We start from the raw sequence: 120113 nt of genomic DNA, 5'->3' as shown, positions 1-120113 counted from the left end.
TGCACTTTAGGTTCTGCTACAATAATCGTTCTCCATAAAATATTCTCAGATCTCTACAGCTTCCGGTTACACCGGAAACAGACTACTACTTCCTTATTTCAAATTTTTAGAAAACTATTTTTTTATGAACTTGGACAACTCAAATTCATCAATACCCAAGATTTTCAAATTAGAACCTATATTTTTATTACTTCAGTCGATTCTACGTACGAAAATAGTGGGGGTTACTTAGGCAAACCCTATACCTAAATTGAATACTTCAAGAGTTATCGAGGACGAACTTGAAATGGAGAAAAACCACAATTTTTTCAGAATTGTCCGAGATGGACAACGTCAAACATTATTTGGAACGGATTTTCACTATAAATTCAATATTTGTTTCACAAACCAAAAGGATTGAATGGAAAGAACAGTAGAAAAAAAATGGATATTATTCGAATAAATGAAATGATAGTCACATTATATTAAGAGAACATTGAGTAGTTTATGAATTATACTTTTAAATATCGACAGTTTTCGTCGTAAACGGTGATTTGATTTGATATCTACGTTTAATGACATTAGTAAAGATGGCTTTGTGAAAAATTGAAACTTCATGAAAATAATCTCATGTTGTGTTTGTTAAATAAGGAATAATAAAAATTAATGCTGTTGCTGATTTTAATTTCCCATTGTAAATAAAATTGAATGATGTCAGATGTCGATGAAATAAAGGCATTTATTCAATTTTTTTTTGTGCCTGTGAAACAACACAAGATATCGCTGACCTATCAGGACCAAAATAAGAAATATTTCTATTTTTGTTTTCGGTGAATTCTAATTTCTATATTGTTCTAACTCAAGAGGTAGAGTTTAAATAATACACATTATTGCGATAAATGCACCAATTCCCATCAAGCTTACTTGTACACGTAAGTGGATACCTAATGGAATTGATAACAAAAAAGGGACAGTATTGCAATACAATTCTGATTAAAACTAGGTATCTACCTACCTATTATTCGATTTGAGTTATATTTGTATAGCGCAAATTCAATATTGACTATTTCATTCTGTTGAGTTAATTCACTTTCCTTCCTGAAATTGCAAGAAATATTAGATAAACCAGAGCTTATCTATTATTTCTTCTGGCTTCAGGAAATAAATTATTGGGGACTTATTGTCCCTGTCAACTGGTTTAATATGAAATTTGCATACTGATTCAAGGTGCCTGTATTTTACCTCTTCTCACGTATGGAGCTGAGACACTTACATTAACAAAAAGGAACATCTGCAGAATAAAAGTGATGCAACGGAGAATGAAAAGGTCAATGCTGGGAGTGACCCTCAGAGATAGGATACCGAGTAGGATACCTAACCAAAGCATGAGGAACCGAACAGGAGTAAGAGAAGCAGTTGAGGCTATCTTACAGCTCAAGTGGAGCTGTCCTGGACTTGTGGCGAGAATGAATGATGGAAGGTGGACGAAGAGACTTGTAGGGTGGAGACCTAGACATGAGCCATATAGAAGTAGAGGACGATCTCCTAGTCGGTCGACAGACGATATAGAAAGAGTAGCTCGAAACTAGATTCAGACGGCTCAAAAGCGATAAAGATGGCTAGAGTTAAGGGAGGGCTTTCGTTCAGCAGTGCATGAGATAAGCTTTAAGATGATGATGATAAAGGTAGAGCTATACAAAGAATCAACCAATCAACCAGTCAAAAGTAGTTTATTATTGATTCAAACTCAAAACGGCATTGGCTAGAAGATGAAGTAAGCTCATTGTGCTCATCAACAGTTGAAAACATATAAATATTGAAACTCTTAGACGAAAAAAGGGTTTTTGACCATTCTTTATTATCTATATTGATACGAACTATACAGTGTTATATATTTTTGAAATCGAGAAAAATTAATCTTTCAACAATGGTACAGAAATATAATGCTCCTATTTGAAAAAACATAACTTTGGGTCATAGCTTTTTGATTAAAAACACTGTTCAAAAAACAAACACACCACTGGATTCTACGTAAAAAAGTACCTCTATAATGTTTTAATTTCAGTGCTCTATCATCAGTATTAGCGGAGATCTTCTGCCTTCGGTAAATTCGAGAGCAAAATTGATCTTTTCATACAGGTTTTGAATTCAAATTTCCAATCAAACAAACATTTAAAACTTCTCAACTCAAAAACTATCAAGCTTTGTTTTTTATTGCATTGTTATGTTTTAAGATTCAGAAACATTTATTTCTTTTTCAATTCCTGAATTCATTCCGAAATTATTCAACTGACTTCTTAAGGAATTTCTAGCGGATACATTTAGGTCTAATACCTAATGTAATATATTGAACTAAAAAATATAACGAGGTATTGTGAATTGAAATGAATAAAATTTTTAATAGTAAATATAATTTCTTCTCTTAGTCGATATAAACCATAACTAATTGGACCAATGAACTCCTAATTACAATGAAATTATAAATATCACAATACACGGAAATGATATTAGTTCCAATAGAAATTGAACGAACTCGAAGAACCATTTGTCCAATTTCAAACAATCAGCAATCGTTGATTACCAAGGTTATTAATTCATTCTTGAACTACCATTATCCTAGGACCTGCCCAATGATTATACCTTCTGTAATTCTCGATCAATTTTACGGACATAAAGTATATTATTTCAGCTAATGAAACCAAGGAGAAGCCTGTGAAAAGTCCAAGAGCCCCACCAATATTTGAAATCATGTCGGAGGTTCCATATAGTTCGTCCCTTCGGTTTGGTAGAAAATACATGTCTTTGAAAAATATTTTTATGGCCGATGCTCGATTTCTGTAAAATAAAAATTTGTCATTATTGAAGAAGATACTTTGAGATTTTCGAGAGTTTGTTCGAGGAAACCAATCGCTCTATTATTTCGTCACAATGTCAGTAATTTTCAAATTTTAAGACGGCAATGGTCATAAACGATAACATTCGACTCATTGGTGGCTCTCAAATTCTATTATGTCCGTTCTAACAGGCCAATTGAAAATTCCCCGATCTAACATAGTAAAACACATTTTTTGGCAAGATTCGATTTTATTATACAACATCTTCGAGGGCGATAGAACGATTATAGACGAAGTTTTCGATACCATTTTTGTAGTACAATTTGTCTTTCGATTCAAAATAGGACTTAGTTTCGGCGATTATTTTTTCATTGGCGCTGAATTTCTTTCCAGTGATCATTCTTTTGAGGTCTAAGAACAGGAAAAAGTCGCTGGAGGCCTGATCTGGCGAATACGGTGGATGAAGAATCAATTCGAAGCCCTATTCATGCAATTTTGACATTGTGTAAATTTATTTGTGACTAGTCGCATTGTCTTGGTGCTTCTTTTTTCTTCAAATGGGGCCCGTTTTCTGACGATTTCAATGTAATCAATGAATATTATACCTTGTGCATCCCAGAATACTGATGCCAGAACCTTGCCAGCTGACTGTTGTGTTTTTCCTCGCTATGGATTCGGTTCATCGTGTACAGTCCACTCAGCTGACTGTCAATTGGATTCCGGAGTGAAATGATGGAGCCATGTTCCATCGATTGTCACATATTGACGCAAAAATTCAGGTTTATTGCACTTTAACAGCTTCAAACACTGCTCAGAATCATTAACACGTTGTTGCTTTTGATCGATTGTGAGCTCGCGCGGCACCCATTTTGCACACATCTTTCTCATGTATAAATATTCATGAATGTACATGTTCAGATGATATCTTCACTATGTCTGCTATCTCGATCAACTTCACTTTACGGTCATTCAAAATTATTTTGTGAACTTTTTCGATTTTTTCGTTGGTGACAGCCTTTTTCGGGCGTCCACTGCGTTCTCCGTCTTTGGTGCTCATTTCACCAACTTAGCATACCAAGGTTGATTTTCCTGGTGCAAACCCCGGAAACTCTTCATCAAGCCAAGATTTTGCTTCAACTATATTTTTCTCTTCAAAAAGCAATATTTTATCAGCATACGAAATTCTTTTTTTCCATCTATTTCAAAAGTAGCCACACGCAATATCTCACAAACTAATGGTCGGACTACTGTCAAATTTTGAAACGTATCGTTTGCAGGTTGGTACTAACTAAAAATCATATGGATTAGCACCGCCCTCTGTGCATCAGACCGGGGACTATCCAATCGGCCTTATACGTCTGACCATAGTATAAGGAAAGGATAGTAAGCCAACCGCCGTTTGACGGCAAGGAAATAGTCACCAGGGGTCGCTACTGTAGTTGGATTTGGATTTGGAGAAGTAACTCGATAATAGATAGCGCTGAATCATGAGCTATAGATGGCGCAAAAATAATACAATAATTCATTCAGTGGCGTGGTTGAAAAGGGGTCGCATGACATTGCCAACAATTTTTATGTTATTATTAAGTTATCACAAATACACGCCACTGGCGTAAATGCTTATTACAGAGCAGAAAAAATATCAAAATATAGAAATCTTCTGACCACTCTATTTCAAATATTTTAGTTCTTCAAAATAACACCGATTTTTTCAGAGGGCTACACTTTACGGACCAATTTTTGACAGTAAAATTCGAGTAAAACGTTAGTACAACTAGATGGCGCTCAACATCAACAAAATCGAAAAAAGCACTACACTGGCTCACTATCCTTTCCCTATACCATAGTATAAGGAATGGATAGTAAGCCAACCGCCGTTTGACGGCAAGGAGCTGGTCACTTGGAGTCGTTACTGTAGTTGGAACCGGTGTTTTACGGGTTGCATATATCGAACACTATTGACTACCCAAAGTGGAGAAGTAACTCGATAATAGACGGCGCTGAATCATGAGCTATAGATGGCGCAGAAATAATACGATAATTCATTCAGTGGCGTGGTTGAAAAGGGGTCGCATGACATTGCCAACAATTTTTATGTTATTATTAAGTTACCACTACATTTGAATATTTATTCGAATAATTGCGATTTGCATTACGATAAAAGTTTGAATGATCACTTAACTCTCTATTCAGGAATAATTAAAACAAATTGATAGATACAATTGAATTAAAATTATTCATATAATAGTAGAAAGTGGTTTCATCCGAAGAAATATGAATAGAATTGGGATATTATCAATGAAAAAAATATAAAAATTGAATATAAGATTCAAACATATGAATTTAGCAACAAAGAGTTCTAAAAATAATAATATAAGATTCCACATTCGAAATGTAATGTCGTCTTTTAAATCGTTGGCAAAGTTTTTTCATTTGAAATCTTGCTTTTCTGTTCCCTATGCATTGTGATTTTTAGACATTTCTCTATTTCAGTGGTCAAAAATTTTTTTATTCTGAATTGAGAACCGACGAATCTTTCTATTCTTTTAAACCTGGGGTCTTGAAATGTACACACATCCTCTTCTAACTAAACTGAATCAGAAAAACAAAGTGTTTTGATCATTCATAGAATTGAGGACGAAGTGTATTCTTGGAGGATTTAATGTTCTCCAAATCCGCTCGATCATTGTTTTGGTATCTGTATACCTGTAATGAGAATGAATTTATTTATGGCATTTAGATTGTATTGCTGTGTCCCAGCGTAGGATTACTGCGTCTACATAAGGATCTATAATTGTATTTTGAACGTTGTCATGTAATGAAAATTATTTATGGATTTCCAAAATGAGGTTTTTGATTGAGAATTAGTCTCGAAAATTAGCTCCGCTTTGTATGATCGGTATTAATTTTCTCGATAATTTGGAACAATGAGCGATAATGAATGATACTGCTAGTCTACTTGGATGATTTTTTTATGCAATTTTTTTAACGAAAATTGTTTTGGGGTTTGAGGATGCATTAAATTGAATTTGTATTTTAGTATATCCTGAAACATACTAACTATATTTATCTTAAAATGATAAGGAAATGCCAGGCGGCAAATTTTCAAAGTGCCTGTTATGGTTTATTACATCTCTTGTCGTTAGACACTTCTATCTTTTGAGCGTTTTCTTGTGTACCTCCAATTTCTTTTATTACAAGGTCAAAAGGATTATTGAACGCATTACGACCCTAGGACCGGATCATAAAATACCATTTGGTACCTATTTTGCTCACTCTCAATTTAGCGGTAGTTTTTCTATAGAATTTAACATGTACTTGGGTAAATATCTTATTTTCTCCTTTCACAGTGTTTATGCTGCCATAATGACAGCCCTAAGAACTGGAGAACTAGTATCGGCAACAGCCGAAAATACTGCACGCTTTGTGGAAACCATCAACAACTTATTTGATGCTTTGAATAGCACACGGTTTCATTCAACAAAACCTTGTAATCGTGCACTTAGTGATAGAAATCCGGAAGTTATAACAGCCATTAATAATGGTTATGAATTAATTGAACACTTGTATAAAGTTGGCAAAAATAACAAATTAACGAGGCCTGATAGTTTTGATGGTTTTCTATTAACTATAAATGCCGTGAAGCAATTTGCATATGATCAAAGAAATGAGGGATTCAACTATTTATTCACGGGAAGGCTTATTCAAGATCCTCTCGAGAATCAATTTTCTGTGTATCGTCAGAGAGGGGGATATAACAGAAATCCCACAGTAAGTTCATTCAGAACAGCATTCAAAATTAGCATTGTATCAGATTTTTTAAGGCCATCTGCAAGTGACAATGCAGGTAGTAAGGCAGATGACGATGAAAATATTTTAGTGGCAGATAACAACGAACCTTTTTCCTTATTGAATCTCGATGAAAACTCGTCTTCATCAGAATCGGACGATTCGGATTCTTCAAGTAGTCCAAGTAGTACTCCTGCCACCGAATTTCGAGATGGAGTGACATTGGAAAAATGTTCTGTAGTTTATTTTGCAGGTTATTTGGTCAAAAAATGTTGGGAGCGTTTCGGGTGTGAAGATTGGAAAATCACTTTGGAGGCTCCTAAAAATCTTGAAAATGAAGATGAGCTCTTGATCTTTTTCAAAAATTACGGTTTAAATTTTGAATGTGGATTAAAAGCACCTACATCTTTGCTGGAGAAATTCACAACAATAGTTTTGGATTGTTTCAGCAAAGATATAGGGAAAAGTTGCAATGATAAAGTCATGTGTAATTTGAAAAAAAAAGTGTTAAATGCATTAAAAATTTTCTGCCCGAATGGTTCGCAACGAATATCATCTGCTCGGAACATAGAAGATATATTTTAGATTTGTTGTTAAGAACTGCAATATATAAATATTGCAAAAATATTTCCAGCCTACTTAAATCTCGGCAATCATCGAAAAATGTGAAACTGTCAATTGTTCAACATTATTGAATATACAGAAGGCCAATTTTTTATCATTCAAAATAATAATAATAATAATAATCAATTAAGTCCCATTTTTAGAAAATAGGACTTTATTGATTTAAATTCGTTACAAATGAACAGAAAAGCAAAACAACTTATAACTTAATATTGTACGAACAGAAGGAAAGTCCAAATAACCTTCAAAATATAAAGATAAAATAGAATATTTTTCTAATGTCACTTCGGTTCGAGCTATTCGATTGTGGGACTACTAAAAATAAATAAATAATTCTCTTTATTCCACAATAATTCAAATCATAATGAAATGGCCTCATCAAAATTGAGGCTTTCATTGAGTTTCAACATATCATAAACGGAATTGTTGTCATACTACCAAAATATTTTCATTAACATATGGCTGACTACCTTGCAGGTAGACTCTGTTGCGGATGTAATTTGTAACAATGCTAATTTTGAATGCTTATTGTGGGATTTCCATTCTCTGTATTGTATTGGGATTTGATTCTTGAGTCGATCTTGAATAAGCCTTTGTGTCAATGAATTTTTGAGCCCACATTTTTTATCCGTTGCAAGTTGCTACACGGTTTTTATATATAGTGACAAGGAAACCATCAAATATATGGGTCTCGGTACCTAATTTGTTATTTTTGCCAACTTCAAAGATATAATTGCCAATTAATTCATAATGATTATTGATGGTTGCAAGAGCATTCGCTCAGTATCTTCATGATTACAAGGTTTTATTGACTGAAACTGTGTGCTTTTCAAAGCATCAAATTCATTATCACCAGGGCAGCACTGAGACTCAATAACCCTCATCAATATCGTATAGTGTCTTATATCGGAAAAGCTTTATTCCCATAGAAAATTATTTTGTAAAGAATTGGTGCGGGTTGAATTCAAATAATAGAGAGTATCGAAAAAATACATCATATTGTTTCCTTCCAAGAACAAAAAAAAAATCAGAAACTTTTGATTTCTAATTCAGTAAAATTTGAGGAAATCTCTCTAAATTTTTATTGAATTAGAAATCGAAAGCTTCTGACCTGGTCGTAGCTAAATTCTTTAATGTATTTCTGACATCTAAATTCACCTTGATACTCACTTGTTACCATTTACTTGAATATTGAAGGGATTGAGGCAATAGGTCCTTTCTCAAATGCTGGATAAATAACAGATTTAGAACAAGATCTTGTAGAACTGATGTTAACCAGAGAGCTAAGAGTTTTAATTAAACAAGGATAACAACGATTCTGATTAAAAAAATCATTATCAGTTCTTTCTTCGTTAATGGTTGAGCTTGGATTTAATAAAGTAGCTTATTTACTTTATAAAAAAAAACTGCACAGCACTAAGAGTGGCTATTTGCTTAGTATGTATAGAAGAACTAAAATTCCATCTGTCTCTACCAACTCTTGAACTTTTCTTTATAAAATTTCTTTTATTTGATATTAAAACTGAATTTTCCAATTTTCAAGTTTTTTCCTTCATTTTTACCAAAAAAGATGTATTACTAGGAAACCTCTAATATTTCAAGCTCCTGAGCTATATGAAAAATCCATTGATATGTTCAATCCACAAACTATAACCCGAAAATATTCATTTCAATTTTAAATATAAGGTAAATATAAAAATAAAACATGATTTTATTTATTTTCAACATCATTGAGATATTTCATTATAATTTGGTTGTTGATGGTAAACTTTTCTTCAAATATTCATAAAAACATGGGCTGATTTTTCGGTCAGAAAATATTATTACAGTCGAATAATAAAATAAATAACTCTAAGAATCGTAAAAGGTTGGGAAAAAATGATCGAAACCAACTGTCAAATGCTAAATATAGCTTTTGAGAAATTTCATTGGAACTTACGACATTAGGAAATCAATGTTGATAGAAACTTTACCTATTCTCACTCAATCTATAATAAAACAATATCAATCGAATATTCTTCAAATATATTCAATTGCAATATCGATATCCCGGAAAATGGAGTTTATTCCATTCATCAATCCTGAAAAAACCTAGAGATATCATTTCATGACGACTGGAACTGATTAGTGATTTCATGATAACTTGTAGCATTGTACTCGTTTATCACAAATACACGCCACTGGCGTAAATTCTTATTGTAGAGCAGAAAAAATATCAAAATATAGAAATCTTCTGACCACTCTATTTCAAATGTTTAAGTTCTTCAAAATAACACCAATTCTTTCAGAGGGCTCCACTTTACGGACCAATTTTTTGACAGTAAAATTCGAGGCTTAACGTGAGTGCAACTAGATGGCGCTCAACATCAACAAAATCGAAAAAAGCACTACACTGGCTTACTATCCTTTCCTTATACTATGCCTATACTATGGTCTGACCATAATCACTGTCGAAAAGAAGGACCGAGAATCTTGAAAGTTTCACGGTAGGTTTGGATCTCGAATGTAACCGTTGAGTTAACGGTTGAAATTCGACTGGGGGTTCCGTAGATATGGCCGTTCGAGTTTTTGTTTTTCTGTTAACGTCAAATTTGGAGATTCGATCTGAATGAAAATTTGCAGTTGAATGTAGACTAATAATTTCAAGTATAATGTGAAATTTCATTTTGACCGCGCGATCAGTGCCAGAATATTCATGAAGAATATAGCAACAAATTCACCCAATACTTCAGATTCAAGGTTTTGATATGAAATAACCATTTCAAGATTTGTACGGAATTTTAAGCTGATCATATCATCTTAACTAAGTATAGAAAATTCAAGCAGAATACTAGAAGAGATGAAAGAAAATCAGTCTTTGAGACCTTCGTTCAAACTGTAACATCAGGATATGTTTTGCTGTATGGCTGTGCTAATTAAAAGGAATTGAGAATGCGTATGTAGGTATTTATCAACATCTATGAATAGAAGGAAGATAATATTTATAAACCTACTATTGATCGAAGAGATGTAGGTACCTATGTGTATAAGAACAGTTTATCGGAATTTAATTGAATATTCTTTCAGTTATTATGAAAATTTGTACAAGGTGTCCCAAATTCGATGGCAGATAGTCACTAAAAGCATCTCGAGAACAATAAGTCTCAGTGAAAAAATCTTAAAGGACCCGATATGTCTTTTCGAAATAATAAGATATTAGAAAGCAGATCATAGATATCTTGATTCGCTCTAAAGTTACAGGATATTTTTGAAAAATGATTATTTTTCATTTATATTTGGATATTTAATTAATTTTATGTCCAATGTGAAATTGTTATCGAGTCATATATAGGGTGTCCCATTCAATAAGAAATCAATTATTGGTTTGGAGATATTGAGGAGAAAAGAGACAAAATGAATTGAATCTAGAAATAAATGGAAGATATTTTTATATAAGAAGTTTCATAACAAAAATAGAGACGAAACATTTTATATCTTTGAAATGGATGATTTAATGGAAACATCGGTAGCGGGATGCTTTTCGGTAAATCTGCCGCTAAAAACTGCTTTGACAAATATAAGATGTCCTATTCAATAAACACCAACTCTTCTTTATATCTCTAAAACGATAATCAATTTTTATGATCTGTTATGAGTATTATATGAACTATTATATGAAAAAAAGAACATTTTTGGAATTTTTCGAATATCTTGCACAAAAACCGAAATATTAGAAATTGTCCTTTTTCAAAAACACTCTGTAATTCGAGAACGAATCCAGATCAATAATCTGCTTTAAGATATGTTATAATTTTTTAGAAAAAAGAGATCGGGGATTCTCGATGTTTTTTTTCTCAAGTCCTATATAGTTCTTGAGAAGGTTTCAGTGAGATTTTGATTTTACCACCTGAAAAAGATGATAATTGGATAATTTATCTTTAACATATTACTTTTTGTGTGAGGTTTCACATTGTACGGTGGTGACCATAAGGTTTGTCATGTGCCCTATCAGAACTGTTTTTCTGGAGTGCGCTGTTTACAGCACGACTTCAGAAGAGATGGTTTCAAGGATACCTCCTGACTCCTACAAGTTTTTCATCCAAAGCTTATTCTGCTTTGGATTTTGCATTGGCTTACACTAACCAGATGATCAGGACTTTCTGAATTCTTTCTTAATCTACACTATTCAGTTTTTGATATTCACATTCTAATTGGGTGCTTCTTGATGTGTCAGTGGCCTCTATAGTTACCAGTTAGGGAAGTGTAGCATGTTCTTTCTGAGATCCAGATACATTTTGAGTTCTGCAGTATCAAAATTACGGAGGCACGTTTTAGAATGATACTTTCCTGGAAGATTCAGCTAGAGTATTTCTCTTTCAGTTTCCTCCTGCTCTCGAAACTCTTTCGTATACAAACATTTTTCTGAACCATAAAAAGGTTTAGAGCTATAAAATACTCCCATTCCCGATAGTTTTCGTTTTCTTTCATTATTAAGTGACCAAGGTCCCATACTAAATAGATCTGATTACTCTCTCCTAATTATACGGCGGCAGTATGAATAGATAACATGGGAGTGCTTTAGTAGCAGCTTAATTATCATATTAGATTGCTATGTAACATTTTCTTTAAGGTTCGTTTCCTCGCATCTCTATCATATCATTGACATAGTGGAGAATTGATATTCTTCTCTTACCTAGACATTGCTTCTCTCATACCATCTACAAATACTTCATCCTCATCATTGAAAATCCATTCGCTTGTAGATACTTCTGCATTGTATGTTAAATCTGAACACAAGGGCATGCAATTACATATTGTTGTTGCATTTCCTTGGCCTTTCTTTCCTTTATTGAGTCTCTCCCTTAATATATCCGCATTGTAAGTAACTGAAAGGAATATAAATATAATGTCTGATATGGTTTAGTAGTACATTCGCTCAAAACTGAGAGATCTACCCCTATACAATAAAAATAAAGATTCGTTTCAATGAAGACACGTTTCGTTAAAGAAAGTGCTTGTGCTGAAATCAAGTAATTTTCAAGTTTGGATTATATTTCTTGAGAAAAATTGTCATACCTTCTCGAGTTAGTTGTTAATGTATTAGTATTTCAATGTAAAAATTATATACAGATATTGTTCCTATGTGAATCTTTCAATATATTTCCTTACATCAATTCAACATCAACATCCCCATGTACATGAGTAAATACTCTTATTTATATTCAATAACAATTTAATGAATTCTTTTTTCGCTCTGAACATTTAATCAACTTGTTCATTTAAGAATATATGTATCAAGGGTTGCATATCTTAGGTTGATTGATAGCACTTTATGATCTCATGGAATTGAATAATTTTTTCAAAAAGTAAAGAGGAAGTATCATAAAAAAATTATAATAATGATAAAAGCAATCATGAATCCAATAAACTCGTTTTCAATCAATTTCATAATGCACTCACCTCTTGCGTTTTCTAAACAGAAACGTTTTTCTAGATTGCAATCTTTGGTCTCAGAATCACCTGAAAACAAAATTAAAAAAGGTGACAAAGCTAACACCACAGTTTTTTATTTCAATTAATTATGATACTCAAAAGTGTATATCATATAGTTTTAATCATGCTATACCATATAGTACCTGCCATCTATATGAATATTTTATTTTGTACATATGTTCTAGCGACCCAAATGTTTGTAATTTTCAAATCACTAACGAAGGATGGTTTTGAATATTCGAAAGACTGACTACTGACTGATGAAGAACTCGAGGTCAAAATGAATCCTGTACTTCTGTCTGACACGATTGGATATACTTTTGTTCTTTCCTTTTCCCAAGAAAATTGTTTCAAAAATGGTTAACGACATTGTTTTGAGAGTATTACGTGATTTTATAATATATTGTTTTCAATTTTAACTTCACTTGGAGAACTTTATCAATTACTACTTAAAAGGCCGCAAAAACTACTGAAAGCAAATGAAGCATGTAGTAATGACATAACGATTTTGATTTTTCTTATATTCACATTACATAGTGCTCAAGAAATGATTCTTCAATTTGATTTTTTATTTTTACTACTTCAAAGTCTAAACGAACGTGTGATTGTAAAATTCAAATTATACACAATATTTCTTACGTGGCATATAAAAATCGACGCATCCACATTTACTAATGGTGTAGTTGGTCCAGCACTCAAAATTGCAGCTAGATTGAGAGTAAAATCGAAAATATTTCAGATTTCTCTCGTAGCCAAAAAAGCAGCCACGTTTTTCGGGACTATAATTTCTAATTTTGTCTGAAGTTTCTGTAACTGTGGGATTCACAGACACAGTCGTGAGACGATCAAGTCCGACCGAAAAAAAGACCTGTCCAAGTCTTGGAATTCTAGACGCTGTATGAAGAGTTACCTACAACAAGAACAATCAATAATATGTGAAATGAGGAAAAATTATAGTTAGAAGTATGATTTACTAACTCTCATTCCTTGAGTAGAAAAATCTCTACAAGCATAATCGATGTCTTCCTTATCTGTCAAGAGTACCACGACAAGAGAACTTTGAGCACCATTAAGTAGAGCTCTTCTTGGGTACATATTTTCCAAGTCAGCCGCATCAGAAAATCCAGTATCAGGATTCCAGTCTCGACGTCTGTTACTTTGTTTTTCATAATAATTCATTGTACTGGAAGAAAAAACTACTCAAAACTTGATACTTTTGGAATGTTTGATGAAACAACAGTAACCATAATGTTAACACCAAGATTTATTTTTTTCTGCATACGTAATTATTACAGTCAGAACTAATTGAAAATGATTAATTGATTTTTTCAACAAATTTGGAAAATAACTAGCCTTCTAGCTATGATGTTCTGTTCAACTGAGCTATATGTTTCTAAAATGTAGATAATAACATGACACTAAAATTTTCTAAACAACATTGAATTGGAATTTTCATACAACTCATATTCTACACGCTGAGTGAGAAATACATCAATTTCAATATTGAATCCGTTGGAAACGAAAAACAACAAAAAAACATTGAACATTATCAGAGATGAAAAATGAAAATGGTTCGAGCAGGTTTGAAATTAAACACTGATAGAAGTTCGCGAACCATTTTGTCGTCCATTGATCCCGCATTTATTCGTTTATCTTGAAAACCTGGAGTATTCTGATCAATTTCAGTCGATTTTAATGAACAATTTTTCAAATGTAATATCTTGCACCTCTTATACTTACTTCAAGTCACTGTATATATCTCTAACGTCATACATGTTGAAACTATAGCACAAACCTTGATCTGTTAGTATAGGCGTTAAAATTTCACTACAGTTTTTTTCCTGACCCATCCATACGCAATAAGAATAATCAAGATCGACGGCTTTATGCTGAAAAAAACATATGAGGCAATAACAAGATTATGAGTATGTGAAAGGGTATACTTACTGCTTGGAAAAATTCTGCATAATTGATCGATCTACTTAAATGAGGAGAAAAGTATAGATGGTTTTCTGGAAGGCATACAGCTGCCATAGCATCGAATAATATATTTCTGAAAATTTATAGATAACAACAATAAACAATATTTATGATTGTTTTATTTCATGGTTATACACTGTGTCCGTAAACTATCGAACAAATTCGTTTTTAGCTAAAGAGAACATTTTAAGAAATAATCCTGAAACACGTCGATTTTTAATTTTAATTCAATGTATTTTAAAATAATAATCTAATATACAGGGTGAATTGCTTTCGAGTATTGACATCACCGTCATTTATTTTGGAATGGAAAACCCCCATTTTGTATCAATTTTCCGATTACTCTAGCTGAGCTGATTCCAAAAACGTATCACATGTTGATTCCAATTGGTACAGGGTGGACAGAAATACAATAGTTTTGTGTGTGCTCATAAAGTAACGCGTAACATTCTTTATTCGTTGAATTAACAATATTATCAAAAATACTTATTGTCTAGCGAAAATAAACAAATAATGACATTTCACAAAAAAACTAGACGATTATGTTTTTTTTTTAACTGATAAGAAATAATTTATTTCATATGCTGTCTGCTAGACCACAAGTACCAAACATGTTTGGAAACAGCTCATTTTTATTAATCTAAAAATGTAACAAAACTACAGAGTGTTACATTCAAACCAATTGCCGCTGGACAATAAGTATTTTTGATAATATTGTTAATTTAACTAATAAAGAATGTTACGCCTTACTTTATGGGCACACACAAAACTATTGTATTTTTGTCCACCCTGTACCAATTGAAATCAACATGTGATACATTTTTGGAATCAGCTCAGCTAGAGTAATCGGAAAATTGAAACAAAATGGGGGTGTTCCATTCAAAAAAAATGACGGTGACGTCATTACATATTACATTATTATTTTAAAATACGGTTAATTAAAATCAAAAATTGATGTGTTTCAGGACTATTTCTTAAAATGGTCTGTTTAGCTAAAAATGAATTTGTTTCATACTTTACGAACACAGTGTATGCATATCAAGAATAAAAATGTATTTTATAAATTTTTCATTTAATAATTTGAAAATATATCAATTACAATCTAAACATTCAATGATGAGTAGCAATATAATTTTCATCGAATATCTTTTCAAGCTAGTAATTAAAAAAAAAATTTTTTTTTAATAAATTTTTGATAGAAATTTATAATAAATAAAAGAAAACGAAGTGATTTCCACAAAAATTTTATAAAGGTAAAGATCGTTAAATTAGCCAAAATTCTCTATTTATTCTGTTCTTTGGTTCTATCATATCATTCATTGGTGTTTTGTAGACCTAAGATTTCAAATGTCTTTAGAATTCAGTGGAGTTAAATCTGGTGAAATAGGTAGCCTTTTGATTGAGCAGGATAAAATAACAAAAGATTAAAAATGATAACAGTTCTGAAAGACTGAGTCCAAGCCAATTGTCCTCGATAATATAATGTAATCTAGCCTACCATCTGTCTTTTCCTACTGACCCCCCTCACTCTGCCATTTTTTTTACTGCAATACCGTAATTGAGAATCTATATCGAAATCCTAAAGTTGACAACATCAGTTGGATTTGTGGATGTGTGGAGGAAATATATCATTAATTCTTTGAATTCAAGGCACATATACAAGTGGACTCATTGAATACATCGACAATATAAGCAATATTCCACATATATTCCATATTATGTTAAGGCCATAGCTAGGTGGGGGAAGTCCGATGGGGTAATTTTATCATAAATACTAGTCACCGAAAATACTGTCATCTATTTCAAATTGAATGAGCAATATTTCATTTTATTGCATATTCAGAGGTATTTTTAATTCATACGTTCATTTGATGTGCATTTCCTATATTATTTTACTTATGTTCAGTATAGTAGTCGAGTTATTGCCATTTCCTGGAAAAAAAACTGATAAATATCTACAAGATACAAGAAGAATTTGTGTATTTCTCGAGAGCAATGTGGCGATGTATGAAATCAGATATGTTTTACGGGAACGGTTATTAACTCATCTACCTTATCATCTATACATATACAGTATGTATATTTTGATCCAATCAGTTTATTGTAAAAAACAGATAAGTATTTTGAAAGGTTTGTAGAATGGAATTTATTAAAAGGTGAATAAGACCTATCGAAACATTCGGAGAGTTTAAATCAGGAATTGTTTCCAAATATTTATCTTCTTCTTCTTTTGATACCATGACCGTTTAACGATCGTTGGTCATCATGTTTATAAACTCCTGAATATATCGGCAACCATACCTGTAACATATGCCTCAAAACATATTTACAAAATTCCATAATTGGAATGAAGAAGAATAATAAATATTGAAAACGAGAAGTTCATCGATTTATTTGCCTCAAAAAAATCCAAGAGACTCAATATCATTTCTTGATATGGATCATACTGACTATTTTTGATGTATATTTTTATATTTTTATGAGAACTAGTTAATAATTTTATAAAATAAAAGATCTTCCTCCTCCTCTTCTAATAATTTCTACGTCTCAGCTGACTAGTTCAATCGACGCAAATTTCCACTGGAATGATGTTGACAACCTCTATTTTCACCAACTTTTGGTTGCCAATCTAGTTGACAACTTGGTTGGCAACTAAGTTGCTCGTCTGTGGGTCGCTTTATGTCTTTATGTATATAAAACTAGTTACTTACTCGTTCATTTCGAAATTATTTCTGGCTACGAGTACATCTGTATAATTCAGGTATTTCCTCGATATCTTAGTTTCTGGACAAATAGTCACTGCTGGAAACGGAATACCATCAATAATATCTTCTCTAGTTGCCAAGGAAACTAGCACAGGTGTTGTAATCCATTTATCAGTTATTTTGTATACCATCCAGCAGGATCCAGCTATTCCAAGAATGAAGATAATAATCCACCAAAATCTAGAAAACTTTTTTTATTGAAATGAAGAACCAATGGTAGGTTGTGCAGAATATGCATACCTGCATATTCATTTTACTATCACACTCGAAAAAAATTGGACAATTTGCAAGAACATACTTCCGATTCAATGAATTCGTCTGTTAAAAAATTCATTCTAAATTTCGACCTTTTCCGAGTGAGTATGTTGTGACAATAATCAGCTAATTGATTAATTAATTAACTAGGAGCGTGACACCCCAATAATTGAAATTGATGATATTTCTGCCTGTTGGACAGATAACATAATATTACTTACATTATAGTGTTACACAATTTGAAAACGTGAAAACCTGAATACTCAGGCTAAACGAGTAGGGGAAATGAGGACAAAATGACACACTGTTTAGTTTTCCAATCATATATTTTTAGTTATTGCAATAATATTCCCATTTTGGTACTGTATACCAACTTTGGTTCATTGTTTTCCAGTATTATGAGCTGAAAATTGAATTGAACCACAAAAATAGAAGATAAGTATAAGAAGTTATTTTGACTTCTAACAAAATGCGTTTTGTCCATAAAATAGGGACAAAATGACTTACTTAGAATATTCAAATGCAAAGTTAGCTAATAAACGTTTTGTTTCTTTTCGAGACAGCAGCAAACGATGTAAGAGCCCAGTGAAAACACTGAATGCAACGTAGCCACTGTTTACCAGGTTTGGAACGAAAAAAACGTCACTGCAATCAATGCAGGAACAGTCATCGTCGTAATCATTTTTTTTAACGGTTTAGTGTCGGATTCTTCGTGGTCATCGATTTTTTTATTTTTAGTGGTCTTGTTTTCTTTAATACCGGGTTTTTTATCATTGAATAATATTTTAATGATTTCTTGTTTCTTCTTCTTGGTTGGATTGTTCGCAACAGATTTACCCTTGATTTTGTCAAAATTAGGCCTTGTCCCTGAGGAAGTGGTGAAAGAATTTCATTACAAAGATTGATCCTTAAGAAGTTCCTGGTCTATTGTAATCATCAGGAATCAAAAGGTAATTTACCTATTTTTTACAAGATACATACCATAAATTTAGCATTCTTACACGTATAGTGCATACAAACTATGTACAAAATAATATGAAAATGAGCTCACTAGTTTCACATGGAAATTAATCTATAAAATTCTATATTATCACCAAGAATACATTTTCTTCACATGTATCGGACTAAATGACATACTATGTCGTTTTGTCCATCAGGATAGTATGTCATTTTGTCCGATACACACTTTTTTTAATATTGAATCACAATTTCAAAACAAAACCAATATTCATCTTAGAACTTATACATTTTATAACGTCATAACCGTAATAACAAAAATACATTCAATATACAACGAATATTGTCATGACACTCTCCAGAAAAAATTCAGAAACCAAGTGAACAAAAAAAAAGCAACCGACCAAAACACATTTGTGGCTATTGCACCAGTGAAACAGACAGTACGATGTCAATTTCCTCGCAGGATTGTCATCATCACAAGCAAGATCTGAATCACTGTAAAACCTCGAGCTATACGGCGCCAATTTTGAAAAAAACCAAAAGTTCATTTTGTCTGTATATGTCGTTTTGTCCGCATTTCCCCTATATACAAGATAGTATCGTTTGGATTTTCAAAGGCGTCATTTTGCTATATTTTAGGACTATTGACAATTGAGACGTAAACCTTGGAGGATGGGTTAGTATGATTCATTTGCTGTCGTTTGAGCCGTATTTATCAACTTTTTACGAGATATTTGTGTTCTTGTGATTTTTGAAGATTTCTTACCTTACTTCATTCTTCGTCAATTTTTTCTACGTTGATCTTTATTTACTTAAAAAGTTTTCATTAGAATGCAGCCACCAATTTCGTTTCAGAAGATTTTTTTTATGAATAACCGTTTGAATGTTCGGTATAAAAAAAGTTAATTTGTAATCCAAAGGCATCAAGATCCCAAGTATAATAATAGACTGAATTATAAATGGCATTATGAATTTGTCGATTTAGTATTATTGGAAAAAACTTTTGAATCGTTGACAGTAATATCCTATTGCTCATAGAGTATTTTACCATTTTCCAATAAGATTATGTCTACTTTTTTTCAACATAGAAAAAATTGACGAAAAATGAAATAAGTTTAAAAGTTTTTGAAAAGCACAAGAACTCAAATGTCTCTGAAATTGTTGATTTTCGGTTATAAACAAGTATGGCTCAAACGACAACAAATGTGTAATACTAACACCTCCTCCAAGATTCACGTCGAAATTGGAAAGACCATCAACAATTCCTTATAGCTACATCTTTTAGGGCTGGTTCCTCGAATAGATCGCTCTTTTATATCGTTATGACGTCTGCAATTTTCGAATTTCTAGCCGGAAATGGTCTCCAACAATAAGGTTAGACACATATCTATGAACGATTCGTAATCACGAAAATAAATTTAAAAAAAAATAACTCTCGAAAATAAAGACTACGAAACAAAAAAATTCCTGATTAGGTTTGGATCTAGAATATTCAATATTGCTGTCGAACCGACCAGGGTTTTGTTAATATGGACATTCGAAATTTAATTCTCCTTATAATTTTATATCTACAAATACTATCGATATGGAATATTGCAGTTAGATGTTACGTAATAATTCGATGCTTCAGAATATAAAGTCGATCGAGTCACCAGAACCAGAGAAAACTCAAGAAAAATACAAGGTGTCCAAAAAGGGTATCGGGTATTTGTTTTGTCGCTGCATTTAAGAATGAGTGACGGGGGGGATTGTGAAGGGGATCGTGACGTCCGCAATTTTTTGGAGTTTCAGTGACGATGGAGCAGTACCCAGGAACGCATCGCGCCTTTTGCGTACGAGAGTATTATCGCAACGGTTATTCAAAAGTAGCTTCTCAACGTTTATATCGTAAGGAATATCGTACACGCCATGCACCAAGTGATGACTCCATTAGAAAATGGATCCGAATGTTCGAAAATATAGGTGCGACGATAAAAATTCAAGAATTTAAACGCCCTCGTTCAGTCCGCGACGAAGAAACGGTCCTTATTTCCATGAAAATCGACGAGGCCAACCACTCAATATAAATAGTGACCGTTTTTGCGATATGCTGCGGAACTTTTTGGGTCCAGAGTTACTGGAATTTCAAGGTTATAATTCAAGAACGTGGTTTCAACAAGATTGGGCTACTCGCCATACAACAAATCAAGCGATGGTAGCTGTTAAAGAATTATTCCCTAATAAGGTCATTTCGCGTAGGGGTAACATCAACTGGCCTCCCAGAAGCCCCGACCTTAGTCCACTTGACTATTTTGCATGAGAGTGCATTAAAAGTGAGGTGTATGAGAATAATCCAATGAATTATATCCAATTAAAGCAAAACTTAAGGTCAGAAATGGCAGCAATATCGAGAGCTATGTGTCAGCGTGTGATCGCCAATTTTCGTTCCCGATTAGAAGAGTGCCAGCAGCGTAACGGTCACCATTTAGATAACATAATCTTTTCCAAATAATTTTCCACTTCATGCTGTAATAATAAACAATAATTTTTTTTTTTTAATTGTAACTAGTTTTTGTTTTATCCAAGTTACAAATACCCGATACCCTTTGTGGACACCTTGTATAAGAAAATAGACAATATTTCCGTAACTTCAAACAGAGTGTATAAACATTCCACTAAGTGTCGGGCTGAACCATTAAAATGTTCACACAAAATTCAAATTTTATTCGTCAACCAGCAACCCAGTCACCTTCAAAAGTGATATATGTTCACCAACGCTTCTCTTACTTATCAATACCTTTTCTGTAAGAAGATTCGTTTTGGCCTTCGTTATATTCAAATTTCCTTCCCTGGAGCATTCTTTTGAAGTAAATAGCCAGTACCTAATCACTGGGGGCCAGATTGGGAGATTAAGTTGGATGGTCATGCAGTTGAAAGCGCTATTCGTTCTATTTTACCATGATTTTCATCGATTTCTGACAAGGAGTATCGATGATACACGAAACACGTTTTTTCTTTTTTCCGACAATAAAAAAATATAGCGTTACCCTCTAAATCTTAATCCAGATTTAACTCTATGTTTCAAAACATCAAATATATTTATAATTGAATGAAGAAAATACAAAAAGAAAAAAAGTACAATTTCAAGTATGTAATAAAATCATACGATATTAATTATCTATCTGGTTGATGTATCAGCAAAAATGCCATCAACATAACCATTGTCAAACAGAAGATTTTCACGATATTATACGTAGGAATCATAATCGAAAGTAACCCAAGGAGAATGCATGTCATCAACGGAGAGTAGCGATATACCGGTTTCACCCTTTTTAGGGATCATTAGTAACGCATAACTCAACCCAAGATGACAAATAAACGAAATAGTAGGCACCTCATTCTTTTTCTTTTTGTATTTTCTTCATTCATTACCACGTATCAGCCATTTTATTCATTTTATAATTGAATACTGTCAGTGTATGGGAGCTGAAGAAACGCCAGCAAGTCTTGTCGTTTATTTCAGTCACCCTTTAGTAATATTTTCCTCGCAACAGAATTGCTGTCTCTGTAGGGTCATTGGATTAACATGCATCTTTTGAAGCTTGGTCCTAACGAGAAAAAAGTACGCTTGGCCTGAGACTTATTTAGTGAGGTGTTATACAGGGTGTTTCATTGGTCAACGGAAAAATTAGAACAGTGAATAGAGGATAGAGTTCGTTCTAGATATACTCCATTTTTTTTTCTGGTCTGTTTACCTTGGTAACCGAGATACAAGGTGATTCTGAATTTTGCTCATTTCTTTCCGAGGTCATAACAAGTGAACAACACAGTATATTTTTTCATGTGTGGCACGCATTTTTCTTATTCAAACTTCGGCCGATGACAGATTTGGGTGGTCGTATTGTAGCAATTTCAAGTTCAAATTATGCATGTAGATATGAAATAATTATTTATAGCGTGCAAAATTTCGTGTTGATAGATTCGTAAAAATCATGAAAAAATTATAAAAAAATAGTAGGAGCGCTCATTAATTCATGCATCTATTGGCGCCATAGGAGACCTTATTTTACAGTATTTAGTATAAAACCTATGAGATATGATTCATAAATTTCGTTATTAATTTTCATTTCATAATAACACGAAAGATTATAACTCGGTTGTGTCTGTGGTTAATGAAATATTGTGTTCTTGAATTTCCTCTATATTTATCTAGAGATGAATCTTGAAATGGTTATTTACATCTAAATACAAAATTTTATCCTAATTAGATGGGCAGTTTTGAAATAACCAAAAACGTGAAAATTCGAACGTCCACAGTTACGGAACCTTTCTGGAAGAAAGAATGTACAGGGTGGGCAAATTTCTATGTTTTAGCACTACAACTTTTAAACCAGAGGAGATAGACAAAATTTGATTCACCATTCTCGGTCCCTTTTTCTGAGAAACTTACAAGGGAAGTTTTCATTTTTGGCCACCTTCTTTTGTTTTCGAGTTATAAGCGAAAATTGGAAAAATGGCGATATCGAAAATCATTTATATCTCCGCTAAAACTGATAATAGAGCTCTGAAATTAAAACATTTTACATGCACTTTTTTACGTAGAATCTAGTAGCGTGCTTGTCTTTCCAAAAGAATTTTTAATTACGAAGCTATGACCTAAAGTTATGTTTTTTCAAATAGGAACACTAGATTTCTGTGCCATTTTTTGAAAGCTTAATTTTTCCTGATTTCAAAAATAGATAACATCGTATGGTTTGTATTGGAATAAATAACAGAAAATGGTCAAAAACCTTTTTTTACCTAAGAGTCTCAATATTTCTATGGTTTCAACTGTTGATGAACACAGAAAAATTGAGTTTTCTATAACAAGAGCAGTGTCCTTCCATCAATCTGATTATTTTTATGTTTTTTACTAAATTCTACAAAATTCGAATCTAGATATATTTTACAAAAATATAAATGAACTAGGAGAAAATTTCCTAGCTTGCTTGAACACAGTTTCAAATATTCATCTATTGAATTCGATGCGAAATATCGCGGAGATGTGTCGACTTTGCATTGTGCAATTGTTGTCATTATTAGGTTAAATATTATTTCTTGTTTGTTCCCTTCGTAATGAAATTGTTGAGTTCAATCATATATGCGTTGTTTCATAAGCTATTTAGAATGGATTGGTACTTGTGCGTATTCATTCTGGAGACCTATGAAAATTATCTTCTGATCATCCATTTCATTACAACTCTTTCGTTTGAAACATTCGATCTTGTGGATCTTTTCGTTAAATTTTTAGATAAAAAATTCATAAAATATATCTAGATTCAAATTTTGTAGATTTTGGTAAAAAACATAGAAATAATCAGATTGACGGAAAGACACTGCTCTTGTTATAGAAAGCTTAATTTTTCTGTGTTCATCAACAGTTGAAACCATAGAAATATTGAGACTCTTAGGAAAAAAAAAGGATTTCGACCATTTTCTGTTATTTATTTCGATACAAATCATACGATGTTATATATTTTTGAAATCAGGAAAAATTGAGCTTTCAAAAAATGGCACAGAAATCTAGTGTTCCCATCAAAAAAAACATAACTTTGGGTCATAGCTTAAATTAAATTAATTAAAAATCTTTCTGAAAAGACCAGCACGCTACTGGATTCTATGTAAAAAAGTGCCTGTATAATGTTTCAATTTCAGAGCTCTATCATCAGTATTAGCGGAGATATAAATGTTTTACAATATCGCCATTTTTCCAATTTTCGCTTATAACTCGAAAACAAAAGAAGGTGGCCAAAAATGAAAACTACCCTTGTTAGTTCCTCAGAAAAAAAAACCGAGAATGGGGTATCAGATTTTGTCTATCTCATCTGGTTTAAAAGTTGTAGTGCTAAAACATCGAAATTTGCCCACCCTGTCCAGAATTAAATTTTCACCATGGATTATTTATCAATGATTTGAACTTTTTTGTTTAAGACTATTCAACGCTCAAGATCCAAAAAATAAAGGCATATAAATAATATGTCCATTCGGGCAAACTGAAGTGAATATTTAGAAACCCTTATCGCAACAGGAAATTTTTTCAAAGTTATTCATTTATGTGATTTTTGTTAGTTATTTTGGAAGTGAACGAGATAATCAACAAACACTTAATCTGAAAATGTATTTATAATTAAGCACATGAAACTACTTCAAAACAATATCTCGTATCCGCTCATGTCTGAAATTGTAATCTTACCTTTCAATCCAAGTACTGCTCTTTATCATATAAGATAACCCTTGTATGCTCGACGATTCACAATACTCTTGAACGTATCCCCGCAAATCATTTTCTGTTTCTTTTTCATGAGACGTTTTCATATTCACCCCTTTGTTAATAATCCGTGAATTGGTATGTTCCATTTTTATTCAGATATTATATTCATTACCTTGTGATATCATGCAAACTGACTAAAAAAAATTGATGAGGGAATATTGAGGATTTTATTTCCTGGTAGTTTTTGGATATTTTTATTCCTACAGTTATCAGAATTCAGTGGTTTTCCTTTATACCACAAAAGACGAAGTAGTAATGTCTTCTCGTTGTGGAATTACCCGATAAGGAATTTCAATATAAGTTAGGAAGCCTATGAAGCGCATACATTAGGAAGCCTATGAAGGTGTTTTTTTTTTATTTATTTATCAAGAAATAAAAGTTTAGTATCTTTCGTCAAGTAATATTTCAAATATTACATCTTGGTCTATTATTTCTTTTTTGAGCCTTCATTCCTTGAACACATCGTTCTACGTCACGATGACACTAAGTATTAGGTGGTTCTAATCTCAAAACTACCGGATGAATCGAAACGAAATACTTGCTATTATACAGGGTGACTCGAAATTGCGTATCAAGGTTACAGGAGCGCATTTTGCTTGTCAAAATGAGACTTTTTTCTTCATGAACATATGTCCAAAAAAGCTTCGTTATCGAACTACAAAGCGTTTGAGTTTCAAGATTTTTTTATTTCTTTTTCATAGCTTAAGCCGAAGAATAATTCGAAATAGTGGGTTTTAATGTTAAAACCCACTATATCCTTCTCTTCACGCATGCTCTATGACTTCAAAACATAACCCCATCATGTTATGTCATTTCCACCACACGTTGTTCTTTTCCACATAAACTTTTTCTGTTAGATTTATCATATTCGAAGTTGAAGGCCCTCATTTACTTTCACTTCATTCAGAAAATTTCAATTCAATTTCAATTTCAATTAAACACAATTTCAATCGCAGACAATAAATCTCTTTTTCCCAGAGTAGCCAATTCTAGTAACACTTACGAATGAAAGAAAGCTTTCTCTAAAAGAAGTTCGAAATATGTTCATGAAACCGAAGCCACTTTCAAGCTTCATTCGAAGGAGACTTTCTACTTAAACGGTATTTACCAAGGAAAGCCTTTTCTGATGGATTATGAAACTGACCCTTAGACCATCAAAATTCTGAGTGATTTGAGGATATCGAAAATAATATTATTTGCGCCCACCAAAATGCACAGGAAGACAGCTTAGTTATGCTGTAATTGCAGCAAGCCAACAGGGGCGGATCCAGACGATGTTTGAGAGGGGGGCCATAGAAAGTCAAAATAGCGGAAATTTTTGTTGGTACCTACTGGGTCAAGTGTTTTTTTTTATAGAAAGATGGATTTCAGTAAATCATATCAAATTCAGTTTCCAAAATTTTTGTAGGACAAAAACAAGTTAAAAAAAAATTCCACATATTTCATAAATATATGTTAATTCATTTCATAAGAAAACTCATGCGCAAGAAAGTATAAGATGTAGTAAAAAAAAAACCATTATTTTTGCATGAAGAACAAGGCTTCAATAACCGTAGTTAGAATGATCCAATTTGCGCTGTTTCGTTCGATAATTAAGTACAGTTCCAAGTTAATAGAAGTGCCAAAAAGTCTTGTTCTATTAACTGACTTTGCGCCCCTACGATTTGGCGCCCCGGCAACATGTCCGGTATGCCGCTCCTGGCGGCGGCCCTGATTGCCCTTCCAGTGGGTGGTGCATCTTTGACATCGAAATTACCGGAACGGAATCGACGAAACTAAAATTGCAAGTGATTGGCTATTACAGTATCAGGTACAAAAACACTATTTACATTTTCAGCCGCCTGGCTGGTATTTTTGTCTTTATCTAAGAAAAACTATAAAATTTAGCATATTTCCTTTTTGCTAGTGTCCATCTTTGTGGAGCACTCAAACTTAACTGAGTCAACTCATCACAAAACTGTCAGAATGTTTTTGTACTGCGAAATCTCATCTTTCTAACGCCATATAGTGAAACCCGATCGGACTTGTAGAACGCGAGATACAGAGAACTAAAGCCATCCACTGGTAAAATAATGAATTCCTTTTTACTACACCTATTAAATAAAAACATGTGATCAAATATCAAAAATTTAATAACAAATTCTAGTCTCCTATTTTCAGATTTTTTTGACTAGCGTATCTTTGTATAATATTTCAACATTAAGACTGCTGCAAATGGTTCCATGTATATGCATTAATACCAATACATTCAACCTGTCATTCTAGATCATTTCCAATCTTTCACCCTTGTGAGTGCCCACGCATATTTTTCGATTTTTCAGGATACATTTTTAAGGTCCGCGAGGGGGAAGCCATGGCCCCCATGGCCCCCCCTGTATCCGCCCCTGCAAGCCAATTAACCTCTGGTGCGGTAGGAAAGTATGCAATCGAAGATGAAAGTATGCAATGATAAAGTTTTTTTTTGCCTTATTTTGTCTCTTTTTTTTCACCACCTTGAGATACTATTTTGTAGGTATATTGAAGAGTGGAATGTCATATAATCACTTCAATCAAAATCAAAAATTTTGATTTCTTCATTTAGTTTTGTGAGAAATATATTATTTTTCCCCTCATCTTTATTTTTACCATTCGAAAGGGTTTTCTTTGAATATCTTTGAAAATCAAAACAAAAAATGTATTTCTTGATAATCTTGACGTTCATCAATCAAACTACTCTCGAATGAAAATATTTGAAAAAAATAATCTCGCATTTGACATAGCTCAAAAATATGTAAAGGAGTCTGTGGGACTCCACATACTTAACAAGTATTGGACCTCACTGGTTACGGGTTAAATTATAATCAAAATGACAAATCGGCAACATCGTGAATTGATAGCAGGCCGAGTAATATCCCCAGATTTGTGAAAGCTGCAAGGAGAAACAAGAAGTATTTTGTTGGTACCAAAATCTCATCAGATGTGTCGTCATGTCATGAACAGAATAAACATAGTATAGATGAACTAAGATTTCGTATATAAGCTTATATTTATTATAATATTCAAAATTTGCTTCATACAACAAGAAATTCTAAATGGATGCCTTGCTCCTTCATGGCCCAATCCATTGTCTATATCTGTAATAATTATCTAACAGTTTGAATGATAGGAAATATATTATTTCGGCAGAAGTTATCAATGAAACTCCGACGAAAAGGTTCAAAATTCCACCAATATTTGATATCAAATCTGTGGTTCCATATAGTTCATGTCTTCGAGTAGGAAGGAAAATTCCAGTCTTGAAGAAAATCTTAACTCCTGAAGCATGATACCTGAAAAAAGAACTCACTTCAGCTTCGAAAATGTTCAGAAAGCAGCATAGAAGAATAGAAATAATTGTGCATGATGAAAATCTTGGAAATAAAAATTAAATGACAGTTATTCTATTTCCACTTTGTTATTATTCAATTAACAATCGTTTCGCTACACAGTAGCTTCTCAAGATTTCGCATTTCGATATTCATTGATATCGCTAGTCGAAACATTGATATTATTTCTCTCAAACAACAATGAAAATAAAATCAATAAATATAATCATTTATACCGTTGCAGTGTTATATAATTTCCGTCTCTTGTTTTGCCAACTGTGATTTTTGCATTCGTCATCGGTATACACTTACCCGTTGTTTTCGGTTTTTTGTATCATTTTTGTCACTAAATTTTAATACTGCAATCGAACTGAACTGAGTTATTCGCATCGAAAAATTGTCTGTGCTGCTGTGTTTTACAATTTAATGTGTTTCAGTCAAATTTTAATTTATTTGTGAAGACAGTTGTTTTGAATTGACTATAGGGTGTTCCTGAATTGGAGGTACAAACGAAAATGACAGATTCTTCGGATCATTCTAAGAAATGAAATCCTATAACATGGGTCCGCAAACGATTTGTTTTCGAGATTCAGGTGTTAAAGTTTAAGTTTTTCTCTCATAGCACCTAACCTCCATAAGATATTCAACTTATATTTGGCATAGTTATACCAATTTGAAGTTTTTATCTGGTGAAATGTTAATTTTGAATACAAATCTACAGGGTGTTATTTTTTCTGATGAACTACTGGTAGATTAGAACATTGTAAATTGTTCTTGTCAAACAATTCTTCAGTAATCTTCAGGAAAATTCAAATTATTATAAGATCCAGTAAGTTAAGAGTAATTCGGTCGAACTTCGTTATCAAACCTTTCGTCAAAAAAATTTTTTTTCGATTACCCTCTCAAGAAAAAAAAGATCTACGCCCTTGAATTCAACTAGTCAAGTTTCAATATATATGTGTATTGAGATGTATACTGCATACCTTCAATATTCGAATCAATCAACGAAGTTTATTAACGTTTCAAGTTGATTTTGGAGGTCATCGCAAATAGCTGCTGAGAGCTTTTATCGTTTGGATACATTGGTATCTTTTTCTCGACATGTTCGATAAATTTACGGTAGATATTCTATTAAAACATATCTTGAGACCGTAATTTATTTATTGGTTCTCATAATAATCAATGTTTGATATGAATATTATAATTGATAATGAATAATAATAATAACGTATTTATCATCAATAATTATAGTTTGTCCAAAAGATATGGCGTGCTTGGAAATCTAAATTTCCCAATTTCTGATAATATTTATTTGATTTTTTTCTTGATATTCAAAAGGCCAAATTAAATTATATTTCATTTATTTATTCACAATGTAATTTATTGTTGAAGCGAATAATGTGAAACTCTATAAGAATCGGTGATTTGTAAGAAAAAATAAATCAAATTTTTTTTTAACTGAGTAGCCACGTAGATATGTTTCCTCTTAATAACTGCAGATTAGGTTCATTGTAGCAGGTCGTGTTCCTCGCCCTGTATACTGTTTGATTTCAATTGATGTTTTTTGTGATGAGTTCCAAACAGCCTACGTCCAAAAACACAAAATTTCAATTCAATTGCAATTTGAAGTCAACAAAATTTCAATTTTGATGAAATATTACCAAAAGCAGGCAATAAATCACTAGATCCCAGAGTAGCCAACCCTAGAAAATTTCACATTTACGAATAAAAGAAAGCTTTCTTCTAACTGTAGGGCGCACATCTGTAAAGTCAGCCACTGCTGTCTTTGTGGTCATAGGACACATTATTTTTATCATTAGGGATTATTACTCTTACATCAGAAGCAGGGCCCCCGCAAGGGACATCAACGCCCGCGTGCGGAACATATTTTGGCGCCCCTTAAAGGGGGGAGGTGGAGAAATGCACTGCTGGATAATCGGAATTTATTTTTTTTAAGTTTTATTGAGAATTTAGTGTAGAATGGTTGAAAATCTATCAGCAACCTTCATTGCCTTGAGAACTTTATGGTGTTAGTTGCTTAGCCATAATACATTCCAAATGTCATTCAGAATTCAAGCTGTATTCTTCTATAAATTATTCATAAAGGCATAAACATTTAATTAGGATCAACCCAGACTTTGAATGGATGTTTTTCCAGATTTGGCTGATACAAATTCTTTTATATTATCAATCAATCAATTTTATCGAGTATCTCTTGCCTATATCTAAGATTGACAATCCAGAAAATCTTTCTTATGACATGGTAGCCATCAAATAGTTTTTAATTATTTTTAATTCAGTGAATGATCTCTCACCAGAAGCAACAGACACAGGTAAAGTGAGAAGGATTCTTGAGGCAATACTAAGATTCGGTAGAGAAGAAGTTCAAAAATATATTGTAGAATTTCAAGGGGATTTTCGCTTCAGATAATGAAAAAAATCTTAGGGCTTTTATCTCGTTGAATAAATCATTTTCTTTCACGTCTGCTTCTCTTTTTCCTGATCAGTTAGCTTTTGTTGAAGAGTATGACAGCACTTTAATGGATATTTGTAATTAAATTTAAGAATATCACAAATAAAACAAAAAACGTTATCGTAATCAGATATCATATCAAACCTACTATTTAAGGAACTTAGTGTTTGATCAATTATTTTTAAAAAGAAAATTTATTTTCAAAGCTAATTTTGGATCTTGAGGTGGTATTATCTGGGTATTTCGTACCTACTGCGACGTTCGGGAAAAAAATTGTTGATAAAATTTGAAAGAATCTTTTTCGAAAACCTTTGGTCCATCGGTTCTTCATGCGGGCTATAAGAGGTTTTGGCGCCCTTTTAGAGTGGCGCCCGCGTGCGGTGCACGCGTTGCACGCGCGGTTGCGGGGGCCCTGATCAGAAGGGTCATACATCCACTTGCTAGTGCTATTGTTAGCAAAATTTTTTTCATAAACCTTTCTAAAAAAATTCTGCTGAAGTCCAGCGACTCCTACAAGAACTAGCGAGGAACCCAAATATCCAGGATTCCAAATAGTGACCAGGTCAGGAATTTTCGGTGGTGTACTTCCTCGTTCATTATATTGACTTTTATTTAAGAACCAGCATTGTTTCCTACGTATATATTGGTCCTTCGAGCCGGATTATTTCCGTCAGAAAATTATATAATTTAGTTTGGCCAATATTTACATCTCTTCATTGAATTTTTGCTACATATGTCAATTATTTCATTTCACACGCAGAGAAAGAGACATAACTTTTACTTTCATTACATTTCCTATGAATATCGAATGTTTTAGTCTATTTCAATTCGGATTTATAATTTCATCTCTTTCATACAGTGGATACTATTTTGATGAGGATATTAATCTTTTTCTATTAAAATCGATTTTCAATATTTTCGTTAAGGTCGCTTTATTTTGCCTTCTGGGCAGTTCTGAAGCTTTTTAGAGGTATACAGTATCGTTTCAGAAAGTTTTCGAATAAAATGATTGATAACGAACTCCGGCTATAAAAAACCGTTGCAATCGAAAATAATGACACCATTCCTAGTATGGAATAAAAATTATTAGCTATTATTCTCACTTTGATATATCCTTCCGAATTGAGTCCAACTCAACTTCATCCGGATTCATCCAATCCCATTCAGTTTGTGATAGTTCAGTGTTATAAGTAAGATCTCCACACAGAGGCAAACAGTTGCATCCAATGCTTGGATAACCCATTTCCAGATGTTCTTGCAGAATATGTTCAGTGTAGTTTTCTGAAAAAAATCATTGGATTAACATGAGAGGAAATATCTCGATTAGATGAAGGTAGTTCAAACATATCCATTCTCCTCATATATCCAGATTTCATAAATCGAAAATTTGATTTATAATTTACACAATCCAGCTTCCTAGACACTTGCGTAGGTGAAAGGATTTACCGACGACGTCAAAATTATTTACCGACGTTTAATAAAACAACCAAATGCACAAAAAATTGAGGCCGAAAAAAAGAAATTTTCGATATCAACAAAATGACTTAGAGAATTCAAATGGAAAAGTATAGTGTTGAATTTTTGGAATTTGGCTGCTGCTAACCAACAATCGACGACATCAATAAGATGAATTTATAAGTTCTCTGTCAAATATATAAATAACACATAAACACATTTTGTGGTTTCGGAGAAAAAAACCAAAATTGTGTTCTACAGGGCCGTCACTAGTGGGGAGGGAGGCTAAGTCAAGGTCGACATATCAAGCTTGATCAACAAAAATCACATGTGTAGAACATGTCAGCACCAACAGGAAGGAAAACGGACCAATTTAATTGACATCAAAAACCATCAAACGTTTTTTATTGTGGATTATACTCATAAATATCAAAATGTGAAGCTTATGAGTAATTGACGCTAAAAAAACATATGCACTCAGCAGGATTGTCGGCATCCGCTATGCTAAACGTTTTGAATTTTATCGATGGTTAAGAGGCGACTTCTGGACAAATTTTTGGAAGATGAACTTTTTGAGATATTGCACCCATTGCTTTGGTGTTCTGCTTACAAGAGTTCTGTAAGGTAGCGCTCTTTAGAATGGACTTGTTTAGTGATGTTGATAATACTATATTTGACACGATAGAATTAAAATAAAGAGCAAAACTGATAAATCAGAGGAAACATTTTGAAAATCCATCAATAAATGACTGAGAAATAGATTATTTAAATTTACGTATTTTAGCGCGGAACGTCTTTGTTCTGTGACGTCACGTCTCTTGCCTGTGATCGCTAAACCATGAATTACGTTTAAATACTTAGCCGCGCCAAGGCTCTCGCGCCGTTTGTAGTTGTACAGTGTAGTTTTAACTCGAGTTTTGTTTTTATGTCACCATAATGGAAGAAGTCTTCGTGAAAGGACAAGGTGACAATTTGCCTGAAATAGATATATTGGCAGTGATGGAGTTTTTTTCTTCAAATCCATCTTATGTCAGTGTGCAGAAATAAAAGGAGTTAAACTTTTCAAGTAATTATCTACTTTTGAGTTTGCTCCATCATGGTTCAACTTATAACGATGATTTATTTAAAAAACGTTTCATAAACAGTTTGTAGTTGAGTACTGGTTGTTGAACTCATATATTTCATAGACGTCGCAGAGATAATACGTTTATTGGTGCTCCTACAGAGATCGTCTCAAATCAGTAAAAAAATCAAAGTTAAAACTCTAAGCAGTGTGACGAAAACATAAAGTACATAAGAAGTGAATAAGAGTTGTTCCTAAATAGATCGAGAAGTTTGAAAAAAACACCAAGAAAGGATAAAACGTAAATAATTACCGGTCAATTCATTCAAGAAAAAAACATAAATTTATCGCAAATCCTCATCGCGACCTACAGCTGTGAGACGATAAATTGATAAAGGGTTCCACACAGTTACGGAAAATACACAGTGATATGTCTGAAGTGGCGACAAAAGAAATTTCAACAAGGCAGATACTGGATGAGATAATAAACAGTAAAAAAGAACTGAAAAACAGTATAAGTGCCTCCGAAACTAGGCTGATTTTGGAAATTCAGGAACTGAAGGGCAGACTGAACTGTCTGGAACGAGAAAATCTGCAACTAAAAGAACAATTAGAACTTTCCAAACGCCAACAGAATAAAAACAACTTAATTATATTTGGATTGAAGAAGAGGAGTGAAAAAGTAACTACAGCACTTGTTTGTGAGGAACTCACTCGACTGTTGGAAGTTGGGTTGGTGGAATCTGATATAGGTGACCTTTATCCTCTAGGAAAAACGAAAAATTGTCCCATAAAAATTGAACTGATTTCACATTTAAAGAAGAAGCTCATTTTCAAAAACACGAAAAAGTTGAAAAATACCGGTGTATCCATAGCAAATGACCTAACTTTGCAGCAACGGGAGGAAATAAAAACATTGAATAAATTCCTCAAAAACGCAAGACAAGAAGGACAAGTAGCATATATCAGGGGTAATAAATTAGTAATTGGGAAGAACATATATACATTAGAAGACCTAGAAAACACTGGAGAGGAGGTCAAATCCAGTAGTGCACCCCATACACCTTTAAGAGACCGAAAACAGAGTTCCTGTGAAAGAGTTAACAGCGATTACACAGAGGGGGAGGCAAACGGACCATCCTGCAAAATTCCATCAATACACGAGAGAGCAATCAAAAAAACTACTCCGCAGTTGACCACCCATAAGAAGATCTATACATCGAAGGAAAAATCCGCGAAAGAAGGTGCAACCGAAGCGATGAAACTTCGGAGCAGACCGATGCCCGAAAATTAAAATGTACGTAGAATAAATTGTCCCTCTTTCCATCCATTTTCCAGCGGTATACGTGTGGCGTTCAGACTTTCAAGATTGTATATGTAGGTATAACGACATAAAAAGAGCTAAAATATTTAAAAAGTATGGATAGGTTTATCAGGGATTATCAAAACGAAGACTATAACACTAAAATAATTGAAAATGTACATAAAATTGATAAAAATATAATTAGTAAGAACTTTAAGCTATTTCAAATGAACATACGGAGCATACAAAAAAATTTTGATGAGTTGAAAATACTAATGGAGATGACTAAACTACAATATGAGGTTATAATTTTAACAGAAACATTTCATGTAGAGAATATAGACCTATATAATATACCAGGATATAATATTGTTTATAATGAAGGAAAATTCAACAAAAATGACGGTGTATTAGTATATATCAAAGAAAACATTAATTATAAATGCCAAATAATCAAAATTGATTACTCTAACTTATTAGATATTGATATAAAAACATCGAATGGAGAAAATTTCAAACTGTCCGCCATATATCGGTTGCCAGGGACAGCTTTAGAGTCGTTCAACATTGAGATAAGGAAATACCTACAAAATATAAGTTTGAAAATGAAACATATTATTGCTGGCGATATGAATGTAAACTTACTCAGTCATGACAATTTAGTAGAGGAATATAAGAACATTTTATCCTCATATGGGTTCGCCACTATGATAAATCTTCCAACGCGTCCAGACAGCGGAACTTGTCTCGATCATTTTTTTGTGAGAGGTTTTAGCCCCGGAGGTGACGATGCTGATGCTGACATTCTGCAGCATCTCGTAACAGATCATTATCCTGTCATTTTGGGCCTAGATCTAAAAATTAAATATAAAAACAAAAATTGCAAAATAGAAACAAAATATATTAATTATTGTATGCTAAAAAAAAATCTGAAAAATGAATCTTGGCTAAGGGTGTATGAACATGATGAGGTAGATGGGATTGCGGATAGCTTCATTCATATTTTAACTGAATATATTGAGGAGTGCACAACCACGATCACCATAAAAAAAAACCAAAGAAGGAGAAAAATGTGGATGACAGCATCAATTTGCAAATTTGTTCAGTACAAGAATGAACTGTATTGTAGATTGAAAAAAGAACCTAATAATCCAATTTTGAAACATGAATATACAAGGTGCAAAAATGAGGTCCAAAAAAAAATTAGGGAAGCTAAACTAAATTATTTTCAGAAACGTGTTCGAGAGGGTTCGGAGTCGAAGGTGTTGTGGGACTGTGTGAGGGATATATGTAATGATCATAAATCTGAAACAAAAATAAATTACCTACAAACAGAAGATAAACAAAAAATTGAGGATGATTTTGAGATCGCACAAGCTTTCAATGAGTATTACACAAATCTAGGTGAAACATATTCTAGCAAAATAAAAACTCCCGATGATTTCCTCGAAACTGATTTTAAAATTGATAATTCTTTCTATCTAGCTTCTGTAGAGCCGCTGGAGATCATTAGGGCTATATCAGAGTTAAAAACTAAAAAGTCAACCAGATTTGATGGAATTAAAGCCGAAACGTTGAAAGAAATAAAAGATGAAATAGCTGAGCCTCTAACTTATCTGGTGAACACTGGCTTCCAGAGTGGTTGTTTTCCTGAAATCTTAAAAACTGGTATTGTGAAGCCGGTATACAAAAATGGGGATAAATCAGAAATGACGAATTATAGGCCGATCACTTTAATTTCGAATATAGGGAAGATTCTTGAGAGATTGCTTAAAGTACGGATGATACATTTTTTGGAAAAAAATAAAATATTGTCAAGAAATCAATATGGTTTTCGACAGGGACTTTCAACAGAAGATGCAATAAAAACTTTAACAACTAGGTCATATGAAAACATAGATACAAATATCCCAACTTTGGCTGTGTTTGTTGATCTTGCGAAGGCTTTTGACACGGTAAGCCATGAAAAACTTTTAGAAAAGATGTATAACTACGGATTCCGCGGATCAATGCACGACCTGGTCAGAAGCTATCTTACAAACAGAAAACAAATAGTAATGGTAAATAATAAACTGAGTGAAGAAAGGACGATTACTTTTGGAGTTCCACAGGGCATGGTTCTTGGACCACTTCTCTTTCTCATATACATAAATAGTCTACTGGAGATGAGAGGTGAGGGACAGTTTATAGGTTTCGCTGATGACACTGTGGTTATATACGAGGGAGAATCATGGTCGCATCTGGAGGAAAGAGTGAAGATAGATTTTGTGAAGATATATAAATGGTTACAACTAAATAAACTCACCTTAAATCAAATTAAGACGAAGTACTTACCATTTACATCGGGTAAATCTGGAGCTGAAGATCTGGAAAACTTGCATATCAACGAAGAGTTAGTTATACCCAAAGCAGATTCCGTGAAATATTTGGGCATTGAAATCGACAAACACCTAAAGTGGGACCAGCACATGATTTATTTAACGAGGAAACTACGTGGTATATTGTACAAATTCAAACATATAAGAATGAATATCAATAGTACTAAACACCTAAATATGCTATATAATGCTCTCGTCCAGCCTCAGTTGTCATATGGCGTGATTGGTTGGGGTGGAGTACTGGACAGTCACAAGAAAAGACTAGATGTACTACAGAAGTATTTTCTCAAGATAATACACGGTAAGCCAAAAATATTCCCAAGTAAACAACTCTATGAACTAGCCAAAGTACCCGATATTAGACAGATATTTGCGCTGAAGATCATTATGAACATCTTTGAGGGAAAAATTCATATAAAAAAGAAGGATCACCGATATCGTACCAGAGCAGCTGATAGAAATTTTGAACGCCCAAGATCAAAGAAAAGGCTTGGTCAAGGATGTTGCGACTACATAGCCCCAAGACTGTACCCCTTAGTACCCGATGAAATAACTAAACTAAAAAATAAGAGATCTTTCAAACTAGAAATAAAAAAATGGATTATGAAATTTGATAGAACAAAATTACATGAAATAATTAATCAAAAAACTTTATAAAATACTCGATTTCAACATTAATACAAAATGGATTTGACACATACCCGGACTTGACAAAGAAAAAAAAAAAAAAACCGTTACATGATCTTCGATTTTCACAAATGCAGGCTCGTATCTACGATGGATAACACGATTTATGGGAGTGTATATAATTAGAAAAACATATATTTTGTGGCAGAATTAAAGAAAAATATTTATGTTAGCACTGTGCACAGTTAATGTAAAAAATTAACTCTACAGTAGTTTAGAGTTTGTTTAATGTATTTATATTTCTTGAATAAACTCTTTTATTATTATTATTATTATTATTAATGGCAAAACATATTTATGTGAGGAGTAAAAAGAGAAAAAAGTAATTTATATTTATGTATATAGTAAGTTATTTCAGCCATCGTGTAACGAACAAAACACGACACGAACGGCACAAGTGATTGAACACCAATGAATTCGTAAGCACTCTGCGAATACCAGTCGTCTAGTGTGTGACGTCACGATACTTACACTTACTATGAAATTATTCTTCCAAGCGCAACTTGTCCCATAACTTTTTCATTTCTAGAGATATTTCAATGATTCTTCCACATTTTTGTTTCATTTTACTTAAATTTTCAGAATTAATCCTTAACAAAAAAATGGAAACTAGTATATTGTTCGAATTCCCGCTGTTTGTCTGACGCCGTTTAAAAATGAAATACAGATTTAAGACTCTGCAAACATTTACAATAAGTTACAATTCAGTTCATACCGAATTTTCAATGAAATAAAAAGAATACTCGTATAATGACCGACGGCTATTGACCTATTCGGAGTATAGAAGATTGTCACCCACATACAATATAAAACAGACGCGATAACTCGAAATCAAGTAGGTATAAATCTTAAAAATATCCCGTTTTGACTGAAAGTTTTACAGGTATAAGTAGACACACCAGGTTTTCTATGCATTTGAGGGAAAAGTTACTAAAACGACGTATGCTTCCTCTATCTACTCGTATATTTATTACTCTGGGTCTGAGTCTGTGTCTAAGGTAGTATACAATCACATCTTTACAACAGCGTATCGTATCGTATGATCCGACATGACCAATAACGACCGAGATGTACTTATTCGAAAAACAAAGGCGAGAAATACCAAACTGATTTTTTCCCAACTATATTAATATATAACTACTATTCAATACCTACTTCTAGATTCTTCTAGGCAAAATCGGTCCTCAAGACGACAAAGTTCTGTATTGTTGTCCCCTGAAAGAAAAACAATGATACATAACGGGTTTTCCAATAGGAAATAAAAATAGTTATCATTCGTGTTCTACAGGTTATCATTAATATCATTATTTGATCATGGGAAGATAGTCACTTCAAGAATATTTAGATTGTTTTATCGAAACCAGAACTCATTTGTGAATACTGAGAAAAATTTAGAAAAATTCATAGATGACATTATTCACTTGATCCACTTACTATTCGTATACTTACTTGGCATATAAAAACTAACACATTCACAGTGTTCAATAGTATAGTTTACAAGACACTCAAATTGGCAGTTAGATTGAGAATAAAATTTGAAGTACTTCAACTGCCTTTCATTGCTAAAGTAACAAAATCTTGTCAATGGATCATAATGTTTGATTCTATTAGAGGTTTCTGTATATGTTGGGATGACAGCAGCATAAGTCAAACTGTCAAGTCCTGCAGAGAAGAAGATTTTTTCTGGCCGTGGAATTCTTGTAGGTGTATGTAATGTAACCTGCAAGAAAGATCTTGATCAGTTGATCATGTGAGAAATGAAGGTAATGTATAAAAAAATTCCTAGGTTTATGAATCATTAACAAAAAATGCATCAAATCGATTTGAAATTGAGTACTCAGTGGTTGAACGAATGTTGAATCAAAATTTCGCGAATATTATATCCGTTCTATAATCTGATGATATAATCCTTTCTTCGAAAAATAGTGCTTTTGTAGTCCTTTTGAAAATTTTCTAAAAATTTGGGTTTGGCTCTTGTGTAATGATTTTGTGTAGGATTTTTTTACGAATATTTTTGAAATAGATCAATGCATTGTACATTTCAAAAGTTCAACGAAAATATCGATAAAACCGAAAATAGAAGACAAATTTGAAAGCAAAATTATTTGCCATATTTTAGCTTATATAGAAAGCGTGAAATCGAAGCTTGCGGTTATTATTTTTTCCGAATCTACTGAAGCTAGTGAAAGTATTGTGATCACACATTGCTGGTAAAAAGGATTGTAAAATATTTCATGCTCTTCTCATCAGATTTTGATGAACTTTGACTATTCAAGTTGGCACACAAGACTGAAAAATGAAAATAATTTATCGCTGACTTTTTGGTACGCAAAAGAAAAATTCACAACTTCTTTACAAATGATTTTGAAGTTCTTCTTTCTTGGAAACATAATGCGTTGATGATTACTGTTATTATTTCGGAAAAAACTTTGAAGGACATTCTTATCGAAGGAACATTCCGAATATGTTAAATCAAATTTAGACTGAATTACAATTACCTGTATTCCTTGAGTGGCAAAATCTTCACATGCGTAGGTAATATCATTTTTGTCTATGAAGAAAACAGCAACAAAGCCATTATTTGCGCCATGTATAAGAGCACGTCTAGGGTATAATTTTTCTGAATTTTCTGGTGTCTCAGTATAACCGTTCTCAGGATTCCAATCAAGTCTTCTGTTACTTTCCGGAAAGTATTCCATTTGACTGTAACATATTTGAATGGGGATGGAATGATAAGGTATTTTAGAAGATAATTGAAAAAGATACATTTCAGTTAATGGAGCTGCATATAGAAAGCGTAGGCATAACACCCTAAGCCGTCGGGGAGGCAGGGTAGGCGGTCGCCTAGGGTGCCAAAATTCATGGGCGGCATTTCAAGCATGATCAACAAAAATCACATGCACCAAATGAGATTCAATTCGGTTAGCAACAACACGAAGGAATACCGACATATTTAATTAACATCAAAAACCTTCAAAGCTGTCATTATATTCATAAATATCCAGATGTCGGGATGATAGTACTGTTATTGACGCAAAAAAAATATGCACTCATCAGACTTGTCGGCGTGCGCTTTATCAAACGTTGCCGAATTTTATTGCTACTTGGGGCGGCTTCTAGATTATTTTTCTTTTCAATATTCCAATCAGAATATTGATTTCTCAGAATGGAACGCAAAATACATGAAAACCGATTCCATTTTACTATTTTCAACTCTTTTTTTTTCATTTTTTCGTTATACATTTTCACTTTGTGTTGTCATCTATATGATGTTTTAAATCCATTTATGTAATCATTTTAAGGATATAAAATTCGGTTTCTCCATATTCATGTGTCACTGATTGTAACTTATTTTTTTTTAGACTGAAGAAGGCCTAATGAAGGTCAAAACGTAGTGAAAGAATGGAGTGAAACTTGTTCATTTTTTATGTTCCTGAGACCGATATTTCCCAATTTTAATTATTACTTGAAACGAGATTTTTCTATCAAGACAGCAATACTAATCGACGTAGCAATACCAAATAAAGACAATATGCGACAAAAGGAGGTCAAAAACTTCCAAAATATAGGAACTTCGAGTTTCAGATAAAGCGGCAGAGGGGAATGATATAATTAATAATAATAATAATTAAAATGTTCATTTGACCCACATACAAAACTTTCTTACAATCTATATAACATTATGTACTAATTAAACTAACAAGAGTTCCATTAACCCTCAAAATGTCAAAAAAAACATCAGAAAAAAATATATATCTTTCCCGAAGGCACATCCATTGGCAAGCCACTGGATCTGCCTTGTGTGGGAAATTATTATTTCATTTACTCAAAAACAAAAGGACACTCAAAGAGAAGCAAATCCAGATTATATATAAAAAGAAAATACATATCTTCTTGAAAGGGAAGAAAAACTGAGCGAGCAGGTACATTATCTAAACATGAACAAATGAATTTTTTATACAGAGCATTTCTTCGACCACTCTTGCTGACATCATTTTCAACCAATTTTTGATTTTCCTCTTGAATTCATTAAGAGTTGCAGAATTTTTTATTGTTGTTGGAACCTTATTGTAAATAAAGGGGGCTAGGTATGTATGTGACCTCTGACCTATCGTTTTTATTGTTCGAGGAAAAATAATCCAATTTCCTCTATTTCTGGTACTATATTGATGATCATTGAAGCTTACTGTCATCAAGTTCTTTCTCTGGTGAATTGTCAGAGTCAAGAAAAATAGTTTTCGCAGGTCCATAATTCCACTCTCGGCGAATGAGCGTTCAGTCGAAAACAAAAAAGGTTTCCGAAAAATTATCTTGATCAACCATTTTTGTGTCACTTCTAGTTTTTTCAAGTGAGCTTTTACAACAGCACCCCATCCCAATATTCCATAAAGCAGATGAGGCTGGACCAGAACAATGTAAAGCCTCCTCAGCAGCTCTAAATCGCAAAATTCTCTTAAATTCTTGAACTTCGGGACAAGCATGCGCAATTTATTCACCACAACACACAACAAACAAACACCCAAATATTTGAATTTATACACTGCATTGATCTCACGTGAACAGCCGCATTCTCTAAATGATAATGTTTGGAAATTGGGCATTCCAACAGAGGTGACAGAAAGGGGCATGAAGCACGTTTTTTCATAATTGAGGGTCAACAATCGAGAATCGAAAAAATCTTTTATTATCATGAAATCATTTTCCGCCAAACTCCTTAGTTCCTCCCACGTATCAGCTTGATAAAATATAGCGGTATCATCTGCAAAAGCAACCAATTCACCCCTACTATTCAGAGAAAAGATGGAATTCAGATAGGTAATAAATAGAAGAGGACCCAATATTGTACCCTGCGGTACACCACATTGAACAGTAGAAAAAGAACTAAAGGAGCTTCCATCATCGAGAACTATCAAGCAGCTAGGACTTAGTGAGTATATTTGTAAAATAATGCAAAAAGCTGTTATTTTAGGTAGTGCAAGGACGGTGAAAAAATTTCAAGGAGGCGACGGAAAGGTTCAAGGATCGGCGGGATCGTGTGGAAGAGGACCAGAAGTTCGACGAGAACCAGGGGGACCACAAGGACCGGACACGACGGTGCTTTACCCTTCTGATATTTTAAATATCTGGGATTGAGTAAATGTTTCCCTTAGCGGGGAGTGAAGAAGCCGAAGGTGAGAGGAGTTTTCTTTCCTACACCTATAGGCTAAAGTCGGGGATCGTGTTCATTCATAATAATCCACATGATAAATAAGAATATAGTAACTTACTTCAGATCACTATAAATGTCTCTGACATCGTACATGTTGAAACTGTAACATAATCCTTTCTCTGTTAAAATTGGAGTCAAAACTTTTTGGCACTCAACCTTTACACCCATCCAAATACAATATGCTTCTTTCAGGTCCACTGTTCTACACTAAAAATGAAGGATTAAAATATTTTTTCGGCAACCGTCCGGGAAGTGCTCACTTCCCGGACGCTTTTTCTCTGAGAAAGTAGCATTTCCCGGCTTAGTCCGGAAAGTACGTACTTCCCGGACTAGGCCGGAAAAGCATCATAGAATCCATAGCAACCGAGATAACGGCTGACAGTTCATATGAAATTAGTTGTCAAAAATTTGCAGGTTTTTTTATCGCAATCATAATAAAATATGGAAAGCAGCAGCGATAGTGTTATTTTACATGGTTGCCGAAAAAATATTGTACGCAACACGCCCGAAAATGATTTTTTTGGACTCACAGACTTCCAGGACGAGCGTAAGCGAATTTTGTCTATTCGTCCAAAAAAACCCTATTTTCCGGACTTGTTACGTAAATTACTATTTTATCACACCAACCTTATGGATTTCAGGGGCGGATCCAGGCTATATTTGAGAGGGTGGCCATAGAAAGTCACGTCTCATATAGGTTAACAAAATAACAAAATGTTCTGTTGGTACCTACTGAGTCAAGTGTTTTTTTTTATAGAAAAATGGATTTTCGTAAATCATATCATATTCAGCTGATAGTTTCCAAAATTTCTGTAGTATAAAAACGAGTTCAAAAAATTTGACATATTTGATAAATATATGTAGATTTATTTAATAAGAAAACACAGGAACAAGAAAGTAAATGAAAAGATATTTCTCAATTCTCTTCAATAACAAACACCACCAAATATAAACATATATAAAACCAACTATAAAATATTAAAAACTAAATAACAAATTGCGGTCCCCCATTTGACTATCTTTGGATAATATTATCAACATATTATCAAATGGTTCGTTGTATATGCAAGCGAGACCAATTCAGACCATTAATATTATTTGATATTCGATGCGGTGTGGGTGAGTGGCTACAAAGAAATCCGCGCGTATTTTTCCAAAATTCAGGATACATTTTTATATTTTTCGCAAGGGGAGGGGGGCTTGGCCCCTATGTCCCTCCTTCTGAATCCGCCCCTGATGACGTTATCTATGTTTAAAATATAGACATAAATAAGAGCAGAGTTGGTGTTTTCATATGGGGCATCCTATATATGACTTGATTATAATTATGTATAAAATGGACACAGAATGAAACAAAACTGGAAATAATTGAATATAGCATTTTTATATCAGATGTTCCTTTAGTAGAAAAATGAAATCGAAAAACACAATATCTTTGAAACGGATGACATCTTCCAAAAACCGAAAATGGAATTTTTTTACAAACCTGCGTTGAAAAATATAGTGTCCATTCAAAAGACACCAACCCTCATCTTCAATACCCTGTTGCAGGAACGTGCATTAAAATTTAATGCCGGTATTAAAATTTTAATGCACTAGAAGGAGGATCCTATTGGCTACCTGCACCATTTTAATGGAGGATTAACATTTTAATGTGGCATCAAATGATCAAATTTTAATTAACGTTCCTGCAAATGTGTGTAAAACGGTCATTAATTCCTGTTATGATTATCATATAAACCATTAAAATTACTGAAAATATAAATTTTAAGAATATTTTGAATATATCGAACAGAAAATATAGCGAAATATCTGGAACATTCATTTTTCAGAAACGCTCTGTAACTCGAGAACGAATCACGATATCTGAGATCTGCTCTCGGTTCTGCTTTCTGATATCTTATTATTCCAAGAAAATAGATCGGAGATTCTTGAAAATTTTTTCTTTAAGTCTTATAAGTCTTGAGATACTTTGAGCAGGTATTGAATTTGGGACACCTTGTACATGTTGTTTTCCTAGATTTGATATGAAAACTGTAATTTTCTTAGTCCGGAGATGAGCTAGCGCTACCAATAACTACTGAAAATGAATATTATTCATTGTCGTAGATTTGATCCTTGCAATTTCAAGCAAATCTGTGAATTCATTTGAGAATTTTCCAGTTGAAACTCCCTCATAAAAGCACAAAACATCTCATAAACTGAAAACTAATAGATAATTTTCAAAACTGATTCCTGCATTCGTTCTGAAATAATGTACAGGGTGAGTAAATTTCGATGTTTTAGCACTGCAACTTTTAAATCAGAAGAGAAAGACAAAATCTGATACACCATTCTCTTTCTCTCTTTCTGAGAAACTAACAAAAGCTGTATTTATTTTTAGCCACCTTTTTTTGTTTCCGAGTTATAAGCGAATATTGGAAAAATGGCGATATCGAAAAATAGTATATCTCCACTAATACTGATGATAAAGCTCTGAAATTGAAACATTATACAGACACTTCTTTTGGTGGAATCAATCCAGAGGCGTACTTGTCTTTTCAGCAGGATTCTTAATTACGAAGCTTTGATCTGAACTTATGTTTTTTTTTTATGGGAACACTAGATTTCTGTGCCATTTCTTTAATTTTTTTTTCATTTCAATATATAGAACATCGTATGATTTGTATCAATATAAATATCAGAATATGGTCAAAAATCTTCTTTCATCTAAGAGTCTCAATGGTTTCAATTTTAAGTTGAAAAAGTATGGATTCGAATTTCGTAGAAATGAGTAAAAAGCATAGAAAAAATGAGACTGATGGAAGGAGAATGATCTTGTTATAGGAAGCTCTATTTTTCTGTGCTCATCAACCATAGACATATTGAGACTTTTAGATGAGAAAAAGATTGTGACCATAGTCTTTCATTTATATTGAAAAAATAAACTATACAATGTTGTATATTTTTGAAATCAGAAAGAATTAAGCTTTCGAAAAATGGCACAGTAATCTAGTGTTCCCATTCAAAAAAAAAAAAACTTTAGGACATAGATTCATGATTAGCAATCCTTCTAAAAAGACGAGCACGCCACTGAATTCTAATTGAAAAAGTACCTGTATAATGGTTTAATTTCAAAGCTCTGTCATCAGTATTAGCGGAGATACACATTTTTTCGTTATCGCCATTTTTACAATTTTTGCTTATAAATCGAAGACAAAAGAGGGTGGCCAAAAATAAATACTACTCTTGTTAGTTTCTCAGAAAAAGAGAACGAAAATGGGCAATCAGATCTCTTATAATTTAAAAGTTATAGTGCTAAAACATCGAATTTTGCCCACCCTGTACACTCATCTGTGAAACTCCTAATATGTAAAATAAATCATTGTTCATCGATAGAATAAAAGACAAAAATGACGTTACATAATTCCACTACATTATAATGAAATCCAAAAGGTACTCACTGCGTCTAGAAAATTTGCATAATCGTCCAGAAAGTACCCCTGAGTTAAATTCAAAATCTCCAATAATGCAGGTGTGGTATTATTCATTTCTTCTTTCAAAATGGAAAATGTACCTTCGTGGTTCTCTGATTTGCACAGAAGAGACATATAATCAAAAAGCTCATTTCTAGAATCAAAAATCATTTTTAGTTATCCACGTACATATATGAATTCTCTAGGGCTTAAAAAACTCACTCGTGTAGACTTGTATTTAACATTTTGCCTGCTTTTCTAGCACGAAGAATAGCTGTGTAGTTCAAACATTTATGGGAAACTTTAGCTTGAGGACAGATTGTTACAGCCGGAAAAGGAATATCCCGTATGATGCCTTCTTTGGTCGCTAGTGACACAAGAACTGGTGAGGTAACATATTTTTCGCAAATTTCATAAACCATTATACATTGGCCAATAAGTCCAAGAAGAAATACGGAGATCCACCAAATTCTATAACAGAAATAACAGCGTTCAAGAATGTAAGAAAAATTATAAAATGCTTTCACGTCATGAGGTACCTACGTTATTGAAATACAAGTGTATAGAAACCATTAGTCTCAACTGAAATAGTTATTTGATTTACTAGGCAGCAAAGAAGTGATTGACTCCCGCTGCTGATAGTTCGTAGCGAGGGTATTCGAGGGGGTATAGTGAGGCTAGGAATTGAGCCAAGGTAGTCAATCTTGTTTGATGCCGAGTTGAACATCTTTGATTGTTTATAACCTATATATATATATATATATATATATATATATATATATATATATATATATATATATATATATATATATATATATATATATATATATATATATATATATATATATATATATATAATTACAGGATTCCATCCCGTTCTGATCAATTGACGTAATATTGTATTGTTCATTTAGATTCACATATCAGTGTGCTGCATTTTGCTTACACCAGCATAATGCAGGTGGTTCGACACGTGGCGCCAATTAAGATAAGAAAGTATAATGTTATAAATAGGAAACAATATGTTATTGTCAGTCAGTCAGATAGATAGTCAGTCAGTCAGATAGATAATCAGCTTTAGAATCATCTTAGATTCATCCTATTGTTCATTTCCATATTTCCTTGTAAATAAATTCGTTTTTAAAAACGTGGTTTTCTCAACGAAAAACATAATTGGCGACGAGGATGGGATCTCTTTAAATATTTCGGAAATAATAGCGCGACGAGAATCTCGCGACGTATTATCTGAAATATTGTGCCGGTCGTAGAAGTGAAAACTAAAAACTTTCTTTCGACTATCAGTTTCAACTGTTAAGGTGAGAAGCAACCCCTAAGAAGAAAACCAGAGGCTCGATCATTGGAGTAGCGCCCAGGACAGTTTCAACTTCAAACAAGGAATATCAACGAGGTGAGCAATCCTTTCTAACTGACTCCCAGTTTACCTATTCTGGCCCAAAAATAGTCAACCGTTTCCCAAGTTTTGAGCGTAAAACTTGTATAAAAGTTTTTTCTAGGTTTCTTATAAAAAACCGATCACAAAGTTTTTCCTAGGTTTCTTATCATAAAAAACCGATCACAAAGTTTTTCCTAGGTTTCTTATTATAAAAACCGATCATTAAAATTATCAATATTACTTCTTTTAAACAGTTCCACGGTAAGAAAGAAAAGAAAGTAGCTAGAGTTAAAATGGATTTATCAACTGCAGAAAAGTTTGGATCACTCCTTCCTAAATTTTCAGGAATGGAGAACGAACTCCATTCTTTTATTAAAAACGTAGAAAGTTATTTAAGTATGTTCAGTAACGAAAATGAACTTATTAAAAAATACTGTTTAGCTTTAGTTAAATCAAAGTTAGTCGGTAGAGCACTTGCTGAAGTTTCTACCTCAGACATCCCCGATAATTGGGATCATCTGAAAAGATTTTTGAATAATAAATTTGGCGATCAAATCAATTTAGATGTGTTGATTCACCAATTACAATTCTTAGAAAAGAAATCAGATATGATTAGCTTTATAGATGAAATAATTTCGATGAAAATAAGAATTAACTACAGAATAGATGCTGACACGATGCCAGCTCAAGAAAAACAATTGTATAAGACTAATATATTGAAAATTTGTAAAACGGTGTTAATTTCGAATGCACCAACGGAACTTAGAATTTATTTAATCGCTAATAATGCCTTAACGTTTGACCAAACCATAAATGCAATTAAAGATTATTTGTCAAACATGGAGCAATATGATTTATTAGATAAAAGTAGAAAACATAATTTTCAATCGCGAAGGACGAAAAATAATTTTCAAAATAATAATAATAATAATAAAAGAAACTATATTCCAAATAATTATAGAAATTTTTACTCAAATAATAGTTACGGAAATAATTATAATCCTAACTCCGTTCCTAACTTTCCTTCACAACCTATTCAGTATACTCAGAGACCAGTAAATAATAATTATTATCCTACAAACAAACAAGTGTTCGGATATCCAAAGACGGAACGATATAATAATCAAAATGTTTTTAAACCAAATCCCAACCAACGAATTAATACACCACCAGAAAAATGTCAGTCCAAACTAGAAACTTTGCACAAAAACGTCCAAATTATTCGACGCAATTCCCAACAAATCCAAATAAGAAATTTTATTCCAATGAACAAACCCCCAATTATACATTTGAGGAATTAACCCAATTAGATTCGAGTCAGAATAAAAAGAATTATTATGAACAAAATGATAGAGGTCGTTGGAAAACCTCGAATTCAAATAAATCAAAACAATTTCCCACGAAATTCGTAATTGGCGACGCTTCGACTTCAAAAAATTTTGAGGAACGAAATTTTTGCGAACTAGCCTCGGGAAACGAATCGACTTAAATAATAGTATTGATCATTCAAATCAACTTCCCTATATCGAATTCAATTATCCTAAATGTAAACTTTTGATTGACAATGGATGTTCAGTTTGTTTAATAGACCCCAAATTTGCGTATAATAATTGCCCAAATAATATTTATCAAGAAAAAAACACTTTAACCGCGTGTATGAGACAAAACACTTCAAATGAAAAAGTCTTATTGCCTTTATTTTCTGAATTTAACGTAGAAGATACTCATCCATTTGTACTTTATAAATTTCATAGAAATTATGATGGCTTAATAGGAGCAGATTTTTTGAACAAGTATGGAATCAATTTGAACTTTCAAGATCAAATTTTAGAAAATGAATTTTGCAACATTCCTTTCAAATACCAACAAGTATGTCAAAATCCAACGAAAATCCCAGTGGATCTTTCTCATTTAGAATCAAAAATAAGTAATCAACTTATGAAAATTTTACAAACAAACGAAAATGTATTACAATTACCCAATCAACCTTTATCTTTTTCTAGTAGAATCAAACATAAGATTCGAACAATCGATGATGTTCCGGTTCATTGCAAAATTTATAGATATCCCGAAGTACACAGGGAAGAAGTCAAAAAACAAATAAAAGATTTATTAGATAAAAATATTATTCGACCAAGTATTTCCCCCTGGTCTTTCCCAGTAGTTATAGTCCCAAAGAAAGAGGACTTATCAGGAAAAGTAAAATGGCGAATGGCCATCGATTATAGAAAACTGAATGATAAAACAATTGATGATAAATATCCTTTACCCCAAATTGATAGTATCCTAGATAAATTAGGAAATAAAAAGTATTTTACGACACTTGACCTTGCCTCAGGCTTTCATCAAATCGAAATGGACGAAGAATAAATAGAAAAAACGGCTTTTACTGTAGATAATGGACATTACGAATTTTTAAGAATGCCATTTGGTTTAAAAAACGCGCCAGCTACATTTCAGCGATTGATGAATAATATTTTGAAAGATTATATAGGAAAAATTTGTCATATTTATATGGATGACATTATTATTTTTTCAGAAACAGTAGAACAGCATTTGGCTGATATTCATACTATATTGGAAACACTTATGAAAGATGATATGAAAATTCAATTAGATAAATGTCATTTCTTCAAAACAGAAATCGAATTTTTAGGTCACATTATAACTCCAGAAGGAATAAAACCTAATCCAAAAAAATTAGAAGCAGTAACTAAATTTCCAATTCCTAAAACACCGAAAGAAATCAAATCTTTCCTTGGTTTAGTAGGATATTATAGAAAATTCATTCCAAATTTTGCAAAGATAGCAAAACCTTTAACTGCGTGTTTAAAAAAAGAAGCGAAAATTGATATTGATGATATAAAATATGTAGAAGCTTTTCAGGTTCTGAAACGTAACCTTTTAAACCATCCAATCCTATGTTATCCTGATTTTAATAAACCTCTCGTGCTTACGACAGATGCATCCGGATATGCAATCGGTTCAGTCCTTTCTCAAGGTACTCCGCCAGGTGATTTACCTGTAGCGTATGCTAGTCGTACTCTCAGCCAATCGGAAATAAAATATAGCACCATAGAAAAGGAGCTTTTGGCTATTTTATTCAGTTGCAAATTTTTTAGACCCTATTTGTACGGAAGAAAATTTATAATTTATACGGATCATAAACCATTAACTTGGTTATTTTCATTAAAAGAACCAAATTCTCGCCTTATGCGATGGCGAATTAAATTAGAGGAATTTGACTATGAAATTAGATACAGAAAAGGTTCAATGAGTAATGCAGATGCATTAAGCAGAATTGTTATAGAAAATGAAATTAATTTTGAAAATTTTATAAAGCTGAATGAAATGAATGAAATAACGGATTCTCCAAATGTAAAAGAGAAAGAAGGTAATTTATTTAAAGCCCCTAAAAATTATGCATTAGCGCATTGTGTTTCTAAAGATTTCCACATGAGTCGAGGTATAGCCGTCTGTTTTAAAAATAAATACGGAAATATTGAAAAACTGAAATCGCAAAATAAAATGGTAGGTCAAGTTGCCAAGATTCGAAAAGATAATAGAAATATTTATTATTTAATAACGAAAGAAAATTATTATGATAAACCTACGTACGAAAAAGTATTTAAATCTCTAATGGAACTCAGAGGAATTTGTGAAATGAATAATGAAAAATATTTAGCAATACCACGTATAAGTAGCGGATTAGACCGATTGAAATGGTCCACAATTTTTAATATGATAAAATATATTTTTCTGAATTTGAATATAAAAATTACTATATTCTATTTACCAAATAAGAATGGTAATGAAATAAAGCAAATCGAAGCATCAAATATGCAAATGAACGATTTGAACGAAATCGAAGAAATAAATAATGGTATTGAAGATGACTTAGTGTCAATAATTAATCAAGTTACTGACGAAGAACTTGATGAATGCTTGGAATTACTAAATGCAGGTGAATGCGAAAATGATGATTCCAATGAAAATGAAGATGAAAATATAATTGATTTCGAAACTTCAAACGTGATTATACACGATGATGTAACCATTCACAGTAGTATAGAAAACCCTATCTTTGAAATACCTTATACGGAAAGAAGTATAAACTCCGCGAATTTACAGGTCATATTTAAAAAAGCATCGAATTATGATGTTACGAAAATTAAATTGTTCGGAGAAAAATTAAGATTTCTTGTACCTATCAGTAAATTCTGTCGAAACAGATTTATGTAGATTCATTCGAGAATATCTACGTCCAAAAAGTCCTTATACAATATACTTCAAATCATTAGAATTAGAAAAACCTCTTATACGAATTTTGCAAGAGAAATTCGATTATAAGAGCCTTGATTTGAAAATATCGAGAACATTAGTAGAAGATGTCGAAGACAAGGAGGAACAACTCCTTAGAATGAAACAATTCCATGAAACCAAAACTTCACATCGTGGATTACGCGAAAATTTATTAAGTTTGAAAAGAAAGTATTATTGGCCGAATATGAATAAAGATATTCAGAATTATATAAATACATGTGAAATTTGTCAAAAATCTAAATATGAAAGAACTCCAGTTCAACTGCAATTTAAACCCAATCCCGTCGGTACCAAACCTTTTACTCATGTCTACTGTGACACGATTAAATTTAATCAAACAAATTGTTTAAGCGTGATAGATTCTTTTTCCAGATTTGGACAATGCTATCCTTTGTTACAAAAGACAGGATCAGAAATTATGGACAAATTATTAATTTATTTTAGTCATTATGGAATCCCTAACAAAATTACTTGTGATAATGGGATCGAATTTAAAAATAATGTAATACAAGATTTTTGCAAAGTCCATAAAATCGAAATACATTATATCACGAATTATAACCCAAATTCAAATGCGTTAGTTGAAAGATTTCATTCTACTCTCATAGAACAATTGGAAATAAAAATTTGACTTTTCAAAGTAAATTAGCTCAAGCTTTATTAAGTTATAATAATTCAAATCACTCAAGTTTAGAAATGACTCCCATGCAAATTATTAAGGCAGACTTAAATTACTCATTACCCATTGAACGTACGCATAATGAACAAGTTCAAAATTATGTAGAAAATTATATTGAAAATTTGAATGACATCACAAATCAAATAGAAAAACAGCGAGATAAACAGTTAATCCGCTTAGAAAAAACGAATTATAAGAGACGTGCGAAAGAAGATCACCCTCTTAATAAAAACCCAACTTATATTAAAGCTCCAATTACAAGAAAACTTGATCCTGCATTCAAAAAGATAGATGCGAAAGAAATTGATTCACATCGTATACAAGATAATAAGAATAAACATATTTATCATAAGAAAATTATGAAGCAACGAAAGAAGTAACTTTCAAATTTTATTTTCAGATTCAACATGGATCACCATTCATTTACATTGATAATTATAATTTTAATGATAAAAGTAACGAAGATAATTAATTCACTAGAAATTATTCCAATTGAAAATAATGTATTGCCCATTCAATTAGGAAAAGCTTACATAACAAAAAAGAATTTACAACTAATTTATCATATTGATTTAAATAAAATAGAAAATGTAATTTTGGCATATCAGAAAGAAATAGATAAATTTAAGAAGGAACCATTAGGTTTTTCGCAGACTGCAAACTATAGATATTTGCAAGAGTCTAATAAAATAAATATTGAATCGTTCGAAGAAATAGTTAATGAAAAAATACGGACTAAGAGAGGATTGATTAATTTAGGAGGCAAAATCTCAAAAATACTCTTTGGAACCTTAGATTCTGACGATGAAGAATTATACAGAAATTATTTTAATAGTATAAAGAAAAATGAGGAAACCCTCATAAGGAATAAAAAGAAGATCGCTACTGTAGTTAATGACTTGAAAAACAAATATATTGATAAATTTCAGAAAATGCATGATAATCTTGAATTATTAAAAATTGTACCAGCACTCGAAGAAGTTCAGCAAATGCATCTTATGACTTTTGAACTCAAAGACATTAAAAATACTTTGGATGAAATTCAAACTGCAATTAGTTTTGCTAGGTTACATTTGTTGCATGAATCCATTTTACCCTATTCAAAGTTCTCAGAAGTAATCAAAAATTCAAGTATCATTCCCTTACATCATATAAAAGACTATTATCAATTATGCCATACTAAGGTAATTTTCAAAAATAAAATTCTACTATTTCTTATATCTATTCCAACCATTTATGAAAAGGGATACGAATTATACAAGTTTTACTTTCTTTCCCAAAATAATGAATCCCTTTCCTTAACCGACTCCTACATGCTCTCACAAGAAGAAGAATTACTATGGAGTACGACTCAATGTCATCCAGTGGAAGAAGACTTCCTATGCGATCAAGATCTACTATCCAAACCTCCAGAATGCATCAGAAATTTATTGAAAAATCACAAAGAAAATTGTTCAAGAATTGTATCAGTCCCACAAGCTAACTTGAAACTTCTAGAAGATGGAAATATCCTCTCAATCAAAAATGAAAAAGTCCAAGAGAAATGCCCACAGCAAACAAAACATTATTTCATACCCCCAATGGCAATTCTTCGTTCAAGATGTGTTGTAGGAAACACACAAAAGGAAATTTTTCCCATTTCTACGATTATGGAAGAAAAATACATTGTCCTGCCCAAGATGGCTCATCCAATGAAGAACCAGCCCAGTTCGAACTTCAAGAAAGAAGACATCCCTGACATCCAGTTGGAAGACCTAGAAGAATGGCACATCCAACCAGGATATTCATTAATTTTTATTCTTATGTTTATAATAATATTGATTTTGATATTTTTTCTTATTTTTTAATATTTGAAAAATAATAGACTTGCTAAAGTCACACCTATTAAAGGTGATAACTTTAACTTAGGTGGGGAGGAATTACAGGATTCCATCCCGTTCTGATCAATTGACGTAATATTGTATTGTTCATTTAGATTCACATATCAGTGTGCTGCATTTTGCTTACACCAGCATAATGCAGGTGGTTCGACACGTGGCGCCAATTAAGATAAGAAAGTATAATGTTATAAATAGGAGACAATATGTTATTGTCAGTCAGTCAGATAGATAGTCAGTCAGTCAGATAGATAATCAGCTTTAGAATCATCTTAGATTCATCCTATTGTTCATTTCCATATTTCCTTGTAAATAAATTCGTTTTTAAAAACGTGGTTTTCTCAACGAAAAACATAATTATATATAAATGAATCCCTTTTTTCCTTGGTCACGGCATCACGCGTGAATGGCTGGACCGATTTCACTAATTCTTTTTTTGTTGTATTTGTTATTATTAGGAGAAGGTTCTTATGTAAGAAAAAAATACGAAAGTTGCATAATTCACATAGTAAACATTGAAACAAAGAAACGTAGTTTATAATGTTTATATGCTCTTTGCAACTACATCGGTCAGAGCCGCCTCCGTGGCGTGGTCGGCAGAGACCTCGACTTCGGCACCGAAGGTCCGGGTTCGAATCTCAGTGAGGGCATAGATCTTTAGTGGTTGTTCAAGTCTTTGAGAAAAAATAAAATTTGTATGTTGACATAAGGATGATTGCGAGTATGAATTATATGTAATACATGTGGAAAAATTAGGAGAAATCCAACAAATTTGTGACTGGGTACACATAACCAAAGGTTGAGCCCAACAAGCGAGAAAGATGAATGAATATCGGTCGGAATTGGTCTGTAGTAGGGCATGGATGTTTAGTGATTGTTCAAGTCTTTGAGAAAAAATAAAAATTGTATGTTGACATATGGATGAATGCGAGTGTGAATTATATGTAATACATGTGAGAAAATTAGGAGAAATCCAACAAATTTGTGAATGTGTACATAATCAAAGGTTGAGCCTAACAAGCGAGAAAGATGAATGAATGAATATCGGTCAGAGTTGATCTGTGGTTGCGCATGGATGTTTAGTGGTTGTTCAAGTCTTTGAGAAGAAATAAAAATTGTATGTTGACATAAGGATGAATGCGAGTGTGAATTATATGTAATACATGTGGGAAAATTAGGAGAAACCCAACAAATTTGTGACTGGGTACATAACCAGATGTTGAGCCCAACAAGCGAGAAAGAATGAATGAATATCGGTCGGAGTTGGTCTGTGGTCGGAGTTATAATAACAAGATACCTACATAATTCATTTACCATTTCTTAGTGTATTCTTCACATTGGTTTTTACAGGATAATTTGTAGTGTGTTTTTTTCAGAAGTGTTTGTTCAACAAGGTTAGTCAAATTAATATAGTGTTGGAAAGTTGATAGACCATTTTCATTCTTTTACAAAAGAATAGGTACTATAGTTTTTTTTTATTTTCAGTTGAATTTTTGTTTCTGAAAATACCGGCAATTAGACGTACAAACTCAAGTCGCAGAACCCGTAATGCTGAAAGTCAAAGAAATACAAGAGCAAGTCAAACTGATGAGCAACGTGAAACGCGGAATGAAGTTGAACGGAATCGATGGAACCGGAACCAACAAAATAGAAGTGTTGCGTTTAACCCCTGCATTTAATTATTACAAAGAAATTGACTACAGTACACTGCATATCGTTGCTATTGGACCAATGAACGTTGTTTTTCAATATTGCAAGGCATTTAAGTTTGAAAATGAAATCTTGAAAATTCATGTTTTTCACATGGCCAGTTATACAAGGTGGCCATTTGAAAACGAAACAGACGAGATTACAGACGAAATAAAGTTTTTCGATAGAAATGCTCGGACAGGTCGATTTCTGTTTCGAGGGGGACAACTTAAGATGTAGGTTACGGACGCATAGCGCTTCAACCCTTGCTACTACAACCCTAACCCCCAAATTTTGAATAGGGAAGATGGGGTGAGTGATACCTCATTTGAAAGGTATTTCTATACTGATTTCAGCACAGTAATTGTTTTGTCATTTTATGCATTAGTTCTCGAAATATTCTTAACTAAGTATTTGAAAATGAAGTGGTGTTTTCATGGCACTTGTAGTGTTTTGTGAAAAATCGACATTTTGAGTTCCAAAACAACTATGACTGTGGTATAAAAATACCTTTAAATTGAGGTATCACTCACCCCATCTTCCCTATTCAAAAATTGGGGGTGGGGGTTGTAGCAGCAAGGGTTGAAGCGCTGTGCGTCCGTAACCTACATCTTAAGTTGTCCCCCTCGAAACAGAAATCGACCTGTCCGAGCATTTCTATCGAAAAACTTTATTTCGTATGTAATCTCGTCTGTTTCGTTTTCAAATGGCCACCCTGTATGTCGCCTGTTTCAGTGTCGGAATACCAACAACACTATTTATATACGCGCCAGAAAATAAAACTAAGAATATTGTGCATCATAAAGCATAAGAATAATAAACACTTTGTTTTTCGAATAATTTTGATTTATTAATATTCCAACAGTAATACTTAATAAAGAAATTAACTTAATTCAGATAAAAAGGTAACAGATATTTCTTGATTATAGGGCGGTACAAAGTTCGCCGGGTCAGCTAGTAATAATAATAAAATTTATTTGCATCAGAAATACCTACAGTATAAAAAATATAATAATAACGAATCAAACATAATATTCTAACACAAACAAATATAATTATATACTTAGGATATTGTATGTGCGCATTATTGCAATTCCCACAATCTTTTAATTTTTTCTGTAGTGATCAATCAGAACGAAATTTGACAGAAATCGCAATTGTTGGAATGGTTGGTTGCTATGGAAATGTATGTCCATAATAATTATAGTTTGACAATTCATCAAATATCTGATAGTTTTTTGGAAAAATATCGGATATTTTTATATTATGGACTCAGAAGTACTTACTCCTCCAGAAATAACGGAGGTAGTAACAAATATTGATTGTCGAATATGTTGAATGTTTCATTCCGATTGAAAAAAAATAATTTGGTGCCTAGAGAGGAAAAGTAATAGTTTGTTGATAAATATGTGTCTGCCATATCAATATTTGCTGTCAATCGGAGAAAAAATTTCTTTTTGAATTCATGAGAAACATTATCAATTTTGAAATTCATAGGAACAAACGCCATTCAATATTTAATCATGTTCCTCTTTCTAATCTTTCTTCAAAAATGCCCCAAAACTCTTGTTTAACAATTATTTCTCTAGTTTCTAGCTACTGCGTAATTATTCATGAAACGTATTATGAATTGTTTCAGTTCAAATTCAATTCAATTCATTGATGAAGCAATTACTTTTCAAATACCTAATTTCAATGAAGAGAAAACTATTGAAAAGGTTCTCATCTGCTACTCGAATCACCATAGTGAGAAAATGAGTAAGAAGAATTACTCTTCAACATTTTTTTCCACTTTGAACAGAAATCTATTTAGGTGTTGCCTTCATTAGTTGAGAGACAATACCAACACGTGATTGCTCAGTTCAAAATGAAAATATAGATTTTTTTTTCTCACAACCACAGAATCTTATCGAGTTTTCTCATGTAGAATGACAAAATTTTCTTTTTGAGAATAAAAAAATATTTGAAAAATTTTCGTTTTTCGCATAAGCAGTAGGAAGCACTGAAGTATTTTCAAAATATTCGTTAAAGAAAACTCAAAAAAATCATTACAAAAGAGGTCAAACTTCATTTATCCGAACAAAATAATTGACCGGACTGTGCTGTTCCCTAATTATATGCTTTGTAAAGAGAAAGAAAATAAAGTGAATGTACAACTTCGTACACCGTACAAAGTTTGGTCATCGCTGGACCTCCAGAGGGGAAATGAATGGGTAACAAATTTTGACTGATACGCAGAAAGCCACGTGGTGGTAATCCCTGTTAAGCAGAAATTGCCTATTAAGTAATGAATAATTGCAACGTCTCTCCTAGATATACGTGAAGCTTGTGGTGAAAACACCTTTCAAATTTGAATGTTGAACTATCGATTCGACTGAATTTTATCAATTTGTACTGATGTACATTGTGGAAATTGACAGATGACTAAGTGTCTCTCTAAGAGTCATTCATCATGGTGATATTGACATTATGTACCACTAAAGATTTTAAATATAGTTTCCGTTGTGAAAAATAACGAGTATTCGATTAGTACCTAAAATTCCTCTAAAAAAATTAAAATTTCTTCTCCGATTATTGATCGCTCACAATTGCTCATCGAAAGAACTACAAAAATAAACAATTCACCTTTCCAAAGTCGACACATTCTTAACAATATATGCAGGTCCTTGTATACTGGTGAATTCACAAAATTGTTTAAGATATCTGCCAATATTATTAGTACAATTTTTTTTCCTCTGAATATATTTCTCATCTTCATTATTGGATTGATATTTAGTCTTTACCTCCATAACAATATTTTTTCACTTTAACAGTATTTCACCTAGTATGAAACGATATCAATTAGAACTTACTTCGAATCAAATATAATTTCCTGTGGTTTCTATTTTGGACGATAAAAAATTGATAGGGTTTTTTATCAGGGTATTTTAGACGACTTAAAAATGATATTTGTTCATCGATGTTGAGTTTCATTTATCTTCAACAGGTGACGGAAAATGTAAATGAGTTTTTATTGCAAGAGATGTAAGTTATTTCATTATTCAGTATCATTATTTGTTCACATTAATAGAGTAGTTTTATATTTCACTTTTCATTCAATTGATTTGCTGTGTATATCATGCAAAAAGTAATTCTAGAGACACCTATGAATATTCATAAATTTATATGACGAAAGAGTTGGCCATAATAAAATAAGGTATTATAAACTATGAATACAGAGTGTTCCAACGAAAACTGTGAGTCAGAAACGAGTGCGTGAAGCTCTCAAACAACACGCTATTTTGTGTCTCTACGAGGTTCAATAATTTTGGTATAAATTTCATTTACGAATCTTCATCTCCTTGCTATCAGCAGCTACCTCCTCTATGTTTCGAGCTCTCTTTCTCCAAACAGATCTAATCGTCGTGTTTAGATCCATAAAACATTCAATCGGAATATCAAATGAAATGTAACATTTCAGTGACAACAGGTATGGCCGATTTGAAAATTTTAATAGTTGTATGATTACAATTTCGAGCTTGATGCTTATTTCAAAATAAAAGGTTCACCAAAATCTGAGGAAGTTCAAGCAGAATATCGAATTAAGTCAAGTGTTTCCTCGACAACAAAAAGGAAAAAGGTTAATATTAATTTTTATAATATGTACGTCGAATAATCTCTAGAGTATTCATCAGAAATTTTTATTTTGATGAAATAATAGAAACAATTAGAATTGAATTTATGATAAGTCATACCTCTCACGCAATAATATTCGTGTGATACATCATTTGAATGTGTTTTTCTTCGTCTCATACCTATTTTTCTGAATTGGTTCATACGCTATCGAAAAATTCACGGTTTGACGTTCTGTTGAAGATCGGTTTATAAAGGACCTAACACATAATTCTGGAAGAACTAATTCCTAACTGAGATAAGAATTTGGTAAAATGGATATGGACGAGCAGCCATCTACATCGATAAACTATGGAAACATTGGAAAGATTTGGATATGGATTGGATAAGATACACTAGAAGTGAATTTCGAATATGCAGAAACTGTTTCAGAGTTTCAGAGTATTTAATCGTCTACAATATTGATGAGAACAAAAATAGCGAAAACCCCGTAGGAAGTGAAATATTCGCAAAAAATTTCAAAAAAAAATTATTTTGTCACCTTTTACTTTTATACCATTCGTACTAATACCGGGTCCCATAGAGCAATATTTCCCATATTTGAAAAACTGTTCAGAAACCAAATTTCACTTTATTCTGGAAAAAGAAATAAAAAATCACAAAATTTATGACAAACAGCAACATTTAAAACATATCGGTTTTTCAAATGTACACTGCATCCCATTTTGGGTGAGACAGCCAGGTTTCTCGCTTGTTATTTAAGATAGAGCCTTGCGGTTTTCACGTTCCTGTCCTACTTTTTCTTGAAACTCAAGTTGGTCTAATCAGATTTTGCATAACTGTTTCCGTTCAAGAGATACAGGGTGATTTTGGAAATTGATACTTTTCGGACCCCTCCTTTATCTCCGAAGTTATTAGAAATAATGCTGAGGTAAAAACTACGTCTGAATCAGAATTCTGCGTAGAATCCAGTGGCGTACTCAAAATTTTTTTTCGGGGTATGGTTTTGAAGATTCAACACAAACCTATATTTTTTTTCAATGGAACACCATGTATATCATTATTTCGTTGAATTCGTTATTTTTTTCCCTTCAAAATGATGTATGATACTTTGTAGGTAGGATGTTCAAAAATGTAAAAAAAAAACTAAAACATCAAATAATGACGATTTTTTGTTAATGGGCAATGGATTTCCCATATAAAAGAAGAATCAATAATAATAACAATAATATATAGCGATGACAGCTAGATCAGATTGATTTTTTCCCTCTAATGCCTACTTGATAAAACAATGCTCCCAATGTACCTTTGTCTCTGGAAATAAACATTATTATTATTATTAAATGCAGATTAGCCATAATAACAACAAGGATGTTTGTATCATCAATGACCTACTACTTTTAAAAATCAAAAGTAATAATCCTCTTATTGAAACATAGGAAATTCATGGCGCATTAAAAAAAATCATCATTATTTGATGTTTTAGTGTTTTTTTTAACATTTTTGAACATCCTACCTACATAATATCATACATCATTTTGAAGGGAAAAAAATAACGAATTCAACGAGGTAATAATATACAGGGTGTTCCATTATAAAAAATATAGGTTTGTGTTGAATCTTCAAAACCATACCCCGAAAAAAAAAATTGAGTACGCCACCGGATTCTACGCAGAATTCTGCTTCAGATGTAGTTTTCACCTCAGCATTATCTCTACTAACTTCGGAGATAAAGGAGGGGTCTGAAAAGTATCAATTTCCAAAATCACCCTGTATCTTTTGAACGGAAAAAGTTATACAGAATCTGATTAGACCAACTTGAGTTTCACGAAAAAGTAGGACAGGAACGTGAAAACCGCAAGGCTCTATCTTGAATAACAAGCGAGAAACCTGGCTGTCTCACCCAAAATGGGATGCACTGTACACCCTACCATATGTAGGATTTAAGACAACTTTTTTAAAGATTTCAAAATACAAGTTTGAACAAGTCTATAGCTGGGTATATCAAAGATGATTGGACTATTAATGTTTGGATTGATTTTTCCTGATAAATTGAAGAATGATATTAAATGATATGATAATAAAATCACCAAATTTTGTTCAGTGCAGAGGAAAAAATTAAACTCGAACGACATTTAAATCTCATTTTTTTATTGGTTTATCAGTTTAAGAATGAAATTCAAGTTGATGTAGCAGATATGTATGAAAATAATTGAAGAAACATGTTGGCTTCACCCTATGAAGCAACTTGTACCCTAGGTCCTGCCCAATGATGATGTCTCCTGTAATTATCAATCAGTTTTATGGACAAATAATATATTATTTCAGCTAATGTAACTAAGGTGAAACCTGTAAAAAGTCCAAGAGCTCCACCGATATTTGAAATCATTTCAGAAGTTCCATAAAGTTCATCTCTTTCGGTTGGTAAGAAGTATCTGTTTTTGTAGAAAATTTTTATGGCTGAAGCTCGATATCTGTGGAATACAAAAGGTTGGATTACAATGAGTGCTTATGTGATTTGAGATTGATATCAAACTATGGTAAAAGTATGAGTGAATATACACTGCTCAACAATTGATAGGGATCACTCACTTGTTCTAAATTTATTTCTGAAATATTCGCTCTAAGATTATAAATTTAGTCAGATATCAGAGTATTTTCAGTTGATAATATGGTTCACTTGAGAAGAGAATGAAAAAATGGAAAGTTGGAGAGAAAAAAAGACCTTATTGAGAACACTCAAAATTCTGTGTTTGAATAACATAAAAATTTTATGATGAAACCACAAGAAGGCTGAAGTTTCGGTTAAGCTAGTACCTAGTTGGTCCCCCACGAGCTCGTCTCAAGCATTCTACCCTACGAGGCATACTTTCGACCAAACGATTTATAAAATTTTGGGGCAAATTCGTCCAAATATCCCGTAAAGCATTAGAAAGGTCCTCCAGGTTATTGATTGGTTGTTCTAAGGTTGACAATAGACCAGACATGTTCGATGCAATTCATGTCTGGAGAGCGAGCTGGCCAGTCCATCCTATCAAAAGCATGAGTTTCTAGCGCTTCATTAACCAGAAGACTACGGTGTGGACGGGCATTATCGTCAATTAAAATGAAATTCTCGCCCACGGCAGCAGCAAACAGAACAATTATGGGTTCAATAATCATATCGTGATATCTCTGGCTGGTCATGGTGGTGTTCTGCAGAACAAACAACTCTGTGCGTTGGTTCAAACAAATGCCTTCCCATACACATATAGAACCTTCGCCAAAAGCTGTTGTGGGTACCATAAACTGTTCTGCATACCTTCGACCTCTTTCCCTCCAAGCAAGAATACGTCCATCGGAGTTGACCAAACGAAATCTAGACTCATCCGTAAATAAACATCGGCTCCAATGTTCAAGTGTCCAATTGCGGTGCTCCTCAGCCCATTGCCGTCGATGAACCCGGTGTTCCCTATTCAAACGGGGATGTTGTACCCTCCTACGTGCTCTCAAACCACGAACATGTAGTCGTCGTCTTACAGTCTGGTTCGAAATTAGAACTCCTGTTGCAACTCTCAGTGATCTATTGAGCCGCGACGCCGGGTAAGTGGGATTTCTCCTAGCATTGAGGATCAAAAGACGATCTTGGGCAGCTGTTGTACTGCGCTGCCGACTTCCCCTATGAACATAAGCTACTGAGTCGTTTTGGATGAACCTATTCCAAGCCCGACTCACGACACTTTGCGAAACATTCAACCACCGGGACAAACCTTCCTGTATCCACCGTATGATTTGGTCCAGTTGCACAGGAGCCAAACGTCTTCTCGGCATGACTGATAAGCTGATATTGTTCTCATTTCTTCAATTATTGTCACCTTATGTGTTTGAACGAGAGAAAAAAACAGATTTAATAACAAATACCACATTGCTTTTCACTCCACCTGTAACAGCCTACAGATAATGATCGATTTTGTGAACAAGAGCTGATGAAGTGAGGAAGACTTTGATATAATCAACTCAAAACATCTTACTTTTTCCTTAGAGAACATATAATGTACAGATATTCACGAGATAACTTGAAAAAAATACAAATGAAGAGAAGTTCATAAGTGATCCCTAGCAATTGTTGATCAGTGTATTGATTGAGAATTCACCAATCTATGGCATCATTTTAAAATTTTCATTTGTTTGGTCGAAATACGCCACATTAATTTACCTTGACATTTCCTGTCTATCATCATCGAATTGTACATCATCATTGTCATTGAAATTCCAATCTACTGAAGATATTTCACCATTGTAGGTTATTTCTGCACATAGAGGCATACAATTACAATCGACTCTTGCATTTGCCGGATTCTGTTTATTTAATCGTTGCCTTAGTATATCTTCGGTATAACCAACTGAAATATTAAAGGAAAAATCAAAGCCAAAATCACATATAATGATCTTTCTAACATGCCTTCGAAATCGAAATTCATTTGTTCAGGTTGAGGTAGAAAATTTGATAAAAAAATATATCAATCAAGATTTTCAAAGAAATTCAATCGTTGATTAGCATACATAATTTCATTTCAAATTGATTGATTTTAAAAATAGAATCATTCAATACTAGCTTTCAATGTTGATACCCTGAGTGAGTATTTCTTCTAGCCTAGGTTTTTATTTAATATCTCAATTTGTATCGAATGATATCGAAATCAATGCACTAGTCTCTAGCATATTACTCCAAGGAGGATCGGTTTACACGACGGTTGTAAAATTTTGATCTCGAATTGTTCATTATCAGCGAGTCGAATAAAATCTTTTGGAATAATTGAGACACAAAATAAGAAATAACGCCAAATGATATTTTCCTAGAAACTAAGCGCAACAAAAGTGTTGTACTTACTTCTTGCTTCCTCTATACATGAACCTTGTCTCGGAGTACAATCTTTTGTGTTATTATCTCCTGAAAATAATTGCAAATTAATTTTATTGGGCATCTATTTTACGTTCACCCATCCACTCAAACATAATCTAGCTCAAAAAAAAAAAAGTAGATTAGTTCTAGGTACCTACATGAGAAGAATTATGAATTTTCACAATTTTGAATTCAGAAACTGACATATTAATTTCGAATCAAACGAAATAATTCTGGTTTCGGAAAATGCAATCCTCTTACCGAATTTCTGTTGAATCTTCGTATATTGCAACATTTCATTTCAACTGGGTTTTTGCATTACAAAGAGGAGCAGCTATGATTTTGTCTGGTGTCAATTATCTCGATGACTGCAAAGATGCTTCGATGTTTAACAATATTCTACGAGTATCATTACATATTGAGCATGACACTGAGGCTGGACAATCACTAGTAACCTTCTCAATTGTCTGACTCTAGCATGCTAATCAGAAATTACTACTGAAGATTCACATAATCCCAAAGTGGGCAACACAATATGACAGTTAAACTTTTTGATGAACTACCTTTCCTACTGAACGAGTTGGATCAAAAAAGTTATATCATTCACAACGGGTTTTTTCAAAATCCTTGATTGACCGAAAGAAAAGGAACCCAGACGATGTTTGTAAGTTAGGTCAATTTTGTGAAGCTGCTCATGGGAAAAAGCTACAATACTTTGATACTTTTCTTAAAATTGAAAGAAGTATTGGATATAGCAACTAGGATGGTAGTGAAGTTCATTAAAACTACAGCCCGACTGGTTAACAGTGCTTTCGCTCTCATTGACCCTCCTAAAATTTAATGAATTGTGATTGTTTCGTAATATTTATCTCGAATCATATATTTTTGAATGTTCATATAATAATTTTTGATAATGGGATAAAGATTATATATATATATATATATATATATAAATTTTGACATGTAAAAAAATTAAGAGCGTGAAATAAAGTTGATATTAGATGGAACCATTAGCAGTAGGGGAAACTGTGGGGCTTGATACAAGGGGAGGTTTGATACACGTTCAAATTTCCCGCCTCGGTTCTTCAAAGAAGACGTAATCACGTGCAGTACCTCTATGAGTGTGGAAATAGTGTCTGTTGAAATCTGGCAACGATCGCGTCACGAACAAGAGTTTTTAAGTTTAAAGTGTGTTTTCCACATATTCGATGTGAGAATTTGTGTAACAAACGTAAGGCTTTATCTCTTTATCAACGAAAACTCATGAAATTCATTACTTTATTTCGATGCGAATTTCATTTAGAACATAGACGCCAGTAGTACAGATCTTCAATCGAATATCATAATATGTTCACGTCCTATATTTTCTAAATTTGTCTTCTAGGGAGGTTTGATACAGTAAATCTCACCTCAAAAGAAAAGTTTTGAACAGAAATGCAAAAACAAAAAAAGGTATTTGATGACTTGGATCCTGAGGACGAAAATGAAAAAGATCCATTTTCTGATGAACGCCGAAAATAATGAATTGCAGTAGATGCAAGCTGGATCGTCATCTTCATCAGAAAATGGAGTGCCATTCAGCCATTTCAGCCTGTACAAGTATCAGTAGTAAAATAAAATGTTTATGTTTATGTAGGAATTAGGTAGTGTTATAAAAAAAAATATTGATTTCTTATTATTTCTTGTACTTTATTTCTTATTGTATCAAGCCTTCCATGTATTAGGGAGGTTTGAGACACTTTGCACCGACAATTTCAAGAACTCCTAATCGAAGTTAAATTTTCCATTTTCAGTTATTAAATATTGCTAAACGTTTGAGCGAAGTCCTTAAATTTCGCTATGACATAAATGGATTGGTAAATGTTACGAATTTGTTACTAACAATTTTGTAAAAAATGTATCAACCCTTCCCAGTCTCCCCTATTATAGAAATTTGAGGTTTTTCCTAATATTTCGCGTTCTATGCTTTATTTTGAAGGGAATTGCTCTAGGTAGAATTCGGTTCAGGACATAAATTTTCACATTAGATATGGTAGTATCGGTGTCCTTTCAGCTTCTGGGGGTACAAATTACACATTAAGCCTATCTTTAAATCTCTGTACTCACGAGGCATATGAAAAGCAACGCATCCACATTCATTGATGGTATAGTTGGTCCAGCATTCGATATTACAACTTGACTGTGAGTAGTATTTGAAATATTTAAGTTCTCTCTCGTGATCGAAGAAGCATCCTCTTTTTTCAGGGCTGTACTCTCTGATTTTGTCGGATGTTGAGGTCACTGTGGGTAGAACAGCAACAGTCGTGAGGCGATCTAGCCCTACAGAAAAGAAAACTTGCCCCAGCCTAGGGATACTTGCCGGGTTGTGAAGGGACACCTGGAATATAGTTTCCGTTGAAATTATTTTGCAGATTGAAAAAAATTCTTGAAAGCTAAAATAAACATACTAGGGGTTTGCACTTGAGGTGTCCAGACGTCCAGTTTTGAACACATTGTCCCTTTTCTTTGATTACTTGTCCCGATGTCCCGATACTGAGATCTGGGATGGAAAATTGTCCGTTTTCGGAAACCGAAAATCAAAATAATCAACAACTTTTAACGTGTTTTTTTCCTTCATTGACTACCTATGTGATTCTTCTCACTAAATTTTAATAAACCAACAATCAACCAAAGACTTCCCCTTCCCTTTTTGGTCTGATTATTTTGAATTCTGGTTACTCCCCGACAAAACTTCGACTACCCACCAAACTTAATCACTTGGATACGCCACTGATTTGATTGAAATGAACCGCTGCTCCATTTTGAGTCAAAAAATAAATGGTCACCTTAGTTATACTCTAGCTACATCCCTTACAGTTACCTATGAGGAAACGTGGCTTACTAGAAGCAATGAGAATATTGCGCAATAGAAATCTCCATCCGGGAAACTGGATATAACATAAGGGGATATTGAATCAATTAGACTGAAACCTCTTGGTAAAACCATAGGATGTAATGCCACAGCACACCATACTGTGACTTCAGTTGAATGGAGTGGTCTTTCATGAAGTTGAAGAGGATTTCATGCAGCTCAGTACCAGACATTTTGCTTATTCACAGTTCCAGAAAGGTGACAATGTGCCTCATGTCTGGGAGATGAGCTGAATCATTTCCTCACAACGATTTTTGCGGTTCACGTAATCAGCAACACTCAACTCTAGAACAAGCATGATTTTATACGGAAGGAATGATAAATCCTCGTGCAAATTCCTTCTCAAAGATGGTCTGACATTCCCAAAGCTATCGAGTGCCTTCATGCAGAGCGTCTTGGTGAATACTCGATTGCTATCGAACAGCCTGCACATTTTCCGGTGTTCTTACCGTTCTCGGTCGTCCATGTCCTCGTCGTGTACTTCCTATTTTCTCGAGTTGATGAGCTTAAGTGTTGACTGTGTTTGCAGAGGGGAGTGAAACGTTGGCAGGAATGCCGAAATGACCGCTGGGTCGCGTTCACAGAATGGTTTCGTAAAACGTGCGAATAGCAAAGCCTCGATGCACTCCGGTCCAAATCATGGTGCTGACTAAAAACAACCGACTCTAAGGAACAAAAAGACCCCTTCCGCACCTACCTGTCCCCACTACATCCCAAGCAATAACCTGTCAAAACTCGTCAATCGGCTCTGCCGCATCCTATGTAACTTAAGGTGAAAATAACTATTACGATAGTAACTATCAATTGGTTTCTATGGTGACAGTTCTTGCGATATCTACTGTCACGATATACGGGGTGGCCATTTGAAAACGAAACAGACGAGATTACAGACGAAATAAAGTTTTTCGATAAAAATACTAGGACAGGTCGATTTCTGTTTCGAGGGGGACAACTTGAGATGTAGGTTACGGACGCATAGCGCTTCAACCCTTGCTGCTACAACCCCCCCCCCCCCCCAATTTTTGAATAGGGAAGATAGGGTGAGTGATACCTCATTTGAAAGGTATTTTTTTTGTACTGATTTCAGCACAGTAATTGTTTTTTCATTTTATGCATTAGTTCTCGAAATATTCTTAACTAAGTATTTGAAAATGAAGTGGTGTTTTCATGGCACTTGTAGTGTTTTGTGAAAAATCGACATTTTAAGCTTCAAAACAACCATGACTGTGGCTTCCTTCCTAACTAACTAACGCATGAATATTTCGAGAACTAATGCATAAAATGAAAAAACAATTACTGTGCTGAAATCAGTATAAAAATACCTTTAAATTGAGGTATCACTCACCCCATCTTCCCTATTCAAAAATTGGGGGGGGGGGGGGGTTGTAGCAGCAAGGGTTGAAGCGCTATGCGTCCGTAACCTACATCTTAAGTTGTCCTCCTCGAAACAGAAATCGACCTGTCCGAGCATTTCTATCGAAAAACTTTATTTCGTCTGTAATCTCGTCTGTTTCGTTTTCAAATGGCCACCCTGTAATTATCGTGATAGTACAATCATCGTGAAAATGAGCCTTTATATAATTTCATCCAGCAACTCTGCTATCAATACGTCAAATTGTCAAAAGTCGATTATCTGTATGCAAAAGTATGTTCACAAAGTTCTTTTGAGGTATTATTCATTTGAATTTTTTTTATTATGAGAGAAGAAGAACATTGAAATCTAGAACAAAACAGAAAACTAGAAAAAGTCATTCTTACTCTCATTCCTTGAATAGAGAAGTCTCGACATGCATAATTGATATCCTCTCGATCTGTTAATAACACAACTACCAGTGCACTTTTAGCACCGTTCAATATTGCTCTTTTGGGGTACATATTTCTCAAGTCCGTTGCATCCGAGAATCCTTTTTCAGGATCCCAATCCTGCCTTCTATTACTTTGCTTATCATAGTATTTCATTGTACTGAAAACAAATTATGAAGTAATCATCTTGAGAAAAAAAGGATATAGTGACTTGTTGATTAGTACCGAAGGTCTAAACCTTAACTTACTTCAAGTCTGTGTATATATCTCTGACATCGTACATGTTGAAACTGTAGCATAATCCTTGGCTTGTTAATATTGGTGTCAATATTTCGCTACAATTTTTCATTTTTCCCATCCAAGCGCAGTAAGAATTTTCGAGTTTGACTGCTTTACACTGAAATATGGAAAAAAATTTAAGTACTGCCAATATTGAAAAGGGCATAATTCGGGGATATCGGGTGTGGTAGTCAAGCTGTATGAGATCTATCTCATTTATTGTTGCTTTCGGTCATCATTGTGACCATCTTCAGGGAGCTGAAATATTATACATTTAGTAAGACAAAACAACAACAAACATGACTCAAAACACTCACAACAATTCGAGATGTTGAGGAGTTAATAGTTAAAAGTGCTTCAAGGAATTGATTATTAATTTGGATTAATCTTAGGAATATTACGTCAAAAAACTCTTATCATATTAAATTAACACTATGTTCAAGAACAAGGAACAACCACAACCTTGAGTTGGAACGTCATCGAAAGATGACATTTCACTTTTCTTCTTTATGGCGTGAATTAGATATGTGTGAATTGGATTTAGTCTATATGAATCAGTCAATATATTATCCTCAATATTATGACTGATTTAAGTTGATTCCTACCTCATCAAAAAATTCTGCATATTCTATGGTTTGGGGCATTGAAGATGAAGCTCCTTGATGATTTTCTTGTCGACATAAGGCTGCCATATAATCGAACATAACATTTCTGGAATTCAATAGAAAAAATCGATTTTCTGTCACCACATTTCTCATGAGAAAGAATGTCTTGAAGTTGAAATGAATAAACTGTGATAACTATGTTTGCAAAACTGAACCCGTCAGGGTAAATTCTCATATTCTTCGAATTAAATTTCAAGTTTCAATTTCCTCACACTATTCGAGCAAAAATTTATTCAAAATATTCGAATTGCATCAGTTACTTACTGATTAATCTCATATTCAACAGTAGTATTTCCTTTCCTAGCTTTGAGGATACCAGTATAATTCAGACAGCTGGACGATATTTTAGCCTCTGGACATATGGTAACAGCAGGAAAAGGAATAGCATTGATAGTACTTTCTTTCGTGGCTAAGGCAACGAGAACAGGAGTTGTAAAAAATTTATTCAGGATTCGATATACCATAAAGCAGGATCCTGCAATTCCAAACATGAAGACACCAACCCACCAAATCCTAAAAATAAAATTTTGAAAAAAGGGAATTGCAGAATGGTATTCACTAATATTTTTATGTTCAATAAAATTTGTTACCAAATCAAATTCCAGCTACAGGTTGCAAGTTTTGAAATAATTAAAAAAAAAGATATTCAAAAGCAACAACAGAATATAATTTTCGATATCGATATTTCTGGGTCTTTGTGCAATCTTTCATAACCTTTAGATAGATCTGCCATAATGACTTGCAAGTCGGAGTAGAAATATCAATCATCCTTAATATGTTAGAATTAGGTCATATTCACAAATTTATTAGATTAAAAAAGAAGTCACAATGGTTAATTTTTCAAAATCTCATTATTATTTAAATGACTCATAAACTCTTTATATTTTACGAAAAAAAGTTCCAGTTCAAGGACTTCAACCTTAAAATTTTTCAATCATAAATTTTCAAAATCCTAGAATCAACCTTGAACTTTTAGTAAATAACATTGCCCTTACTTAAATCTTATCATCATTATGTCTGAAAATTTTGAGAAACGCATTTGCTCCTTTTATATAGTGCCCTTACCTTTCAACAAGAGTAGTAGTGTGTAAAGTATTAGCTAATCCTTGTATACTGGATACTTCACAGTATCCTCGAATATATCCTCTCAAATCTTGGGCGAACATCTTCGCATCTGCCATTTTTCGATTTTTTTCCCTTTTTTTCTTTGTCATTTCAATTCCAGTACTTTTTCTTTCCATTTTGCTTTTGGTTCACGTGTACAATGATAAATTCATTCTGCATTAAATGACGCAAAACTGGTGATTAGATAACGTTTATGAATATTTCCTGAGTATTTGGAAAAATTGTGTCGGTGATTATCAGAGGTTTTCCGCATTTGATCATATTCCAGACATTTCATTCATAATCGAATCGAAAATCAAGTTATCAATAAGGAACCAACCTCACTTTCAATCCGCCCGGCCGTCCGCATTAGCCCAAGAGCTCAGGACTGCCAGACCATCCTTATTTTATATAAGCTGAAAGTTTTTCTGTGTCCTCTTTTTATGTCCCCTATCGAGCGACTAAAGAGTTTGGGTTGTAAAGGGTGTTTTTTTTCGAGGTATATAACTTTAAGTTGGCATTACTGTTCGAGATGGCGACCGATTTAACAGCTGTCAAGTGATTTATCCTCAGTTTGGTATGGCAATTTATCATGAATAGACTCACGCCTGAACAACGCTTGCAAATAGTGCAATTTTATTTCGAAAATAATGGTTCTTTGCGGAATACGTATCGCGCACTACGTCCATTTTTAATTTGTTTAGCGATGAAACGCACTTCTGGTTGAATGACTACAACAACAAACGAAACTGCCGCATTTGGAGTGAAGCTAATCCTCAAGAGTATGTCGAAACACCGTTACATCCAGAAAAACTGACTGTTTGGTGCGCTTTATGGGCTGGTGGAATCATTGGTCCGTACTCTTCAAAAACGATGATGGCCAGAACGTTACAGTCAATGGTGATCGGTATAGAGCCATGATTACTAACTTTTTCATTCCTGAATTGAAAAATCATGATGTCCAGGAGCTGTGGTTCCAACAAAACGGCGCAACATGTCACACAACTCTTGCCACAATCGATTCATTAAAAGACACGTTTGGTGACCGCCTAATTTCACGTTTTGGACCTGTGAATTTGCCTCCAAGATCTTGTGATTTAACACCGCTAGACTTCTTTCTGTGGGGCTATGTAAAGTCATTGGTCTATGCGGATAAGCCACAAACCCTTGACCATTTGGAAGACAACAGTCGCCGTGTTATTGCCGATATACGGCCACAAATGTTGGAAAAAGTCATCGAAAATTGGACCTCCAGATTGGACTACATCCGAGGCAGCTGTGGCGGTCATACGCCAGAAATCATATTTAAACTGTAATGCCACACGATTATCTTGCGGATAAATAAAATTCATGTCAATCGAATAATCCATTGTTGTTTATTGCAATTTAAAGTTCTATAGCTCTAAAAAAAAACACCCTTTACTTACTTCGACAGGTAATAGGTAGTGAAGGTGTGAAAAATAGTAACCTGAATTCGTTAAAGTATAAACCTCAATTTTTTTATATTTTCTTCGGGATAACTTAAGAAATCTCGTCGTCCATTGCCGGACACTCATGACAGTTGCTACCCTCTGCCGACACCCCTAAACTTCAATAAATTATAATGATACTTTTTTTATAGTAAAAAAGCTGAATTTCATATATTGTAGCGGGAATTTGTAGTTACAGTGACTTAATTAAAAATAGTGGCGACAATTCGTTCAAATCAATCCTAAAAATGCCGAATGGGACATAGAACCATAGAAGTTAATAATACAATTGACTGAACTGACACACGTCAAAATCAAAATTATTATGCCTCATAATATTCGATTATATATAGAACAAATTAATTCAACTGGAGAATATCACAGTGACTTAATAAAATGGGCCTCTCATTCTGAATAAATCCCAGAAAACAGGTAACTACTCATGTCTCCACTGTGGTTTAATAAGTCACTGTAGTGGTAGTCAAAATATTTAGATCGCAGATGTCATACAAGGAGCATAGGTATTCGTAAACATAACGCTATCGAAATTTTAGTCCCTTTGCGTCTGCATCATGAAGTTATTCTCGTCATTTGCTGAAGGTTTCGATTTTCTGCTTCAATATGAAGAAATCTGCGGCTGAGGCTCATCGAATGCTCTCAAATACCCATTGAGAGGCCGCTATTAGTGAAAGAACGTGCCGAGAGTGGTTTCAACGCTTCAAGAACGTCGATTTTTTTAACGTCGAAGACGTGGAAGGGAGAAGTTTATAGAAGATGCAGAATTGGAGGCATCACTTGATCAAGACTAGTGTCATACTCAACAAGAATTGACAGGATAATTGGGAGTGACGCAACAAGGCATTTTAAAACGCCTGAAAGTCATGGGAATGATTCAGAAACAAGGAAATTGGGTGCCGTACGAGTTGAAGCCGAGAGATGTAGAACGGCGTTAGTTTGCTCGTGAACAGCTGCTTGCAAGGCATACACGGTTGGGATTTCAGCATCGCATTGTGACTGGAAACCAGAAATGAGTTCAATACGATAATCCCAAGCGCAGAAAATCATGGGAATATCCCGGCCATTCTTCCATATCGACGGCCAAACCGAATATTCACGGTTCCAAAGTCACGCCATTATTTGGTGGGATCAGCTCGGCGTAGTGTATTATGAGTTGTTAGAACGGACTGAAGCAAACACAGGCAATCGTTATCGAACGCAATTAATGCGCGCGGGTATGAAAACATATTAGTGATACATTTCACTCAATTCGCGAATTTCTCCACAAAGAACGCACTTCTTATGTCCCATAGTGAATTATTGAAATATATGGCTTGAGATGAGATCGTTATCGTAATGCTGATGATATAAGAATTGAGCTAGACTCTTGCAGTAAAAAAATATTGTATGCAGTACAACGATAGCATTACACCTTTGAAATTTCATAAGTTTGCCCAGTCAATTTATGTAGATATGAACGAGTATATAGATTTTTGATCAGTTAGTTCCTCAATTTGTTTTCTTTCGATTTTTGGATAGTAAACATTCCCAAATGTGAACTTTAACATTTTCAGGGGGAGGAAAATTAAACCAAAAGTTTCACATTGTAGTCATATTCGCAAAATGAAAAACCTCATATCCGTATAATGTAATATACAATAGAGTATGTAACATAATAATTTAATGATCAAATCGTATGATTTCAAATGATCAGATCTGAACAGAGAAGTAGTTAAGCAGTTATGAACGTAGGTTTTTGGCTATAAGATCTCTCTACATCTATGGTCCAATCCAGTACCCATATCTGTGATAATTATCAACCAGTTTGACTGATAAAAAGTATATAATTTCTGCACATGTTATCAGCGAAACCCCAACGAAAAGGTTCAGGACTCCACCAATATTAGATATCAAATCGTTGGTTCCATACAGTTCATCCCTTTGTGAAGGGAGGAAGAAGCCAGTTTTGAAGAAGACCTTAACTGCAGATGCTCGATAGCTGAAATGTAAATGTCATTGAAATACTACACAAGTTTAAAGAAATTAAAATTTGTGAAAGGAAATTTAGAGGAATGCAATGACTCGAAGTCAGGAGCTTTTGAGCTCATATTTCTGCGCCAATCGCCCCATTCAAGACTATATAAAACGCTGAATACGTGAATATATGAGATGTCAGTTCTGTTGTCTCTAGGAGTGCAATGGACTAGTTTAGTGATGTTGATAATAATATATTTGACAAGATATAATTACAATATAGAGCAAAATTAATAAATCAGTGAAAAAATTTTGAAAATCCATCAATAAATGACTGAGAAATAGATGATTTAAATTTACGTATTTTAGCGCGGAACGTCTTTGGTCTGTGACGTCACGGCTCTTGCCTGTGATCGCTACACCATAAATTACGTTTAAATACTTAGCCGCGCCAAGGCTCTCGCGCCGTTTGTAGTTGTACAGTGTAGTTTTAACTCGAGTTTTGTTTTTATGTCACCATAATGGAAGAAGGCTTCGTGAAAGGACAAAGTGACAATTTGCCTAAAATAGATATATTCGCAGTGATGGAGTTTTTTTCTTCAAATCCATCTTATGTCAATGCAGAAATAAAAGGAGTTAAACTTTTCAAGTGAGTATCTACTTTTGAGTTTGCTTCATCATGGTTCAGCTTATAACGATGATTTATTTGAAAAACGTTTCATAAACAGTTTGTAGTTGAGTACTGGTTGTTGAAGTCTATCAATGGCAAAACATATTTATGTGAGGAGTAAAAAGTAAAAAGAGAAACAATTAATTTATATGTATGTATATGTATAGTAAGTTATTTCAGCCATCGTGTAACGAACAAAACACGACACGAACGGCACAAGTGATTGTACACCAATGAATTCGTAAGCACTCTGCGAATACCAGTCGTCTAGTGTGTGACGTCACGACACTCACACGTACTATGAAATTATTCTTCCGAGCGCAACTTCAAAGTCCCATAACTTTTTCATTTCTAGAGATATTTCAACGATTTTTCCACATTTCTGTTTCATTTTACTTAAATTTTTGGAATTAATCTTTAACAAAAAAATGAAAACTAGTCCATTGACGTATGTCATGAATATCGAGCGCCGAAAGCTCCTCACCTCATATCACTCTGGAGAAGAAGAAATTTCGCACAAAGCTTGTAAGAAGTATTCTATAGACAAAAAAAAATCTCAACCCGATCGGATCTCACGGGAATATTGCATATTTCTTTTCCAAAAATTCAACATTTTCTGTTTTTTGTGATGATGTAGTCATGAAATTTTGCATAAAGCTTGAAATTGTTATTTGAATTCAATTTAAATAATCCCAACTCAGTCGGATCTGTTGGTACGGAATGATCAGATGGTTTTTTGTTTCTATGACGTTAACACCACGAAATTTTAGGAGGAGGTTGGAATGACTCGCAAGATTTGTATTGGATCGGATTATTCATGGAAATATTGGGTATATGTTTTTCTTGGATTTGATATTTCATATAAGGTGTAGTAAAATGAAATCCATTAATTTTCCAAAAAATGGCTTTAGTTATCTGTATCTCGCGCTGTCTAATTCAGATCACTAGATTGCGTTAGAAAGATAAGATTTAGTACTACAAAAACTTCTGTGACAGTTTTGTGATTAGTTGACACAGTTTAGTTTGAGCGCACGTCGAAGATGAAATACTCTATATTTGACAATTTTTCTTCAATAAAGGCGAAAATGCATGCCAGGCGGCTGAAAATAATGTTTATGGTCCTGATACTCCAACAGCCAATCACGGGCAATTTTTGTTTCGTCGATTCCGTTACTTCTGGTAATTACGATGTCAAAGATTCACAACGCACTGTAAGGCCAATTGTCACGTCGATAAAATCATGAAGATTGTCGAGTCCGACCATCATGTAAGCACTGTTTCGATCACCCAAGAGCAAAAGATTGCACAAAAGACCGTTTGGAACCATTTGCATAAGACTGGTCTCAAGAAGAAACTCTTTATTTTATGGAACACTTATTTGATGAAATGAAGTGGAAACTGGTTAGCACCGCTTCTGAGTTTTGATTTATTCTGAGAGAAGTATGGACTATATCGAATGTTTGCAAGAGACTTCTTTCTCCAGAATTTAATTGTAGTCCAGTAGACAAATACAAAAAGGTGGGTCTGCTGGAAAAAATTCCGAATTTGATTAAACTTCTACAGGTTGTTCAGGGGTGTTGTAGGATGACTGTCAAAGGTCCCTGTGCTAACTTGAGGGCGGGCGATGAACCTCAATATTTCCGGACTTTTTTCAGTTTTTTGCTCATAACCTCCAATTTAAGTAGTTTTCGATCAAATTTTTTTTGTTAAAGTTGAAGATCAATAAATTCTCTACAATTTGTATTCACAAACTTTTCCGGTAACCTAATATCAATTGAGATATAGTCGATCAAATTTATAGTCCAGTAGTCAAAGCAAAAAAGTGGGGGTTGCTGGAAAAAATTCCGAACTTGATGAAACTTCTACAGATTGTTCGGTGGTGTTGTGGCATGACTCTGTCGAGTTATCTAACACGAGGACCCTGTGCTAACATGAATAGGGCCGAAGAACCCCAACATTTTTGGACTTTTTCGGGTTATATACAATCATAATTTTCAATCAATTCTTGTTTATTTTTTATTGATTTTACCCAGTTGATCTGATTATTAAGATTTTAAATAATTATGGGTTGATAGGAATCTACAGTAAGGTGATAACATGCAACGATAACATTGAAATGTCTACTATACACATAAACATAGGCTTTTAGTCAAAGCTACCTCCCCACTCCACCTCCCTATGTTCAATATGACCATATTGATGAGTAATTACCATAGAACGTCTGGTAATTGGTGGCTAGAGGGTGAAAACCTTCGTTTTCTGCCAATTTTCGACATTTTGACATTTCGATTGGCTGCATCTCGGTTGATATAAGGTTTGGAAGAAAGTTTCGTGAAACAAAATTATAAGGAATTCAATTATCTACTACTCTGAAAATGGACGTTTTGATCGGAAACTAATTATGCTGAAAGTTATAAGCAAAAAACCGAAAAAGTCCGAAATGTTGAGGTTCTTCAGTAAGCATAGGGTCCGCGTGTTGGAAAAAAAAAACAAAATTGTAGAGAATTTAATAGTCTTCAACTTTGAAAATGAACGTTCTGGTCAAAACCTACTTAGTTCAGAAGTTATGAGCAAAAAACTGAAAAAAGTCCGAAAATGTTGAGGTTCTTCCGCCCTCCTCAAGTTAGCACATTGTCCTCGTGTTGGACAACTTGACAGATCATGGCACAGCACCCCCGAACAACCTGTAGAAATTTCATTAAATTCGGAATTTTTTCCAGGTGAAATGTATTAATCTACTGGACTATTGGAAACTATAAAAAAAAATTTTATCAGAAATATTTCTCACGAAAGCAATTCTTGGAAGAAAATCAAGAGGGTTTACTATTTTCAACCGCCAATAATAATGTTATAGGATCGAAAAAAATTGTGTTAGCAATATCTACTTTGGGATTCATATTATGTGGGTTTTTAAGACTATGTTTTTAGTACCCATAGAAATAATTGGAAACCGTCAATTTGTCAACGCCTTTTAAAGGAGGTATCTTGCAAGGAGGGTCAATTCCGAAAATAATTTTTATAAAGTACTCCTGCTAATTTTCATTGAGGAATCATATCGCGAAATCCTTCTCATTTATTCAGAGACAATCTTCTATTATTATTAACATTTCGAGTCTTTACTTATCCATATCACTTCTTTTTCCATCCAATTCAACTTCATCTGAGTTACTCCAATCCCATTGACTTTGCGATATTTCGGTGTGGTACGTCAAATCGGCACACAGGGGCAAGCAATTGCAGGCAGTCTCACTAGGCATGTCATTATTCATGTTGAGTTTTTCTTTTAAAATGTCCTCGCTGTAATTTTCTTGAAAGAAATAAAATATGATAGAATACTCCATATATCGCATGTATTGGGTTTCTGAAATTCGTTGTCCAGTGAAGGGATTTCAGAATCCCTTTGAGCTTGAAAAGCTCATTTTCATATGGCACATTTACAGGTTCGATTTTTGAGATAATTAATTTGATGGAAACCGCCAACTTATAAGTAAGAGGCAATTTGAAAAATCTCATAACTTCTTTAATATTTGTGCTATGAACACGAAACAAAAACATTCTACAGGCACTCTTTTCACTAGAATCCATTGGTAGAATAGCTTGTTTTTTATTGCAATTAATTTTCATGTTATAATACCAAGTTGGGTTTTTTGAAATATAAACCAAAAAAATTGGCAAAATCACTTTTTGATCCTTTTCAATAATATATAACATATTATATAAAAATCATATCAAAATATAAAAATCATCAAAAGTTTAAAAAATTCCTATTCATTATTATCTGTGAACTTCAAATAATTAAAATATTCAGTGGCAAACAAGTTTTTCCGTTTTAACAATGGTAGAGTTTTTCATCAGTTTCTAAATGATAAATGATGTTTTTTAAATGCGACCAAAGAAAAAAAAATCGAAGGTGTTTAATCCGGATAGGCATTTGGTTAATTATCACTGTGAAACAAACTGTTGATGATTTCCATAGTTCGATAAGAACTTTATATATCATATTATACATATATATTTGAAAAGAGTTTTAAATAGCGATTGAACACAAGTTTGTATTATAACTTCATCTAAAGCCAATTGCAATAAAAAACACTTTCCTCTTTGCGCTTCTCACCAAATTAATTTTCTCAAAAATCGAGACCATGATTTTGCCCCTAATTTTTTTCTAGTTCGAAGGAATTCTGAGATTTCCTCACTAGACACATGATACAGATGCAATTATTGAAAGTTGGTATTCTTAAGGAACTAACTATATTAATTCGAGGTAAAACAATAAATCATGTTGACTTCAAAAATCTACGATAAGAAATGAATATGTTGAATTAAATTTCAGTTCATTTTCTCAGAACCTCCAAATAAAATCTAAAAAACAGAAAAAGCATTCATAAAATAACAAATTATTATGTATTCTTAAAAATGCATAGAACAACAATAATTAAAAATCATTTATACAAACATTAGACAAATCAAAAATTGCTAACAATGAGCTTCTCAAATATTATACTCATAATGTTCACAAATTTTACTAGCCCAAGTCGACAAATTTAGGCAAGTGTTACATTTTCTTTTTTTTTAAATTTTCCCCATTTGAATTTTTTCGATCAATATCATCCTCTAAAATTGTATTACTTTCTTTTTCTGCACATTGGAATGAGATACTTTCAATGTCTGGATGACCAAACCAACTCTTGAATGTGGAAGATACATATTTTGCCTATTATAAGAGTTAATAAAATACGATAAAATACAAACTATAATCTCAAGAGTCTAGAGATTGGGCCGGTATATATATTCTAGAGTCTAGAAACAGCTCTCTGGATGTAGACAAAACATCATTTGAGGACAGACACAAAAACTGATCCATAATTTCAGATTTTATTTTCTTGTAGCTTTTTTGAATCGCAATCAACATTATCAAAATTTTAGATTTTTTTAAAAATAAATAACGATTTTCGATAACAATATCATAACCATATTGACATCGATTAGTTCGCTGATAAATATCCTGTTGAGTATCTAAAGTAGTAAGAATCTCAAGATAAGATTCAAATTCTTATATTGAAAAAGAACCTAGATTATTATTATCGTTATCCACTGAATCGAGGTCGTTGCGGCTCTTTTAGCCTTCGGGGAACTGCGACCAAATTGTTCTTTTATTCTTTATCCTTCCTATCCTTACAAACCCTGGAAGGGGGTTAATGAAGCCGACGACATCCTCAGGAGCCTTGGCTATTACTTCGTCAGTAGTCAGAACTTTCCTTTGTGAGTGGGTCTTAGGCCAGTATGTCCCAGACATTTGTATACTATTGTTTTCGCTGTTTCTACTTTCCTCCCACAGAGCCTGCAGACTTACCCACAAAAAGTATTTGAACAACAGTATCCTGGGAGTAATCCCACCATAACCCGATGATCAGCTCGTTTTAGCTTCTAAATATTCTTGGTATGGGTCGGTGAAAGCACTACAAATTTCTTTGCCTGAGCAAGACCCGAAGTGTTTCTCAAGAGGGTTTTTTCATTTCACTCCTATTGTTGGACCACTGCCTTATATCGTTCTTTTCCAAGCTCACAAAAGGGCTCACGACTAACAGGTGTTAACTTTGATGCCCTCTTTCAGAGTTCATCGGCCTAGATACCTAAATATACTGCGAATACTCTTTCATAAACTTACCCATCTTGTAACTTGGGACTGTTACAATGTTGCTTTAATTAGATAAAATAAATTCTCACGGATAAATAGAAAATATTTTACTCACTTCTAGACTCTTGGAGACAAAAGCGATTTTCAAGAGTACAAACTCCAGTGTTATTGTCCCCTGAAAAATAAAATAATACAAGAAATATGAATGAATTTTAAATCACAAGTATGACTCAGCCTTCCCAGATTTCAATCATACTCACTTGGCATATAAAAATTAACACATCCACAGTGTTGAACAGTGTAGTTCACAAGACATTCGAAGTTGCAGCTAGATTGCGAGTAAAATTTGAAATACTTCAAATGTCTTTCATTGTCGAAGTAGCAGAATCTTTTCCATGGATCGTAATGTTTAATTTTGTCAGAGGTTGCTGTGAAAGTTGGCTTGACTGCAGCTATGGTCATACTGTCCAAACCGACAGAAAAAGACACTCTTTCTGGTCGTGGAATTCTTACAGGTGTAGTTAATGTAACCTACATCAAAAATGTTAATAGTGAGGTATTTGTTATACTTAGTATTAGAATATTTCTTGTTTTCAAATAACTGTTTCCTTCAGAGTGAAATTGAGAAGTAGAAGTTAATGAACTGAAATGAATTTTTCTTGGAAGTCTAAAACTTGCATCAATAAAACAAAAGGAGAGTAGTTCTTGAAAACTATTTATAGACCAATAAGTCTCATTTTTTTCAAACATATGCCATTTTCGAGTTCATCCGGAAATTGGGCATGACGCTGGAGAAGAAAGTACCTACAAATATTAGCATTATATTATTTCTAGATGTTACGCAGGTATATCAGAGCGTTGATCATGAAGCACTGTTGGAAATAATGGAACGATATGGAATAAGAAGGCAGCTATTGATTGATATGGTCCAGGTCATAACTAACACAGGAAGAACAAAGAGTGTTGATAACAGAAGAATATGAAATAAAATCTCACAAAAACCAGATCAAAACATCAAAACATAACATATTATGATGTATTTTACTCTTAATTATACACATGAATGGGGTCCGTGAAGTTAGCGAAAAGTTGGAAGCACTAATTCTGGAAATATGTCAGATAATTAGTGCCTAATTGGTGCTTATTAGTGCAGTGTAAAGTTTTACAAGCACCATTGTATTTTTTGAGAAATCGGCATTTGAAGGGGTTGGTGCTAACTTCGCACTTAGCACCAACATTTTCAAATTGAGAAAAAACTGCTATGCCACTAATCAGTGCTTAATTAGTGCCTATTAGTGCTTTTAGAATCATCATAAAAAAATGAACCATTTTCAAGATATCGCTGATTATTTCCTTTGGTGGCAACTTCGCACTGAGCACCAACATTTTTCAATTACCCGAAAATTTTTGTGCCACTAATTAGTGCTTAATTAGTGCCTATTGGTGCTTTCAGAATCATCATAAAAAAATATACTGTTTTCAAGATATACTGATTATTCCCTTTGGTGCTGACTTCACACTTAGCACCAACATTTTCATAAAACCCAAAGATTCCTATACCACCAATTAGTGCTCAATTAGTGGCTATTGATGCTTCTGGAATGGTCATAAAAAAATATATAGTTTTTAAGATATTACTAATTATTTCCTTTGGTGCTGACTTCGCACTTGGCACAAATATTTGTAAATCACTCAAAAATTTCTATACCACCAATTAGTGCTTAATTAGTGCCTATTGGTGTTTTTGGAATCATTCTCAAAATGCTGTTCATTAAATATTTTTTTTACCATGTCGCCATCTATGGAGTATTATGGGAGTCATTTTTATTAGTAACCTCTTTATGGCCATCTGCCATTATCGCCAGTATCTAATATGTTTAATAAGTTTTATATCAAATTTAGCGAAAGGTCAATTGATTGCAGAGAATAAAGCATGCAATTTACAACTTCTTATATAAAATCCCATATAAATGGCTTAACAGGAGTTTCCAGTATAGAAAAACTGATTATATTGTTTGCCGATGATACCAATGGCAACCTTCAAAAATGACTTATCGGTACCATAATTCCATAAAAAACACCCTGTAATTTTGTGAATATTCACTCTATATATAGAGATCGAACAGAGCAGGTTCTTACAAATTTTAATCCATGCATACAAATTTGCTACAAAACTACCCGCTTTCCTTATTCAAATTCCTGATGGGGTTGCAACCCCCTGGGTTGCATCCCTCTCCAGGGGGTTGCTAGTAGAAAAAAGCTTTGTATCCCAAATCTTGTCCCTCTATCATAAAAAATCGACCTGTCGGAGTGTTTCCACAAATTCTGATTCGTTGTAGAGTTATTGAGGGTTGACACTTTTAAATGAGGTACCCTGTATTTAAATGTTTACTTTATATTAAAAAAAATTAACACGTTATGGTCAAACTATCTGATTTTTATGATTAATCAACCAGAAACTTGGCTACTCTGTATATTTCTTCTCTCACATAACTGCAAAATTTGGAACATCTCCTGTTTATCAGGCAATATTCATGTTGCATTAGTTGTGAAGTTATTGGGATAGAAAGAATTAGAAAAATTGGTTAGATGTGAATCGATCTTTAAGTTTTATTATAGCATCAAAAAGAATATTTTATGGATGACAACTTCCTGGTCGGACAGTTGAGAAATAGTTTTCGTTTTTGTATAATTTTGACTTGTTTTATCCATATTTTATGGTCTTAAGAGACTAATTCATCGAAGTGCATTCAGTGGTAATCTTACCAGCATTCCTTGAGTAGCGAAGTCTTCACAAGCGTAGGTAATGTCATTTTTATCCGTAAAAATCACCACTACGAAAGAATTTCTTGCACCACTCAACAAAGCCTTTCTAGGATATAGTACATCTACGTTTTTGGATGTTCTTACATATCCTCTATCAGGGAACCAATCTCGTCTTCTATTGCCTGCTGGGAAGTATTTCATAGTACTGAAACATTATCTTTTATTACTTAAAGTTATAAAAAATATCTTGTCTTAGCACTGGTGCATAGGGTTCAGGGCCGTCGCTAACCAAATTGCCGCTCTAGACAGAGACCCAATTGGCGCCCTAACAGAAGCTGCAGAATGCTAAAAATTAATATTGGATAATCGGGCTCCAAAGCCTGCTCTAGCGTTTTTGCGGCCTCGGCAAAAATACAAGTCGACACCCTTGCAGATTTGCAGGTTTTGTATTAAACAAAGGAGGAGTGTGGTTTGGTTTGATTGGACTGGATTGGTGAATTTGTATAATTTAGTGTCGAACACTCCTCACATTTTATATGAAATGATTTTTTTTTATTTTAGGAAAGAAAAAATATATTTAAAGTGAAATTTTACCGATTCAAATTTATATCGAAAAGACATGATTAAGGAAACGTTGAATATAATAAACAATAACCGTGCTCAACTGAATTCTTATGAATAAATGATGAAATATATTAATTCAATTCAGGTTTCAGATTCGGCTGAGTTTCTACTTCATAAACGCTCAACCATTTCGTGTTTTTTCTTTGATATGATTAAATGAAACAACTGGATGATGCGGATGAACCATTACTTTCAATTTGAATATATGTTGCAGACATTCTCCATGCACAGATGTTGGGGATTAGTGAATTGGATAAAGAAAATTACTCCTGTAGCCCATTACTATTTAACATCATAGAATTCATAGGCTACTGAATGGGCGACAAAGAAATCCAAATACTTTGCTATGCAGATGATGCAGTGATAATGGACGACAGTGAAGATTCCTGCATGTTTTCAATAACACTTCAAAGTGTATGACTACGTCAAGAGAACCTTTAAAATTCTAACTGGAGGAGGATGGTGAGGTTATCGAACAGAAGTCATCATTTAGATACCTGGGTGTGAATTTGACAAACTATGGGAACGTGGAAGAGTAAGTAAGGCAGCAAGTCGCTAGGACCAATAAAGTGGCAGGATGTTAGAACAACACGATCTGGAAGAACAGAAATCTTCGAATAGAAACAAAGACCCGCATTCACAAGACCATCAGACCAATCATGGCGTACACCGCGGAGACGAGTCCAGACACATCCAAAACTAGACAACTCTTGGCGACTAGAGAAATGCGGGTTCTAACAGGCAAAACATTGAGAGCTAGAGAACGGAGTGACAACATCAGAAGAACATGTGAGACAGGGAATATTAACGAGTGGGTTAAAGGAAGGAAATAGGAATGGAACCGGAACATTGGACGAATGACAGATTGGTGAGAATTGCGAGAGATAAGTCACCAAGTGGGAGGCGAAGCGTTGGCCGTCCTAGAAAAAGATGGAGTGATGACATCGACCTGGGATGAGGTGAATTCATTCGATGGAAGAACAAGCCTTAGGCCTAACCTGGAAGTTGGAAGAAGAAGAAGATAACTGTTTTTGTTTGTTGCCCAAAATTGACAAGAAGCCAATAAATGTGTGAAAAGAGCGATTCCTTAGGTTTCAATTCTTCACACTGCGGTTTTTTGGAAATTTTGATATGAAAAAAGATTCAACATTGAAGCAGAGAATTAAAATAAAAAATCACTACGATCGTAGACCACGAGCCTAAACACGTTAGGAAACACCCTGTATTTTCATACATTAGAACAGTCAAACTTACTCACTTCAGATCACTATAAATGTCTCTGACATCATACATGTTGAAGCTGTAACACAGTCCTTTCTCTGTTAATACTGGCGTTAAAACATCTTTACACCTGACGTTGACACCCATCCATTGGCAGTGTGCTAGTTCCAGATCTACAGTTGAACACTCGGAAAACACAACAATTAAAGATTTTATTATTTATAGACCTGATAACATTTTTCTGTTTATATTCTGAGCGGCGTGGTTTTGAATGAAGTTTTAAAAGAAAATTGTCATTGTAATATCATATTCGCACATCTTGTAGGAATTGTACAAAATAATTTAATTTGAATGAATATTGTTAAAATATATATTTTAGTTCTGGGAATATTTCAGTTAATTATGATCTCTAAATATGAAGATATAACCCAAATAACGCAGTTGAAATGTGATTCTTTGTGTTTTATTCGAAAATTTCAAATTATTGCACCCAAAAATATTTGATATACGAATAAATTACCTAATAATTGAAAATTAATCATTGAAATTATAATGATTGTTCAGATTCATGTTTGAATTAAAATATCTAAAAAAAAAAATTCTTCATCTCTATTAAAAAAGGGTTTACCATATTTCCGTAGTAAGTATTTTAGAATCGCCAAATTTTGATCAAATTACAATTCTGACATTGTTTAGGATTTGTGAAGGATCATTCAATCGCTTGTCCCTGTCGTACGCCTCTGGTAGCTACCAGAATCATTTATTTATATGATTTATTGTGTTTTAGATTTCCTTCCCGCAGAAAACGTAAAACAGTTTCAAATAATGGTGGCACTGTTTTTAGATAAAAGTCTTTGATTTGAATTGAATAGTACTTAATAATATTTGTTGAAATTTATTTATCCCAATACATCAGATTGTACTTAATATTTTGAGCTCAGGATGCTATAGTTGAAATATTTTTGAGATATAATGAAACTCCTGCTCAGAAGTATTTCATAAGTATTGATATTGTGAATCTCGAAAGAAATTCAGTAATTAACAAATACATGAACATTTATCTCACTTACGTTGCTCAAAAATTCTGCATAATCTTCCACATGAAACGCCTTTAGAATGTCTTCATCCATATCAGTAGAAGAAAAATTTAAGCTTTCCATTACATAAGAAAATGTCCCTTTATGATTTTCTGCTTTACACAGAAGAGAAAGAAGATCGAATACATCATTTCTGTAATCAAAATTTGATCATTTTAGTGTAATATTTTTCTCTCTTCTCTGAAACTGTGTCCAGATTAGGATATATCGTTTGAAGCGATAATTCGCGCAATTTCCGAAGAATATCGAGAGCATTCATTTTGTCCAAGTCCGTAAACATTGCACATGCTCGAAACTTAAAGCTCTCTAATTCGTTGATGAATTCATACGGATCCAAATAGGAACTATATTTCAATGCCAAATCCGCAGCTTTCTTCTTCAATTCACCAAGTGAAGAGTCTTTTATAGATATTTCTTTCAAAAAATTGAAGTCTTCAGAAACTTCAGACAGCGCACAGTAAATCTTTCTCCAAGTTGCATCGATATGGAGACCCATACTTGAAGGAGTTCAAGTTCAGACTATGTGTTGACAGGGAATGAATCTTGCGAATCTGTTGTTCTTTAAAATTCTAGTTTTGACACCTTTTTATTTACCTGCCCCATTTCCAGCATTATCATAAGATTGGCCTCTAATATTTCCTATATCTGATCCATCCGCTTTTAGTTTTTCCTCGATCAGTTTAGCAGGAGCTTCTCCAGTATGTTCATTGGTTGTTTTAAAATCGAGAAAACTTTTTCCAATACTAATAGTACACTTGTCGGAATCAATTTTCAACATATCTGCATATTTGAGTCATCTGTTCTAGATGTGATATATCTGGTGTACAGTCAAACAAAATTGAAAAATCTGAGGCTTTCTGTATATTAGCTATAATGTGTTTCCTAATTTTTGTGGAAACCAAATGTATCAACTCATTTTGTATCTTATGAGAGAAATAAGAAATCTGATTCTTTTTATGTGTCTAATTGTGCTCAAAAATTTTCCGCAATTCGGGTCTACTATTTTTTCAGAAGTACCCCGAAGAGCATCATTATTCTTAAAGCAGTGAAGAATCGCATCCATAATCATTTTCTCCAAATGATCATCTATGAATCCACCAATATTCAAACTGCGTTCAAAACTTCGCAATTTTATGTAGTTTTCCCTATGACTTAAAGAAACTTCATGACGGGATAGTGATGGATTGAGATGTTGCCAGCCTCGATAGCCTGTAGTCCAAAAATCTTTTTTTTCCAGAAAAGAGCAAGCGGGGAAAGCAAAATAAAGCATCCATCCTCTTACAATAAATAAGCCAGTTTCTGTGCAACCTATCTCCATTTGGCAAAATCTTCAAGAACCATTTTTATCAAAATGTCTATCACCGTCACTTGAAGGATAAAAGTCGATATCATCGCCTAATTCAGGTCCCCGTTGAACAAATATTTTGATATTATTTTTCGTAATTTGCCATGTTGTAGGGTCATTGAAATTAACTAGTTCAATGGGTTCCTTAGTAACCCCTGATTCTTCGAAGGAATTTTCTTTGTCTGAATCGTCCGAAATAGAATAGTTCAGTTCTAATGGTTCTTCAGTACTTGAAGAAGTAGAAGGAATACTTTCTGCAACATGGGCGTCATTCGCGGAATCACTTCTTGTCGGGACAATAACCGCTTCACTCTTGAAGTAACTTGAGATGTCACTTGTGTTTTTTTGAGTTATCCTGATAATTTTTTCGGAAGCATTTCATTTGGTTGTAACAAGCTAAGAATGAAAATCCTCATTCAATAAGTCAAACATCCTGATTGAGAAATATTTTTCTTTCCAGCACGAATAATTTCCAGGCCGATAAGACGGTAAAAGGTAAAATAATTGCACCATATTACTGACCTGACTAGTGAAAACACGAGTACGATGTACGAGTGTGCACTGTGAACGATACGATAAACGCCACACGCTGAACAAAATTCTGTTTCAGCAATATCTATCACGTGATCAGGTCGCCTAGCAACCGATTAGGATGGAATTACCGCAGAAGTGGAAGGAGTGTTTTTATATGCAATTGTGCACCGAGTCGTGTTCGCGCCATGCATCATTTTCTAGGATTTTGTTCCGTTTTGATAGCATTAATCACGCGTCACTCAACTTTGTAAACTGGTAAATACGCCATTCTGAAATATAGAGCTTGTAGTTAATCTTTATTTATGAAATGGAATATATCATATTTCACATTTTGCGCCCCTAGGTCGTTTACGCCCGTGGCAAATGCCACCTTCGCCATACCCACGGTCCGCCTCTGGTTAATTCATTACTTGTAAGACCATAGGTTGGACTATCATTTGAGACAATAATAGACCCTGTATATGTTTCAATGTTTGTGACGTTTACTCACAAAATCCTTTTTATTATTATGAGAACTCAAACCACTTACTCATCTACATCTGTTTCCAATATTTCTCCTTTCTTCCTCGCGACAAGTATTTTTGTATAATTCAGGCATTTGCTAGAAACTTTTGCTTGAGGGCAGATAGTAACTGCGGGAAATGGAATGTCTCGGATACTTGCTTCTTTTGTTGCTAGAGAGACAAGGACTGGAGTGGTAACATATTTGTCATATATCTTGTAAGCCATATAGCATGAACCAACCATTCCTACGATGAATATGAATATCCACCAGGCTCTGAAATAGTGAAAAATTTATATGGATCCTAGTGATTGATAAAGACAGAAACACTTTTATTTGTAGCTTCGCCATGTAATGAAAGTCAACGCGAACGTCAATAATTAGGACTTAATTTATTCCATCCAACGCCACGGAATACCACTGCATCTGATAGTTCTAGATTTTCGAGTGATTGTGCTCAACCCTGGAATGATACTGGGTACAACTGTGCCGCACCATGATCTGAATAGAACGCCAAATGAAAGTATAAAGAGTACCAGATAAATATCCTGTTTGATAAGAAATTTATACAAATATCATATTATAAGTATATTATTGAAAAGGGAAAAGAATCGACTTTACAGGTTATAGAAATTGTTATGGGTTTATATTTAATCCAACAAAATTTTGTATTATAATTTCAGAACTAATGAGAATAAAAAATAAATTATTACACCAATATATTTCACTGAAAGAAGTTCCTGTATGATGTTTTTGTTTTATGTTAATAGCAACAATAATAAGAAGCTTATATGGAACTTTTCATTTCACGCCATTTTTCAATTTTCTGTTTTAGCTTGAACTTTTGAGGATGCTTTTTTCACCAAATTCGTTCTCCCAATAATTGAGGCGAGTATATACCATTAATTTTTCCTGAGACCCCTCACCAGACAACGAATTTGGGACACTCGATGAACTAGTATACCGAAATAGAAGTACATATTGGAAAATTATTTCTCGTGAGTATTTGTTTGTATATATTTTTTTGTATTATCTGTATTTTATTTTCAGCCTGTACTACTTTGAAATAGTAGAAACCTGGATAAGGGGGAGTTCAAGGGACCGCAATGTTTTTTTCGCTCATGGAGGTTTCTCACTAAACCAAGTTTCTAGCTTGTAAAGATTCCTAAATTACCATTATCACTAATAAAGGTTGAATAAAAAAAGTAAAACTTGTATGTTATGTTGTACACATATGTAATATATTTAATTTTACTTACAAATAGAAAATAATTAATTAATTCATTCGAAGAAATATTTGATTTTCATCTTACAAAAGGTGAATCTAACACATCTTTTTTGGAAAAAATTCGAAAATAATGAACCTCACATCTTACACATCTATTTGAAGGAATCTGTCATTTTCTTCTGTTTTTCCGCAGTTTCATTTTGAACATGCTTCTCTAATTCGTAAATATTATCGAATATTGTCTTATCAACAATCGCAAAGTACTCAAAAAACTTGTGTATATTCTCTAGTGCATTTAAAATTTCTTTCTCCCAGAGATAAAACTTGAATTTCTCTTCTAGACATTGTGCTGGACTGAAGCTTCATTCTCGATATCAACTGTGGTAAGGTAGAAACATCGACTGTATTAAAAGTAGGGGCCAAAAATGTGCGTAAAGACAATGTTATATAATTCTCTATGCTCGACACTCGCTTATAAAGTTATAGACGAATAGCAGTCGTAGTAATAGAGGTACAATCACAAATACATTTATCTGGTAATTCAAGACTTTCTCTTATAGAGGTTTCTATTTCTCATACAGAGAGGTTTTAGGGGCTAAAAATGACGAGACCAGGCAATTACTCTCACTTGAAGAGTTTTCTCCCTTACCAAGTTCTCACCTACCCAGGTTTGACACTGTAATCTATTATTATATTTTTTGCTAGGCTACATTGTTACCCTCATTTCATTTTCTCGGCGGAGCAGTATATACCACCATTTTGTTTGAGTAGTTTATGTTCCAGAATCTAGCCGCCGAGTTCGAACAAACTAGGTTTTCAATATGTTTAGGTAACTTTTTTTTTGTCCGAATATTCTTGCTGGAGTTACGACCTTGCGGAAACATATTTTAATATATTTTATTCTGGTAACAAGGAAGAGAGAAATATCTTTTAGTTAATTATAAGAAGGATATCTATCAAGGATTTAATAAATCTCTTCATTTAAAAGAAATTCACAATATTCAGAAAGCTGAGAGTGTCTATTGGTTTTTATTTTCGAGCTGAACTCGAAAATCGGGGATTTCCATATTGGAATTTGTTGTAACCCTCACGAACCCCACACACCATCAAGGGTAAGATTTAATTTCCGTGCTCCAGAGAGAATATTCTGATTGTTTTGTGTTATCATTTAGGGTTTTTTCTTTCTCTTTGAGATATTACATAATTTACACACCTCATATTATCTGGAGTGATATTTCCGTGATATTAAAGGCATAACTCATCAGGGAAAATTTCACCATCCTCATTATTTGTGTGGATAAGTACCCCACAGGGGATCTACTAGAGTTATATACTAAGTGTATATTAATAATCATTTATAGTAGTTTTAGAGTAGGTAGTATATAAGATAGGTATAGATAGGTTAGTAGGTATAGGATAGGTAATAGACGTAGAGTAGTAAATATAGGTAGGTTTAGGATAGTAGATTATAAACTTAAATATATTTAGAATTAGAATTTAAGTATTTTATTTTTCCATGTCTCATTTTCATTCATTCATTTTGTCCATATTATGTCGAAAGTTTGGTTATTTGAGAAATAAGTGATAATTTTTTTATTCTCCAAAGGGACCACCCTGAGTGAGCTAGCTGGTCACCTTTGTTAGAACTGGCAAATTTGGAAAAAAATATTCACTTCCATATTGAAATTAACTCTGTTTGATTTCAAAACCTGAGGACGTTAGATGTCAGAGGAATAAATCATTATCATTGAATTTAGAGGAGAGATCAAAGCAGGTAACATTCTTTTCTTATCGAGTGTGCTAATCCTACGAAAGAGGATTAAATACTGTACACTAGTATAGTACTTTTATAAGAACGGCATAATGGACATTGTAATGTCTATTATGCCGTTCTTATAAAAGTCTGCTGGATATTTTAGGATACAATTAAATAATGGCTATCATGAAATTAATGAAAAAGCAATAAGAGAAAAAGCTCCCACTCGATCTGGTCACACTGCACCCAATGTGTCGTTTGGATACTTCCACTTTGCAAAATTAGATGCAGGGTGCTCAAATTCACTGTTTCAGAAGAAATATATTAGGAGCCATTAGAAAACTCAAGAAGGTTTGCTTTTCACCATAGAAAAGAAGACCGTAAGGGTGACTTGTCCATGTGATTTGGTATTTTCTTCAAAAGTGTTTTAAGGGGATATTATTTTTCTGCTACAAGTCAATGAATTCTCTCGAATAATACTAAGTATTTTATTAAGTAGTAAAAAAACAAACAAAAATTTTCATGTTACATTCAACATTGACGATGAGTGTATTTAAACTTAATTTTAAATATAAGGAGAACTATTAATACACAAAGTGCCTCCTATCAGATTAAATTTTTATAATTTGAGATCAAAATAACCACAGTGAGTGCTACTTGCTTTCGGAATTTCTTGGCAAAAATCTTGACAATTCTGACTAGTCCCGAAGTTTTACATGGTTTCTTTCATATCGATGCAAATAAATCTACATACATCTCATTCAATAATGTTGAGCTCTAGATCATCAACGAAGTCAAAAAGGTTGAGCTCCAAAAACTCTTCATAAAAATCTGCATTTATACGATCATTTATAAAATCTACTGGTATTGAATGATTTTTTAAAATTGCAGACCAAACTTCGCTGAAATCATTTTAGTCTAATGGCTCATGAATTTTGAAGTGTCCATTATGATTGTTTTTGATAAACCCCTTAGTGGAAGTAGCCTCGTCAGATAATTACAAGCGAAATAAATCTATTATTTTGTGCATATTTTTGAAGTAACCATCAACAGAATTCAAGTTATCAATATTTTTTTTTGTGCATAGGAAAAAAATCAGAATGAGCACAACTATCTGTCAAAGTTTTCCATAAAGTTTGTAGAATACCTTTTAGATAGTTCTTTTCAAATTATTGTAATGTGAAACACGAAACTATATGGAAAGAACTGAACACGACACTAATAGCTATCATTATTTTAGGGGTCGTTTTATACAACCCATGAAGGGAGCATTTTGCCCCATATCATCATATCCAACATTTCCTGAAAGACAATATAGTATAACAGGCCAATTGAAAAGTTTCCGGTCTACCATACTTAAACACATTTTTTTGGCAGAATTCGGTTTTATTATTCAACAGATATAGTTGCCTTTGAGAGCGATACAGCGATTTTAGCGATCTTTCAACTTTTCGATACCATTTTTGTAGTACGATTTGTCTTTCGCTTCAAAATAGGCCTAAGTTTCAGCGATTACTTCTTCATTGGCGCTGAATTTTTTCAAGCGAGCATTCTTTTGAGATATAAGAACTGGAAAAAGCTGGGGGCCAGATACGGGGGATGCAGAAGCAATTCGAAGTCCAATTCATGCAATTTTGTCATTGTTTTCATTGATTTGAGACAAGGTGCACATTTTTCTTCAATTGGGGCCGTTTTTTAATAATTTCATCCTTTAGACTATCCAATAACGCTATATAATAATCGCTGTTGATGGTCTGGCCCTTTTGGAGGTAATCAATGAACATTATCTATACCTTGCTCATCCCAGAATACTGATGCTATAACCTTGCCCGCTGACTGTTGTGTTTTTCCTCATTTTGGATTCGGTTCATCGTGTGCAGTCCACTCAGTTGAATATCGATTGGACTATGAAGTGAAATGATGAAGCCATGTTTCATCCATGGTCACATATCGACAGGTTTATTGCACTTAAACAGTTTCAAACACTGCATCAACACGTTGTTGCTTTTGATCGATTGTGGGCTTATTTAGACCCCGAAAACTCTTCATCAAGCCAAGATTTTGCTTAATCTGTATTTTTCCCCTCAAAAAGCTATATTTTATCAGCACACGAAATTTTTTTCTTTATTTTTTTTTCAAATAACAAAAGTAGCTACACTCACAACATCTCGCAATATCTCACGAACTAATGGCTGAAATCCTATCAAATTTTGACACGTATCGTTTGAAGGTTGGTAATTACTAAAAATCATATGGATTTAATACTAGCACCGCCATCTGAGCATCAGACTGGGGACTTTTCAAAAGGCTTGATATCAATAGTCATAAATGGAACTTTTGAAGCCATTTATTTCATAAATGATTGAAATATGACATAATATGTTTTTTGGAGAGATTATATACACGACCTTTCATATGGCAAAGTTTGTCGGTTAGCTAATAAATGATTCTAGATTATTTCACCGGTGATGTTTCTATCAGGGAAAACAGCCCGAGAATATTTCACCTTGCGAAATAAAACAGATTGAAATAATTATTTCATGATTATTCATGCCAAGAAAACAGTCCATGAAATGAAAATGTTGAAAATTGTTGCTTTGAAATTCAACGCCTAAAAGTTTCACTATAGGTAAATTAATATATTTTTCGATTTCATTTCCATGATAACCTTGAAAATAAATAAAATTTTACCTTTCCCATAAAGATTCGTTCTTCACAATGTGTGCAGGTCCTTGTATACTTGTGAATTCACAGAATTGTTTAACGTATCTGCGAACATCTTGGATTTTATCCTTTTTATTTCTCTTCTTATATGCTTTATCTACACTATGCAATCGATTTCCGTTATTTTTATTTGCGGAGTTCATAGCGACACTTCAACCGAATATTCTGAATGTAAGTTGATACCGAGTGAAGTTGAAAATTGTAAGTTTTTCCTGTGGTTTCATTCATAGATAAATAATTGAAATTCGATTATAACTATGCCTCCCTTTTTTTGATGACTCCTTTTCTAACCACTAACAAAACTCCTTCAGGAATTATTGCTGAAGGTGGAACATAAAATACCCTCATTAATACGGAGTGTTTCATACAAAAGTGTCCACCCTCAATACACAACAACGAATCAGAATTTGTGAAAACACTCAAACAGGTCGATTTTTGATGACAGGGGACATGATCTGGGATACAAACCTTGTTTTTACTAGCGACCCCCTGGAGAGGTTTGCAACCCCATCAGGAATTTGAATAGGGAAAGTGGGTAGTTTCGTAGTACAAATGTATGGATTCAAATTTGTATGAACTTGCAGTTTGCAGTTTTATACTTCTACGTAATGGGAGAACCGAAAGAGAAAAAGATTTTTTCGAAAAACAAGATATTAAGATTTCGCATCTTGTTGAATTTTCCACCAAATAAGCTATCTATAGATAGCTTATTTGGTGATTCTTTCAAATTTTTTCAATAATTTTTTTTTCCGAACTTCTTCTTTGCAATTTATACAAGTTTCCGAACGTCGCAATCGGTATGAAATAGCCAGATATTGGTTTACAAAAACGCATACTCGATGCTAATCCTAGGGCATTTTTTGCGCCATGTGCTGCACACAGCATCATTATAATGATGCATTAACAAACTGTATAAGTAGGAGTCTGCTCAGTTCCGGTATAACCGGAAGTTATAGAGATCTGAAAATATTTTGGGGAGAAAGATTATTGTCTCAAACAACGAACTGCAAATCTTCAACACAAAATTTTGACTATTTTTCCATAAACGTCTAAAAGCCATCGCTGTGGATCACCCTGAATATTATTGTGGGTAAAAAAATCGGATTGAACATTCAAATTGTCACTTGTTTTTCTATGTTAATCCTTTCTTCAAAAAATCCCTTGACCCTGTTACTTTCCCTAAATAGAATCTCAGGTTTCTTGAAATCGAAAGTATGACCTGTATCCCTATATGACGGATAGATAGACTCGTAGAAAAATTACCATTCTGCAAAAATTTTCCTGTGTTTCATTCTATTTTTGAGGTTCTGTTTGGTTTGACCCACATAAGATGAATGCCAATTTTTATAATTTGCTTTTGGACAGTAATAATCATGGTGTAAGTAACGTCTTTTAACCTAGAGAAGAAGGACTTGATTGGTTTCGTAAAATGTCAAACAATACAATTACTATTTGATAGAGTATTCAAATGAAGTGTTAGAGGAAAGTCGCCTTATTTTGGATAGTTGCCTAATTTTGGATACTGCATTATCTCAATATCCGTTTACAATTTCCTTTGATTGAATACACAGAACGAAGCACCCCTAACATAAAATGATCTCGTGTGAAGCACATACTACTACTATTCAATACTAGGTGGCATAATAATATTATGTGTTTATTTGTAACAACGAGTTTTTTGTTTCACCTCGTATAAAGAGTTATAAAAAGGTAAGTACTTAGCGTAGGATAGTGTAAGTTTACGAGGATGTATAAGAATAGTGGTAGAATAAGCCTGTGTATTCAAAATAAGAATTACTCTTATGGACATTTTGATTTTAATCACCTAACCTAGAGTCCAGTGGTTGCCTAATTTTGGATAGGAGAGGCTTCCTAAAATTGGATATCCAAAATTAGGATTTTCTTATAGAAAGACAGTAGAAAAGAATCCCTTAAAAAAAAGGAAAGTCGCCAAAACTATAAGGTGTGTGAATAAGTCTTTCCCGTTTTTTGTAAGAGATGGCGCCACCAATACTGTGCGAGTATTTAATGGTTACATATGTCATAACCAAAGCTTATTCATCTGTCAACAATTCCACACTAACACATTAGTTGAAATTTTTTCGCATCATAAATTTTTGAAATCGTGAAAATGTCGAAATTTGAGCCGAGTCGACGTCATTTGCGGGAAGTTTCACTTTATTGGTTCAATTTGAAGAAATCTGCTGCCGAGGCGCATCGGTTGCTTCAGGAAGCTTATGGAGAAGGTTGTGTCGATGATTCAAGTGTTCGCGGATGGTTTCGACGCTTCAAAAGTGGCGATTTCGACGTGGAAGACAAGGAGCGTTCCGGGCGGCCGCAAATCTTTGAAGATCAAGAATTGGCGACTTTGCTTGATGAAGATTCGTGTCAAACGCAAGAAGAACTTGCTGAAGCATTGGGAGTTGACCGAACAACCATTTCCAAGCGTTTGAAAGCCATGGGAATGATCCAAAAGCAAGGAAATTGGGTGCCGTACGAACTGAAGCTGAGAGACGTCGAACGGCGTTTTTTCACTTGCGAACAGCTGCTTCAGCGACATGAAAGAAAGGGTTTTCTGCATCGTATCGTGACTGGCGATGAAAAGTGGATCCGTTACGATAATCAGAAGCGAAGAAAATCATGGGGACTACCCGGCCATGCATCATCATCGACGGCCAAGCCAAATATTCATGGCGCCAAGCTCATGCTCTGTATATGGTGAGACCAGCTAGGTGTGGTTTACTATGAGCTTCTGAAACCGAATGAAAGGATCACAGGCGAGGTCTATCGACGACAATTGATGCGTTTGAGCCGCGCACTGCGAGAAAAACGGCCACAATACTCCGACAGGCACGACAAAGTTATTTTGCAACATGACAATGCTCGCCCACATGTTGCACAGCCGGTGAAAACATACTTAGAAACGCTCAAATGGGAAGTCCTACCCCACCCGCCGTATAGTCCAGACATTGCTCCGTCTGATTACCATCTCTTCAGATCGATGACGCATGGCCTGGCTGACCAGCACTTCCATTCCTACGAGGAAGCCAAAAAATGGGTGGATGACTGGATAGAGGCCAAACCGGTCGAATTTTTTCGCAACGGGATTCGTATGTTGCCAGAAAGATGGGGAAAAGTTGTAGCTAGCGATGGCCAATACTTTCAATAATTCATTTGTAACCATTTTTTCACAATAAAGGCTCAAAATTTGAAAAAAAACGGGAAAGACTTATTCACACACCTTATATAATCCTTTGGAAAAACTAAAAGCAAGACGATTGTTAAAACTAAAAAGATAAAGAGGAGTCGAAAGGTTGAAGAAGAAAGTGAATCCTCACAAAATCTTGTTTATGACGATGACTCAGACGTGTATTTTCTGCACTGGAAACTCTTCTGAGGACCAACATGGAAAATGCTGGATACAGTGCTCAGTTTGTTTCCAAAGGGCACACGAAGACTGTGCTGGTAGTGAGAAAACGTGCTCGGAAAAATAGGTTCCTAATTTTGGATAGGGTATCCAATTTTCGGAACCCTTTTTTTATTTGAAAAAGTGCTATATTTTACTTTGGTCCATTTATTATGTTCTTTTGAGTTGATATAAATATTTTTGTGAGCGTATACTGTTTTAATTGAGTTGATAACATATTTTAGGCACAAAAAAAATAATAAAATATCTTTTTTTCACACAAAAGAAGTTGAATAAAAAAAAGCTATCCAAAATTAGGCGACCTTCCTCTACGTTATATTCGGAACAAAAATGAGCTTAAATATATTGTGTTGTAGTATAATTGTTTTCTGAACCATCAACTGAATTATTGGTAGATTTTGTTGTAGATGATTTTGGAAATCTGAATTTTTTGAATTATATTCATCAAAAATCAATTTGGAATTGTCGTTCATATATCCTCATTTCGAAAAAAATTGAATTAGTAATTCAATGAGAGATCTGTCTCTAGCACAACAGAATAGCTCTTATATTTTTAAGTCTCTGTTTTCTAACCTGATGAAAAGCTCTCTTCCAGTGGTTGGAAAACCAATTCTGGGTGAGGTATTATTATTATACATTTGTATATACCATACGTTTTTAGTAATTCCGTTAATAAAAAAGAAATGATAAAAAGTAATGTGAAATTTGAAATGACTTTATTTCGATTTGGTTGATTATTGTATTACGTCTATAATAATAATAAAGTTTATTCGAGAAATTCAACAAATAAACATAGTTTATCACAGAGGAAATTTATACTGACAGAGTATATTAATCTGTACGTGATACTAAATTAATTTTACATTCTAAAACTGTTCTGCAAAGAAAGAAAACAAAATTTATTAAATCTGAAAATTACTATTATACATAGATTTGAATATTGTAGTTATTGCACTATTTTACTTACCCATGTTTCATAAGGATGAGATTCAGAAGTTAAGTAACTAGGAAGATTGAAGAATAATTCGTCAGTCGTCACTTATAAGTACTATATTGATTTTTTTTTAATTTCAATACAATCATAAAACAGAACAAAAACTTTTACTTCTTTCAACCTGCCCAGTGCCTATGTTTCCTATAATTCTCTATTATCCTAATAGTGAGGAAGTATATGATTTCGGCAATTGCAAATAGAGAAAATCCTAAGAATAGGCCCAATATTCCTCCGAAATCCGAGATGACATCTTTAATTCCATATAATTCATCTTTTTGAGCTGGCAAGAAATAATTTCCTTTGAAAAATATCTTCACTCCTGAAGCATAGTACCTAAAATAATCAATGAATTCATTTGCAAACAATAAGTTGAAAAAATCCACAGAATAATTCAAAATGACCAATGAAAATAGAAATACATGTCTAATAAAACCGAGAATAAAACTGAAGACCTCAAAGCCATTCATTCTTGATTAATTTTCTATAATGAGCTCTTGCATTTGTTGAATTAGGCACTTCACTTTTTCTTGGATATCCTAATCTTCGTGGTTCTCAATATATTATAAAAAATTTTGGAGTTATTTTGATAACTTATTAATGTCAACTTAGGATCTGAATATTATATCCAGTTTCGAAATCCTAAATCTTAGCCTGGTTGATTGTATAAGTCCCAAAAAATTTTCTTGGGTTGTGGCGCCCTTATGGGCAGGGTATGGAAATAACGATGCTGATTCTGCGCATTTGGTGCCTTAAATCATAATTCGAAACAATTTCCCAATTTGAATGAAAACCTACAGTGAAAATTCTGAAAAAACTGAAATATCAATTATAGTTTTATGTAATATCAATTAAAGTTTTTTCAATATTTCAGTGAGGTTTTGCATCCAAACTAATTTTTACCTGAGTAATAATTCTCAACGAATTTTGAAATACTTTTTAATGCACATAATTATAAAATTGATATTTATGAACAGAAATTAATGAAATATTTGAATCAGATTAGATATATCATATCACTCTACTATTAAAGAAGGAAACATTTCATTTGAAGATTGACAATAAAATAATAATTTCGGTGATTACTGACAAAAAAACAGAAAATCGAAGGTTTGATTTAGAATTGGAATCTTCAATTCTTTGGCAGAACTCTTACATAAGCCATTCGAAACCTGGGACAAAGTGAAAAATTAATGGTGATTCTGAAGAGACTTTCATTGAAAATGTGATAACAATAAAACAATATGAAGTGAAAATATAGCTCCGTTTTCTTCAACTTAGACAACTGATCTTTTTCACATTCACTACTATAAAACATTTCTCTCTATATGTTAATTGACCCTTCATATTAATTTGATTTAAAATGCTTGATATTTTCTTCACAGAAGGAGAAATAGTCACAGTACTCAGTAGGTTATTTCTGATATCTGAACTTGAATCTGTTACACTAATACTCGGCACATAATTAATTAAATTATTCTGATCTGAAAGCAGTTCATAATTTGGAAAATCTGGCAGAGCTGAAGGTAAAAGTTTTGTTTTAAGTGGTTTGAAAAAATTGTCTTCACTGAAATGGTCCTCACATATTCTACTGTTTATATTAATATTACAGCTGGAATAAACAGCTTTGATTGCTTCATCCCATTCTAAACTTCAAGTTGGAGGAGGTCGAAAAAAGTGCTTGTTCGTGGTTGAAACCCTGTAACATATATTCGCACAATTTGGGATCCAACATGAATAATGATATGATGACATGCTGATCAATTATGACAAAAGGTGCTTTATCTTTATACTTACCATACTTATAACTTATACGAAAAAACTAGAAGATAACAAAATTGAGCCTGCAAAAAACTAAAAATCAAGACTGAACACAAAAGAGAGGTTGGAATTTACGCCAACAACATCTGTCAGTAGAAAAGGATGATATATGTTTTTGTGTGAAATACCGATACATTAGTTCCAAACCCTGCCCCTCGGGTCGCTAGCATCAAAATTTCAAACAACTCTACGCAGTCGTCAGTCTTTTCCTTTCTTTGTCTATGATCTTTCTGTACCTCCGCCTCTTGAGGTAGGTCACGCCATTATAATTGGTTGAGAACCTCCCAACAGAAGATGAAAATTTTACATCGATCTCCTGCCAACCTCACTATTATGAATTTTATTAGTTTTTTTCAGCTTTTCGTAGGCAAATTTTTCAAACGTTAATTTTAATTCAACTTACTGATCTAAAAAATCCCGCTGGTCATCGAACAGAGCTTCATCTGGATTATTAAAATCCCACTCTCCAGTTGTAATTTCTGCCTCATACACTAGGTCCGTACACAATGGAAGACAGTCACAGTTCATTACGAAGTCTGACTTCTTTTTGTCTTTTATCCATAAATGTTCAGCGAGTATTGCTTGTGGATAAGTTACTGCAAAAATATTAATATTTGAAGACTGGCAAGATTGTTGTCTTGAACCTGTCTGAACAATGAAAATTTAGTCAAGTAGCTTAGCGCGTAATTTTGTCGGGTCGATCCATTTAATTCGTTTTTCAATTTGTTAATTGTTATTAGGAAATATTGCAAAAATCAACTATCAATCTGCTAGAATGTCTTATACCTACTCTAGACTTAAATTCAGTTTCACAGTATTTGTATTGTTAGTGGCAAAATGTGAGTTTTTCCCAATGAAATTTGAGAAATGGGTAGATAAAAGGGGACCTACAAAATATTAATTTAGATTGCCAATAAGGCATCACTTGATTTCTTTCTCCGGGGACATTGGAAATTAGGGTTCTACGAAATATAAGGAGATGTATCGAAAGAAGAATTCAAAATACAGTTGATAATCATAAAGTAGGGAACATTCTCTATGATTCTCGTAATAATAGCATAATAGGAACGCTCCAGAACAGTGTTTATGCGCTTGTTGTTTGTGAACTGCTAATTTCAAATAAACCCACACTTGACATATTTCATACAAAAGATCAAGAAAATACTGTAAAGTGATCATTCGAAAAGCAGGCTTGCTGGGATATACCTGTTTGTATTGATCCTTATAATAATGCGGAATATAATCCATATTTTGTTTTATTCCAGAATTACATACCTCCTGCTTCTACTAGGCATTCTCTCTCTTGCAAACTACAAATTTGTGTTTCATTATCTCCTGAAAAAATAAAGTTGCATTGCGGTTCATTCAAAATTGAAAAATTCATCAAAAACTCTGACGACGTGCCCCGATTAATGAAATATAATTTTCAAATCAATGGAGAAATTATAGACCTAGAATTTAAATATTTTGAGAATAGCCACAATAAAAGTTTTGTGAGACCTGCTTAAAATTTGAGGTTGATCAAAATATCGAAATTATGATCATAAATTTTTTAGAACAGATTGCTTAATTCTTTGGTCACGACGTCTGAAATCTGAATTAGGATGTCTAAAATCCTGGTATATTGACAGCTTAGATTTTGTTTTGCCAATTTTGAGAATATTAGTTAAGTTTCGTTATGTCAACTGTAGGTAGCGCTATTAACAAATTATCACAGGTTCTTGTTATTTATTATTTATGAGTTTTATGACATTTTGTACCTATGTAGGTATCTTTCATTATAGTTATGTCCTATGTAAGCAATTCATGAATTTGTAAGAACACCAATAAACTCTTTCTCTTGTTCAAATATTTGAATTCATTCTAGTAAAAGTTCTGTTTCACGACTTTGCACGATCATAGTCGGTTACACATTGCTTTCAATCAGCCAGGATCGGGTTTTAATTAATGTATCCAATCAAATCAACGGAAAAAAGATCGAAATGACCACAAAATAAAACTAATATTTTCAATTTGGTCGAATGTTATTGCATTCAAAAATCGACGAGTGCATACACCATATTTGCACTCATCTCAATCTGAATATTTCAGATTCAAGGCCGAGAATGGTCTCAAACAAAGACGACAGATAATGAATTCTAGGTCAAATTCAAGGATGTCAGTGTCGAACGAAAAGAGTTTCCATGAATGGATGACATGTGACTTACTTGGCATGAAGAAATGCACACAATTACAAAATTTTTTCGTGAAGTTCGTGAAACATTCCAAATTGCAATTTCCTTGGGTGTATATTTGAAAAAACCTTAGTTTCCTCTCGGTACTGAAGTAACAATTCCTTTCAGATGGATCGTAGTTTTTGACAGTTTTTCTTACGGATGTCAGAAAAGGGGTCACAGCAGCAGTAGTCAAACTGTTGAGTCCAACTGAAAAAAATACTTGACTTGGTCGAGGAATCCTTGTTGGAATATTGAAAGACACCTAGAACGTAATTTGTTAATATTAATTCCTTGTTTTCCTGTAGGGTCATTGATGAAATTGAGAAAAGCATGAACAGGAGCTTTTGTGCACTTGTTCAAATTGATTCGTATAATTTTTCCAGAAATTTCATATGCCAAAATTATTGTCTTCTTCTTCGTCCTTAGATTGAATTGATTGAATAATTGGGATGTGGCTTGAAGACAGGACAAATGGAACAAATCCTTACATAATTGTCGACGTTTCTTCAATTTCTTGAAAAAGATCCAAATTGGGATCGAAACGTCGACAATTCTATTATGATTATTTTGATTTGCCCTTTCCTCAAGCCTCAAACTTACGAGCAAACCCATTATTCAAATCAAAGAAATTTCATATGTAGATGTATTTCATTCAGTTATCATCCAGATATATGACATGCCTTGAGAACATAGAATAACAACAAAATGTTTTTTTTTGTGACAATTCTCTTGAGAAAACGAGAAAGCAAAAATCATGAATATATGCTTGAGAGCCTCGATTCTCTCCGTTTGATTACTTATGTATCGGCACCAAATCCTGAAAGAAGTACATTCGGTATTCCAATTTATCGAAATATTCGTATATGAATTTTTGAAAATAAGGAGACAATTCGCGGTGTTTTGTGAACATTGCACTTTGTGCTAATATTTCGAATAAAGAACTAGCAGATATACTGAAGGATTTGGAATTCAACAAGAAACGTGCAGATGGCAAAGAATATGAAGAAAGGAGGAACCATTTAGAATATTTCTGCTAAACTCTCTCAGAAAGAGTTTCATAAAGAATTCAACACAGAAATAAATCCATTTAAGTATATAATTTTCGGAAATGCGAGACACTCGTGCAGCTAAAAGAAAGAAATTACAATCAATTCCTCACTGATAAAAAAGAAATTCAGTCGCTCTTAGCGAGAAAGAAATAAAGAAGTAAAGAAGCATTTCCTAAAAAAGTTCAAGTCTAAAAATATTCTCAGAAATTGATTTCTTCTCCTTACTTACTCTCATCCCTTGAAGAGAAAAGTCTCTACATCCATATTCAATCTGATCTTTTCTTGTAAGAAATACAGCAACAAATGAATTTTTGGCTCCACTCAAAAAAGTCCTCCTAGGATAATGCTCTCCAGATGAAGTTTCAGGGTATCCCCAATCAGGATCCCAGTTTGATTCTTTTCTTCTACCTTCTTCAAAATAGTGCATCTGACTAAAAATATGAAATTATGAAAAAAGCAATAATTATAATGACTCAACTTTTAAGTTCAAATTACGATAATTGAACTTACTTTATATCGCTGAATATATCCCTAACATCTAACATATTGAACGAATAACAAAGGCCTTCGTCAGTTAAAATTGGGGTCATCAAATCTTCACAAGGATGATGCACTCCCATCCATTGACAGAAGGAATCATTTAGCCTGACTGAAACACACTGTAAGAAATTCATCATATTCAATGTATAATAATTGAGTTGAATCAAAAACCAGGGTCAATAAAATTGAATCAAATAAATAAATTGATAAATATTCATTCAATTCCTCTCAAAATAAATATAAAACAAGCCCAAAATGACCCGAAAGCACCCTACAAGTAGGTAGCTTCTGTGTCGGTCTATTCCTGAACATAGTCTAAGTTTCCTTACTGTTTAGGTTATTAGGTGTAAAACTTCATACTCGGAATGTGAAAGAGAATACTTATATTTAGATATTTTGCGCACAAGTACAAACAGTCGTTTCATTCCTAGTAGTATTGCAATAACATTTGAAAGGTATTTGGTATTTGAAAGGTATAAAATAAATATGAGCGCACTGTGTTCGATATTGTGCAGAAAAAAAATTTGCAGAAAAAAGGAATGCTCTAACCAGAGAGAAGTCATAAATTTATTTTTTTACCGATATTAGAAATCTTTCAACAGTAACAATATTACCTCACAGTAAAATATTGTAATTCGAAGAAGAATGAAGAAGGCTTTGATATAGATTAAATAATTACTTTATAGGTGGAGTTCCTTTCATCCTGATCAATAGATTATACCAACTTAATGAGTTATTCACCATCAAGTCGAAAAATTTAATTTTCGATGTTTTATTACTCCGCTCCAGAAAATCTATCCGTTTAATAATAATTTAATTTGTTCTGCAGAAATTGATTTTACAATCCCAATTACATACTTGTTCAAATAACAGCTAGATATTCAGAATTCAACCAAAAAAAAATCACACTTTCAGATGCATTTTTTCAGCAAAGCTGCTTTCTTACAGAGTTACATGGTGTTGAAACTCTTCGATGGGTAATCAATCTATTTGAAAACATTTTAAAAAACAAAATCAGTTGCATTTGATAGTGTCTTTTTTTTTATTTAATATCCAGTTGTTAATGTCTGCCGAACAAAGTTTTCATTACTAGTATGTTGGTTATCATAAAAGCACAATTATCTTGAAAACGGTAAGTTTTTCCGGATTCAAACTAGTATACATTTTTTACTCAAAATTGAATGGGGAATGCGAAAAGTACATAATTTTCATGATTTTTCTAGTAGGGTAAAAAATAGAGAAGAAAAAGGACCATGCTGCCCTCATGTATACAACTGGTGGCAACTGGATATTTTATATTTTTCCGAAATGATGCACCAATTGAAGACAAATATTCTTTTGAATTGTACTGAAAAATGTTGAAAACTGAAGTTATGAATAAAAATAACTTTTCATATTCAACACCCCTTATCTCTGCAACGAACGATACTTGAGAAAAGAACTTCGATAGTTCGGACAGTCGCTAGCCCGGACACTCCAGTATTCCGGACACTGCTGGGATTCGGGCATTTTGAAACTTTTACCTCTGAAATCCGAGCGCGAAAATATTCATTATGCAAAGCAATAGCATTTTCCTGTCTATACATGTAAAAAACGGTTACATGCCGGTTGGAAACAGCGCGGCGGCAGCATCTTTCATTCTGCACTTTGTTTTTGAGCGTGCCGGACGCAATGGCTCCAGTCAAATGATCACATAAGACACTTACACTCACAGAAAAGTCTAGCTATCAGGTGGACTGAGAAGAATAATCTTACCCTTGAAGATTTATAGCTTTTGAAAAGGCTTAAATTGATATAGATGCATCCAAAAAGGTCCAAACTAAAATTAATATGTATTTTTCAAAAAAGTAGAAGATATCTCATTTTGCAAACATACATAATATATATGTATACAATATTATAAATACCTACATGTACATATTTACATAACGTGTTACATGTACATAGGAGTTTTGTTCAGTCTTGTTTTATTTTATGGGAAAATAATATTTTTTTGTGACTTGATTAATAAACCTTATTTTGATCATTTATAAGTTGCTTTATTTCTTAAATTGAAATCACTCCAGTAATCCGGACGCCTCAATAATCCGGGCAGGTACCGGAACGATATCTGCCCGGACTACTGAAGTTATACTGTATAAGGAAAGTTTTATTTTCTTTTTCAACACGAATCTTCTGTTTCAATTTGTTATTATAGTTTCAGAACATCCTATATGAAATGATACGATATAATTATATAAGAGATATAGGTTTAATAAATTATATGAAATCTACTTACATCCATTAGAAAACTTGAGAAATCGTTCATCCTAAAATCCGAAGGATAGGCATCCTGGTCATCTGGAACATTATCATGGAACATTTCAAATCTTGAACGATTTGTGAGTTGATAGGCTTTCACATGATTTTCTGCTCTGCAGAGTAATGACAAATAATCGAAGAATTTATTTCTGCAAAAGTCATATGTTATTAACCTATCTGCTATATTTATTGAAACTTTATTCACTGAGCAGGTATGCCTTTATGTGTTTGATGCTCTTCAATCATGGCAATTTATTTTATTCAATGAAAAACCTTTGGAATCGTTTGTCGAATTAAAATTTAAATACTTCAAATAAAAAAATACAAAATTTCCAAAATCGAATAGAAAAATTCGTCCGTCTGCCGGACACCATCCGGAGCTTTCTTTGGAAACTATAATTATGAATTTTAATCGTTACAAATCAATTGCAGTACGATACCATAGACCTCTAATAACATGGACTGGGCGTTAGAGAGAAACCATTGATATTGTAACAAGGATAGACATGTTAATGGCAAAACATTGGTGTCGTGAATTGATTGTGTGTGTTTTCTTGTGGATATAAAAGATTCCTTAACGATATACTGAGTGTTTGTTTGTAATTCTTCTGCTTATTTTAGTGCTAATAAACCATTTTAAGTATCTGAAATTGAATGAAATGAGTGATGAAATATGGAGCGAAGACGAAAAACCTTCTGCCACAGCCGTAATATATAGTATTTACTTCAAAACAGTGGACTATTATGTCAATCCCTATGGAACCAAAGTTTTGAAGGAAGGAGCCATACAATTATGATATTGAGAAAATGTATTACTACAATACCTATGAATATTATACAGCATCTGCCTACACTTTATAGATCCGTAGTTAAGAATTTTTGACCATGTTATTCGAGTTTCGAAGCCCTGATTCGAATCTCTCCGTCTGGTGTTAATCATATTTTTTTCATATTGATATTTATTATATGTTTTTTTTTCCATATGTGCTTGACTTTTTGATTATGAAAATTCGCACTACTTTTTTTAAATCGTCGGAGTAAAAGAAGATGTATACTTTTGGAACGTAAGGCTCAATTGTTCTTCTATGATAGGAAAAATATAGCACTTTCATCCCCAAAAACTATTTCCTCAGTCTGTTTCTTAGAAATATTTCGGCTCTTTTTTCTGAAGACAACAGATATGAAATTTTATAAGTTTCATAAATTTTCTTTCGTGTTTTTATTTTTCATATATAAATTTCGAATTCCCTAAGTTTAGTTACACTTGTAGCTACATTATATAGAATTTGAATTTAATTATCTACATATAATATTATTGATATACTGGACTATTTAAAAACTCTGGAATAGATATTGAAAAATATTTTCTTTCGGATATAGCATTCAATGAAATTCGCCTTTTTCTAAAAGAAATATTAGATATCATGAAAATCTGTACCATACAGTTCCTAAATGTGATTCATTCAGCTATTTCAATTCTATTCTCATCCGAATATCTTAATATTTTCCTTAAAAAAATTAAAAGCGCATTATTTCCATAGCCATATTAAGCTATTCCAATATTATTCTCATCCTGATAACTCAATATTTCTAATCAAAAAAATTTGAAATACTTGATTCCCATAATCATTTAGCAATTTCAATAATCAACTTATGCGGAAAACTTCATACCTATGTCCCAAAAAAAATTGATTAAAAACGCGTTATTCCCATAGTAAATTCGCATGTTCTGCCATTATTAACTCCATCCTTCACAGCACCTCTCTCTTCGCAAGTCTGTAAAGCGAAGCGAGTAGAAACCACGTGAGGGACAGTTCATGTTATTAGAGGTCTCTGTGCGATACTGATACAACTCTCAAACAAAATGAATTATTTCTGTAAGCATGTATTCAAAATGAAAAAAAAATTCATATATCGAAAATTTGCATGCACGAAATCGAGTAATCAAAAAAAAAATTAATTTGATGATACATCTACAATATTTCCAAAAGTCCCAGCTCTCTCAATTTCAAAGATCTAACTTTGTGAATATTTTTCTTTCATAATAAATCAGCATTATTTTTGTTTCACCTCGTATGGTCTATAGACTCGTGGTAGTTTTCCAACAATAGAGCTGGGATCGACACCAAAGTGATTTGGTATTTTTCTATTTCGAAACATCTCCTCTTAATGATGTCAGATGTTTTATGAGGAAAAAACGAACCTAAGTCTTAAATTTTTATACCTTCTAAATACTCACTCTTCAAAAGTTGTATTTGATAGATCTCCGCTCTGTCTTGCTAGTAATATCTTAGTGTAATTAACACATCTCGTTGAGAATCTTGATTCTGGACAAATTGTGACAGCTGGAAAAGGAATTTCAGAAATAGGTTTTTCATTTGTTGCCAGGGAAACTAATACTGGCGTGGTGGACCATTTATCACATATTTTGTAGATCATGATCACGCTACCGCTAACACAGAAAATGAAGATGCTGAGCCACCACAATCTGAAAAATGTAAGCAGTTTCAGCAGTTAGATACCACTTGATCGCTAGTTGATCACATTTTAGATAGATACGGGAGATAGAGTGATAACTAAATGATATTTTACAAAATACAGATGAAAATATCAATTAGCTAAGCAAAATAAAAAATGGAATAAGATCATTGCTCCAAAAAAAGTTCATTCAACAACCTGTATGATGATGGCAAGCATAATTTCAGTCATAAAAATGAAGACATTCATGTGCAGAATGATCTGATAATATTGTAAATAGAAAAAACCGAACATTTTCGGAAATGTTGAATGAAGGCGGTAAAAATGTTAACCCATTTACGAAATTAGAAATCAGTTGATTGGTTTGTTCAAGATTTATTGATCTTTGAAATTTCATTCATTTTCCAAATTTCACCCTATATCTGCTAAACTAAAGCCCTCAATGATGAAAACCTCTTGTTTTGTTACGAGTCAATTTCGATGACCTCAATTTATGGTTTCAGTTTGTCACATTTCTCCTGAGACATTGTATTGCTATGAGGACATGTGTATATTTTTATGCATTTCAAAGGAAAATTTTTAAATTTTATAGACGAAAGAAGGACTATTTTGCAACCCCATAGTCACTCAACCAGGGGACAGAGCTGACCTTTCATTGTTCGGTACACAAACACAATTTTCAAGAATTATAAAAGCAGCTTAAGACAAAAATTATACTCACTTCTCTTGCCACGTCGATTGGTCAACCAAATATGCTAATCCATGAATTGAACACTCTTTACAATATTGTTTCAGATGTCTTTTCGAATCACTGAACGTTATCTTCATTTTCGCAGATTCGATGAACTGTTTCTCTGACATTTCCTTTCGATTTAATATCATGTCGAACGAATGCATACTGTTGTAGAACAGGTATAGATGAATTTCCTCATCCCAGCATTTTGTTATATGAACAGTAACAACGATCAAACAAAAAAGACGTGTTTTGAAGTAGAATAAACTGTTCGTCTATCTGCCAAGTCTTTTTCATCACACTTTGAAAAGAAACTAGGATTGTTTATGTTCCGTTCTTACGTATGTTCGATGAGTTCCAGAGTTTACGTTTTATGACAAGGTAAGAGAGATTTAAATATAGATTGAGTTAGAATGAATAGATTTCCTCAATTCTGTAATGATTGTTTTGCCACAAGAGTGGTTATTAGATTAAAAGTGAAGTGATATGGGCAACTTTACTTCCGAGTCTATTGAATCTACCGTGTCTTTTGGTCCCTGTATGAGAAAATCCTTGAATTTTCTTTTCTAATAATTATTATTCGAATCTGATGAAAAATGCTATGGGTATCCAGTTTGCGTCCTATTAAAATTTCAGCTTACTTTGCTCGTAGGCCTGAAATTGCAAGAATTCAACTTTTCTCGATTTTGATGAAATTTAGTACTGCTATTCGAGTTGATCTATAGCCATTTCAGTTCTTTCGGATTGACGCAAATGCACGAGACTACTACTACACGTTTGAAGAAACTATGCACATAGGCGTACAACTTTGCTTCCGTCGTTTTTTTCCGAAATTCGAGGCTTTATTGTGAAAAACCGGTTATATATTTATGATTCGAAGTATTGTCCATCGCTGGCCACTACTTCCGAATATTTCGGGCAGCGTACGAATCCGGCGTTGAAAAAAAATTTTTCATCTTTTGAAGCGATCCACGAATCAATCCAATTTTTACTTCTTCATAAGACAGAACGTGCTGGTCAATCAGGCCGTGTGTCATTGATCGAAACAAGTGATAGTCCGAGGGAGCAACGTCTGAAGAATACGGCAGGTGGGGTGGGACTTCCCATTTCAACGTTTTCAAGTATCTCTTGACTGTAGAAGCATGTCAGCAAAATCACTTTATCAAGTCTCTCGTTGTATTGCGGCCGTTTACCGTTCAATGCTTGGCCCAAAAGCATTAATTGCATTCGATAACGATTACCTGTGATTGTTTCAGTCGGTTTTAACAACTCATAATACACTACGCCGAGCTGGTCCCACTCAGCATGACCTTGGAACCGTGAATATTCGGTTTGGATGTCAACGTGGAAGCATGGCAGATATATCCTCATGATAATCTGGGCTTGGGATTATCGTAATGAACCCATTTTTGTCTCCAGTCACAATGCGATGCAGAAATCCCTTCCGCCTTTGCCTTGCAAGTAGCTGTTCACAAGCAAACAAACGCCGTTTAACATCTCTCGGCTTCAACTCGTACGGCACCAAATTTCCTTGTTTCCCAATCATTCTCATGACTTTCAGGCGTTTTGAAATGGCTGGTTGCGTCACTCCCAATCATCCTTCCAATTTTTGTTGCGTTTGACACGAGTCTTGATCAAGTTATGCCTCCAATTCTGCATCTTCGAAAACCTTCTCTTTCCCACCGCCATGCTGGTCTTCGACGTCAAAATCATTGTTCTTGAAGCGTTGAAACCACTGTCGGCACGTTTTTTCACTGATAACGGCCTCACCATAGGTATTTGAGAGCGTTCGATGAGCCTCAGCCACATATTTATTCATATTAAAGTAGAAAATTAAAACCTTACGCGAATGACGAGTATTTGGCTCGCAAGCTGACATGTTCAATCGAGAATAACTTTATGATGATGACACAAATTGACTAATATTTCGATGGCGTTCTGTTTAAAAATACCAAAGCATATTGAATGACATCTACGATCTATTTATTGCGACTACCACTTACCGCTACAGCCATCTATTGCAGAACGGCGGAAGCAAAGTTGTACACCAATACTTTTTTCATCAAAATTCGACTTTATTCATCAACATAGACACAGCCATATAGTATTTACCATCATTTCATTTTTTTCCAATATATGTTATGATGTTTCTTATAGAACCATTTATATTTGGGCTTTGAATAGCCCCGACTAGAAGCTATAACCTTCAGCTTCAAAGATGGAGCAAGCAGTTTTGCGAATAATTAATGTGTTGTTGCTTTTGCTATACCTACTGTGTGAACACGCAAGACCTTCTTAAAAATATTTTCTACATTTCCAAATTATTATGCTCGATTTGATACAGTGGGTTTTAATTTTTTTTTTTTTTTTATAGCAGTCATCTGTTACAATTTCACTTCACAATACTCAAAGGACATAACAATCTTCCGAAGATAGAGGAAGCATGGTGGAACATTTTTGGGATGGAAAAAATGTTGCATTTCAAATCATCCTGAATAACCTGTCCAAATATGTTTGGTATAAGAAAGTGTACTCTGGAAAATGTTTTCATTTTGCTCAATAAACTTATAATAATAATAATAATAATATGTTGTTCTGTGGGACCGCACATCCCCAGAACAGCTTTTACTTCCACAGTTCATTTACAAGTTATTTTCATCAAAAAGAGGAATTGACATAGCATTACCATTTTTGTCGAAAATCAATTCAAACGGTCAGATATGACTTTGTCGTGTCTTTCAGATATAAAAGAATGGAGAATGAATCGGGAAGACTTGAAATTTTATAATAAGATGACGATTACTTGGCAATGTCGAGATAACATTTCTATCAAACTCACGTCAGGCGATTGGTTTTTGGAAAACTGTCATGAGCGAAAGTTCCGAAAGCAACAAACTTGTATATTACTATCGAGAAATTGTATCTGGAGTGATATTCGACATGATATTGTGTTCTAGCCTACAGCATTAAAAATTATTTATTTTCGTTATTATTCAATTATTTTTTGTATAACTTCATATATAAACTTTTATTTTTGAGATTAAAGGTTTATTTTAACTCTTGTCATTTTGTAATGAGGAATAATATAGCACAGCATGTTATGCAAATGTCCATTTCGATATTGAATTTATTCTTACTCTTTATACCAAATTCGTCTTTTCCAATTTGAAGGTGTAGTCAAAAAAAGTTTGTTGTTGGTTGAATTTTTTTTCATCAAATCAAAAATAGTCTTCCAATATGATCCCAAAATAATGAACTCAATTTTTATTTCCTTTGTTTTTATCTATGTAATAATAATAATAATTCACAATTCAGATGAAATTATCACAACGAATAAATATTTTTTAGAAGATATAATGTTATCCAGTTATAAGAAATTTCTAGCCATAGGTCATTAATTTTCATTCTTCAGTACCATACCATCTACCAAATTTCTTCAAATTACCAATTATTCGGAAAGATAGATAGTAAACAATTTCCATGAAAGATAAAATAGAAAATCCACTGAAAAGTCCAAGCAATCCTCCAAAATTACTTATAAAATCTGTGAGACCATAGAGCTCATTACGTTCTCTGGTGAAAATCTCGTTGGTTTTCAAAAAAATAGTTATCTGGGTGAGCCCAAATGTAGATTTGTTCCTAAAATGAGAATTTATTTAGTTGCTAGAATTAAGTCCTAGAGAAATAAATATGAAATTAAAATGACATGAAAGCATTAGTTAATCAGTAGGTGTCCGAGTGGCAAGTTATTGACTGTATAGTTAATGTCAATCGCTACGATAGTAGAATTCTTCTTCTTCAACCACGATAGTGGCTACTATGGGTCCACTCGAGCATGTACCCAATGGTAGAATTCATAATTGACTATTTTCTCTATTATGAAAAAATCATTAACCACCATTTTATGACATCATATGTCATCATAGATGTTTGATAAGTTGCACTAGACTATTTTGATCTTGATTTTTTTTTTGTAACTTCTATGGTGGTGTTTATTTGTGCGTTAGTTTTGCCACGAATTCATGAATAATATCTTGGAGTTTTGACAAAATGATATATTCTTATCAATATTCAAAATCATCGATATATAGAATAAGTTTCAACTAAAACTATCTCGACAGGAACATGACAATTCCACAAAATTTCAAAATCTCATAGCAAGTTGGAGCGTTTGCCTAAACATTGTTTAAAAATTCAAACATTGATTACATTATTATTTCTCTGGCACCATCTTTTCAATGACATTTATGGCCAGTAGCACCATTTGCCTAATAACTGATTGAAAATTAAGCATTAATTATTTTCTGCTTTCTCTTAAGAAATCAGAAAGTATTCAATGTTTAAATTTTTAATCAATGTTTAGGCAAATGGTGCAAGTGGCCATAAACGTCTCGATCGAAATCGATCAGAAAATACCAAGTTTCTAGGAGAGTTTTTGTGTTTACAGATGGAGCGAGCTGTTCAGAGAACAACCGCTCAATAACTGAAAAGAAGTAATAAAATTATAATATCTTAATTTTTCATTAACTTTCTCTATTCGAAGTTAATGATGGCTCCTTTTGGTACTACTCACGAGTGCAAAGTGTTTTTTCCTTTTTGCTCCTGTTCAATATCCAAAGAGGTAGCTGTTCCAATGTATGTTAAATCACTACATATTGGAATGCAATTACATTTAGATTTCACCGAATCTATCTGATCTTCTAGACTCTCAATTTCGGCGTTCATCGCGTTGTGTTCGTGTGTCTCCCAAAATGTAAGACTTTCTATTGTTTTGTTCATCTTTGCAGCAGCTAATTTCCTCTTCAACCTCTCTTCTTCCAGTTTATCTCTCAATTTGGATAAATCATAATTTTCTGAAAAAAAGTAATGTTATCATAGTGATTCCAAATAAGTATTGATTTGGATATTAACTGATCTGGGAGAAGAGGTAACTGAATAAAATATTTTCTGAATCAATTCATTTTTCGACTCATTGTCAGTAGCATAGCGTTCTACTAATTTTTTTTTGTGCTGACCACTGTAGGTTCATTCATTCATATTTGGTTAACACTGAAAATATAATTATACTACGGTACTACTGTACCGTATGCAACTCGCCTTCTAGGTCCAACAGTTCCGATCAACTGTAGTATCTGAGATGATTTCAGTCTAACCCCTAAATTTTTTTTTTTATTCAGAGCACTCTTTGTATTGGATTGAAATGAAAGGGCATTGGAGTCTACTAGACATCAAAGTCATAAATAACCAGTCCAGACTGACGATGAATGACACGTGCACTTAACAGGCCAATTGAGAAGTCCCCGGTCTACCATAGTAAACCTTTTTTTTTTGCAAAATTCGATTTTAGTATTCAACATAGTTGCTTTCGAAGGCGATTCAGCGATTATAGCTAGGATCTTCCCACTTTTCGATATCATTTTTGTTGTGGGGCCGATTTTTAAAGATTTCATCCTTTAAACGATCCTATAACGCCTCATAATAATCGCTGTTGAGGGTCTGGCCCTTTTGGTGGTAATCAATGAATATTATACCTTGCACATCCCATAATACTGATGCCATAACCTTGCCACCAGACTGTTTTATTTTTCCTCGCTTTGGATTCGGTTCATCGTGTGCAGTCTACTCAGCTGACTGTCGATTAGACTCCGGAATGAAATGATGGAGCCATGTTTCATCCATTGTCACATATCGACGCAAAAATTCAGGTTTATATCACTTAAACAGCTTCAAACACTGCTGAGAATCATTAGCACGTTGTTGCTTTTGATCGATTGTGAGCTCGCACGGCACCCATTTTGCACACATCTTTCTCACGTATATGTATATTCGTGAATGATATGATACACGTTCAGATGATATCTTCACAATGTCTGCTATCTCGACCAACTCCACTTTACGGTCATTCAAAATTATTTTGTGTACTTTTTTGATTTTTTCATCGGGCCTTTTTTGGGCGTCCTCTACGCTCGCCGTCTTCGGTGCTCATTTCACCACGTTTAAACTTAGCGTACCAATCAATGGTTGATTTTCCTGGTGCAGACCCTGGCATCTCCTCATCAAGCCAAGATTTTGCTGCAACTGTATTTTTTCGCTTCAAAAAGCAATATTTTATCAGCACACGAAATTTTTTTTTTCATCTTTTATCAATTAAAAAAAAGTAGCAACACTCACAACGCAATATCTCACAAAGTAATTGTCGGACTGCTGTCAAATTTTGACACGTATCGTTTGAAGGTACTAACTGAAAATCATATGCATTTACTACTAGCACCGCCATCTGTGCTTCAGACCGGGGACTTTTCGATTGGCCTAATATTAGGGCTTGTCGGCGTTGCCTTTGCTAACGAAGAAATATCATAAAATTGTCGAATATCATAAAATTGTGAAATACGAATATACTTCATATTATTCGCGTGTGAAACAGAGTGTAATCAACGGTTGCCATCCAACACCCATATCAATCTAGCTTTATTACACAATAGAAGATATATCTAGACTACCCTGGTGCCCTATATTCGCTTTTTAAGTATTTCTGTTTCCCAATAATATACCCTGTATACTACCGCAGTGAATTGTCGAATACTAACTGTTATTATTCCTGTAAGCTAGTGCGGAGGTTGAGCAGGTTGTAACCTCAAAATTTTGTAACCTCAAATATGAGGTTTTTAACCGAACTACCTACTTGGGTATCCGCGGCTTACCTCAGTGGAGACGGGGAGATTCTTCAAGATGGTAAGATATTATAGTTATTAAAATGGGCGCCAGGTAAATTTCTTCCCGGAAATACCTTCTAGTCAGAACAAACAACTCTCAAATTTACCAAAAGAGTGTAATGATAAGAAGGTTTATACAAGTAGCACAAGATACAGCTGCCAATTGACAAGAAGTAAGAGCAAATCGATCACAATTGAACGATAAGGACGGGGTCACTGATACAAAACAGTGATAAAGAGAAAGTGAAATTGAGGAAATCAAATATCAACCGAGTCGCGCCGCTTGAGCTCAGGCGCATGCGCGTGATTCATTCGGAATTATTACATAAAGAAAATAAACGTTCAATCAGTGCCTCACAAATGAGATAATTATTGGGATATAGGCGATATGTCATCAGACAATTAGGATTTTAATCCTACTTATGGTATAATAATAACGAATTTCTCTATAACACTTGCATGAAAATAATCTTACTTGTGGATGGTATATTGACAAAGTTAATGAGATAATCTTATCTTTATGAAACTCAAAGTCTTCGCAGTTTGAACCTGCATGTTCTTCACAAATAGTTTATCAATAGACAAAAAGTAGGAATAGACAACTTTCAGGGATACAGATGTTTCAACAATCCAAAACTTGCGTTAAAATCCTCAATGGTCCTCAACTTGTTGGTTCTCCTTTCAGGAAATACTCCTTTTATACTTCCCCAATCTCTTCGATTCCAAGATGGCTGTCCCTTAAAATCGATCTCCAGAGTTGTCGATAACTCAGCAATAATCTCACAGTTCTACGTAGAAAACTTTGTGCTCCACCAAGACTCATTTATACTCCTTATCTACATGGTGTTAATCATGTAGATAAGGAGATGAAACACGGCAAAAATCAGAGAAAGGGCACACCTTCCAAATTGGGTTGGGAATGCCTCGCGAAGAAAGATTTGAAAATACCTTCATGATTACAAAAAATATATATATCAAGTTTATTTGCAAGTTATTCTGACCAAGAAAAACCTCAACTCCAAATCATCAATGCAGAACAAAGCTTTACCTCGAGCTATAATCACACAGTTCAATTTGGCAGGGCCACACATCTTCGTTGTGTTCAGTCCTAAAAAAAAAATTGAATAATTGAATTACACTATACTCGTCCTTTACTCTGACTCACTAGGCATCCAAAAAGCAACACATCCACAGAAATTCAATGTGTAATTAGATAGACATTCCATATCGCAGCTCGTTTTCGTGTAAACCTTGAAAAACCTTAGATCTTTCTCTCCAGGGAAAAAACAATTCCTTGTCTCCGAATTGTACTTCTTCACTCTGGATGAGGTTGACATCATTTCTGGAATTACAGTAATTGTCGTGGCTTTGTTGAATGGCACTAGTATGTAATCCAATGCTGGCCTTGCTAATCTTGATGGAATGTGTAGTAGAACCTGAAATTTGGATATATTTTTTGGTTCTTTACCTATTCAAATCAAATTCAATTCTAGATACTTTAAATAGTTGTAAATCTCGGCTAAAAATTTTATTTCAACCCCCTTTGATTTTGCCGCTAATTGCCGCTATATGGATTGCAACATTTGGTTGCGGAAAAGATCTGTGCCTTCCTACATTGGGTTGATTAAACAAAAACAAACAAAACCGCTTCTACCCTCTATTGGAACCACGTGATTACTCGGGTTCTCATAGAAAACAGCGAATTGTAAAATTAATTCAGTCAAAAGTTACAAATTCAGTGCAATAGTGTGTGAGCATCGTCCCAGTCCAAATTATTTTGTTTTGTGAGAATTCAGTATAGTTGATTTGCCTGAATTGAGCCCAAAATTATTATGTAAGTTAAATTATTCTGGGGAGTTTATTTACGATTGGTTCTGCTAGCTCAACCGTAAAGCTAGCAGAACTAAGGTTTTTTTTTAATCGTAAATTCAGAAATTTGGTAATGGGTTCAAACGTGAGCTTAAAAAACGCCCAAAATTATAGTGTAATCAGATTGTCCATAAGAAATCGATTAGCTTGATGGTTCTGCTAGCTTAACGTTAAGCTAGTAGAACCCGCGATTTCTCCGACATTCAGAGGCAAAAAAATTTTGAACAAGATAATAAATTAGCCTAAAATTATGGCCTAAAAAAATCAAAAATTCGAAAGTGGTTCTCCTAGCTTAAAGGGGGTAAAGAATCCGAAAGAAAAGGAAATGTTTTCACCTGCATTGAGTATTTAATTTAATTCGATAGTTGTTTGAGACATCATTTGAACAGATTTTCTCAGGTACCTATGTCGAGGCATGGTGAATTATCTATCACATACAATTTATGATAAATTTATTGATTTGATGACAAACAATGTGAAAAAAGAAAACATAGCAGAAGTTCGAGAGGCTTTATATTATTCAATTATTGTTGATTCCAATCCAGACAAGCCTTGTCGATCAGTTTACGTCCATTTTGAGGTATGTAAGCAAAGGAGGTGAAATAAAGGAGAGATTTTTGAGATTTTTCGGTACAGATCATTATGATGATGAATATCTAAAAAATACTGTTCTACAAATATTGATGACTACTCAATTTATTTCCAACTATGTAGAGGCCAAACATACGACAATGTTTCCAATATGTCAAGCAAATATGTAGGACTTCAGACCCAGATCAGGAAGCATATATCTTGTTGATGAATTCATCGTTATTAGTTGATATCCGTCACTTGCATCACTTCGTTGCAACTAGCGATGTTAGATTTTCAGTTTTTTTTTTCAATATCTTATATCATTA

At 33.5% G+C, this 120113-nt stretch overlaps 4 protein-coding genes across 4 annotated transcripts in view; all 4 read right to left on the bottom strand.

Moving 5' to 3' along the window:
- Window positions 1-2381: 2381 nt before the first annotated feature.
- Window positions 2382-25087, bottom strand: LOC123683264 (pickpocket protein 28-like). The gene is made up of 9 exons (XM_045622188.1): window positions 24870-25087; window positions 17390-17623; window positions 14646-14751; window positions 14439-14587; window positions 13677-13881; window positions 13338-13608; window positions 12666-12725; window positions 11899-12091; window positions 2382-2814 (listed from the first exon to the last, which is right to left on the bottom strand). Exons 1-9 carry the CDS (start codon window positions 25031-25033, stop codon window positions 2574-2576), a joined length of 1623 nt encoding a protein of 540 aa, XP_045478144.1. The 5' UTR covers window positions 25034-25087; the 3' UTR covers window positions 2382-2573.
- Window positions 25088-27993: 2906 nt separating this feature from the next.
- On the bottom strand, window positions 27994-71719 carry LOC123683116. Its single transcript, XM_045622015.1, has 18 exons — window positions 71493-71719; window positions 70692-70940; window positions 70368-70473; window positions 69732-69880; window positions 69439-69643; window positions 66876-67146; window positions 64758-64817; window positions 64083-64269; window positions 62133-62361; window positions 58901-59073; window positions 46537-46785; window positions 46303-46468; window positions 42918-43066; window positions 40149-40353; window positions 39100-39370; window positions 38806-38865; window positions 31868-32045; window positions 27994-28255 (listed from the first exon to the last, which is right to left on the bottom strand). The coding sequence occupies exons 1-18, from the start codon at window positions 71666-71668 to the stop codon at window positions 28036-28038; spliced, it is 3303 nt and encodes a 1100-aa protein (XP_045477971.1). The 5' UTR covers window positions 71669-71719; the 3' UTR covers window positions 27994-28035.
- A 2914-nt stretch (window positions 71720-74633) lies between these two features.
- LOC123683115 lies at window positions 74634-110993 on the bottom strand. Its single transcript, XM_045622014.1, has 19 exons — window positions 110621-110993; window positions 109661-109909; window positions 107399-107570; window positions 105091-105239; window positions 104810-105011; window positions 103523-103793; window positions 102591-102650; window positions 101719-101911; window positions 99623-99830; window positions 96340-96473; window positions 95044-95226; window positions 89396-89644; window positions 86961-87120; window positions 85928-86076; window positions 84046-84250; window positions 81540-81810; window positions 81395-81454; window positions 78762-78948; window positions 74634-74996 (listed from the first exon to the last, which is right to left on the bottom strand). Exons 1-19 carry the CDS (start codon window positions 110794-110796, stop codon window positions 74777-74779), a joined length of 3498 nt encoding a protein of 1165 aa, XP_045477970.1. The 5' UTR covers window positions 110797-110993; the 3' UTR covers window positions 74634-74776.
- A 2979-nt stretch (window positions 110994-113972) lies between these two features.
- The window catches only part of LOC123682825 (pickpocket protein 28-like), a 15868-nt gene continuing 9727 nt past the window's right edge, over window positions 113973-120113 (bottom strand). The window contains exons 7-10 of the mRNA XM_045621631.1: window positions 118511-118781; window positions 118394-118453; window positions 115206-115485; window positions 113973-114271 (exon numbers count right to left, since the gene is read on the bottom strand). Coding sequence (XP_045477587.1) covers window positions 114034-114271; window positions 115206-115485; window positions 118394-118453; window positions 118511-118781 — 849 coding nt within the window. The 3' untranslated portion in view covers window positions 113973-114033. The remainder of the gene's footprint in view (window positions 114272-115205; window positions 115486-118393; window positions 118454-118510; window positions 118782-120113) is intronic.

Source organism: Harmonia axyridis, chromosome 6 (genome assembly GCF_914767665.1).
Source record: "Harmonia axyridis chromosome 6, icHarAxyr1.1, whole genome shotgun sequence".
Lineage (NCBI taxonomy): Eukaryota > Metazoa > Arthropoda > Insecta > Coleoptera > Coccinellidae > Harmonia > Harmonia axyridis.
The sequence above is the reverse complement of the archived record's forward strand: the minus strand, read 5'-3'. Positions and strand labels throughout refer to the sequence as shown.

Bases quoted from the DNA above. Each gene is read 5' to 3' on its own strand.
- LOC123683264 (XM_045622188.1), bottom strand. From the start codon at position 25,033: ATGGAACATACCAATTCACGGATTATTAACAAAGGGGTGAATATGAAA. The intron at 13,882-14,438 runs GTAAGTATAAGA...TTTTTCTTCCAG, and splicing joins GATATATACAGTGACTTGAA to TACAATGAATTATTATGAAA. The intron at 13,609-13,676 runs GTTAGTAAATCA...TTCTTGTTGTAG, and splicing joins TTTCTACTCAAGGAATGAGA to GTAACTCTTCATACAGCGTC.
- LOC123683116 (XM_045622015.1), bottom strand. From the start codon at position 71,668: ATGGAAAGAAAAAGTACTGGAATTGAAATGACAAAGAAAAAAAGGGAA. The intron at 62,362-64,082 runs GTAAATTAATGT...TGTATTCCACAG, and splicing joins GATAGACAGGAAATGTCAAG to ATATCGAGCTTCAGCCATAA. The intron at 46,469-46,536 runs GTGAGTTTTTTA...TTTTGATTCTAG, and splicing joins TTAAATACAAGTCTACACGA to AAATGAGCTTTTTGATTATA.
- LOC123683115 (XM_045622014.1), bottom strand. From the start codon at position 110,796: ATGCATTCGTTCGACATGATATTAAATCGAAAGGAAATGTCAGAGAAA. The intron at 95,227-96,339 runs GTAATTTTTCTA...ATTCGGTTGAAG, and splicing joins AGGAAAATTTTTGCAGAATG to TGTCGCTATGAACTCCGCAA. The intron at 87,121-89,395 runs GTAAGTGGTTTG...TTTTGATTACAG, and splicing joins TTGGAAACAGATGTAGATGA to AAATGATGTATTCGATCTTC.